At 63.1% G+C, this 137,416-nt stretch overlaps 2 protein-coding genes across 10 annotated transcripts; one reads left to right on the top strand and one right to left on the bottom strand.

The window, feature by feature from the left end:
* The first annotated feature begins 11,681 nt into the window (after positions 1–11,681).
* On the top strand, positions 11,682–35,405 carry LOC147359772 (maestro heat-like repeat family member 5). Its single transcript, XM_086335638.1, has 26 exons — positions 11,682–11,897; positions 13,609–13,757; positions 14,957–15,043; positions 15,498–15,614; positions 15,999–16,118; positions 16,617–16,763; positions 17,719–17,841; positions 17,930–18,006; positions 18,604–18,739; positions 24,366–24,461; positions 24,963–25,067; positions 25,776–25,911; positions 26,014–26,108; positions 27,259–27,408; positions 27,939–28,093; positions 29,060–29,204; positions 29,382–29,566; positions 29,909–30,046; positions 30,259–30,370; positions 30,619–30,762; positions 31,318–31,494; positions 32,684–32,839; positions 33,527–33,649; positions 34,594–34,696; positions 34,828–34,902; positions 35,132–35,405. The coding sequence occupies exons 1-26, from the start codon at positions 11,813–11,815 to the stop codon at positions 35,260–35,262; spliced, it is 3,267 nt and encodes a 1,088-aa protein (XP_086191764.1). The 5' UTR covers positions 11,682–11,812; the 3' UTR covers positions 35,263–35,405.
* Positions 35,406–47,037: 11,632 nt separating this feature from the next.
* On the bottom strand, positions 47,038–124,668 carry ADGRB1 (adhesion G protein-coupled receptor B1). 9 transcript variants are annotated; one of them, XM_086335637.1, is made up of 32 exons: positions 111,343–112,203; positions 101,791–101,952; positions 100,661–100,771; positions 100,144–100,308; positions 99,722–99,886; positions 99,227–99,391; positions 98,767–98,931; positions 98,473–98,574; positions 96,990–97,096; positions 96,592–96,786; positions 96,227–96,295; positions 95,506–95,614; positions 93,704–93,847; positions 93,140–93,215; positions 92,696–92,798; positions 91,857–91,900; positions 74,183–74,324; positions 68,331–68,434; positions 66,918–67,020; positions 66,183–66,333; positions 65,677–65,746; positions 64,026–64,092; positions 61,619–61,704; positions 60,955–60,978; positions 59,881–59,955; positions 56,788–56,959; positions 53,803–53,898; positions 52,252–52,306; positions 49,683–50,386; positions 48,684–48,719; positions 48,395–48,499; positions 47,038–47,830 (listed from the first exon to the last, which is right to left on the bottom strand). In XM_086335637.1, the coding sequence occupies exons 1-32, from the start codon at positions 112,109–112,111 to the stop codon at positions 47,633–47,635; spliced, it is 4,839 nt and encodes a 1,612-aa protein (XP_086191763.1). In that variant the 5' UTR covers positions 112,112–112,203; the 3' UTR covers positions 47,038–47,632. The 9 variants fall into 9 exon arrangements, with proteins under 9 accessions (XP_086191763.1, XP_086191760.1, XP_086191758.1 ...); XM_086335634.1 differs by lacking the exons at positions 59,881–59,955; positions 60,955–60,978 and adding an exon at positions 124,532–124,668 and having other exon boundaries at positions 47,038–47,833; positions 111,343–112,325; XM_086335632.1 differs by lacking the exons at positions 59,881–59,955; positions 60,955–60,978 and having other exon boundaries at positions 47,038–47,833; positions 65,695–65,746; positions 111,343–112,206.
* Between the last annotated feature and the right edge of the window lie 12,748 nt (positions 124,669–137,416).

The following is a 137,416-nucleotide window of genomic DNA, read 5'->3' as shown; positions in this document are numbered from 1 at the left end:
CCGTGCAGCCCGCACTGGAGGCTGACGTGCTGCCTCGCCCTCTGCCTGGCCACCCCTCTCACAGCTGCTCTCCGCAGACCCAATCCTCTCCTCCTCTGCAGGCTGCCTCCTGGGCAGCCTCCTCCCGATGCTCACTCCCATCCAGGGGTTCCGGAGCTTAAGTCACCCCAGACGAGCCACCCACACCTCAGCCCTGCTCCAGTCCTGGCCTTCCGCTGGACAGCAGAATCCCCCTCCCCCAGGACGCTCCTCCCACACACCGGGCCTGGCCACCCCCATGACAGACTCAGGGATGCTGCGTGGGCCTGTCCTCTGCTGGCAGAGCCATTCTTTGGCCAGCGCTGGCCAGTGTGTTTGTGTGAGGGACGGGCAGCGGTGCCTTCAGCCCAGGGCTGGGCTGCCCCTCAAGGTTATTTCTCCCTGAATGCTCATTTTTGTAAGTTGTTGTTCTTGATCAAGTGTTTCTCTGCATTGCCACTCTCTCCCCTCCCTCACCATCTATGTGTTGCTATGGGAACCAGGCTGTGGTACCCACAGCATCCTTGATGGATGGGTTTCAGGGGCACCTGTGTGTGTGTGAGATATGGTGGGTGAGGCTTGAGAGAGGCCCCTGGGGTTTCAAGATCAGGATGGGAGGTCCAGGGAGGGGGAGGGGTTATTAGAAACCAGCTTCTGACTTTTCCAGTGTCCCCACCAAGGGCACCCCGCTGTCGCTGCCACTCTCCCCTTCCCCGCGATCCCCTTCTGGATGTCACCGCCCTGGTCCCGGGTGACGTCAGCCTGGCCCTCACTGTCTGGGAAGGCCATGCAGCCCTCACCCTGCGCCCACGCCCTTGCAGAGGTCCCTCCCCGCACACCTCACCTGGGGCCTTGGGGTGGGTGGTGCTGGCTGATTCAGCCCTTTCCCTTTCCTGGCTTTGCATTGGTGCTGGCCCTGTGTTCCCTGCAGTACACAAGGTGACCGCAGCTGCAGGCCGTGGTCACGGTCAGGTTCAGTGCCCAGTGCTGGGACGCTGGCCTGGTTCCTCATGGACTCACTCAGGACCTGTCCCCTGGGGCCCCTTGGCTCCCCTCCTCCCTCCTGGTGGCCCATGGCAGCCCTCGGGGTAGGGGCGGGGTGGGGAACTTTGTCAAATTGCCGAAGCCCTCCAGGCTGACTTGGACACAGGCCACTGGATGCCGGGGTAGTGAGGGGGAGGGGTCCCAGCCAGGATGGCGAGGCGGGAGGCACCGGCTTGGCGGGGATGGGGGGGGCCTGCAGCGCTGACAGCAGCCCCCACCTGTCATGCAGCCTCCCACCCACCTGGGAGCTCTGTGCCTGGAATCCCGATGCTGCGTGGGTGAGAGAGGGGAGCCGGCAGTGGGGGGCGGCCTGCCTCCCTGCGCCCCGCACCCTGGGCCAGCAGGCAGGTGATGGGGAGGGGGTGCAGGCCTCAGGGCCCGCGGGGTTGGGAGGAAGATGCAGAGCCAGGCAGTGGCCAGGGTCTCGTCCCAGGGCCCCAGGGCAGGGCAGTGCCTCCCCATCCACCCTCAGCCATGTTCCGCCACAGCTCTGCACACTGACAAGGGGTGGTCCCGATCGCACCTGCCTGGAGGCTAGAATAAACCCCACACTGAGTATTTTGGATATATTGGGTTAAATAAAATGTAATTAAAATGAATCAATCTCTATTTTTTTGTGAGATTACTAGAAAGTTTTCAGTCCTATTTTCGGCCCTCTCTGTCTCTGTTGCTTGGTGCTGTCCGCCTTGCCCAGAGCCCGCGGGATGAGGGCCACCAGTGGGGCTGAGCTTCCCTCCAAGAGGGGGTGGGTGAGGGGCAGGCCGCTCGGGGAGGCCTCAGGGCCGTGGGGGTGCCTGGTGAGCTGGTCCCAATCACCCTGGGGGAAGGCCGAGTACCTGGGGCCCCTGGAGTTCCGGCTTCCCCACCTATCAACCTGGGGGCCCCACAGGGCTCGTGCTCTGGGCGAGGTCTGCCCAGCCTTCAAGGCGGCCGCAGTCTCAGCGGTGGTGCCCTTCCGGAGCCTGAGGCCCTGCCCTGAGGACACCCTGGGGCCTGCCTGCAGCCAGGCCATGCCTTCTCCTGGCTCCCAGCTCCTGAGGCCAGCTCCACGCTGCCCAACAGAGGCATCCCTCCCAGACCCTGATGGAGTGTGGGGCTGGAGGGGAGCCTGGTGCCCAGTGGGTGCCCTCCTGCCCTCTGGATTCTGACCGGCCTCCCTGGTGGCCCCTCCCCACTCAGGGCTCTACTCTCCCAGGGGTCAGTTTCCCCACCCTGGGGGACTCCCAGCCATGGGGAGGTGTTTCTGGCCCCAAACTTCCGGGGGCTCTCGTCATGAGATTTCAGCCCCAGAGCCTGGGTTCAAGATAGGTCCCGAGGCTCATGAGGCCGGCCCCACAGGACGCGTTTAGGCAGAAGGGCAGCATCTGGGAGGCGGTCTGCCCCTGCCCTTCACAGGGAGGAAACCCCACGACCCCATGCCTCTGGCCTGGGCCCTCTGATGGACAGTCCCGGTCGGCCTCTCTTCTGGGGCCCCTCTTGCCCCAGGCCTCCTCCCGGAGGGCCAGGAGGGGAGCCTGTAGCTTTGGCCTGGATGATGACTCCTTGATCCAACAGGAGGGATCCAACTGGAAGACCGGGTCCTGGCAGGGATCTCTGGGCCCAGCCCAAACAGGGGACCCTTGCTCATGGCCTCCTCCACCCCGGGCCTTGGACTCCAGGCCTGCTGTGGGGGCTCTGCCTCCTGTCCTGTGGGGTACTTCCTGGTCCAGACGTCTGCCTCCAAAATGCCAGCTGTTCAGAGAACCCGGCCTTGGCTACCGTGTCCCTGTGCCCACGGCCCAGCCCCGCCTTCCCTCTGCAGGGACTGGAGAGGGTGGCCCTCCGCCACGGGTGGTTCTGTCTTCCCTTGACCTGGAGCTGCTTACGATTCAGTGGCTGTAGGAGACCACCGTCATGCAGATGGCCCCTGTCCTCGGGAGGCACGGGACTCCTGCTGCGTCTCTGTGTCAGTTCATCTCAGATTGTCTTCCTCCCTGTTTCTGTGCATTCCCTGGATTTACCTCTGAACTGGTCGAAACTTTTTCCTGGGTCCCTCCTTGGCGAGGGAAATAATGACTCTGACGTGTGCATTTCACTGTTGGGCAGAGAACCGAGGCCGTGCGCCCTCCGCCCCACCCGGGCACCCTGTTTACCAGGGAGTGGCACCCAGCTAGTGAGCCACAGGGCCAGCCGTGGAGACCCCAGCAGCCAGCTTTAGACCGGAAACCTGATGGGGCTCTCTCCAGTGGGCGGGGGTCCAGGTGGACGCCCCACTTCTCCATCTGATTTCCTACGCCTTGCTTCTCCTCTCCTCAGCTTGGCCTGAATGCTGCCTTTTCCTACGAGGCTTCTGTCGGCCGGCCTGTGTGGGGACCCGCTGGGACCTACAGATGGAAGCGGGGAGACAAGAACAGGCTGGCCCTCTGGTCCGTCCTCAGGGTGGGCGCCCTCAGCTAGCAGCACGACCGCAGGTGAGCGGGCTCTGTGGGCCATAGCTGATTCGGCCTGTCCCAGGACTGGAAGGCTGGCTGTACCGGCAGGCGGTGGTGGGGCAGGGGGAGTGGGCTGTCCTGGGCTGTTTGACAGCTAGACCCGGAGCTTCTCAAGACAGAGTCCCTGCTTCATTGTGCTGGGCGGGGGCCGGGGGCAGGGGCACCCCACCACCTGGCCTGTGCTGGGCACTCATTTGACATATATCAACTGAAGGGAGGGAGGGAGACAGCAGCGGATGAGGGGAAAGCCTTTTTCAGAAGCAACCTCATTCTGGCCAGGTGGCTCCCCTGCACAGACCTCGCCTCATCCTCCCGGCCCGGGGCTGGGGCTTGGCGCGGTTCCTGTGAGGCCCCAGGCACCCATGCCCCAGGGCTCTGCCCAGGGCTCTGCCCCGAGCCCTGCAACCTGGGCTCGGCCTGCTTCTTCCTCGTCCCAAACGCCACCATCCGGGACCCTGTTCCCCATTTATCCAACCCAAGGACAGGGGCTGCGTCTTGCCCAGCCGCTCCCTCCCTCCTTCCCCGCTCCAAAACCTGGCGTGGAGTGGGGCTGCGCTCCTCTTCCGGCTTCCTGTTTCTATCCTATTTCTCTCTCTGGCATTTCGGGGCCCCGGCTGTACCAGGACTCAGTTAATCTTCATCACGCCCGTATGTGGCAGCTGCTGTTTTACAGGTGGGGAAACAGAGGCCCAGAATGGTTCAGTGACCTGCCCAAGGCAACACAGCTCACCGCGGGGCTCAGAGCAGGGGGTCCAGTGGCACTGGCCCCCATTAGGCTGGCCACAGGAGGAGCAGCCTGGGCCTGGGGCCACCAGCCGTGAGTGCCTTGCTGTCCCCGGTGCCCTGTCCCATGCCCCTTCCCGGCACACTCCGAGTGTCCCTGCCAGCCCAGCCTCTCCTCCCAGCCCCACTCCTGCCCTTGGGCGTCTGGAAGGAGAGTCAGGAAGAAAGGGGTGGGAAGGAGGGAGACAGCAGGAGGTGCGTGAGGTGGGGAGGCACTTCTTCTTGGGGGGCTCTGAGGAGACAGATGCAGGAGCAGCTGGGGTTGGTGCGGGCAGGAGTCAAGCGGGAGGAAGGCTGCTAGGAGCGCAGCCTGAGAGGTGGCAGGGTCCAGGAGCCTGGCGGGGCCCCTGGACACCTCATGTTCTCTGCTGGCCTTGGCCGCATGGATGCTCAGAGGGATCTCGGAGCAGAAGGACTTAAGGGGGCCTGGAAGCTCCTGTCTGGTCTGACCTCGGCCTCGCCTCCCATTGTCTGGCCTCCCCGGTCCAGCTGGCCCTTGGTTGGACCATGTGACCTTCCTCAAACCCAAGCCCCCTCCCAGACACCCCCTCCCACCTCCGGACTGGCCTTTGCCCCTCTCTCACTTGCTCTGAGACTTAGGGCTTCCCAGCTCCCCACCTCTGTGCGCCAGCCCCTCCGCTGAGACACCTCTTCTTTGCTCCATGTCTGGCAAACTCCTATCTATGCATCGAGCCCCAGCTCCTATGCCCCTTACTATGCAAGGCCTGACCTGAGTACCCCAGGCAGAAAGGGACTGTTGCCACTGAACACCTGTCTTTTTGAATGGCTGTCCGTTGGTGAGTCTGTCTCCCTACCAGGCTATGAGCCCCTAGGGGCACAGACTGCCTTGTTGTCGTTCAGTCACTCAGTCATGCCCGACTGTCTGCGACCCCATGGACTGCAGCACGCCAGGCTCCCCTGTCCTTCACCATCTCCCGAAGTCTGCTCATGTCCATTGAGTCAGCGATGCCATCCAGCTGTCTCGGTCACATCTTTCTCATCCTTTCTTAAGCCAATGAGGGACAGTACGTTCCGAGTGCTTGGTTATCATATGCTGAATAAATAAATGAGTCAGATGGAGACAGCCTGTCATGGGGAGGGGGGCGTGGGCTGCACAGGATTCAGAAGAGTCCGTGTCGTTCCATCCTGTCTTCCCACCAAGACAGGCTCCAGCTGAAACTCGAGTTCCGTGCAGCCTCCACCATCCTGCCTGGCCCCGGGCCCCTCCCCATGTGACCATGGGCAGCAGGGAGCCAGGGAATCACGTAGGGCTGCGTGAGCCTTGGGCAGAGCCGGCCCCTCGAGAGGGGCTCCTCATGGACCCCCAGGCGCCCGGCCCCTGTGCTCCACAGCAGTCGTCTCGAGGTCTACCTGCCTGACTCCGGGTCTTCCAGCTCTGGGACTGACAGGTGCACACCCAGGGGTCAGAGCCGGGTCCAGGGAGAGCGCACAGGGCGGGCGGAAGCCCCCTCTGCCGCGGCACCCTTCAGTCTGGCCTGCCGCCACCCAGGGAGGGGTGCCCCAGGGGGGAGCTGCTTCCCTGGGACAGTCGAGCCACCCCAGCTTCACTCTCACAGGGGTGCCAGTGCCTCCCGCCTGGGTCACTCGCGAGTGTTTGAACTCAGGCAGTCACAGTGGGGCCTGTCCCCTCCTCAGCCTACTTGTCCCACTGCCACCGTGTCCATCCCTGGATTCTGCCAGTACAGCCTGCATACTACCTACCCCCTCCGCCCCGAGCCCCTCCGCCCGAGCCCCGCCGCCCAGCAGGTCTCACTGCCCCCCATCTAGCCCCACCCTCTGCCTCTGCCCTCTGGCCACTCCCATAGCTCCTCTCACACCATTTCCCCAAGAGCACCCAGGGTCCTCCGTCCCTCTGCTGCCTGCCTCTGAAGCCCTCCCAGGCTGCGCCAGCCCCATGGCTTGCCCATACCTCAGGATCCTCCATCCCTGGTCCCCACATCAGAGCACACTGGCAATGCCACAGGTAGTGAGCTCTCCTTTCAGCCCTGGTCACCCTGTAACGTCTGACCCTGATGGTGATGGATCCAGCCCCCTCCACCCCAAGGTCCCTGAGCCTCCATTTCCCGCCCCTCAAGCCTCTGCATCCCAGACCCCTCCCTCCCCCCGGGACCCCTCTCTATAGGCTGGGTCGGGGGCATGGGGCAGAGCTGCCTGGGGGAGGGCAGGTGTGGCCTTCTTCCCGGCCTGGAGCAGGAGGGGGCCCTTCCGAAGGGATGGCTGGGCAGGGGTCACTTCCTAACTCTCCTCCAGGAAAGGTTGTGTTGCTTCTGTCCCAGTGACCCCTGTGCTCAGCATTAAGGCTGCCCCCCTTGATGGGGAACCCCGGCTCTGATCCGGCCCCTGGGGACCTCGCTTTGTCCTAGAAGGGGCTGTCCCCACCCCCACCTGCCATTGCTCCCAGAGCTTCGAAACAAGCTTCAGTGCCCACGTATCATCCAGGCCCTCGGCTCAGCCCCTCCCCCAGTGGCCTCGTCGCCATGGAAATGGCACCAGCCTCCAGGAGCCCCCAGGATGGAGGTGCTGATTCAGATCTGGGGTCTCTGAGGACCATGTGTCCTCCATGGTCAGTCCCCCCACTGTGGCCGGGGGCTCAGCGCTACCCCATGGGGCCTGAGGGCTATCAGGGTCCTTACAAGCCCCCCTGTGACACATCCCCAGGGCCCGTTCTGGTACTTCGTCCAGTAGCAAATGGTTCTGATGAAAGTCTGAAGGGTCTGCAGGGACAGCAAGACTCCTGTGTGTCCCTTCAGCCCTAGAGCCTGGGCTGGGCTCCGTCAGGGTCATCTGTCCCCCCGAATAAGCACAGAGGTCAGAGGCCTCGCAGGCCCTGGTTGGGAGCAGTGGGCACGAGTGGAGAGAGTGGACAGAGGACATAGCTCACCCCCCGCCCCGGCCTGCAGCCTTCCGCTCTCGGGGAGCCGCGTACTGGGGGCCGCTCCTATAGCCCAGCTCTCTGGGTTGGGAGACTGGCCCACAGATTGAGGTCTGGGGCCAGCTGCACACAACTCCCTCCTCTCCCTGCAAGCCCTGGGGCCCACCTCTCCAGGGTGCTGTTGGCTGGGGGGCACACGGTAGAAGCCCCCCAACTGACCACCCTGTGGGGTTACCCCCGAGTTCCTCGGGGCCCTTGGGGGCGCCTGCAGGACTCCAAGGGCCCGGGTCACTCTTCCCGCTGCTCTTATTCACACCCTGCCTTCCCCAGCCTCGAGCTACCTGCAGGCCCGCCCAGCCCAGCGCTCTGCCCGTGGGTGGGTGGGGTGCCTGGCTCTAAGCTTCCCTCAGCCCCAAGAATTGGAGCCACGCTGCAGGGCAGCAATTCCCTCCAAAGCCTCCCAGATGCCCCCTGGAAGCCTGAGACGCCCTCTCTGACTGGGCAGAGGACCCCCGGGGGAGCAAGCCCCTTAGACTGTCGCAGCAGACCCTGTTGCGGAGCTGCCCTGTCCTGGGGTGCGAGGCGGGGAGGGGGCTTCCTCCAGTCTTCCAACCTCTGAAGGGGCTGGAGACACCGGCAGGGGGAACAGGCTGCTCCCAGAGGCCCCGGCCATGCCCCGGAGGCGGCAGTTGGTGTGGCCACACCCCCAGCTGCCCTCCTGGTGTGACCGGTGGAGACGCCACTAGTCTTGCAAGGGGGGCTGAGCCAGGCCTGGACGGGTTCCTGCTCTCTTGGGGGCTGAGAACCAAGGCCGAGGGCTGGGGAAGCAAGGGAGGGATGCACGTTCTGGAAGGACCCAGCGAGCCCAAACCGACAGAACGGATGCAGTTGGGCAGCATCCAGTGCCGGCAACAGGGATGGGCCCCCAGTCCTGTCTGCGGCCGTGAGAGAGGGCGCAGGGCTCCAGGAAGAGGAACCCGGGGGTAGCAGGGCCTGTCCTGGGCCGCCACCGTCTCCAGGACCTGTCCATGTCTGGATCAGGTCCTTCTGGTCCCCAGAGAAGCAAACTCAGGGCCATAGAAGTCCCCTAACTGCCACGGACAGCGGTTGGAGGACGGAATTCTTAGGTGGGGTGGCTGTTGGGAAAGTAGGAACCGTGGCTTTGGGAGCCCTGGGACAGGACTGGACTCACAGAGGGATCTCTCAGGAGGTACCCACCCCCCACGCCAGCCCTACCCGCCCCCTTTGGGGCTCCCAGCATTGCTGGGTCCCCACCACCTGCTGTCCTTTGGGCTGTTTTGCTCAGAGAGTAACGCCCACCTGCCAGCAGGGGCGATGCCAGAGTGACCCCACATTGGCTGTCCTCGGTGGGCCCTCCAGACCTCTGGATAACCTGGAGGCCCTGTACGCACTGCTCCTGCCCGGGGCCGCTGGGTCCTGTGGTCATGTGGCCGGGCTCTGCCCCCATCCTGTGAATTCATAAAGTCCTCAAGCCCTTAAAGAACACATTCCCACTGCTCTGCCAGCCACCACCAGGCGCAAGTCTGGACCACGTGCACCCAGGCTGCCCTGCAGGGTCCTGAGCACCGTGGGCACCGCCTCTGTCCCTCAGACATCCACAGGGTGGGCAGCGAGTTTGTCCCCAGCCAGAACAGCTGATGTACTGCCCTCTCCAACCTCTCCGCCCACACCAGCCCCTTCCCAGCCATCTCCCATTGAGGCCTGAGACCTGAGTCCTCCATCGTGTTCTCAGGGTGCTCCGCGAGGTCAAGCCTCTGGACCCACAGAGCTGGCCAGAGCCCTCGTGCCAAGTCCCTCCTCCGGTGGTAGTGTCCACTGACTTGTCTTTTTCTTTTATTCTTAAACCTCATGTCACCTTCGATTTTAAATAAGCAATCTTTTTTTTTTTTTTCATAAGGGTAATCATTCTCATTGCAGACAAGTCGGAATTTGAAGAGTACAGGAAAAACACCCAAACCCCAGCACCCAGAGGTAATGGTTAATTTTAAATTAGAATCATACGGCTTTTTCATTGCACGTGGGACCCTGAGCAATTTCCCGCGTCATTAAATCATCTTCAGAAAGATGATTTTTAATCACTGCCTGTTCTTCCTGTGTTTTTGAACATGTGTGGCTATTTTAACTGTGAGAAGATTCCTTGAGTAGAGAATTTGCTATGCATTTCTCATTCATTCCATTGATTAAACTCCCAGAAATGGGATCCTCCGTGTGCTCCTGGGGGTCTTATCAGAGACTCCCCTCTTGGGGGCTGTCATCAACGTTTTAAGTGATCTCTCCATGTGACTATCAGCTTCTGGATGCGATTCCATTGGCTGCTGGGAGCTCATATCTGAGACCAGGGTGGAGTCCTCCCTGCACCTGACCCTGCGTGTCTGGGGAGGCTCTTCCCTTCTAGGAACCTAAAGCTTCAGAGAGGCAGGTTGGAGGCAGATCCTAATGGGGGAGAAAGGGAGGCCCAGGCTTGGAGATGGGAGGGCAGGGGGGTGAGGGAGTAGGGAACTCAGGGCAGTGGGCAGGAGTGCCCCAGGCAGCAGCGCCCTTGTGCAAAGGCGGGTGGCAGTGCAGTGGTGGGGCCAGGAACTAAAGGGGAGGCCTTGCGGCCCTCTGGGGGGAGGGCGCTGAGGGCCCGCAGTGGTCCAGGCGGCAAGAGGGGGGTGATCCTGCCCTCTGGCCAAATTATGCTCTCTGGGGCCGGTTACCCTGGGCCCTCCAGCTTTACCTCCTTGGGTGCACTGTCGCATTTGCTGACTTTGGTCTGGTCTTACCTCCCCAGGAGGCCTCCAGACTCTCTCCCGCTGTCACTTCCAACAGCCTGGTCCCAGGACCACCCCAGGTGTGGAAGGGACCACAGTGACCTTTCCATCCTCTGTGAAAGTGGTTTGGGGGACCAGCTTGCAGATGAGAGGTTCAACCATGAGGAGAAAACTGTCTCCTCTAAACAGAGCAATAGCCGCCCCCCCAACCCAGCCAAAGCCAGTGGCCGGTGTGCTGGTCAGGAGGGTCTTTGTGCAGCAAGCGTTTCTGCAGGGGGAGGGGGGCTGAGGGGGATCACTAAGGGTCGAAGGAGGGCAGTGGCTGCTGGGCCACCGGGGGAGCCCTGAGGCGCAGGGGGGCGGGGACAGGGCCTGGCTGGGGGCGGGGCCTGGGGAGTGACCCGTGAGGCGGGGAGCCCTGAGGCCAGGGGGGCGGGGACAGGGCCTGGCTGGGGGCGGGGCCCGGGGAGTGACCCGTGAGGGGATGCGGCCAGGAGGGTCGGGACTGGAAGGGCTGGTCAGGTGTGGTTCAGGGCGGGGGGCTGGGATGGAGGGTGGGCTGGAGCGGGGAGAGGTGGGAGGTGGAGGAGACCCTGAGGCTGGCAGGAGGAGGTCCTGAGCCGCAGGCCGGGTGCGGCAAACTGCAGGCCCTGAGAATCGGGATGGCCCGCGCCCATTCCGGGGGCTGGGTTGGGGGTTGTGGGGCTGGATGCCAAGCGTTCTGCTGCGAGTCCAGTTGCAGCACCCGCCTTTGTGATCAGGGAGGGGGCTGGGTTGTGGACTGTGGGAAAACACTGAGCCTCCCCCACACTCACCCCTGCTGCAGGGACCGAGCTGGTGGGAGGCTGGGGAGATGCAGTGACAGGAGAGGGGCCGGGGGGCCAGAGCTGGAGGTCAGGCCACGAATAGTGGAGGGGCATCAGGGCGTGCGTGAGGGCTGGGCGCCTGGGGACAGAGGAGCCAGGGACAGTTTCTAGGAGTACTTAGGAAAGAGGCTGGAGGCGAAGGGAGCAGTAGCCCCGTCGTGGTGCTGGTCACCGAGGTCCCGCCTCCCAGGGAGGGGCTGCACAGTCCGAGAAGGAACACCTGCCCACTCTGCAGCCGCTGCCTGGGTCCAGGCCAGTGGAGGCCCAGTGGGGCCTCCAGGAGGCCACGAGCCAAGGTGGCAGCCTGTGGTAAGAGATGGAGGCTCGTCAGAAACGCAGATTCTGCTGTCCCAGTGCCTACAGGCCCCTGCCACTCCGCATGCTGGACGCCACTGAAAGTACAGGCGGGGATGGAGTCCCCAGGGCACCCCATGGCTGCCCCAGGGTCGCCACTGCCTCCCAGAGCGTGTGGCCTGCCCACCTAGGCCCAGATAAGGGGGTCACAGTCTGGCAGTGACCGGGCTGGGCACATTGTACCCCAGGAAAGTCCCGCTGAGCTCCTGCAGCCTGTCCTCATGGCCCCGCACTCCTGGCTGCCCCTGTGGGGGCCACACCTGTGCTGTGCATGTAAGGATGGTGGGCAGGTGGTCCCTGCCATATGGACTCTGTATTTGAATCACAGAGCCCCTGGGGTGGGGAGCCTGGTGGGTAGGCTGGGGCCCAGGGGCCCTGGAAGACTGGTAGTGTCAGGGGACCTCAAATGTTGGCCCAAGTTAGGAACCAGCCCCTCCTCTTCCCCAGGTCCCGTGGAGGCCTCGGAGCTGCTGATGGGGCGTGGGGGGCCTGGCCTGGTCTGGAGTAGCTGACAGAGGAGGGGCTGGCCGCCCTGGCCCTGCTCCTGCAGGTGTGAGAGAGGCTGCCCTCTGTCCTCCCAGGACCCGTCCTCCCGGAGTGCCACGCGCCATGGTAGCCGCACCCAGCGACGGCTTCCACCGCCCCTCCTGGCGGTCCAACCGCCTCTCGCCTGAGGCGCAAGAGCTGGACGTAGGTGAGCAGGGCTGAGCGGGACCTCGGGAGGCCTGCTGAGCTGTCCCTCCTGGGCCTTGGTTCCCGTCACCACAGCCAAGTGTCAGCCCCACACACACCCTCCCTTCTGGGGTTCCCTCCTGACACTGTGTGGGTGAGCAGCAGACAGAAACTTCTGGAAGGGCTTCGGCAGTCTACCAGGGGCTGGAGCCGGCCTGCAGAGCCTCACCCAGCACCTTGCTGTCCCCGTCCCCTGAGGCTGCCTGGGCTCTGTGCTGCCCTTCCTGGGGTCCTGGGGTCTCGCACCTTCGAGGGAGGCAGAGGGTGGAGTCAGCCCTCGCCGTTGCCCGTCAGGGTCTGGGGACGCAGTGCTGGCCTGAGAACCAAATGAACACAGTCGTTTTGTGTTAGTTTGGGGTTCCGGTGCCTGGCGGACACAGATCCTCAGCAAGCGTTCAGTGAGCAAGTCAGCGAGTGAGCTGGTGGGCAGGCGGGCAGCTTCCCCTTGCTGGTCAGAGCCAGCAGTGCACCCCCTGCCCCACGACAGGCACACTCACTGAGACGGGCCCTGGCTGTGGGCCGCAGCAGGGGGCTTCTCAGAGCAGGCTGGGGAAGGTGGGGGCCTGCAGAAGGCAGGGGACGTGGGCACCGCGGGGCCCACGCTGCGCATGACCACCTGACCCGAGCACCCGACCTGTTTCATTCCCCACGAACACTGGCTTCGCAGCCTTCTGGTTTTTTCTGCTGGAAGAAGTATTGATTATCTGTGAAAGTGTGGGCCATTTGGAAACCAGTCCTCACCGCTATCACAAAGCCTTCTTCTGCTCATGAGAGAGGACTCCTGTCTCTGAGTGGTCTGACATGCTTTTTATTTGCACTTGAGAAGAGTTGCTTGATCACCTTTCTAAGAGGACAAATTGCCGCCTCCCCCACCCCTGCAGCACGAGGGCGTCTCTCTCCACACTCTGGTTGTCTTTGTCTCGAGAAAGACCCTCTTCCCCGGTTTCGGTCTGCAGTCCTTTCATCACTGGTGGGGGCGGGGGCTGCCTTGTGCTTCATTTATTGGCCAGCAGGCTTTCTTCCGGAAGCCCCGGCTCCATCCCCTTTTGTCTGTATTCCAAACAATGGTGCAAATCCTTACCGACTGACTGACAGGTGTATGGAGAGTAACCTTGGTTACAGAGGTCACGAGTGTGTGTTCTGGGTTTACTGGTGGGTTGTGATGCTGCCCGGGGCCTGAGTCCATGTTGCTGACTCTGAAAGCCCCCTCTCTGGCTTCTGCCTTTGAGCTGTGTGTAGAAAGCCTTCTCCCATCCCAGGATTCAGAGGCCCCAACCCCTGTTTCCGCTGTGTGTTGACGGTTGTAGTTTGGAGACGCAGCTATCGGGATGCACTGCCCTTTCCTCGGGCGGGTGCAAGGAGCAGGTGGTTGGCCCGTGTGGTTGGCGCTCGTCGCCCCCACGTCCCCTGTCGAGGGCTGCACTGTGGGCCCCTCTCCAGGCCCGGGCCCTGGTTCTTCCCCCGCCTCCAGGTGGAGTCAGCCCGGGGGAGGCGTCTGCCCTCGGTGGGGTCTTCAGAGCCTCCTGGCTGTGTTCCCGCATCTGGCCCGCGGGTGCCTTGTGCACCAGGCGGTTGCGCTGCGGTGACTGCGGGACCCAGACGGGGCAGGAGCCCTGAGGCCTGCACTCCTCGGCGTCCGCACCACTGCCTCGCTGCGTCTCTGTGCTCTGCAGACCACTCAGGCAGGGTGGTGGCGGAGAAGCCCCTGCGCCGCAGCCCACCCTGGGAGGAGGCCGTCGTCAGCAAGATCAGGACCATGTCAGTCTCGGAGAGGTGCCTCATGCTGGAGTCCATCCTCTGCTGCCTCCAGCAGCACAGCCAGGTGGGCGCTGAGCTCCACCCTCTGCCCGGGGTGGGGGGCTCCCTCTCCACCCTCTGCCCCAGGGTGGGGGGCTCCCTCTCCACCCTCTGCCCCAGGGTGGGGGGCTCCCTCTCCACCCTCTGCCCTGGGGCCTTCCTCTCTACCCTCTGCCTGGGGTGGGGGGCTCCCTCTCCACCTTCTGCCCTGGGGGGGCTCCTTCTCCACCCTCTGCCCTGGGGGGGGTGCTCCCTCTATACCCTCTGCCCCGGGAGGCTGCCCCTCCTGACTCTGCCCCGGGGCCTCAGAGCCCACTCCACTTGCTCCAGTCTTCATATCCCTGACACCCGGGGCATGTTCAGGGGAAGGTTCCCAGAGGCAGGAGGGAGTCGTGACGGGCACATGTGAGGGCAGGTGGGTGCCTGTCAGCTGGCCGAGCGCCTGGACCCCTCAGGGAACCAGATCCATTCACTGCTGCCCCTGGGTCCGTGGGGGCTCCCAAGGACTGGGCGGCGCTGATGCCCCTCTGCAGGACACAGGAGACGCCATGCTCAGGCCTCCCACAAGGGTCTCAGGCTGACCTGGGGTGCGGAGCCAGCTCTTCCCTGACGCCCCCCTGCTCCAGCCCTCTGTCCAGTGTGAAGGCCTGGAGGTCGGGTCACGGCAGGGCAAGTGTGCTTACATGGGGGCCGCGGGGGGCACCAGCACAGCTCAGCCTCGCCCCCTGGCTGGCGGCTGACCCACTCCCAGGAGCCTGGCTTGAGAGTGGGTAGAGCGTCCAGCCAGGGGAGCAGCCCTGTGCAGAGGCCCTGACACCTGGAGACAGCAGCACGGGCTGGGGACACTCTCTGGAGACAGCACGAGGCCAGCCCTGCTCACTCGCGGGCGATACTGCAAGGCCAGCCTAGCTCACCCGCCATGATAAGGGTTTAGCCTCTGTCCTATGGGTAGCAGGCCACCAGGGCCCACGCAAGGGTGGGTGTGCTTGGAATGAGTCCCTTGGAGGGTTCTTGGAGGGGTAGGAGCCCCCACCCCCTCCTTACCCTTTCTGGGATGGGTTGTGTGTTCTCTGCCCACGCACGGGGTCACTGCAGTCCCTGAAGACTCCCGGTGGACTTGGCCTCCAGCTCCCGGTGGCAGGCCTGCTGGGCCCGTCTGTCCTGTGCACTCTGGTCTCTGGGGGGCTGGGGGCTGGGGTGGCAAGCACTGTGCTCTGCCTGCAGCTTGTGCAGAAGGTGAAGGTGTCAGATGCCAGTATCCAGGAGGTCCTGGAGCCCTTGAACCTGGACTTCAGTTCTCCTCTGGAGAAGGTCGGTGCTACGGTCACCCCCAGGCCCGCCCCTCCCCAAAGGCCGACCCAGCCCAGAAAGTACTGGAAAGGCTCACACCTTGGCTGCTCCAGGACCCGACCCCAGGGCAGGAGAGGCGGCCAGGCCTCAGGGACGTGGACCTCGGGGCACTGGCACCCCTGTGCGTGCAGCCACTGCGCGGCCTGTCCGGGCCTGGGCCTGCCTTGCCTGCCCCTCGCAGGCCCTGCGCCCTTGCAGCGCGGTGATGCTGGTCCCTTCACGTCATGCTGCCCAGTGCCGCACGGGCTTCTAGAAGATTCTGAGTGCAGCCTCCACCCCACCTGAGGGGGAGTGGGGGGCGGAGGGGCCTGGATCTGCCAGGGGTCCCTGAGATGAGCGGGCCGGGAGGCTTAGCACGGAGCTGGGAGCGGGCGCCCGCCAGCCCCGCACAGAAGGTGCTCTCCCCCCGCCCTAGTCCTTCCTCTTCCACTTGTACGGCGTGATCCTCAGGGAGAGTGCTGACGCCAGCATGGTCAGGAAGCACGTGGTCCAGCTCCTCGAGCTGTCCCACCAGTCATCCAGCGACCGGGAGGTGGGTCGGAGGCCCCAGGCACCTCAGCCCCTCGGGTTCCCTCAGGCCCGTGGCCCGGGCCCCCCTCCCGCTCACCCGGCTGCTTTGTGACCAAGGTCCACGCCGCCCTCCCCATGGGGACTCTGTGACTCTAACAGCACCCCAGCCCTTTTGCAATAAACACAGGGGCCACCGATGCAGGCGCTGACTGTGAGAGTGGGGACTGCCCAGGGCATGTCCAGGCTCCATCCTGGCTGTCAGCCCCCGGGGTGCAGGTTATCTCGGGCAGCTGCAGCAGCCCTGCCAGCCACTCAGCAGGCACGGGCTGCATCCTTGGGAGGGGCGGGTGGTCTGCAGGGCGCTGCCCTCGGGGACGGGCTCCTGAAGGGGTCCTCTGGCCCCCAGGGCATCTCGCTGGCCATCGGCATAACGTCCAGCTCTCACCTGGAGCAGGTGTGGGGCAGGCTGGAGCACCTGGGCCGCACCAGGTTCCTGAGGTCTGCCCCCCTGCCCCTGGAAAGCCAGGTAGGAACAGTGGTGCGGGGATGGGGAGGGTGGGGGCCTGGAGCGTGTCCCTGGTCACTGGTGCTGTCTGAGCCTCAGTTTGCTCATGGAACCTGGGGAGGCAAGTGGTCCCACCCAGCCACCTCCCTGAAGTGCTGGAGCGGGGGATTCACGCCTTCCTGTCCTGGCTGGCCAGGCCCATGTGAGCCTTGCCCCGGGGGCCCCACACAGGGGTCTCCAGAGCCTGGGTCAGGCTAAAGGTCAGGGGCTGAGGGGCCTGCTCTGACCTCAGGCAGCGTGTACGGCCCTGGCCACGTCCTCACTAGGGTGCCAGGCCTGGGGGCCACGCTGAGTGGCTCCACTTTACCTGCCCACCCTGCACGGGCGCCTCTGCTCAGAGAAGACGGGCTGCTCTAAGGGGCCGGGGTCCTGGCAGGGCGGGTCGGGGGAGCAGAGGGCTTGGCGGGCCCTTCTCCCTGCCCGTGGCCCCGCTTCCGACCGTGCTTCCGGCCGCGGCAGCTGGAGCCAGACCTGCACTGGAGGTGGGTGAGCAGCACTGCCCTGCTGTGCTATGGGCAGATGGCCATGCACGCCGGGAAGCAGGTCCTGCCCTGGGTGGACAACATCGCCTCCAGGATGGTGTACTACTTCACCTGCAGCAGCCACGTGAGCCCTGCCGGGCTTTGGGCGGCGGGGGGTGTGAGCGTGTGTGCGCGTGCATGCATTGTGTGTGCGTGTGCATGAGAGCGAGCAAGCCAACCCTTCCAACGTCCAGTCCTCGTGTCCACTGCCTTGCCCATCGATGGTTGTACTAATGGCGCCTGGAAAGCAGTGCCTGGTGAGGAGTCGGTTCTGAAAACTGGGAGCAGGGGCTGAGCGTGAGGCGTGCTGGCGGGGGCTTCCGTCTCCAGGGCTTTGGGTCCTGTCCTCATCAGCAGCTGACCTCTGACCCCGGCCCACTCTGAACCCTGACCCTGGTTGCACACTGAGTGCTGACCTCGACCTCAGCACGACTTTTAGACCCTCACTTCTTTTTCTCAAAAATGTCACTGCGTGAGAGCAAGGATGGGTCAGTGCAGACTTCCCACGGAGGGCTCCAGGCCTTTTAAGCCAGGCGGTGTGTGCGTGAGTGTGTTCTGTGTGTGTTGTACGTGAGGTGTGCCTGTGGGCTGTGTGCTGTGCGTGCCACATGCACAGTTTGTGTTCATGTAGGTGCACTAGGGCTTGCTGTGTGTTATATGTTTTGCAAGCTGTCCACGTTGCATGTGTCGTGTATGCACGTGGGCACTTTCTGTACATGTGTGCGTTTTGTGCGCATGAGGCTGTGCTGTGTATATGTGTGGACGTGCGTGGAAGTGGATATGCTGTGTGTGTAGTGTGTGTGTTGTGTGTGTAGATGTGCTAAGAGCTACGTTGTGTATGCTACATGCATTGCTGTATGTGCCTCACACGTGTGGTGTGTGTGCTGAGGGTGTGTCCTCTGTACCGTGTCTGTGTAGCGGTGCTGCGTGTGCGCTGTGTGCACTGTTCGTTGTGGGGTACTGCCTGTACCCAGGCCAGGCAGGGTGAGTGACAGCTCGCCCTGGGCCCTGGCGGGGCTCTGGTCTGTCTGCCTGGGCAGGACAGCACCCTGAAGGCGAGCTTCCTCTCGGCCTCCATCATGCTGGTGAAGGCTCTCAGTCGGGAGAGCAGTGCCCGGAGCTACAAGTTCACGCAGATCCCGGAGCTGATCCAGTGTCTCCTGGTCAGTGACCCCGGGGGCCTGTGCAGCGGGGGAAGGCCGGGCAGGCAGGTGGGCGCCTCCCCCATGCTGGCTCCCTCCCGCCCCCCAGTGCATCCTGGAGAAGGAGCCCAACTTTCTGGCCAACCTCTTCCGGCAGAAGATCATATTGGTCATCATGGAGCTGAGGTAATGTCTCTCGGGTCCAGGAGCGAGCACAGCCAGGCCTCTGAGTTCAGGTGGGGGTCAGTGTGCAAGGAGACAAGAAAGATGTGAGTGAGGGCTAGAGTGGTGGGCCTGGCACCAGGGGCTGAGCGGAGCCCAGGAGCCACGGGGTCAGGGACAGGTTTCCCTTGCTTCTCATCAAGGTCAAGGTTGATAACGGTGGCACATACTGAGCCCTGACTCTGCTCAATGCTGAGCCCTGACCCTGGTCACACATGTTACATGTTTAGCCCTGACCTTATCATATACTGTGCCCTGACTTGGTCACACTGACCTCTGGTCACACTCTCAGTCCTGACGCTGGTCACACTCTGAACCCCACCCTTCTCACAAATTGACCCAGATCCTATTCACAGTGTTGATACTGACCCCAGAATCATCCCTCAGTTTTCTTACAATAAACATCACTGAGCTCAAGAGAAGTGAATGAATGAGTTGGGATGGCCCTTCCAGTCAGATTGAACTTCGTGTTCCCCTCGGCACCCCACCCCCACCCTCACCGAGCCAGAGTCCCTTCCCTCACTTTGGATGGTGTCAGCCTCTGCCGGCCATCTCTTCCAGCCACTTACGGCCCCGACTCAAACCCACGGTCAAGTCCAGAATCTTGCAGACCTGCCTGCAGAGCTTGTACAACCTCCCACCCGTGGAGATGCTGAAGACCAGCTTGCCGCCGCTGGAGCTGGCCCCGGACGTTGTGGTGACCGCCCCGCTCCTGGGGTGGTGGTTCCGGGTGCTGGGCCACATGGGCGAGAGCGGGGAACAGAGCAGAGAGCCCCAGGCTCACTTGCTTTTCAGCCCAGCTTCACGCAGACTTGCTTTGACCTTGGAAAAACCCTGGATCTTTGGGCTCAGCCCCCTCAAATGGGGCTTTGTTCTCCATGCCAATAGTGTTCCATGAGAATCAGAGGGTGCTGGGGTGAACGCACAGCCGGAGATGAGCGGCCAGGCGTCCCTCACCCCAGGCCCCGGGTCTGCTCGGCATGGTCTGCTCCCAAGGTCCCGCCCCTGCATGAAACACATGCTCATCACTCCACACACCTCACTCAGGCTCACCTGCATCCTTGGGCACACCTGTCACAAGCCCTGCCTGGAGCCGCTGCCAGCACGGGCACCTCCTTTTAAATTTCAAATTAGTGTCCTTGCTAGTTTTTTTCAAGGGGATTGTAGGTGCACAGAATCAGATGATCATAATCCTTGGTTGTGATAGACTCCTGATGTCAGTCCATGTTATTAGGTTTAGTTATTTACAGTAACAAAACATGTTACCCCAAACCAAAGCTAGTACCTTGACGATAACCTGTAAGTAACCCTATATTCCCGCATCTCATCTCCTGCCTCCTACAGCAACAGTTTTAAAAAGTTGAAGTCTAGTTGATTGACACTACTGTGTTAATTTCAGGTGTACAGCAAAGTGATAGTTTTATATGTGTGTGTGTGTGTGTGTACGTGTATATATACACATACATGTGTGTTCTATATTATATATACACATGTAGGTACACGTGTACATATATGCACATATACACACATGCATATAATATGTGCATGTTATATGTACACACACACACACATACACACAGATTATTTTCCATTGTAGGCTATTACAAGATATTGAATATAGTTCCCTGTTCAATAAGTAACTCTTTGTTGCTTATCTACTTTACATATAGTAGTTTGTGTCCGTTAATCCCATACTCCTAATTTGTCTCTCTCCCCTCCCTTCCCCATTTGGAAACCATAAGTTTGTTTCCTGTAGATTCCGTAGGGTTTGATGCATGGCTTCTGCGAATAAAGGCAGTTGTCTTCCTCTCCAATCTCGATGCCTTTTCTGCCTCATTCTCTACTTGCGGCACACCCTAGGACCTCGAGACGGTGCTGGCCAGCCGTGACGAGGGCAGACGCCCCGTCTTGCCCCTGATCTGAGGGGGACACTCCTGTGTTTACATTCAGGCATGCTGCTAGCTCCTTGTCAGGACGAAAGCTTCCCTTCCCTTCCGAGTTCACTGCGAGTGTTTATGAGGATGGAGGTTGGGCTTTGTCAGATGCTTTTGCTATATCTACTGTGATGATCGATTTTGATATATTTTCATTTTCACTTAGTTCAAATACTTCCTAATTTCAGTTTAGATTTTTTTAAAAATTTGGTCTATGACTTATTCAGAAGTATGTTAATTAGGTTCTAGTTTAATCTTTTTTTTTTTTTTCTCAAAGAAAACACTTTACAGAAGTGTGACTCCTTTAAAATGTATTGGCCCAGATCACAGGCTATGTCGGTGAACATGCAAGGTGCACGAATGGGCCGCGCATCCCGCCGTCCCTGGGGTCGCCCACAAACGCCAGCTAGGTGAAGGGAGGGGGTCGCGCTGCTTAAATCTCCTGTGCACTCACTGAATTTTGTCTTCTATCAGTGACTGAAAGGGGTGTGGACATCCCACTCCAGCTGTGGGCTGTCTCTGTCCTGCAGCCGCATCAAGTTTGCTTTGTTTATTTTGAAACTCAGTTCACTTTGAAGCTTCATTCCACACACACTTTGGATACGTGTCCTCCCGGGGCGCAGACGCCGGCGCCCTCACGGAACAGCCATCCTTACTGCAGGTCTTACTCTGCTCTGGAGTCGACCGTCTGATGTTAGTGTAGCCTGGATGTGTCAGTATCACGGGACTTGTTCCTGTTAACTTATTCATGTCGTAATTTAAGGTGTCTTTTTTTTTTTTCTATAGGAAGCATGCAGTTGGGTCTTGCTTTTCTATCCAATCTGGCAACCTTTGCCTTTAACAGGGGATGGTCATGTTAAACTAACTACACATCAAGATAGTTGGGTTTCTGTGACCATCTGACTGCTGGTTCCAATTTGTCCTGTATCTTTTGTTACTCTTTTTCTGTTAAGTTTCCATTTTATCTGTGTTTTTGGCTTATTTGGAACAGCTCTTTGTTATCTTACTAGTTATTTCAGGGCTTTCAGCAGACATCTTTAGTCTATTGCTGTGCACTTCAAGTGATGTTACTGCACTTCATATGTGGGGGCTCCCAACAATCCCTGTGCTCCAGTGTCATATGTTCGTTTCCACACATGTTACCAAAGCATTGATATTCTTTTTGCTTTAAACAGCCAGTTATCTTTTGGGCTTCCCTGTGTCTCAGAAGTTAAAGCGTCTGCCTGCAATGTGGGAGACCTGGGTTCGATCCCTGGGTCAGGAAGATCCCCTGCAGAAGGAAATGGCAGCCCACTCCAGTTATCTTTTAGCAAGATTTAAATAATGAGAAATGTGTCTCATATTTGCCAACACAGTTCCGTTTCGGGAGGCCTTTATTCCTTTTTGTAGATTCAGATATTACATTTCCATCCTGCATGAAAGTCCTTTCATCCAGAGACTGGCCTTTCAAAGATCTGACAGTTCCAGCACCTTGGCTGTCCTCTATCTGAAAAGGCCTTTATTTAGCTTTTGTTAATGAAGTGCGTTTTCACTGGGTATACAATTCTAAATGGACAGGTCCCTCTTTTTTGTTTTAGTGCTTCACACACTTGACCACTGTCTTATCACGTAGTTTTATCCCAAAAAATCTGCTGCCATCCTTAACTTTGTTCCTCCCATAACAGGTCTTTTTTCCTTTGACTGTTCAATTGCTTTTTATTTTTTTGGCACTTCCTCCTTAAGACCGCTTTTAAGCAATTCTGTATGGTAGAGCTTTTGTAATTTTCTTCCTGTTCCTTGTTTGGGAGTTTGTTGAACACCTGGAACTGTGGACTCACCCTTTTCTCCAAATATGGAGGAGTCCTGGCCGTTATCTCCTCACACGCTCTCTTCGTACGCCCCACCCCATGTCTCGGATGCGTCCCCGTGCACGCATGCGCGACGCTGGAAGTGGCCCTGCAGGCCACGATATCCTGCTTACTTTCTTCCCACCACTTTGGAACTAGAAATATATTTTTGTCTGGGTCCTATGTTTCAAATTTCACTAATCTTTTTTTCTTTGACATCTGAATTTCATCCCATGGTATGTTTTTTTATCTCATACATTTTGGCTTTCATCTTTAAAAGTTCTATTTGGATCATTTTTTCATATCTTCCTTGTCTTTATCTTACAAATTCAAACTTTCCTCTAGTTTATTAACATGTGGAATACAGTTATAACAACTGTTTCAATGAGTTTGTCTACTAACTCTATTATCTGTCATTCATGGGTGGATTTTGATTAATATTTCTCTTTCAATGTGGGTCATGTTTTCCTGCTTCATTGCATACCTGGTAATTCTTAAACAGAGGCGAACCATCATAAATGAGGTTTGTTAATGTGCTGTAAATTTTTGTATTCCTATAATTATTGGGGGGCTTTGTTATGGTACACAGTTAAATTAATTGTAACTCTAAACTCTAAACCTTTTCAGATCTTTAAAAAAAAAAATCTTTGCTGGTAGGCTAGAGCAGCACTGATTCTGGAGCTCCATCTGCCTCAAACACACCTCTGGACTCTGCCCTCTCCCCATGAATTAAGACATTCTCTACCCAGGCCAGTGTGTGCAGGCCCAGGCCCAGCACTTAGCTCTGGGGGCCTTCTCTCCCATCCTGGGGGGGGGTCCCACCTTCACCTGCTGGACTCGAGGGGACCCTCTGTTCTCTGTGCACCTCTCCCCTCCCTGGTTCTCTGTTTTGTGGATGCCAGCAGCCTTGACCTGCAGTGACATACCTCCATTGGGAGGGGGAGCAGAGGGCAGATGGACCCGCCAGTGCTGGGCCCTCGGGCCCCAGGGTATGAGGGGAGAGGTGCTCATCACCTCTTTGATGCCCGTCTTCCTCTATGGCACTTAATAGCAACTCAGTCTCAAACTTGTTTAGGTGTTTATTTTTCTTCTTCAGTCAGTTCAGTTCAGCTGCTCAGTCATGTCTGACTCTTTGCAACCCCATGGATTGCAGCACGCCAGGCTTCCCTGTCCATCACCAACTCCTGGAGCTTGCTCAAACTCATGTCCATTAAGTTGGTGAGGCCATCCAACCATCTCATCCTCTGTCGTCCCCTTCTCCTCCCGCCTTCAGTCTTTCCTGGCATCAGGGTCTTTTCAAATGAGTCAGTTCTTCGCATCAGGTGGCCCAAATGTTGGAGTTTCAGCTTCAACATCAGTCTTTCTAATGAATATTCAGGACTGATTTCCTTTAGGATGGACTGGCTGGATTTCCTTGCTGTCCAAGGGACTCTCAAGAGTCTTGTCCAACACCACAGTTCAAATGTATCAGTTCTTCGGTGCTCAGCTTTCTTTATAGTCCAATTCTCACATCCATACATGACTACTGGAAAAACCATAGCTTTGACTAGACAGACCTTTGGCGGCAAAGAATTGTCTCTGCGTTTTAATAAGCTGTCTAGGTTGGCCATAGCTTTTCTTCCGAGGAGTAGGCGTCTTTTAATTTCATGGCTGCAGTTACCATCTGCAGTGATTTTGGAGGCACCCCCCCAAATTTTTCTCCTTAGAGTTTTACAAAATGCTCTTGCTTCTCTCCGACTGGCCAGGGAGAGGCTCGTGATCAGGAACCAGGCCTGCTTTCTCCTGCTGCCTCCTGCAAGTGGTGTGATACATGCTCAGCACGCACCCACTGAAGAAGACAATGGATGCATGGCTACTGAGCTGTCATTGCGAGGGTGCCACTTGTACTTCTGGTTACTATTTGCATTACAGCATAGACTGTCTCCTTTGAACCTGGAAAATCTTTGGTCCCAGGCGGCAGATTGCAGCATTACTATGCAGAGGAACAGCCACGGTTCCCTCATTTCAACCAGGCTTTATTGAGTGCTTGCCACAGTCATTCCCACCACTTGGCGTGTTCACGTGGCATGGACCACAGTGACACAATCACTTACTCATTCAACAGTCACCCAGTAGCTCCTAATGCCGAGTGCCGGCAGGTGTGCGGTCGCCACCGCACGAGTACTGGGGCAGGTCTGCGTATGGCTTTGGGTCTGAGTTCAAATATCTGGGAACATGCACCAAAAAATGTTCCCAGGGAGAAGCAAGAAAGGGAGAGGAGAGAGGGCAGGACTCGCCCCGGGACACGGGTTTGAGCAAACGGAGGACACAGGCCGTAGAGACTGGATCCGGGAGGTGGGAGGGCCACAGGGAGCTGTCCAAGGAGCCAGAGTGGGGCGCTGCCTGCCTCCCGGAAGCACCCGTGGCTCGTGGAGCCCTGTTTCCTCCTGGGGTCTTGGAGGCAGATTTAATACCGCCACAGGCTATAACACGAAGAGTTGGCATCTGTAGGGGCACCCTGTCTGTGCTCACCCCCGAGGTGCCTGGTGGAGGCCAGGCTGACCAGCTACTCTCTGGCCACCAGGCGCTGTACCAGAAGTCCATGCAAGCGCTTGATCTGCTCCTCCAGGCCTTCATCTCTGAGAACGAGAGCATGGATGAGATCTGCTTCCTCCTGCAGGTGAGGGCTCCCAGTGCCCACCCCACCCCGGGGCCCACCCAGGGAACATCCCGCAGGTGGAAGGCCAGGAGGGCAGGTCAGCCAGTGTGCCCCACACATGTATCCAAGTGCTGGGGGTGTTCGCCTCTTCTCTCAGAACAGTGCAGACCCTGCAAGGAGCAGGGAGGCCCAGTGCCCTTACCTCCAGGAGCTCCAGGGCAGGGAGGATCAGCCCCTGTGGGCTCTCCTGCAGCCTGGAGAGGCCGTCCCTCAAACACCATCCTCCCTCTGCTCCCCCTGCACAGCCCGGGGCCTAGGGGGACACCACTCGCCCCCAGAGCCTTGGGAGCACCGAGGGGCAGTCATGTGGCTTCACCCTAGGGTGCCGGGCTACTAGACAGGTAGGAAAGGGTAATATGCCTCATAGGCTGTGAGCCATCCCAGCCACGCCCCACGTGGGTGGGAGCTGGGCAGGAGGGTGGGCCCGCAGGCTGAGGTCCCTGGCTCTGGCCTCCACCCCAGCACACGGAGCCCTGGCTGAAGTCGAGCAAAAGCTACGAGCGGAAGCGGGTGGTACAGTCCATCTTCCTGCTTCTCAAGTATGTGGCAGACTACGTGAAGCTCAGCGTGAGTGCCCCGCCGGGCTCCCACACCACCTCCTGTCGACTCCCGCAGTCCCTGTCCACTGAGCACAGGGATGCTTGGCGGGCGCTGGGGCCCAGACACCCTCCCACCAGGAGCCCAGTCCTGGGGTGGAGGTCGTGGTTCAAATAGAACAGGGACGACCTGGATTGAAAGGCTCCCCCTGAGCAAGACTGGCAGGAAAGAGGGGGAAGCCGGGGGCTACCTGGAGCCCTCAGGCAAGGCCCGACGGAGAGGGCAGTGTTTGAGGACCGGGCAGCCGATACAAGGACCAGCTGGAGGAGCACTTAGCTGAGAGCTCTCAGCTCCAGGACCAGTAGGGCAGGGGGAGCCAAGACACAAAGACCTGGAGGGAAAGGGACGGGCCCTGGTGTAGTCACTCCACCCTCAGCCAAGGCCCCAAGCTGCTGAAATACAACAGTAAACAGAAAAATATCCCAAAGCAGCCAGAAGGAAAGAGTGCACACACAGAGGCGTGCACACACACACACAGGGAAGGAAGGACAGGAAGTCCACTAACTTCCGGTCAGAAGCAACGAGGAAACAGGGGTCCTGAAGGTGAACAAGAGCCCCTCTGCAGACGTGGCACCAGCACCCAACCCGCAAGACGCTGAGCACAGGAACCGGCTGAGAGCTGCAGGGCTGGGAGGGACGGTGGAGGCTGGGCGGCTGCTCACTGCACACCTCCCCCAGGAGGAGGCCATGCCCTCGGGGCTGGGCCGCCAGGTGGGCCTGCTGCTGCTGCTGTGGCGGGACAGGGACCAGCTCACCCAGAGCCACTCCCACCAGTGCGTCTACCTCTTCCTGCAGCTTCTGATCCAGCAGAAGGGTGAGCCATGGGGCCAGGGGAGGCCTCCCTGGTGGTATGGGGGGAGGGTGTCGTCTCCCAGGCTGCAGGAGGCAGGCCTCCTGACCCAGTGTCCCACCGCAGGGAGCACGGCAGAGTTCATGCATCTGAATAAAATGAAGAACTTTGAAACAAAGGCTCACAAAGATTCAGAGCTGAAGTTCTACAGTTTGGTGAAGGTGAGGGCTGGGAAGGCTGGAGGGTGCTGGCAGCTGGCCCGGGGCTCCTGCAGAGCCCTGGACTGCCCAAGAGCACAGGGTCAGCCTGCCCATTTCACAGATGGGGCCAGGGGAGGGCTCTGCAATCTGGGCAGGGGTCAGGTTAGCAAGCACCCAGTCCCCAGAGCTCTTACCAGGGAAGTACCCCGTCTTTCTTCCCCTTAGAACTCCGCCCCTGCCCCGCTCACCCAACTGTGACGGGGCCCCTTAGGAGACGCAGAGTCTGTGGTCTCACAGACATTTACAGAACCTCCCTTCCCAGCATCCTCTCCTTCTGGCCCCCCGGGGCCCCCCACTAGGGTGACAGCTGGCCTTAGCACCCCCATCCCTGATTAGGGCAAGCGGGATGGCTGGTCTCCCTTCTCTCGCCCCCTCTGCCCCCCGATCCCCATCCAGATCACGTCCTCGGGCTCAGCTCTCCCTTTGAGTTGGACTGAGATTCTAGGGCTTGGGTTTGAGTCCAAGCTGTGCGCCACTGGTTGAATGCTCTGGTGGGTCGTCGAACTTTTTGTGCCCGTTGTCCCACCTTCTGAGGGAGCCTCACCGAGCCCGGAATCCAGCCGCTCTCAGCACAGGCTGGGACGGGAGCATGGATGTCCCTGAGGACCCTCCCCAGAGGCTCACAACCGAGAAGCCCATCCCTCTAGTGGGTTCCCCAGAGGTGGGGCCGGGGCAGAGTCCCAGTGCCCTTGACCGAGGAGTGGGGCGGGCTGAGCAGGGCGTGGTCTCAGCCCGGCCCTGGGGGAGGCACCAGAGTCGGCCCCCACCTCTATCCCAGGCTAGGGGTCGAGCACGGCTGCTCCCTCTCTGACTCTGCAGAGCAGTTTCCCAGAGAAGGAGCAGCTGTGAGCCTGCAGCGGCCACATTTCTGGCTACTGAGCGGCGGTCCACGGCCTGTGGAGGCCAGCCGGGCCGGCATCGACAGCCTGCTGGGGGTAGGGGTTCAAGTGGGGCCCTCCTGGGGTCTCTGCAGTCTGTGCAGCTGGTGCTCACTCTGTCCCTGGGTAAGAGCACAGCCCAGCTTCGTCTCCGAGCACACACGGGGATGGCCGGGACGGCGGCTGACCGGGGGAGGACCCCTCGGCCCTTCAGCCCGGCCCCTCTGCTGCAGACCTTGGACGAGCACCTCACGGTGGCGCAGCACACGCAGCTCGTGCTCACGCTCCTGCAAGGGCTGTGCAGCCACGACTCCCTCAACAGCCACCTGGCCTCCGAGCTGCTCCTGACCATCATGGAGGACCGCAGCATCAAGCCAGAGCAGGTGGGCCACCAGGCGGGGGCCGTGCGCACGCCAGGCCTCTTCACCGAGGCCCCCTGGGCCCTGGAAGCAGGAAGTCCTGAGGCTGCTCTTGGCCATCAGCTCTGGTCAGCACGGCTGAGCTTCAGCCAGGCCCAGGGGTTCCCACCTGGCTGGACTCCTCAAGGTCCCAGGCCCCTGCCACAGGCAATCAGACAGGCACCCTGTCTCTGTCACAGTCTTGTCCAGCAAGAAAGAAAGGGGCCCCACCCCTGCCAAGATTTTAACTGCCCTGGTCTGACTCGGCCAACCTAGTCCACAGCCCACTCGGAAAGTCACCTTCCGCAGCGAAGGCCAGGCCCCCTGGCCCCTTGAGCCGATGTCCATTTTCACACGAGCCTGCAGCAATGGCGGGCTCAGCCCAGCTGGGGGCATCCCCCTTGGGGCCTGTACACGTCCAGACACCCCACTGGCTGCAGGCGGGGATGCCCTCCTGGAGGAGACCAGGCATGGGGGCTGCTCCGAGGCTCTCATGGCCCACCCTCCCTGCACAGGTGGCCGAGATCCTGCAGGAGCTGTTTCAGAAGCTGCCCTACATCGTCTTCACGAGCATCCTGCAGACCACGATGAAGGCTGTGACGGTGCTGGGCACGCAGCACACGCAGCAGACCGTCGAAGTGATGCTGTCCCTGTGCCCTCCCTCAGAGAGGTAGGTCACTTGCTCCCACAGCCCAAAGGTGAACATCCGTCCATCTCCGTGGTCCACCCTCCAGTCCAAAGACACTTCCCGAACTGACTCGGTTCCTGGGAAGGCAGAACTGCCCACGCACTTCAGCCTGACCTCACCCACTGCCTAGATTCCAGAGCCAGGGCGGCCAGGGGTCTCTGAAGATGCGCCATGCTGAGGGGCTAAGGCAGAGTGTCCCAAGAGGGGCCCCATGGCATGGATGCATCCCTTCAGGCTCAGAGAGCTCCCAGGAACCAACCTGCAGAGGGCGGGGAGGTCAGCTGGGGAACGTGACAGCACTAACGAGCCCCCAGCAGCTCCTGCTGCTGCCCAGCCCGGAGCACACCATGTCCCAGCCGCCCCCTGGGCTAATGTGGGGTTTCCAGGAGCCATACCGTGAGGGCCATAGCATCATGTTAGAAACACAGCCTCCGGCCAGCCCCAGGGTAGCCGAGTCAGCAGTGGGATTCTAACCTGATTTGAGTGGTGTGTGAACTCTGAGATCCAGGGTGCTGGAGGTCACAGTGCCTCCTGAAGTATCTCGGGGAGCAGCAGCCTGCTGTGGGGTCAGCTGTGCCCCCGACATGCACCCCAGGGCTCACCTGTCCCCCAGGCTGCTGAGGGGTGCACCCTGCTGGGTATGAGCCCCACTTTACAAGTGAGGGGACAGGCAAGAGAAAGACAAGGTTTGCTCACATCCCGGACAATGGGATACGAGGCGGGGTTGAGTGTGAATACTGGGGAGAGCCAGCCCAGACAGAACTTCAAGCAGGGCCCCCCTCACCATGGGTCACCGGAAGATAGCCGCTGGACCCCCCCAGTCTAGGGGCTTCCCTGATCCTGCAGAGCCTGGCTACCTCCACTGCCCTGCTGCCCTGGGGTCGTGTCCTAGTGGCCCCTCACCCAGAGTGGCCAGCCAGCTGGCGGGACTGATCCCTGCCTCCCCAGGCAGGTCATGCCCCTGTGGAAGGCCCTGGCCACCAACAGCCGGCTGGCCCGCAAGGTCATCACGCTGCTCTACATGAAGCTGAAGCTGCGGCCCCCCCGAGAGCTCATCAAGGTCCCGGTGCAGGCCGAGCTTGTTTCCCTGCTGGTGAGCCCTTCCCCTGCACCCCAACCCCTGCAATGGAGTCTGACATTCAGGGGCCTTGGGGAGGCCAGGGTGGTCTGGCAGAGGGTTTCCCCGGATGCTGAGTCCCAGGGTGGGGCCAGCTCGAGGCTGGCACCAGACCCTCCTCAGGGACCAAGGGCAGTGCCTGTCCTGCTGCAGGCCCTGGGCACCATTTATGAACTCCTCTACATACATGAGTACAAGGCCACGGTGCGCTGGGCCTTCGCAGGGATCCTTCTGGGCCTTCTCACCCAGCTCCACTACCTGTTTGAGCTGGATGTGGTGGAGGGCATGTCCGACTACCAGGAGGAGGCCTTAGAGGCCAAGGCCCTCAGCCCCTGCAGGTGAGATGCAAGACTCAGCCTCTGGGTCCAGCCCTCTCTCAGGACCCCAACCCACACCTTCTTTCTGGCTCCTTCCACTCACCCCTAGAAGCCCTGGTGGGCAAAAGGACCGGGGCTAAGGGCTGGGCACCCACCCAAAAAGGATAAGCTCTGGTCCCACCTGGGGGTCCAGGGTGGGGAGCAGGGGACTGAGCAGCAGACCGCGACCAGAAGGGCGATTCCTGCAGGAGGGGCGTGTGGAAGGAGGCCGCTCACCCCACCCAATTGGGAGAGCACAGGTTATGCTGGAGAAGTGGGCCCTTGCCCTCTTTCACCCCATCTCAAGACCCTTCTTGCCCCCAGGACATGCCTGGAGGCCCTAAAGGGTCTCTTCTGGACCACCAATTACTGGGAAGTGTTCGCCCACCTCAAGCTGCTAAGGGGCTGGGAGCTCTTTGAGCACCTGGAAACCTATACCGAAGGGGTGACCCTCCTGGCCAGGTAAGCTCCAAGCCTGGGAGGGGCCTGCCCCAGACCGCACCCCCTGATGGACCCCCACCCCCACCCCCCGAAACGCCTTATTGGGACCCTGCACTCCAGACTGAGTCACCTGGGCCATCTCCCTGAGTAAGGAAGGTCTGTTGGGGTAGAGGGGTCCCCTTGGCCAAGGAGGGAGACTTCATGTCCCCTTGTCTGCCTCCTCCATCTCACAGGGCCATGGCCCACTATGACTGTGAGGTCAAAGCGGTCTTGGGGCAGGCGGTCATTTTCCTGAAGAGCCCTGAAGAACGGGACAACATCGTAGCCATCCTCATCATCACAGAGGTCAGCCCCTTCTGGCCACGCCTCACCTCGGCCCCTCACCAGTGCCCTCTGGCCCTCAGGACAGAGGATGGACTTCCATCCCTACCCCTGAAACACAGGCCCCATAGCTTCCGCCTCCCACGTCAGGTCTACTTGCTGCCTGGAAGCGCCACCGTGCCTCTAGCCCCGCTGCCTCATGCCAGGCTACGGGCCCATCTCCCCTGGCAGCTGTAAGTAACTGGAGACCTGACTGTGCCGCCCCCGCCTAGTTTCTCAGTGGCCAGGAGCTCACCCAGTACATGTCTCGGAGAACCATAGACAGCTTCCTGAACCTGGGCCTCAACAACCCCAACCCGCTGGTGAGGGCCATGAGCCTAAAGGGCCTCAGCAGCAGCCTCATGCAACCTCAGAAGGTGAGGAGGGAGCAGGGAGGAGGCTTCAGGGAGGAGGGGGGAGCGGTGGAAAAGAGCCTCCGCAGCAGGTCACCTCGGAAGGGGTGGATGAGGAAGGCACGGCAGGCCGGGGCTGGGCGGGGCATACGGGGAGGGCTGGGGACACCCTGCTGCACTGCGCAGCGCCGCGGGTCCTAGACTTTCTGGACCGCAAGGGGCTCAGCGACTTTGAGGTCCAAGACCCCGGCCTCCTTTCCAGGTAGACATCCCTAACCAGAGGCACTCCTGCCAGGTCGTCCATCCATACTCCACCCAGACACCGAGAGCTCACACCTGCCTCTATGGGGACGCCCTTCCCTCTCCTGCCCTGTGGGCCTCCAGGCACACGTCCTCCTCCAAGACCCCGGCTGGGGCCTGGGGCCGGGTCTCCACTGGGCGCGAAGGGGGTCCAGGAGTGCGGAGGAGAGGTGGCCTCAGCGGGGGACTTGGCCTGGGGAGGTGGCGCCGGTGGAGAGGCGGAGAAGGGCATCGCGTAGGCCGCAGAGCGGGCCAGCGGGTGGCCGCGTCTCTCGGCAGGTGGTCCTGCTCCGGAACCAGTTGACCGGGCTGCTGGACAGCTTCCTGAAACCCCAGCCCCAGGACCTGCTGGGCCTGATGGAGATCCTGGGTGACGTCCTGCACCACCTGGGTGCCCAGGGAATCGGCGCCGTCAGCATCAAGATGGCTCAGCACCTGCTGCCGCTGTTTGAAGCCGTGAGGAACCCCGTGCCCAAGCCTGCCAATCAGAACAGCCAGAGCCGCCACACCCCACGCCCACCCCACCCCTGCCAATCAGAGCAGCCACAGCAGTGAACACCCTCCAATCAGAGCAGCCAGGGCGGCTAACTCCTGCCAATCAGAGCAGCTAGAGAGGTTAACCCCCTCCAATAAGAGCAGCCGAAGCTGCTGCTCCTGGCGTCATGGATAACGTCCACAGGTGGAGCCCAGCAGGAACCTGGCCCAGGGCTGGACGGTTCTGTGAGGCCTTGAGGCCTCCGCATTCCTCACCCAGAAGTGGCGGTGGGCTGGGAGCAGAGGGCAGGGCCCGCCTAGGTTCACACGTAGAGAATGAGTGGGGGCAGGGTAAATGGTTTCAGGGGTTCTGAATAAAGGAGGGGCTTAAGAGTGGTGAGGTTTGAACTGAGGCAGGGCCGCTGGGCCACCAGAAGGACCTCAGGGATTGCGGGCACAGTCCTCAGGGACTGTGTGTGTGGGGGGGGAGGGGGGGTGGGTAGGCAGACTGTGCCACCCTTCACGCTGTGTCTAGGAGATCTCTGGGGCTGCTGTCCCAAGGTGGTCTGATGAAGCTGGAGGAACTGGGGCGCAGAGTAGGATAGTGGGGTTCAGCACTCAGTGTGACCCAAGAGCAAAGGCGCTGTTGTCAGCCCCTTGCCATAAAAGGGGAAACTGAGTCATGCACGGAAGAAGCCTTGCTGAGGGTCACAGAGCTAGCGGGTGACAGAGCCGGCTCCGGGGTCTGTGCTCTAACCCCCGTCCCAGTCTCCCTGGGAGTTGGAGGTGTGGTTGCTGGCAGCCCGAGGCCCCCAGAGAAATAGCACAGGAGAAACACCGGCGTAAGAGGCCAACCCAGCAGAAGGTGGCAGCTATGGGAGGGGGCAGCAGGAGCGGGCAGCCAGGAGAGAGGGCAGCCAGCCGTTGTGACCTGTGCTGGGGCAGCCTGGGCAGCAGGGCCGGGGGGTGGAGGGAGGGGTTCGGCTCACCCTGTGCTGAAGAGAGCGGGCGTATGGCACCCACTGGCCACTGCCATCACTGGGCTGGAACGGAAGGTGAGAGGTGGGTGGCAGCAGGCAGGGCGAGTGGCCTGGTGGGGCTGGGGCCGCAGTGGGGCCTCGGGCGCCAGCAGATTGCCTGGCTGAAGGGAAGACCTGCCCGTCTCTGGCAGGAGCAGGAGGGCGTGCGTGGCGGAGCCATCTTCCTATACGGAGATGTCATCTACAGCGGTGGCAAGAAGTTCCGGCAGGCGCTCAAGAGCCATGCCTTCCAGGCCCTGGTGCCCCTGCTCTTCCACCTGGCCGACACCTGCCCTGAGGTGGTCACGGTGAGTGGTCTGGCGTGCCTGTCTTCGTCAGCTTGGGTGGCGGTTGTAAGCCACCACCGGCGTTGTCACTGAGATCCAGAGCCTGGAAGGCCAGCGCCCTTAGGCTGCTCTTCATGGTGTGTGGATGGCCATCCTCTCCCTGTGGCCTCACGTGCTGGTCCCTCCTGGGTGCCTGTGTCCTGATCGCCCCTCCTTATCAGGACACCAGTCACACTGGATCAAGGCGGCTCTCAGACCTCGCCTTAACTCAGTCACCTCCCTAAGGACCTTTTCTCCAAATACATTCATACCCTAAAGTCCTGGGGTTTAGGACTTCAACACATGGATCTTGGTGACACAATTCTGCCCATCACGGGGACACAAGGACTCTCTAAAGGAGTCGCGAGACCAGGGTCCACTGCTGGTGGGGGCGGGTGAGCAAACGGCCAACACGCTTTCCTTGGATGCCTAGCCCTTGAACTGGGAGACGCACTCAGGGTTGGGAAGGAGGCCTGGGTGGCCAAGGCACCGCTGGAACCCTCCCGTGAATGACAGCAGGACACCCGCGGGTCTTGGGGAGTGAAGACTGCCGCGGGGCCCCACTTCCTGCCATGGTGCAGCTCCCCTGAGGTACAGCTGGGAGGCGGTGCCTGCTGGGCCCGGGAGGGCGCAGTGCGGAGGTGGTGACCTGTCTCTGGGCACCCACAGAAGACAAAGTTAACCTTCCTGCGCTGCGCCATCCTGCTGAAGTGGGAATTCCGGAAGGAGCTGTTCAGCAAGTTGGCCTGGGGTCATGGCCCAGGCGCTGAGAATGACATCTTTATCTACATGGTGAGATGCTGGCCCCCCCAGGGCAGTGGCAAGGAGGCAAGGGAGGTGGAGACAGGCTGGGTGCAGACAGGGTCCCCTGAGGGGTTCCCAGAGTGGGCGGGGCAGATGCCAGCACTCCCTCAGGTGCCCTCACCTCGGTCCTGTGGATGTTTATTAAATGCCGGCTCCATGTTGGGTTGGAGGCTTCAGCCTCTGGGAGGACGCTGTTGCCTCTCTGCCGTGGCACTCAGGGCCTCCAGGGTGGGCCACGCAGGAGACCACACCCCTGCCACGGGTCTGGACCAGGTGGCCCTGCGGGCAGCAGCCCCACACTGCTGTGGAGGGGCCCCGGGGGACATGGCGGCCCCTGACGTCCCAGTGTGGACGTCGGGCAGGCCCTGTAGGTCCCAGCACCAGCAGTGGGCCAGACCCCCACCCCGTGCGGAGGAGATGTGTGCGGAGGTGGACATGGATGGGCTGGGGAGAGCAAGAGACACCGCGGCTCCACAGCTCTGTATTCCGGGCCTGAGGCGATCCCTGCCCCGGCCGTGGCAGCTGCAGGCTCCAGGCGTAGACAGGCCCCTGCTCCCTGGCACGGAGGAACAGCAGGACACCAGATCCCCGCACATGCCCCTCTGAACAGAGGAGACCCGCAGACCGCCCGCATCCTGTGGGCTCATCCTGTGGAGCCCAGAGTGCTCCCAGAAGGGGCAGAGGCCACTTCTGGGAGACATCTGGACCGTAGAAGGGAGGGGCTACTGGGAAGCAAGGTCGCATTGGAGATGGGCCTGAGAAGGGCGGTCCGGCAGAGCCTAGCCCTGCCAGGGGTCCAGATTGCCTGCCCTGGACCAGCCCTGGACCCAGCCTGGGGTCACGGCCCTCCCTGTTCCAGGCTTGGAAGGCAGGGCCAGGGAGCGCGAGGGCCACCGCCCATCGCCCACCCATCTCCTTCCCCACCACCCCAGGTAGAGAGCAACTTTAGCAGCTACCACCAGTTTCTGATGCAGGCGCTGGCGTACCTGGACAGCCCCAACAGGCGCCTGAAGCTCACGGCCATGAAGTTCATCGGTAGGTGTGGCCATCACCCGATCCACGTGAAGCTACACTCCCGGGCCCTGAGGTCCATTTGATCTGCCAGCTGGGCACCTGCCCCTGTCCTTGCCTGCCTCCCTCAGTGGCCCTCACCTTCCCCCCTGCAGGGGGCATCCTGCAGGACTACTTCACCGATCTCTGCTTCTACCTGAAGAAGGGCGACGTGAAGACCCTCAAGAAGTGTAAGCACAGGGCCACCCTGAGCCACATGGGAACTCCCCTGATGCTGGAACGGCCTCAGCCCCTCCCCAGGGTGGGCCGTCATTTTCCCCTTGAGAACTGATTTCAGGACAGGCCATGACCTACCTCACACACACAGCCCACGTGGGCCCTGGGGACAGGCCGTGACCCCCCCATACCGCTCTGATGGAGCCCCCGGAAGGGCAGTGTCTTCAAAGACCGGATTCCCAGGGCAGGTCCTGTCCCCTCCCTCTGCGCCTGCCCTCCGCACCACGGCCGGCTGCGCCGTGGCTGGAGGACCCTTGGGTCTCTGCTGCAGACTTCGAGATGCTCAAGGAGGACCCGGACTCCATGAGCCGTAAATTCTACAAGCAGTTCTCCGAAGACGTCACTGAACTGTCCCAGTATGTGATGATCTTCTGAGTCAGTCTGGGGCTGCCAATGTTTGCAAGTTGGTTTTGTTGTGTTGTGTTTTTTTGGTTCTGTATTAAATATGAGGTGTTTCTTCTGGCCTCCCTGGGCTCTTCCTACCCTGAGCCCTCCTGATGCCCCCTCCTCAGCCAGAGCCCGGCAGCCTCCCCTCCAGACCCAAATGCTGACTGGCCCTGGATGTGAAGGGCCGGCAACACAGGGTCCTCAGCATCTCGGCTGGGCGTCTCCTTTGGCTGCGTGAGCCAGGCACTCCCCCGAGGGCACTGGGCCTGGAGCCTCGGGGGTCACCTTGGCACCCCCTCCTCACCCCTCCCCGGCCTTTCCAGATCCCATGATGCTGCCTCCCAACTGCTAGAATCTTCCACGTGCCTCACTCTGGTCCAGGCCCTGAGCTCCCCCCTTCCTGTGCCGACCCCCTACTAAATGAACATCCCACCCCTGCCCATCCTGCCCTCAGGAACCTGTTTAACTCTGAAGTGTGACCCTGGGACCCTTGGCAATTTGTTTCCCACCTTCCACCGCCTTTTGGCCGAGGCCTTCCCCCTGCCTCTGCAGAGTCTAGGGGCCCTGCCCAGCCTTGTACAGGGTGGCCATCCTTCCCAGTCCAGATTTTACCCCTTCCCCTTCGAGGTCTTCCCTCCTGCCAGGGCCCAGGTGGGGGCCTCTGGCTGAGCCCAGCGAGGACCCTGAGCGTCAGCAGCTGGGGGGAGGTGGTGTGGAGCCGCAGGAGCCAAGGGCAGAGCGTGTCTACAGAGCGAAGGGGTGGGCAGTGCGAAGCGCTCCCAAGGCTGGGGGTAAGGAAGGCAGAAGGACGCAGGTCTTCCCAAGGTCACTTCAGGGTCGGCAGGTGGGACAGAAGATAAAGGGAGAGAGTCCAGCCTCCATGGTGCGCAGACTAGATGCTCTGAAGACACCTCCCACCAAAATACAACCGGATCTTGGATAAGTTACAATAACTGTACTTTTTAATACATGGCTGCCTCTCAGAATCAGTGGTGTGAACAAGTGGAGAGCAGTCTGACCCTTGGATGACTAGAATACACATATCTGACAACCCAGCAATTCCACTCCCGCATTTACAAAACAAAGAGATCCTTGTACAAGTCCAAAAGTGCAGAGCGGGGCTTGTGATGGGGGGACATTTGAGACGTGGACAGACAGACCACATCCATCTCCCTTGGATGTGACAATAAGTTTTTAGATAGAACACAAAAGTACAATCCATGGAGGAAAAAATGATGCTAATTTTTTTTAATTAAAATATTTTTTTAATTAAAAAACCCTGCTTTACAAAAGATACTGTTGAAAGATCGAAGAGACCAGTCAGAGACTGGAAGAAAATACTGGCAAAACACGTATCTGATAAAGGATGTCTAAAACATAAGGAGGAACTGAAACTCAGCAGTGAGAAAATCAACACTTCTGTGTCCCTCTCGTGTGATGGTTGTGAGGGTCTCAGTCCAGACCTCACCCCAGTCTCACTTGGCTGTGAGAGTCATATGTTGTTGAAACTCATCAAATGCTTAAAATGGGTGATGCTTATTATATATACATTATATCTCAATAAAGTTGGATAAAAATATAAAATTCAAGAACGCACATCACAGTTTCTACGCACAGAGAATGTTGTTATGTATAGCTTCATATAATCTGTGATACACATTCAGCAGTATTTTTTATTAAAAGAAACCATGTCAAGAAAAAAAAAAAAAAAAAGAGAAATAGCAGATCAGATGCACACATAGCAACCCAGATGGATCTTTGAGGAAAAAAAAGCATAGTGGAAAAAAAGTGAAAAACAAAATTGAGATATATAGCAATATAAATAAATTTAAAATATGTACCTTTTATTACTGTGGTTATAGAAGATGTTCACATTACAGGAAGCTTGCGAAGGGTATAAGGAACCTCTATACTATCTCGGCAACTCTCCTATAAGCTTATTTCAGAATAAAAAGGTTTTAGAAAACACTTTCTTTTTTTTCTCCCTAAGAGCACTTACAAACAAAAAAGGCACATTAACTAAATTAGAGTAGTTGCTTATAGGTTGGTGGGAGGATTATGGAGGTAAAGAAGAATAAATAAACACGTTAATAAGCCAGAGTGGGACTTGCGTGGGCAGTGGTGATAACGTGCCAGACCTTAATCCTCTGTGGAAAGAAGAGTTTACCATCAGCAGATTGAGGGGCTTAGGAAAACACTCCAGGAGGAAGGAATGAAACCTAAAATACCCTGGTGCGATAGGGTGATTTATAATAAGAAACACACACGTGGTCTTCTTCCCTCTTCTGGCACAGAGTGCCCCAAACCCCTGCAAGGTCATAAGTGATGAGGTTGAAAGAGTCTTTCTGCATGTCAGAGGTAGTTTCTGGACCCACCAGAGGAGAGGGCTGGCTGCCAGGAGAGTCAACCTTGGGACCAGAGGGAACTGTGAACCTACCCCCGGCTCTCGGGAGGGGAGAGGGGCTGGAGGTGGCATCTACGGCCAGAGGCCAGGGCTTTAATCAATCCTGTCTCTGTTATGAAGCCTCCATACAGCCCAAAGGCAGGGATTTGGAGAACACGCGATGATGGAGAAGAGAGACGGCGGGAGCTCTAGCCCTTTCCCCACGCTTTCCCTGTGCGTTCTCCATCGGGCTATTCCCGAACCTTGTCCTGTTACCATAACCAGTGATGCAGCGAGTACAATGCTGCTCTGAGCTCTGCGAGCAGCTCTGGCATATCCACCGAACCCAGGTGGGGGGCCTGGGAGCCCTGAGTCGCAGCTGTTGCTGAGAGGCACACCTGGACTTGAGGCTGGTGTCTGAAGCATGTGTGAAGGGAGTAGCCATGTGGGCTGAGGCCTTAACCTGTGGCACCTGATGCTGCCGCAGAGCGAGGGTCAGAGCTGAGCTGAACTGGAGGACAGCCAGCTGATGCGTAGAGCACGGCCTGTTGGTGGTGTGGGAGAGACCCCTCATGCACACCCATGAATCGGAATTGGTGCGGAATCCAGTTAAGTGGTGAGCCAAGAGACTGTTATACACATAAGTAAATATAACCAAATGCTGTCTGTTTTAAAAAAAATAATGCCATGCCTGCGTGCTTAGTCGTGTCTGACCCTTTGGACTGTAGCCCGCCAGGCTCCTCTGTCCATGGGGCTTTCCAGGCAAGAATACTGAAGCTGGCTGCCATTTCCTTCTCCAGGGGATCTCCCTGACCCAGGGATCAAACCCACATCTCCTGTGTCTCCTGCGTTGCAGGCGGATTCTTTACCCGCTGGGCCATCAGGGAAGCCACAAAAAGATAATAATATCTAATTAAAGGCAGTAGAAAAATACAGAATGAAAATAATAGAAAATATTACCATGTAAGCCCCAAGAAAGTAAGTGTTCCAAGGTCCTTGTGTTGTATGAAAGGGGGGTTAATAAATTGATAAATTTTGGTCCTTAAGTCAAATAACTGGTTATATTTCAACATCTGAAAGGTAAGCTGAAAGGAAATAGAATCTGTATAGTTTACCAACAAATAAAAGATAAAAGTGGACTAAAAATAAATGTGTTAAATGTAACCACTCCAAAAATCAAGAAAGAGTGTGGTTTTTTTTTTTTTTTTAAGTAGAGTGAAAACAGGACAAATATAGAACACTAAAGAAGATGGGGAAACAAGTCGAAAGATGTTGGTAATTATAAAAAATATGATTAAAACACAAAGCCCAGAGTCTGTTCTTTATAACCAAAAGACAAAAGAAAAGAAAGAAGTCACAGTTCAAACAACTGGGCACTACAAATGGGACCCAACTAGACTCCTCAGAAATCAAAAAGGTGAGAACAAGATGAGCAATTCACTTCTAATACATTTGAAAACGTAGTTGGAATAGGTGGATTTCTAAAAATATACAGCATGCTAAAAGTGACTAAGGAAGAACTAGAAAGCCTGACTAGTTCTATAATTTAATGCTGATGAGCAGGACTAGTTAAGGGGAGATGGGGAAGAGTCGCGTGAGCCAGGGAGGCAGATTCCTGGAGACGGAGGTGGAGAGGGAGTCAGGGTGGCTGTGGGTCCTGGCTGGAGGAGGAGCGAGGAAGCGAGGTCGCCCTCCTGCCTAAGACCCCTGTCAGGGCCAGGCCGGGGTCCAGGCGAGATGGACCTCCCTTTGTGCCCCGGGCCAGTGCTGTGTTGAGGGCACAGCAGCTGCAGCTGAGACCAGTCAGACCACTGACTCATTCCTGCAACTCCGGGCAAGTTGCCCAGACTCCCTGCAGGCCAGTCTCCTCTTCTGCAAAGGGGGATGTTAGTAACAGCACCAGATGCCTGCCGTCCACCCTCTGTCCCGACAGGGAGTCTTGTGAAGGCTCAGGTCCTCACTGAGGGCCACTTCAGCGAGCCCTGCACCCACTGCGACAGTCCCTGCAGGCCTCGGGCGCACGGCGGGGGCAGTGTCGATGGGCCACAGAGAACACTGGAGCAATGTGCCCGGACTGAGCCCACCTCAGCCTCGACAGTCTGGAGTGGCCCCTGCCCTGGGCGTGGGCTTCCAGTCTGCAGCCTGGCCCCCGCCTCGGCCTGTTCTGCCCACTCCGCTTACTGTGCTGTCCCTCTCCCCAGCGCACACCTGGAGGCAGGTAGAGGTGGCCTGTGCAGCCTCCCTGTGTGCTCTGGGGGGCCTGCTCCCCCAGGTTCTCTCAGTATCCCAGCTGTTGGGAGAGCAGGCCTGCTCTGAGGGGGACCAGACCCCCAGGCCAAAGCCTGATGACTCTGGGGACACTCAGGACCGGGGAGGGGCAAGGACGGGGAACTCCAGCCAGACTGGGGCCAGAAGAGTCTCTCTCTCTTCCCAAGGGGTGATACCCCATCAGCAGCCTCTGAGCCTGTGTTCAGAAGGCCCACCTGGGTGCCCAGCTACCCACCCCGCCCACCTGCAGGCTCAGCCTGTCCCCTCCCCGGGAGGATCACGTCCCTCTTCTGGTTGCCTGCGCTGCTCTCAGGGTCCCACCCTCTCCTTCTAAGAATCAGCACCCAGCCCCACCCCGTCCCTCCCCTTCCCTGCCCTGCACCCCTGCCCACCCTCCTCCAGCCCGGAGCTGGCCTTTAGCAGGGACCGGGGTGGAGTCTGTCAATCCCTTCCTCACTAGGGGCTGGGGGCTTCTGAGCCTGGAAAGGATCTCAGGGGGTCTGGAAGGACACAGGAGCGAGGCAGGGCACGGGGCCGCAGACACAGAGAGCTAGTGAGTGGACAGGCCCCTGAGGCCAGGGGCAGCCCACCTGTCCTGGCACCTCGACCTCCAGGCCGCCCCCACCTACCATCTGCCCTCCAAGGAACTCCGAGCGACAGAGAGGGAGGGAGCCCATGGGGGCGCCGCCTTCTGCCTCTTTCCAACTCCCCTTCCGGGGTGGGGGTCCATATGGTGTTCCCAGGGAGCCATCTGAGCCCAGCAACACCTCCTCCGCCTTCCTAGGCCGACTACCACCCCCCACCCACCCCACCCCCTTGCCCAGCGCTGGCTCTCCCCATCCTGTCAGGGTGCCCACTGGCTGGGAGGCCAGGCTTGGGCTTGGGGTGCCGGACGTGGGGAGGAAGAGGCCCTGCCCTCCCGTCCCCCGGGCCTGGGGAGGGGCCTGGACTGGACGGTGCTGACGCTTGAGCGCGGGTTTCCAGACAGAGGAGTCTCAGGCTCCGTATTTCCAAACTCTGGGGCCAGCGCACTTCCATCAGGCAGCCGCGCCCAGCCTGGCAGGCTCCGGGCGTCTAGCCTGAGTGGACTGCCAGGTCCCCAGCCTGCACCCGGCCCCAGGCCCGACCACCCTCTGGGGCGGCTCTGGGGCAGCCCTGGGGCTGGCAGTCCTGGGGGCGAGGCTAGGGAGCCGCGCAGCTGGGCGCTGACGTGAGCAGAGCCGGCGGGCGCAGCTTCCGCCTCTGCCAAGGCCTTATTTGGAGATGCTTCCGCTCCAAGTAGGGCCGTGACTGGCACACTCAGAGCTATTCAGAGGCGCCCCTCCTCGCCTGGCTATTTTTAGGGCCTGAGAAAATAAGTCGGGGAGCCCACTGCTCCCCGGGCCTGGAGAAGTGCCGAGCCAGAACGCTGGCCCCGGAAGGGGGTCTCGGCTGAGCCGCAGGGGAGACCGAGGACTCCGCAGGAGGCCCCTCGGGGAGGGGCCTGCCCGAGGTCGAGGCCGCCTGCTCCGGCAGACCCACGGCCGGGAGCAGGGGCCACCGTCGGCTCGCCCTGCCTGGGGAGTCTTACTGCCTTGGGCCCCTCTGCAGGCCTCTCTGAGCAGATCCGGGCAGGGGCATGGATGCTGCAGTGGGCAGGGGGGCAGCAGTGGGGCGACATGCCAGAGGAGGTCCCACTGGGGCCAGAATCAGCCCACCATCTCCCCGGGGGCTGCAGGGAGGGGACTGTGGAATCCCACTGGCAGGGGCTCCGAGACCTCCCGGGCTACAGGCAGCCGGTGGCAGAAGCGGCACATGGGCGGGGCCTTGTGCCATCCCCCAGCTCCCCTCAACCAGCACTGTACTCTGAGTTTCCGGGCGGCTCCAGGCAGAGCCTTGGTCCCCTCCCCAGGGCCTAGGGGTGGGGTTTTCTCAGAACAGGCCTTCAGTCAAGATACCTGCTGGGGCCTGGGGAGTTCAGCTGGAGGCCCAGTCCCCCAGATTTTACCTCTGTCAGAAAGCGTGGATGGCCTGGTCACCTCCCAGGGAGGCAGGACAGCTGAGACAGGGGTGGGTGGCACTTTCTGGGCTTCTTAAGTGGCACCCCGGCTGCCCTGTCACCTCAGGGATCCACGAGGAGAAGGTTCAGGGAGGCGGCGGTTCTCCGGGCCCTCCCTTCCCCAACACAGGCCCTGGTTTCAAGAGGTCACCGTGAGCAGGTGGAGCAGGACTGGGAAGGACACTGTAAGCCAGTGGAAGGTTCTGGAACCAGCCCTGGAGTAGGAAGCACACAGGATTTGCGTGGGAAGCCTGAGGGTGGAGGGGTCGATCCTTCGTCTTGAATGAGACACAGAGGGGACAGTGGAGGCTAGGGGTGCTCCCCTGGTGGTTATGAGCAGCCCAGACAGTGATGGGGGAGAAGAGAACTGAGCGGGTCAGCCGCTGGGGGCAGGAAGCGTTCGCACTGCAGCATGAGGTTAGATCGCAGGGAGGACTTCCTGACAGCAAGTGTGTCTGTGCTGGACGGGGGCCAGGAAGCGCGGAGGGGGAGAGGCAGGTGGGAAGACTTAGCCAGAAAAAGCCTCTACCTGCCTGGAGGCGGGCCCACCCCAGGGAAGGGAGGGGGCCTTGTTGGATGTCCCTCTGTGCCTGCACTGTTGGGGCTGGTGACAGGAAAGGGAGTGAGCAGACGGAAGCCAGGTGAGGAGGAGCCGCCTCCCGTCTCAGGAGTGTGGGTGCTGGTGAAATGTCGGCTCCTGACGGCTCCACCCCCAGGTGACTCAGAGGCTCTAGTCACTGTCCTTATGCACCCCTCCTTCCACCTGTCAACCCATTCGCCCTCCAGATGCTCCCAGTCTGTGGGCGTGGGGGACAAGGTGACCCGGTGAGATTCTGCTTTTCAATCTCAGAAGCCCCACCATCAGCAACATAGATCATGGTGACTGCCATCTTAGGCATCACCAGCACCAAAATCACTCCCACCACCATCACTACCTCCATCTCCATCTCCAACTCCACCACCATCACCATCTGCACCCTCCCCACCGTCACTACCCCCATCTCCAACTCCACCACCATCATCACTACCTCCATCTCCAATTTCATCACCACCACCATCACTACCTCCATCTCCATCTCCAGCTCCACCACCATCACCATCTGCATCCTTCCCACCATCACTACCTCCATCTCCAATTTCATCACCACTACCGTCACTACCCCCATCTCCAACTCCACCACCACCATAACTACCTCCATCTCCATCTCCAACTTCACCACCATCACCATCATTACCTCCATCAATACTCCACCATCACAGTCATGACGTCCATATCCAGCTCCACCATCACCACCATCACTACCTCCATCTCCAACTCCACCACAACCATCACTACCTCCATCTCCAGCTCCATCCACAAAACTGTCACCACCACCCTGGGCTGCACACGTTCCTGCCCATCATAGTAACCACCACCATGCCCAGCCCCACCCCTCTCCCTTGGGCACGGTGGTGCTGCTGAAGGCAGGCGACGGGCAGCAGAGCAGATGTTCTCAGCTTCACGAGTGACAGATTACATGGCTGCCCTTGGGTAACCCACTCATAGGGGCAAAGATTCAGGAATTAGAGCCCGGAGAGTGGGGCTTAGATGCCCCCTCACGCTCACCACCCAGAGGGACTGGCGAGATCTCTTTGCCCCTGAGTCTCGGCGTTCTCCTGTGTAGATGTCCCCATCGGGGGCACAGCATTCTGAACAGCTGGAGGAATACAGGGGCAAGCTGAAGGCTGTGCTGGTCCCTGCCCCAGCTCCGAGTACCTCACGCCCTCGGACCTGAAATGCTGCCCAGCACGGGGCTCACCCCAAGGTGATGGATGGCAGACTCAGGCAGGGCCCTTGGGTTTTGGTGAGTCTTGTGGAACCCTTCCTGGGGGGCTTCTTGCAGTGAAAGCCAGGGAGCAGAGAGCAATTTCTGTGCCTGGTCACCATTCCAGGCGTCAAGAGCACTGAAGAGCTGTGAGCATGGGGCCCAGGCAGGATAATGTGTGGCCTCTCTTGGAAGACATGGCCTTCTTAGAAAGAAGGGCCAGGATTGAGGGGAAACTGGGGGAGTCTGGTCACAGGTTGATCCCGATTCTGGTTGCTCTGATCCCTGGCCCTGGTCACATGCTGACACTGACTTTCATTACACGTTGAGCCCTGACCTTGCTCGTATACTGAGCCCTGAGCCTGACCTCACACTCAGTCTTGACCCTGGTTGCACACCAAGCCCTGACACCAGTGGCTCACGCCGTCTGAGTCATTCCTCCTGTGTGCTTGGAGTGGGTGGCTTGGGCTCTATTCTGTCTTCAGTGCTTTTCCTTCAGTTTTTCCTTGGTGTATGGTTCTGGGCACAAACAGGACAGGGAAGATCAGGGAGCTGGCCGGAACTTGTGCTGGTCACTCCACGATGATGTTGGTGAGCCCTCTGCAGAACCCCAGACTTGCACACCCTGGCCCCATGCTCCGTGCCTCCTTCCCCGGGGGTGTTGCTGGGGCCCAGGACTTCCTCCACCTGGACACCCTGCTCCTAGGGTGTCTTGGGTGTCCGGCTTCCTTCCATAACAGCTGAAGATGAGGGAGGCAGCACGGGCTGCTGGGAGCCGGCATATTGCATATTGAGTGCAGCACTTTCCACAGCATCATCTTTCAGGATCTGGAATAGCTCAACTGGAATTCTATCACTGCCAGGAGCCAGCGTGAGGAGCTCCACCCATGACAAAGGTCATGAGGAAGGAGGCTCGGCATACGCAAAGCGGGATCGAGCCTCAGGAGTCCCCCTGGAAATTCTCGAGCATCTACCCCCAAAACCAGAGTCTGCCTACTTTCTGCTTTGTGCTTTCACCTACACCTCTGACTTTACAGGGGGCTGTCCCCCACTACCTCTCTCTGAAAAAAGAGTTAGCTTACAGCTCCAGTTAATAATTCCTGGGTGTGACAGTGTTTCAACCTACAAACTCCTTTGGAAATCCTCTAGCCTGCCTGAATAGGTTTTTCCGGCCACATGTGATTGCTCAGAGCCTCCCAACTGTGAGAGGCAGGAGGTGTTCTAAACTGTCTAAATACAGATTCCTTTGAGCAGTTAAAAGATTGATTAGAAATTGTACTGGTGAAGGGTTTTTCACTTATTGAGCCAATGTGTGCTGCTAAGTCTCCATACCCCTTACCTACTGGTGTCCTTGGCAGTGTATTGATTGATATAATGGGTGTATAGAAATGTAAGTAGTAGCCTCAATGTTTGTAACCTTGGACCCTTGAGTTAATTCTTTTCTTGATTGAGCCCACCTCACCTTTGCCCTATAGGAATGCAGCTTTGTCCAGTGCTTTTTTGGAGGCTGGTGCCTGACTTTGGAATAATCACCTTTAGAGAAAGATAAGTTTCTTAAAATGTTAACAGGCCTCCTGGCCAGAAGATGATGTAATTCACCTGAACTTTTGCATAGGATAAGTTTGAAAGCCTGGCTTCGATTAGGACCAGGAACTGCTGTCCTTGCATGACTCCACCTCTTCCCCCATTATCCTCTATGCACAACTTAAGGTATAAAAACTACTTTGGAAAATAAAGTGCGGGCCTTGTTCACCGAAACTTGGTCTCCCCATGTCGCTCTCTCTGTCAAATTCTGGCTGAGTCTCCATCTGGAGCGCGGAACCCGCCATGCTTGCTAATTTTGCCTGGGCTTCTAAGATCCGACCGGGGAGGCCTCAGTGTCTCCTCTCCTTCGGGAGAACGGAAGGATGCCTGTGGCCTACGTAAGTGGTGCAAACTTGTTGTCTTGAAGTTTTATTGGTCTCCCTCGTAAACCAAGCTACTCAGCCTCTTTGCTCCACTGAATTTTCCTACTGAGCTATCCTCATCCTATTACTCTTTATATCTTTGATAAAATATTTAAATAAATAGGTCGCCGACGCTGTCCCCGCTTCGAATACCCTGGATCAGCCGGGGCTGGTCCCCGGCAACGGGCCATGGTCCTCATCTGAATCCCCCTGGCCAGATGGGCTTGGAATTTGGGACTCTGGATTTGATCCAGTACGGTGCACATGTGAGGTTCCACCGAACACCCCAGGAGGAACATGCTAACGTGCATGTGTGCATTTAGAGGTTCAAATGAGCTATAACGAGCTTCATTTTGGGTCACATCTTGCTGGCCAATCTCACCCCACATTTTGGCTTTCTGGAGTGTTCAGAATTGGACTCGGGCTGTGTGCCCTGGGGAAGCAGTGGTTCCCAAGTGCCTGCTGTGCGAGGCTGGAGGGCTTGGCGCCTCTTGGCTGCCGCATGCCTCCCTCCCTCCCTGTTGTCCTCTCACACTGCGTCACAGTGGTCACTCAGCCCCTCCCAGGCAGGCAAGGTCCCCAGTCTCTCTCCACCCGTGGTCACTGTAGTCACTCACAGTGGGCAGCCCTCACCAAGCTCCTCCCCTTCCCCCTGCTGTTAAGACTATGGGGGAGGGGGTGGGGTCACAGGTGACCCATGCCCGGTGAGATGCCTACAAGCTGGGGAGAGGACGGGCAAGACTGCTACGGGAACCCTGCGCCAGGCAGCACCCACGGCTTTTTAGCTGGTTCTGACATTGCTTTCCTCTTGGATGACATCATTAGTGGCCCATAATCTCAGGGTGCTGGGGCCCCCAAATGCACGTCTCCTCTGTGGGCAGGCCTCTGCCTGCTGCCTCTCAGGGCCCAGGAGGTCTGCCTGGCTGGTAGAGGCCCTGAGGCTCGCCGGGGTGGGGCGCACAGCCCAGGGTGAGTGGATTGGCCACTCCCCCAACAGCAGCCCCGCAGGTTTCCTGCCAGCTCCCTGCGGAGGTTCAGGCTGCCCCCTGCTGGAAGCACAGGAGAAAGGCAGGACCCGCAGCGTCCCCTCGCTTAGCCAGCCTTTCAGAGCTCAGGCTGAGAAGCAGGTGGGTGCGAGCCCCCAGGCCTAGCCAGCCCTCCCCGCCCAGGTGAAGGGCCACCGAGGTCGGCGAAGACCACTGCCAGCCCACCAAGGTCCCGGTGTGTGTGCTGCACGGAGAAGAGAGACAGGCAGAGAGAACTTGGGTTTTTAATTCTTTTTATTGAAGAAAAGAAAAGGAGAGAAAAAATAGATTCCCCACCCCTGTTTCTTCCCGGAGTGGGCTTCTGCTCCTGGCCCTGGGTGGCGTAGGGGAGAGGGCTGTGCTCTCCACCTGGGTCTGGGGAGGGGCACCCAGGCCCTGGAAGGGGTTGGGGGGGAGCTGGCTGCTTCCGAGGGGTGGGGGTGTCTAAAAAACGGTGCCAGGCCGGCCGGGCCAAGCAGGCTGGTCCTCTGCTGCAGCAGCTCAGGCGGGCATCCCTGGGGACGCTGGCCACGCCCGGCCTGGCCGTTGTTCTCGGCTGTCTGCCCGCCCGCCAGGGCTGGGCCCGAGTAGGGCAGAGTCTGAGGCACCTTCGGCCTCCGGAGCCCTGTGCCCACAGGGGCCGCTGTCTCCTGTCCCGTCTGGCTCTGGTCCCAGCACTGCGGGCCTCTGCCTGGCCGCCGTCCGAGCGCCCTGAGGCTGGGGCGCGGGCCTTGCCCGCTGCCCACGAGCGTGTCTGTGCCCGTCCTGCGGCAGGAGCGGGCAGAGCAGCGTCCCTCGTCCGTGGCCCGGTGCGTGGCCGCCGCCCGCCCGCTCAGACCTCGGTCTGGAGGTCGATGATGTCCTGGCCCACCAGCGGGATGGTGGCGCCCGACTTCTCCCACTCCACACTCCGCAGCTCCAGTGGGGACGGTGGGAGCGGCTCCAGCTCCTTCTTCACCCAGGCGGGCGGCCCGTGCGCTTTCCGGAGGCTCTCCCAGGGCCGCTTGTTGGGCGTCTGCTGCTTTTCTGGCTGCTGGCCGGTGGGCAGTGGACAGGTGAGGGCCCAGTCGGGGAGACGCAGAGCAGACGGGGCGTGGAGAAAAGGAGGCAGGCCGTGAGGAAGGGGCCGTGCAGGAAGGTGCGGGAGGCAGGGAGACCCAAGCACAGGGTGGGGAGCCTGGGAGCAGAGCCTTTCCCGACGACGCACAAAGGCGGCGACCCCCGCCACTGAGTAAAGGGTGTGGGAGTGGCTTGCCGGGAAGGACACAGCACCCCTTGCTTGGCTGCTGCCTGGCACTGGGGGGCAGCCTTGCTCAGGCTCCCCCAGGACAGGGTCAGCCCAGCATGCTGTCTACCCTTCCAGCCGGCCCCCAGAAAAGACCCGTCCACCCGCCCTGTCCCTCCAGGGTATAGCAAGAGCTGGGCCACACCAATCCTGAGGAAAGGTTAAATGAATGAATGAATGAAATAGGACCAGAGGAAGGAGATAAGGGCTTACCTAAGGGCTCATAGCCCCGTCCATGCCCGGCCCACGCCCCTGCCCCACTCTCGGCTCAGCCCCTCAAAGCCCCGCCCCAGCCCTCGCCCTCCAGACCTTGCTGTCTGGGCCCAGCACATCCTTGTCCTTCTCTGCGTGCTGTAACTTCCGGTTCAGGTCCTGGAACATGTCCTGGTGCCGCTTCCGTGTGTGCATGATTTTCTGCAGGGCGGGGGGAGGCAGCGAGCCCTGAGCCAGGAAAGGGACTGCCCTGCCCCCACCTGGGCAGGCTCCTGGGGACTGGGCTCCCGATGTGGGGAAGGGGGGGCCGTCCCTCTCCCCAGCCCCTCCCCACCTGCTGTAAGGCCTGGGCCGGGTGATTGGGACAGGGTACACCAGGACCCACCTCAAAGTCCAGTTCCGCATACCGTGATTTCCGCCGCTGTGGGAAGAAGGGGTTGGTGTACACTGTGGCAAGCACACCCTCAGATCCCCTAGACACGAGCTCCTGCCAGAGGCTGAGGGAGGCCAGGGACACGCTGCCCCAGCCCACCCGTTCCCGGCCGAGCCCCGGCGGACACACCTCCAACTGCACTGAAGCTATGGCTTTCAGTATCCCGGGCCCTTAGAGGCTACTCTGCCTGGAGACACCTGGCAACCAGGGCTGGGCAAGGGTGTCCAGTTCAGGCAGCCCAGGGCACGCTCCCAGGGACTAGGAGACTGCGACACAGGGTCGTAGCACTTCTGGCCGGCCACACAACTGGAACCCTGGGGCTGAATCACCCAAGGCACATGCCACGAGGTGGGAGCCCGGACTGCAGAGGGTGGGGCTCCCCGAAGGTGCTGGGCCTGGCTGGCTACCCCCTCAACCCTGAGCCCTTATCCTACAGCCTGAGCAGGGCTTGGGGGTCAACTCCAGGTCCCAGGCTGGCCTAAGGCGGGGGTGTGCTGCTCAATCACGGAAGGGGCTGGATTCTGTGCAGGCTGAGGACTCCTGAGCCCTATGCAATCAGTGAGACCACAATCGAGGGCGACCACCTGACTAGTCGCGTCTTTGGCACAGACAGGACCATGTGGGCCCGGCAGGTCCCGGGAGCAGGGCTGGAGGGAGGCAGATGCTGCCCCTCTCCCAGGCAGGACCCTGACACACGCCAGGCGGGCAAGGGGGAGGCAAGCTCGCCCCAGCCCAGGCCTCGGGTTCCCATCCTGCCAATGGGGCTCATTCTACAGAGGAGACGCTGGCCTCCTGGCTTTCCAGGCTTGGGCTCCCTGAGGCTGGCTGCCACCCCACCTGGACGCCCCGCACCCCCAGCTAGGCCCTCGCCTAAACCCACAGGGCCAACACACCCATGCCTTGCCTGCTAGGTTCCCCTTGTCCTGGGAGCAGCTCCCTGGACCCCCTTACCTCCAGGGAGCTCACGGACAGCGTGGAGACATTCTCTGTCTTTGTCCCGGGCCCCGTGCTGGGCCCCTGGTGGGCAGCAGGCTCCCCGGGCTCCCCCAGGCTGGGGGGTGCCGGCTCCATGGGGGGTGGTGGGGGCAGGGGCTGCTGGGGCGGTGGGGGTGGCGGGGGCGGAGGCGGCGGGGGCTGGGTGGGGGGCGGCTCGGGGGGCCCGCTGCCGGGGGGCTGGCGGGAGGGCGGGCTGCGGGCTGGGAGCCCCGCGTCAGGCGCCATGCTGAGGTGGATGAGGCGGGTCTGGGGCATCTGGTCAATGTGGATGCTGTACTTGGGCTCCTCCGGGGGCTTGGGCCGCAGCGTGGCCGTGGCCGTGGGCAGGATAACGTAGCTTGTGTCCAGGGCTTTCTCCTGGGCCCGGCTCAGCTCCGAGTCCAGCTTCTTGAAGATGTCCCCGTCGCCAACGAACGACGACTTGGGCGCCCTGTCTTTCTTGAGGGTCAGGGAGTGGTTGGGGAAGTCGGGCAGGGGCCCGCCGGGGCAGCGGGGCGAGCCGTGCAGGTGCAGCTTGGATACATTGGCCGGCAGGCTGTTGAAGTTGGAGGGCGCCTTGGCATGGGCCAGCTTCAGCTTCTCCTCCTCCGGCTGCGATGGCCGTTTGAGCGTGCCTGTGATGGTGGCCGTGCGGCAAGCTGCAATGTCCTTGTTCAGCACTGTGGGGACAGACAAGGGGGTCAGGGTGGCTGAGGGGGGTGGCGCCGGGCCCCCTGGGTCTCAGCTGCTGACTGATCTGGGCACCCGCCAGCCTTGTGTTTGGTGCTGTGGCAGCCTGTGCTACCATGTGCCTTCAGTGGAGGCTGGCACGCAGGGGTGCCTCCCTGTAGAGCACAGACGACCGCCACCCACAGCAGCTGGCAGGCGCACGGGGGTAGCCCGTGTTGCCTGGTGGCGTGGCACACAGCCCCCCTGCAGGTAGGACCGCACACCGGCCTCTCTGCTGTGCAGCTGCAGGACCAGGCTGCCTTGACCTCCACCCGATCTGGGCCGCAGCGTCCCCAGCGCCTGCCTCGTCCCTGCCGGTCAGCTCGGCCTCTACCAGCCCACAGAAAATGCAAAGTGACAGGCAGCGCTGCCCACAGCCCTCTGAGTCCCAGTCCTCGGGAAACCTGCTCTGGAGGGAGCGCCCTCCCCTCCACGCCTGACACCGGCACCGGCGGTGGACAGGCGCCCATGTCACACCCTGGCTCGTCAGCTGCTCCTGCTTCCTCCTCCTCTAAGCTGCACAGACCAGTGGGCACTGGCCCACCTTGGTCCTCCTTCTCGTCCTCCCCAACAGCCAGGGTCCCAGGCCCCTTCTGTTCTCCACCCCGACCGCCAACACTAACACCCAGTCTGCAGTCCTGCTCTGCCCTGGTCCTCGCGGCCCAACCAACCTACCAATTTCCCTGCCAAACCTGCTCCCTGCCACTCGTCTCAGGTTCAGGGTCGGGAAAGGTCCCCTCGCTGCCTCTCCCATGCGTGTCCCTCCCCTCCAGCTGTCCACCTGGAGCCTGGGTCTAGCCCCGTGGGCCTCCCCTGAGCAGATTCCCTGCAGGCCTCCTGGGCACTCGCTGGGGCCCCCATCTGCCCTGTGCTGGCCTGGGCGGGCCCCTGTGCCCTGGCCCCTGACTCCTCTCAAGGAGACAGGCCAGGCTGAGCCAGGTTACCAAAGACAAACAAATTGGACGCTCACAGAGGCCAGCTCCACACAGGACCGGGCCCAAGACCCCAAATGCTCTCAACTCTGGGGGTCACCTCTCAGGGAGGTTGGCACATGAGGCGAAAATGGAGCAGGAATCAAGCCAGAGATCACCTCCTCCAGGAAGCCTTCCTGGTGTTCTTCTGGCAACACCTGACGCTGCCCACCCAGGGCTGGCCCCGCCCTTCCCCACGGCCACCTCTAGAAAAGATGCTCCCAGATGTCTGACGGGTCAGAGGGGACAGAACCAGCTGGTCCTGCGAGGCCCTGACACCTGGCTCACAATACGACAACACCTGGACAGCTTCCTTTCACTGGGCAAGCGATTCTGGTTTTGCACTTGCTTCCTGGAAACCCGCCTAAGGCTCACTGCTCCCAGTGACGTGCCCCCAGCCTGGAAGCGCGGCCAGCCCCGCCTCCGCGGATGGACCAACAGTGAGGGAATGACGGCAACACAGAAGGCAGGCCTGCGAGGGGGCAGGAGGGTGGGCCGCTCCGGGCCTCACAGAGCCGGCTCGGCCACACTCCCCACAGGGGGGCAGAGGGCTGAGGATGGGGGCACGCGGGGGTGAAGAACGGGCCAGGCTGGGGTCGGGGAGCCCCAGAAGGTGCTCTCCAGTGCTGAGTGCTCCCCAAGCATGGACGCCCCTCCCCTGCTGGGCCTGAGCCTCAGGACGGCTCTCTGAGCCCGCCGCTTCTGCCCCCGGGACCCTGCGGGCAGCCTCGGGGCAGTGGCCGGGGGATGGAGGTGGTTGGTAGGTGTGAGATGAGGACAGCGGACAGACGCATGGAGAAAAGAAGAAACAGTGGGCCCAGGCCAGGGCCACCTGTCGCTCTCACCTGTCAGGCGCTCACCTGATCTACAGGCCAGATCCACGTCCTTCTCAAAGTCGGTCTATGAGACAGAGATGGGCAGCGTGAGGGCCTGAGGGAGGGCGAGGCAGGGCGGGGCAGGGCTGCCTGCAGGCTGGGGAGGAGGGCCGCCCTGGAGCTGCAGCCACACCTCAGAGTGGCGTGTGTGATGCCGTGCGTGTGCACGCGTGTGCAAGCTCCAGAGGGCCCAGGGTGTCCACAGGTCCAGGGTGCCCGTGGGTGATGCGCTGACGCACAGCGAGCCTATGCGCCCCTGCGGGCCCACGCGTGCGCAGCCGTGTGCCCGCGCCTGTGTGTGCACGCACCCGCACACGTGAGCACGCTCCCTTTCTGGGCGTCTGTGATTAGGAACAGCTCGCTCACACCCTTGGCCTCTGGTCTGTCCAGAGAGATGGAACACACGGAGGGTCCCATACCAGAACCCCTGCTGCCCACCCACTCGTGTGTCAGGAAGGGGCCTGCCCCCCATCACCCCTATGGCCCCCACCACAGCCCTCAGGACGAGGAAGTGGAGGCCAGCCGGCCCGGGATAGGCACAGTGGGGTCAGGACGCAGGCGTTCATGCCGGGGCGGGACTCGCCGCCCCTGCAGCGGCAGTCGTCCTACACGCCACCCCCCGAGGCTAGGAGGTGGGAGAGGCGGAGGAGGGTGGTCCCTGCCCCGCCTCCAGGGAGCACCCCGGCTGGGGAACCCGGCTCTGGCCACCCAGGCAGGGCAGTGGCCTTCTCCCAGGCCTTGGGGCCCTGGGGGATGGCAGGGCCCTTAGTTAAGACTGGAAGTTCCTTCCTGGCAAATGTGGAGACCAAGTTGTGAGAAAGATTACAGGGTCTTTGCCCAGAGGTCAGAGGCCAGGAGAAGTGTCAGGGGATCCGGGACCTGGCTTCCGCCCACCTCGGACCCCTGCCTCACCCTTGAGAACGCCTCCCTGAGCCCATCCGCTAGCTTCTGCCAAGGCCCTGCCTGTGAGGTGGCCGGCACCCCGAAGACTGAACGAGCACTTCCCACATGCTGGGGGCACCCAGTGGGCAGTAGGCACCAAATGATAACATGGAGAATTCACCCAGGATGTTACCAGGGTCTGAACAGGCGGCTTGGTGGGGCTCAGGGAAGGCTCCCTGGAAGAGGTGGCACCTGCAAAGTGGGCAGCAGGAGTAGGCAGGGGTGTGCAATGCCCGAAACTGGACGGTGTGTGGAACACAAGAGCACCAAGGAGTCAGGCCCTTGGGGATGCGTGAGCACAAGCTCACGGCGGGGAGGGCTGCGGGGGGCGCGGAAGGTGTGCGCATGGCCTGACATCCAGAGGGCGGCGTGCGGACAAAGGGCACGGCTGGCACCAGAGGATGAGCCCGGGGCGGACGCCGGCCCCGCCCAGCTCCCTCATCCCTTGACCCTATCCATGCCCCCAGACTGTGGGTTTCACCTCGGCGAGACCCCAGCCTCAAACTGGGCTCAGAGGTCCTCCTAAAGGGGCTGCTGGGGCCGAGCAGGGGCTGCCTGTGTCCCGGCCCCGAGCCCTACCATGAGCTGGGCGTGGCCGTTCTGGAAGGAGCCCCCTGAGTCCCCGTTGCCCTCCTCCTGGCGGTCCACCACGCGGCACTTCACAGCGTCCTGGACCTGCGGATGGAGAGCAGAGGCAGTCAACGGCCAGCTACGCCCCCAGCTCCGGGAAGGCAGGTTTGAGTCCAGCAGGCAGGATCTCGGTGAGGGGCGGGCCTATCGTGGGTTGCACGGGTCCACGTGCCATGGCGGGGGTGGGTGGGGGGCGCTCACAGGGGCACCTGCTCGTCTGTGGGCCAGAGCGTGGCACGGCACGCGGGGCAGCTTCAATAGCAGCTGCCCAGGGCCCGGCCTCTGCTCTGACCTCTGAGATCTCCTCTATGCCCGTCTTGGGGTGAAAACTCAAAAACCACGGAGCTCTGGGCCCCTGAGAAAACGCTGCAAGGCTCCTGTTAGGAATCTGTGGGTAAGAGCCCACACCGCCAGCCTGAGTCGGCTGGTGTCCAGATGTGTCCTGAGTCACTGTGGCCAGCACATCCCTGAATGTCTGGGGCCAGCTGGGGTCAGGCCCTTGCTCCCTTATCACCAAGAACAGAGCACTCCGTGAAAGGGGTGAGCCATCACGGCCTTGGGCTCTTCAGAGGGGAGAGAGAGGGCGGCTGCGAGTGAGGGGCCGGGAGCAGGAAGCAGCAGCAGAGGAGGAGGAGGAGGAGGAGACTGAGTTAGCCATGGATGCTGCTGGTCTGTGTGAGTGGGAGCCACGGCCGCCACCTCCGCCTGCTGCAGACAGCACCAGGCGCGGGGACAGCAGTGAGCACAGCACCTGTCCTCAGGGTGCTGACACTTCAGAGGCCACAAGGCGGGGCCCAGGGAATAAAGGAAGGTGCAGGAAGCTAAAGCATGGAGAGTGGGCTGGGCTATGTACGGAAGGCTGCCTGGAGGCGGTGTCCTGAGTCACGGTGGGGAGAGCTGGGAGGAGGGCTTCCAGACACTGACCCAGCACACACCCAAGAATATGTGCCCAGTGACCCCGGCCACTGAGCCTGTGCTACTGTGAGGACTGGGAGAACCCAATGCACACGGCCACCCGGCTGGTCAGGTCTTGCTGGCCCCAGGGCTGTAGACACGCGGAGCACACTCCCAATCTCATGCTCACTGACCGGCCAACAAACGTCTGCTCGGCCCTGCAGCATGCCCAGCAGGGCAGGCCTGGCCCAGGAGACAGTGGACTCGAGGGTACGGAGGACACGCTGTCCCCTGGCACGGACGGCCGCGAGCTCCCCATGTCTCATTTCCTCGTGCTGCGACCGACTCCGTGGGTGCCGGCGGAGACCCTGCTTGTGCCCCTGTTGGGATGTCCTGTGCCCATGGGGCCGGCGTCTGAGTGCCCCTCCTGGCCCATCCTCTCCAGCATAAGCTGAGCGGGCGCAGGGGGCCAGGCCCCTCCCACGGGACCCTGGAGCTCACCGAGGGCAGGGGAGGCCGGTCCATGGGTCCTCCGGCCCAGCCCTGCAGGCGCACATGGGGGCTTCCGAGCCCATCGTCTAGTGTCCCAAGGGGCAGCCTGGAGCTCCCGACAGCCCGGAGCTTGTGCCAGCCCACGCAAGCCCACCCTTGGTGTGGCCTGCCCTCCACGGGACGTCCGTCACCTGAATCCACCTCTGACTTCTGCCCTCACCCCTTGGGACACAGCCTCTGCTCCTCCATCTTCCCAGTGCTTCCGTCTCTACTCAACATCTTTGCTGCCCACAGGCTCTCTTCCTGACCCAGGATGCCACTCTGTCGTTGCTGCCCATCTTGTTTCACAGATGGCGAGGCGGCTGAGGGCCAGAAACCCGGGCCACCGCAGCCTCAGTCCATCCAAGGTGAGTGGGCACGAGCTACTCTGGGGGCTGTCCCAAGGCTCCTTAATGCACGTGTGCAGGGGAACAGGCCCAAGCAGGTGCTGGGCTGAGGGAGCGAGGTTCTCTCTGCAGGGCATCAGTGTGGGTCCGTAAAGTCACCTCCGCCTGGGCCATCTCTGGCTCCAGCACGGGCGACCCCCGCCTGTCTCAGGGGAGGCTCTCCCTGGGCCCTCAGGACTAGAGAGCGGACACGCAGGACCGACTGGACGTCTGCAGGTGGCGGGGGCACCACTCCCTTGGCAGAAACGTCAGGGCTCCGCCCTGCTGTCTTTCCTGCAACAGGAGCCCCTGGGGAGGGGCGTCCCCGTCTCCCCCAGGTGTGAGCAGGGCAAGGGGTGGGCTCGGCTGTCCCCGCCAGGGCGGCCCTATCTTCAGCTGTGCAGAGCCCCAGGCCAGGGCCCTGGCGTCCACGCCCAGAGGAGAAGCTCTAGGCAGGGAGGCTGGGTGGGCCACTCCGGCTCAGCAGACAGAAGACAGATCGCCCCTCAGGGTCTCAGGACTCCCCTGCACCGAGGGACGCTCCGGCCTGGCCTCCTGGGCTGCCCAGCACGCTCACTGCCCTCCACGAGACCCTGGGGTGGGCTCTAGTCTAGCAACGTCTGATGCTGGCATGTCACACTCCCGCCCCCCAGGATAGGGCATATCCCCTCCGTCGTTGCTACCAGCCAAGAGACGGTCGGGCAAGGGTTCGGTAAAAAACCTTCTCCTATACCTTCCGAAGAAGCCCAGAAAATGCCACAGTGGGAGTCCCAGCTGCCCCGGGAGCCATTCCCGCCTCTGGGCCCCCACCAGCCAGAGTACAAGCCCCATCTCGGCTGGAGCCAGCACAGGGCACCGGAGCGGCTTCTACAAGAAGCTGTTGTGTTGACTGAGCCCCGGCTGCATGCTGGGCCCAAGTCCAGTCTCTCAGAAGAGTCAGGGCCCAGGAAGCTGCCCCTCCCCCACTTCCTGCCTCCTTCCAGAACCTTCCGGCCCCAGGGAGGTGGCTTCCCAGTGTCCAGTGCCAGGCTGATCGCTCATCCTCAGCCTGGAGGGCAGTGCGGGCCCCTGGCCCCGCTGCGAGGCCCAGGGAGGGAGGGCACCCCCCTGCCCGCCGGCCCACCTCTCTCCGTAGGATGCAGTGCACCATCACGATGACGAAGCCCTCCAGCGAGTCGAAGACAGCAAAGAGGATCTGGAAGAGGGCGGACCTGCGGTCGGTGACGGCGAGCACAGCGGACATCCAGGTCAGCGCCAGCAGCGGCAGCACCACGCAGGAGCTCCACAGCGAGGCCCTGCGGACGCGGTGGGTGTCAGGGCTGCCCTGGAACCTGATGCCCGCCGGGCTTGCCCCGGGGACAGGCCGGGTCACCTCCCTTCCTGGGCTCAGGCTTACCTCCCTTCCCGGGCCAGTCCCCGCCGTGCCCTCTCCCCCCACCGGAGAAACCCGCCCCCACCCAGCCCGGCTGCCTCCTCTCCTGGGGAGCCGACTTTGCCAGCAACACCCTCAGCTGGGGGCTCGCGGGGCAGCTGGGGACATGGGACAGGGGTCCCAAGCGGCTGGGTGGCAGTGAGGGCTGGGGGGACGGGTCTCTGGAAGATGCAGGTGCTTGACCATCCCGGAGGCCCCAGGAGGGAGACACGCACGCTGCAGGGAGGGGTGAGCTGGGGGAGAAGGGGTCTCCTCCCTGGGCCCCCGGCCCCAGCCAGAGGCCCAGGGCCAGGACTGCAGGAGGGCCGCAGGGGAGGGCGTCTGGCCAGGCCTCTGAGCACTGAACAGAGAGACAGGGTTGGGGTCAGTGGGGTCAGGGGTGGGGGGACCAGAGGACCCCTCAGGGAGAAGGAAGGAGCAGACCTACAAGGAAAGAAGACAGACGACAGACAGACAGGGCCATATGGGGAAGGCACAGAACAGACAGACAGGAACAGAAACGACAGGCGCGTCCCCCTCTTGGCGGGCCCTGCTCTGCCCTCCCCAGGGGAGCAGCTACCCTACTCTGAAGCCTTTGCCCCTTCCTCCAGGAAGTCCTCCAGGAGCACCTCTGAGGCAGGCATCACCCTCTGCACCCCCATACCCTCTGCACCCCCATGGGCTACACGGGAGGCCACTCTGGACTGTCTCCTCGTCCCCACAGTGGGGACACTGTGAGTCAGCAGGCTGTGTGGGGACAGAAAGTGCGCCGGCAGGTCCTGGGTGCAGTGTGAGGATGCCTGCAGGTCCTGGGTGCAGTGTGAGGACGCCGGCAGGTCCTGGGTGCAGGGTGAGGACGCCTGCCTGACGCCCGTCTCGCCACTACTGCCACTCTCGGGGCCGCCGGGCCCAAGGACCGCAGCCAGGGTGGGCTCTGCCCCTGGGCCGGTGACTGCCCGCAGGGGGCTCCGGCGGGACTCTCCCCCCAGGAGCAGGTGGGGCAGGGCTGCGGGTGGCCACGGGGGGAGCTGGTGGGAGAAAGGCTGGGGTCCCCTTAGGTCCCCGAGCCCCAAGCTGGCGGGGCCTCCAGACAGCTCGGTGAGATCCCACCAAGGCTGCACCACCCCTGCAACGGACCACCCTTGAGGGGCCCAGCCCCATGGGACAACTGCCCTCATCCACCCGGACAGGGCACGCCGGCCACACCTGCCTCCCCGGGCCTCCACGTCCCCCCTCTGCCCTGCCCGGCCGTCTCAAGGGCCCGGGTCCCCACCTCAGGGCCAGCCCCGTGTCTCCTCCCAGGGGATCCCCTAAGGCCACCCTAGGGACGGCCCCCCACCCTGGGGCACATTCCCTGGACACGGCGGGCCTCCAGAGCTAGACTTGGCCTCTCTTGTCGTCTCACAGGCCCCCCAGACCACTGGCGCTGAGAACAAGGGGGCCAGGCGGAAGCCTCCGGGCCGGGCACCTGCACCGCAGGCTGTGTAACCCTCTGCGCCTGCCTGCCGTGCCCACATCTGGCCCGGCGCCTCAGAGCCCATGATGCGGCCCCGTCCCGGCCTGGGCCTGTCTAACCCCAGGGTGGGCAGGGCCCCGCCGTCTGCCTCCTCTCTTCCACGGCAGGCCCTCTCAAGCTGGACCCCAGGCCCAGCCACCCCTTCATGATCCGAGCAAGAGGGCCCGGGCCTCCCCCATCGAAACGCCTCATCCTGCTTTGAGTCACCGTCTCCCGGGCCCGAGGCCTGGCGCTGACAGCCAGGTGCTGCAGCCGGCTGGCAGATGGCCGGGGCCTGGGGACCCGTAAATTACTCAGATGCCTGCAGTCCATCCTCTGCAGCTTCTGAAGCGTTTCTGCCTCGCAGCCGGCGGAGGGTGGGAGGGGTGTGTGGGGGGTGGGCGTGCAGGTCCAGGTGTGACCGCTGGGCAGGAGGAGGGGCAGGTGCATAGCCGCCCCTGTGGGAAAGTAAGATGCCCCTGGGGAAGGGGTCTGGGCGTGAACGGGGCTGGGCAGGCCCACTGCCACTGACCTCCCGTGCGACCTGCCCAGTACGTCCCCCAGGGCTCCGAGGACAGCCTCTCAGCACAGCCCGAGTCACAGCTGAAGCTGTCTTCCGCCCCACGGGCCTGCCTGCCTGCAGAACAACGGAGGGGCTCAGCTGAGCCCCAGGTGTCCGGGCTGTGGACCCCAGCACGGAGGAGCAGCCCATCCCCCTCCAGAGGATGCTGCGTCTCCACCCCGAGTGTCCAGAGGCCAGGCGGGCTCTCCCCCAGGAGGGTCCCGGGGACCTCTGTCTCTGGGGACCAGATGACCAGACACTCCTGGGTCATCTAAGCCCCCAGGCTGCACTGCCCCTGCCCTGCTTGTGGCCCCTGGAGGCGGCTGGGGTCAGCGAACAGGCCAGCTGCCCCAACACACCCAGTTTCCACAGGTGTGGCGGCCTCTCACACACTGCAACTCCCGACCAACAAACAACTCCTCCCACACTCCGCCACACTCACGCGGAGCACGGTGACCCCAGCATGACCACACCCTGACGACGGCCACCAGCAGACCGTGTTCTCACAGCCAGAGGCCCAGCCCGGCTCCCTGCCCTCGGGCCTGGCTGGTTCCCCGAGGCCCTGGAGGACGGGAAGGGAGAAGACGGGCCGGGCAGGGACCGCGGGACCGCAGCATGAGGAGACTGGGGGGGCTGCCGAGGCCCAGAGGGGACAGCAGAGACGACACGAAGGACAGAGAAAGCGTAACGCGAACGAGACGTGACCGCGGGGCGCAGAGCCCGCGCGCGGGCGAGCGGTGGCACTGACATGGCGTGACTCGCGGCTTCAGAGGCGGCGTCAGCCTCAGAGAGGGCTGCACACTTGGCACATTTTGGGGGGCACCTGAGGTGGGGCCCGGGGCAGCTGACTGCGAGTGAAATTAACAGACTGAAACGAGAGCAAAACTGTTCTCACGGAAACAGGCAAGGGGAGCAGGAGGGGTGAAGCCCCAAAACTAATCAGAGGGCGTCCAGCCCAAGCCTCCCCAGGTTGGGGGACGGGGTCCGGGGGGGCGAGGCTCCAGGGCATGGGTGAGGATGGGGACCAGAGGTCCCTGGGTCTCTTTCCACCCGGGGTCCTGGACCTGCTAGGTGGCAGGGAGAGCCGAGTGTGGGCTTTGAGGCTGGGTGCGGCTGACCGCAAGGCAGGGCCGGCCCGGGCCCATGTACACCCACATTCAGCACAGCGTGACGCGAGCTGCCCACATTCACACCAAGCAGCGGGGCACCTGGACGAGGCCACGGTCCCTGCCCTCAGGTCCCGCACATCCGGCAGGACCAGGCACTGCCCCAGCCAGAGACAGAGGGATTCGCTCGATGGTCCCGGGGGGCACCTATGAGCTACCTGGGCAGCGGCCCCCCGGCTGGCACTGAGCAGGCGGGGTGCTGGAGTCAGGCCCACAGGTGAGTCCAGCTGGGCTTTTGAGCCCTGGCACCACTGCACCCGGGGGAGGCCCAACTGACTCCAGCCCTGCTCCACCTGCCCCCTGCCCCTGCGCCACCCCCCAACCTCAGGCTCGGTCTGCGCTGCTGTGAGATGGGAGCAGGACTGCAGACCCTGCCTCACGGAGTCACCGCAGGAGACAAAGAGGACAGCGCCACGGGCGGACGGGCCCAGCCTCGCCGCCGCCCTGGCCCCCAGCCTCGCCGCCGTCCTGGCCCGTGCTACACCGTTCCCAGAGCAAGCGTGGCTGACGCTTCGAAGCCCCCACTTCGCAGACTCAGAGCAGAGGCCCAGGCCGCGCAGGGCCCAGGCCCACAGCCAGGCCGGCTGGCTCCCAGCCCCCGCGGGCTCCCAGGGTCACACGCCTCCCCCAGAGCAGGTTTCTAACCGGGACAGAGCCCGCCAGGGGCCCATGGGGAAGGGCTCCTGAACCTCTGTTCACGGGGAATGCAAGAGCAGGATGAGGCGAGGGAGAGAGACAGAGAGACGCAGACCAGGCAGGACTGACACAGAGTGGGGTGGGGAGGGGCGTGGACCCCCGCACAGACACTGGCCAGGGCAGAGGCGAGGCGAGGAGGGCTCGGCGCTCGGGCGGGACAGGCCCCGTCCGTGACCCCAGGGGGCTCCCGGCCCCTACAGCTGGAGGAGCATCGCCCCAGCCCCACGTGCCTCTGCCCAGGTTGGGCACTGCAGCCCCTGGGCACCGCCTGCCCAAGCACCGCGGGCCTGTCCCGGCGCCACCCTCTTGGGGCTGGCTCCCCAGGCAGGAGGAGCATCCCACCTGGCCCCGCACCCTCCCCATGCTGAAGGCACTGCAAGGATGGGGCGCTGTGCCAGTTCAGGGCCAGCCGACCACAGAGGGGCAGGGAGAGGCTAGGCGCGCCGCCCTCCACCCTGTGGGCCTGGGGTCTTGGGAAGCAGTCAGTCTCATGGCCTCTGAGAACTCGTGAAGCCCCTGCTCTGTCAGGGGCTCCGTGCCTCCATCTCCCGACCCACTTGGTGGGGGCAGGGGCTCCGGGTCATCCCGCCTCAAGGGGGGCGCGGCGCGGCTGCCCAGTCCTACCCTGCCCGCTCCTTCAGCTTCTTGTCCGTGATGCCGTCCTTGGACACGAGCTTGTTGAACACCAGGATCCCGATGACCATGTTCACCTGCAGGACGGGGGGACGTGGGTGTGGGGGGGTGCCCCAGGGGCACTGGGGCCGGCCTCCCAGCCCCGGGCAGCACGGGACGTCGCACGGCCCCCCGCGGGTGAGGAGAGGAGCTCTGGGGAGGATGCAAAGCCCCCCAGGGACGGGGGAGCTACCAGCTCCACCCAAACTCTGGTCCCTTTGCCCTGTCGTCCTCTCCTGGAGCCCCAGTCCCTAGCGGGGGTTCTCCACCCCACATGGTCCTGCCAGACCCCCAAATCTCCCATGTGATGGGTCCCCAGGCCCATTGCCACCCCTCCTTGGATCAACAGCAGTTTGTGAAGCCAGGAGTCCATCTGGGATGGAGTCTAGAGGTCAGGCTGGGGTAGGAGCAAATCAGCCCCTGCCCGGAGCGGTCAAGCACGCAAGTAGGCTGGCTGTAACGCCCCGCGGGGCATCTGTCCTGCGCAGACCACAGAAGGGCCCGCAGGTGACCACCAGTCCAGCTGCTGCCATGCCCAGGCTCACCCTGCGCCCCCATCCTTAGTGTCCTGGCAACTCATGTGCGTCCCACGAACGAGCTCGCCCAGCTCGAGCCCGACCTGACGCCGTCTCGGGACAGCCCATCCTGGCTCCGCCTGGGGCCACACTGCTCTCCACACGGGGCAGTCCTTCAGAGACCTTAATTCAGGACCGCCGCCCCACAGGTCTTCTCTGAACCTGCTACCACTGGGCACCTGCCCCGCGAAGTGCTTCTGGGAGCCGAGGCGAGTCTCGTTCTACTGCTCACACTGCCGTCTGCGACAGAGACAGGCTGTCCCCAGCGTCCCCACCGGCCACCAGGCCCTGGTCTCCCCTCTCCCCGGAATGCCCTCCCCTCAGGCTTCCACTCTGCAGAGGCTGCTTGACCCCTAGCCAGGTTTCTGCATCTCAGAGACCCTGGGATTCCAGAGGTCCCTGGACCCGTGACCCTCGGCCCAGAGGTCTGGGAAGGCCGACTCCCTGGGCCCCCTCAGCTCCAAGCGCTCATGGCCGCACACACAGCGGCAGGCCTGTCCCTGCCTCCTGTCCTCTGGCTGACAGCGGCTTTCCTGGGTGACCTCGTTTTCTGCCATGGCTGGGGCGGGGCGGGCAGGACACCAGCGGCCACCACCCTGCCTGCAGCGGCTCTGTGTCCTCCTTTACCTGCGTGTGCCCGTGTTACATGTGGAAAAGACCCTCAGGCTGGGAAAGACTGAAGGCAGGAGGAAAAGGGGACGACCGAAAATGAAATGGTTGGGTGGCATCACCAATCAACGGACATGTGTTTGAGCACACTCCGGGAGATGGTGAAGGACAGGGAAGCCTGGCGTGCTGCAGTCCATACAGGATCACAAAGAGTCGGACACGTGTGAGCAACCGAACAACCAGCCCATGTTACAGGAGGGGCCCCAGGCAGCAGTGCACAGCGGGTCAGGACCAGGACCATGCCTGCCCTCCTTGCACAGTGGGAAGGGATGTGGGGGACTCCTGCCTTTGACAACCCCCCTCCCCGGGCCCTTAGGAGGCCCAGCCCACTGACTAGTAGCACTGAAATGCAGAGCATGGGGCCTCCCTCCCTACCAGTCTTCCAGACTAAAGGAGCAGGCGGGCTGGGGCTGGGGGCAGGGGCCTGGGGGCCGCCCACGGATCCTGCCTACCAACTCCGTCTGCCCTCTGGCTCCCCCATCTCCCATCCCTTGCAGGCTCAGCCTCCCCTGGGTGCCTTGGGCCTCACTTTCCTCTCCAAGTCCAGTCTGCGCCCCCAGCCTGGCTCAGGTCTGACAATGAGGCAGTGAGGCCCAGCACGGCGAGCAGGACCCTGCAGAGCGATGCCCTTTCCTGGGGGCAGGTGGGAGAGGAGGGCGAGATGGGCTCAGATCTCCAGTCTCTCCCTGCTCACCGGTGACCCAGGGATGGTAACCCTGTGTGCGCGGGGCACTGCCATCCTCACCAAATGGGAGAGGAACCGCAGAAAGGAAGTGCCGGGAGGAGTGGGGGCAAGGGAAGGGGCTTCCTTCCTCCAGTGAATGACCAGTCGAAGAAAAAAACCCCGGTGGGTGGCATCTCTGCTGGCCTGGCCATCTGTCTGCCCACCATCCCCTCACGGTCACACACCCGCACAGGCCTCCCGACAGGTACACGGCCGCTACACAGCCACCAGGCAAGCTGCACCCAGAGACACAGGAGGCCGCTGGCCCAGCCTCTGTGCCCCAGCTGCTCTGTGGGCCCCGCCGGCCCCTGGTGACGGGGGCGACCCCGATAGGGAAGCAGACGCAACTGGAGGCCCGGCCCGAGGGGAGGCGAGGGGCGGGGGTCCCTACCAGCACAACGGCCGCGGCCGGTCCCACGAAGGCGTACAGCAGTCCCCCCTCCAGGGAGAGCCAGCAGCTGGGGGAGGGAGGCAGGCTGGTTAGTGGCCAGACACGACCCCACCCAGGCACAGGCTGGACCCCACCAGCTTCCCGGCGGGCAGGTGCAAAGCCCAGAAGGGCAGGAGCAAGCGGGGACACTGCGCAGGATTAATTCTTTGGCTTCGCAACTCGAGGGAGCCCCCAGGCGGCGGACAAGTGAAGTTCATGGGTGGAATCGGTCCAGAGCACAGGGTTCCGGGAGCCCTGACGGTCCCCCTCCCCCGACTCTCCCCCAGGCCTGGGCTCCCCACCTCGCCCCGCAGACCCTCCCCGACCTCATGTGCCGACCCTTTCTCTTGGCATCATGCTACAATGTTAGGCTGGGTCCCTGGCCTGGAGTTCTTCCTGCCCGCTCAACCCAAGCAGGCCCGAAGCCTCAGCATCAGGCCTCCTGCTCACGGGAGGACCTGAGCCCTCTTCGCCACCACACTTATCTCCCTAAGTCTCCTGGACACCAGCTGGGGGGCCCCCAGGAGCCCTGAGCCCAGGGAGGGCTGCTCTTCTTCCCCCACGTTCTGTTTCATCTGCCCTGAGCTTCCATGCTATCTGCCAAACACACTCGTCTTCACCCTTCAGAACCCCACTGCGACATCCCACTTCCGCCTGATCTGGCCCCAAGCCGGGTAGACTGGTGTTCCTTCTTCTCAGCTGTGGGGTCAGTGTCCATGTTTCCTTCCCGGTACTCACAGCCCCCACCCCCGCCAGGGTCCCCAGTCAAGTGCAGGGGATGCCTGCCCCAGGGCCTGGTCACGTCCCGGCCCCCTGGGCTCCCCAGGGAGCCAGGCCTGTGCAGCCCCTCCTTCTGCCCGTCGCTGCCCTCTTCCTCCCCACATCCACAGCCACGGCCCCCCAGGCCTCAGTTCTTCGCCCCACACCCTAGGAAGCCACACGGCATCCTGGTTTGGCATTTAAGGCCCCTGGACCTGGGCTGGCTGAGCCTTCAAGGCCTCAGTGACTTCATCCATGAGGCAGCCCCGCCACGTTCCACCCCGCGCCTCCCCGCCCCCGCAACTAGGGGACATGCGCTGTGCTGAGTCGCTCAGTCGTGTCCGACTCGCTGCAAACCATGGACTGTAGTCCACCAGGCTCCCCTGTCCATGAGCTTCTCCAAGAATACTGGAATGGGTTGCCATGCCCTTCTCCAGGAGATCTTCCCAACCCAGGGATCGAACCCAGGTTTCCTGCATTGCAGGCAGATTCTTTACCGTCTGAGCCACCAGGGAAGCTGCAGGGGTCATATAGACTCCTGAAGACCTGGGCCCTTTGTCATGCAGACGGGAACGGAAGCTCTGGGGGGCTAAGCAGCTGAGGACACGGGGGCTCCTACCACCTGGGGCCTGTTTCTCTTGAGCCTGCTGCCCACCATGAGGAGGAGCCGGCAGACAGGGGCCAGAGGGCTACCCCTGGGCCTGGCCTCCAGCTCCCAGGGCCCCCGCTCGCGCCACGCCTTGGCATTCTCAGCTCTGAGACAGGTGCCCAGCCAGCCCTCACCTTCCAGGGTGGTGGGAGGGTCTGGGGGAGCCGCGCGGCCTCCACCACGTCCCACCCCGCCCCAACTCACTAGTTCATGGTGCTGTACCCTCTGGCCTTGGTAAATCCCACGGAAATAGCCACGACCAGCGCAGGGAGCCCTACAAGAGCAGAAAGAGAAGGTGTCGGGCGGACCCCCACCGTCTAAGGCCCAACTCTGCAGGTGGGCGAGGGGAGGGGATTGGGGCGCCTCTGAAGCCCCTGAACAGAAGGTGACAGTGAGCACGTGAGAGAGGGGACACGAGGTGGACCAGGACGAGAACCCACAGAAATGGGCGAGGGCTGCCAGGCCAGCAAGTAAAGCCGGATGCCCAGCCACCTCTGGACTTCAGATAAGGAAGGAAACATTTCCCATCGTAAGTTTATCCCGGACATTGCCTGGGATATACTCATACCACCAGGTTATTTCTCACCTGGCACTCAGACAGAGCCAGGTGACCCCCTGGAGGCGGAGGCTGGAGGGGCCACTGGAGGCGGAGGGTGAGGGGGGACGAGGAGGGGGCCGAGTGGGGCACCCCGCTGCCCTGCAGTGCTCACCCCAGCCCAGGCACAGGAAGCGCTTGCGGACGAGGCGGTTCCGCAGGCGGCCAGTCACGGCCATGTAGGACTGCCAGGCCTCGGTCAACACCCAGCAGAAGGAGGACAGGAAGAAGAAGTGCAGGAAGGCGGCGACCAGCGTGCACACGGCCTGCGAGGGCAGGCGGCGGGCAGGCGCTGGCTCACCGGCCCCGTGCCCACGCCGCGACCCGGTCGAGTCCCCAGGCAGGACGCCACCCAGGGTCCACCTGCCCCACCGCTGGAGACAGGCTGTGCGCACTGAGGCCCTGGGGCGTGCTTGCCCGACCCAACTCCCAAGCTGCCAGGGACAGACACCCCTCTCCCTGGCTTCCCCGCCCACTTGCAGACACCTCGGAGGCCGCGGGAGCCCACCCAAGAGCCCTGGCCCGAGCCCACCCGCTCATCAGCTGGCGACTCTGAGACCACATCACAAGGCACAGACAGGCTTGGGGGGCCTGGGCCCGACGCTGGGCCAGCGTGCTGGAGCTTGAGTCAGTCATTGCAGAGCACTAGTCCCCCTGGAGACTCTAGACACCCAGTCCCCACGCCTGGCCAGGTGACAGCCCCTCCAGGCTGAGCCGTGGGGCTGCCGCAGCCAGAACAGTGAGGGGTCTGCAGGGGTCTGCCCCCGCCTCAAGCGCCCCAGGGCCTGGGGCCCTGCTGCGGAGCCTCCCCATCACCGACGCGACCCGGGGCACAGAGGAGGCCGCTCACCTTGTTGCGGGTCTGGGTCTGCCCGATGAGGATGAGCGCGTTGGAGGAGATGATGGACAGGCAGAAGTTGATGAGGATGACGGAGCGCTCCGAGCGGATGTACCTGTGGGTGAGGGCGGGTGGCGTGCTCCATGCCCAACAGGGCCTCAGCTCCTCAGGAGCTGGGCGCTGCGGCCACTAAGGCCGGGCCGCCTCCTTCCTGCGGGGCCCTGGCCTCCACCGCACCCGCACTGCTCCTCGCATCACCGACTCGGCAGGGGCCACGGGGTCCTGACCACCCCACACGCGGAAGGAGGTGCTTTGCAAACCACAGCGGCCGCAGGGGAGGGTCTGGGCTGGGGGGCCAAGCAGGCCCACGGTGGGTCAGGGCAGACGTCCGAGGAGGGGCTGCTGGGTCACTGGTGCCTCTGCCCTTGGGCAGGAGGGGGCGGGGGCGGGGCAGGAAGGCACGCCCCCCCCCCCACTCCACCCCATGGCTGCATCGACCCCTCCTCGTGGGCCTCAGCTGCGGTCATGCTGCCCTTGGAGCCCACACACTGGGGATCGGGCTGGACCCAGTGGGTGGGGCAACCTTGGGTTGACCCTTGGTGACCCACAGTCCCAACCCCTGCCCCTCAGGGCCCACTGGAAAGGGAGTCTGCACACACACGCCCCCAGCCCAGGGCTGCTGATGGCTGGACGGGGTCGCCCCCACACTGCCCCACCCCTGGGGACCCAGGGACTAACACCGGTCAGACAGCACCCGGGTGCAGGGGTCCGTGGTGGGGAGGCTTTGCAGCCTGGGGCAGAGGGCCGGCAGAGGCTCCCACTGGACACATGCACCCAGGCTCAGGGAGTGGCCTGGCACATCCAGGTGACGACAGACCACAGACACGGAAGTCGGGGTCTTGGGGCCCAGCAGTCATGGGACAGGGTGCTCAGCTGGGCGGGTCCCACTCAGAGGGTGGGAGGGAGCAAGGAGCCTCTGTGAGAGGCCTGTGGGCACTTGGCTGGGCAGGAGCAGGAAGGCCCGGCGCTCTGGGCTGCCCCTGCGCCCCCCCGCTGCCCACCAGCATCCAGGGGACTGCAGTCAGGAGGGCTGGGGGTGATGACAGAGGTGATGGATGGTCCCAACTGGGAAGGTGAGAGGGAAGGACGGCTCTGGGCTCCCAGCCCACGGCCGCCCCGATGGGAGAAGGGGTAAGGCAGCCCCAGCCACCCCTTCCTGGGGACCGCCCCTGCACGGAGCGCAGTCATCCTTCCTGGGGACAGTCCGCACCGCTCCACCCCTACCTGCAGGGGGTGCCACCTCCCCGATGGGAGGACGAGTAAGGCAACTGCAGTTACCCCGTCCACACCTCCCGGGGAACCCCCCGTAGTCACCCCTCCCGGGGATCCCCAAGTCACCCCTCCCGGGGACCCCCCCGCGGTCACCTCCACACGGAGACGTAGATGATGATCAGCATGAGCAGGGTCAGGGACGACACGCCGCAGCCCACGATGAGCGTCACCGACGGCGTGGCCACCTTCTCCATGCTCTGTGGGTCCCGGGGGGGACAGAGAACAGAGTGAGGGGCGGGCAGGCCTGCGGGGGACGCCGGGGGAGCCTGCCCCCCGCACCTCCAGGAGCCCCGCGTCCAGCAGCCCTCAGCCGCCCTCCCGCAGTGCCCCAGGCAGTCCCTGGGGCGGGGTCTCGTCTCCGGCGGGTCTTTGTGTCCCCCACTGGTATAATCGTGTGGCAAGCCAGCCACAGCGCCCGCCCCATTTCAGGAAGGGTCCCCCCGCATCACAGGTGAGTTCACCAAGGCAGCTGTCCCTGACCCTGTGGCTCTGCAGCACCAGCCAAGGGCAGGGACCCGGCTCTGGGGGGCAGCCGTGGCCTCTCAATACCCGCCACAGACCCCAGCCCTCCACCCTGGCCCACCCCGGGGCTCTGCAAACAGCAGCTGCCCTCAGAGGCCCACACCACCTCCATGTGAGACCGCCCCCACGCTGGGCACCCCGAGTTCGCCCCCAGACTCCAAGCCTGGCCCCGCTGCTCCGTCCGCCCAGACGCGCCTCAGGGCCCTCTGGTCTCGGCTCGTCCCCTCCCAGGGGGCCCAGGGCAGCCCTGAGCTCCGGCCGGGCCATTCCCATGCTTCCGTGTGTAGCCCGTGTGAGCGTGACCCCAAAGCGGGAGGCCCACGGATGCTTGCTGAGGAAAGATCTTGGTTCCTCTACATCCGGAACCCAGAGACAAACTGGGGGCCCTGCAGCCCCTCCCACCCGACTCCCCTCAGAGGAAGGAGGGGTGAGTCCTGGAGCTGGGGGGAGGGGCCAGGGGGAGGGGCCAGAGGACAAGGGGAGTCTGGTGGCCCCTCCCGCAGAGCTGACCCCTCTGTGGCCCGGCCCAAGTCTAACCTGGGTGGCACGTTGCTGACCCTGCACATGCAGAGCGAGCCTCCAGGTCGCCTCCTGAAGACACAGCAGCCCTTCGTGCCCCAAGATGGGACTGTTCACCCTCCTCGGGAGTCCATGGTCTGGGGGCTGCTGCACAGGCACCCCAGGGCCCACCCACTGGGCGCAGCTGCTCCTACCCGCTCCATCCGCGGCCGGACAGCCCTTCCCCCCACCAGGGCTGCTGTCCACGCCCCGAGCCACTGCTGGGGGTGCCTGTCTGTCCCCCGAGCCTGCTGTCCTCACATCCGGGAGCCCCCCTCCGCCAGGCCCAGCACGGACAGGCGGTCAATGTGACTGGCTGCATGAACGGAGCCCGGGCAGGCAGGCTCCTGGAAAATTGAGAAAGTCGTTCAAGGTCAGCCAGGCCATCCGCTGTCCCCGGGGGCTGGCCCGGGTGAGGCTCTGGAACCAGCTCCTGCGTTTCCACACAGGGAGCTGGAGGGCCCTGGGGAAGGGGCACTTTGGGCTCCAGCCAGTGCCCCTGAACTCGCTGGGCAACCTTGGGGCCCTGGTCAGCCACACAAGTCACGGGTGGCCGAACAAGTGGCTCAGGTCCACTCCTAGGCCGCTCTGGCCCCAACCTCCGTGGCCATCTGCCTCCATCTGCCCCCGTCAGGCCTGGCAGCCACACGTCCGCCGGCTGCCCACCTGCCCGCCCGTGCCCTTCTCCTCCTCTCTGCCTGGCTCACCCGTCGCTTCTGACAGCCCTAACCCTGCAGGTTCTCAACAGTGTGGAGAAGGGACAGGTGACAGAGCGGTGGACAGGGGTGTCAGGGATCTCAAGGTCTTGCTGGGAGGGCTGGACCGGAGACCTCAAACGTGAGAGATGGGCCTCAGTCCACACAGAGAGCAGGCAGACGCAGGCCAGCCTCCTGCCAGAGACGGACTCCCTAGCCAAGCTGCATGCCACCCCAGGGCCTTTGCACAGGCTGGTCCTACCCCAGTGCTCTTTCCCTGCCCTCCACATGGTCAGCTCTTCTCTCAGCTTAGCTGTCATCTCCCCAGTGGCTCAGATAGCAAAGAATCTGCCCGCAGTGCAGGAGACCTGGGTTTCATCCCTGGGTTGGGAAGATCCCCTGGAGAAGGGAATGGCAGCCCACTCCAGCAATCTTGTCTGGAGAATCCCATGGACAGAAGAGCCTGGTGGGCTACAGTCCATGGGGGTGCAAAGAGTAGGACACGACCGAGCGACTAACACTTCCCGCGCTCCTCACAGTGAGGACTGGACAATTACTCTGAACTGGTGCCTCATCTGTCCGCCCATCCTCTTGCCTTGAGCCTCTGCAGGGCCCCGGCCCCTCCCACCCCACACCCAGGCTTTTACTCCTTTGTGGTTCACACGGTTACTGTCAGTTTCTGCCACGCGTCTTCTCCCAAACCATCACACACCTTACGTGCCCTGAACTTCTGTCCTAAGGCCCTGTCCTTAACCTAGCTCCACTCCAGCACCGCACGTGGCTCACAGCCCTCACACAGACGAGCCCTGACTCCAGCACTGACTGATTCCTGCTCCTGGTCACATGCTGAGCCATGATCCTGGCCGCACAGCTCCGGGCGCATCCCAGAAGCGACGCCACCAGCCACTGTGCCCTGCAGACCGTTTAGCACATGCCAGGCTGTGTGGACCCCGCCAGTACCTCGCCAGGTTCGGTCCCCACCCAGCCTCGTCCCCTCAGATGTGACTCAGAGCAGTTACTCAACCTTCCCATGGTCACAGCCTGGCACAGGCCACGGAGCCAGGACTTGACACTCCAGCTGCAGGTAGGGCTGGGGTTGGGGGGATGCCAGGGTCTTGTCTCCCTTTGCTTCCTTCCCCCCAGGATCTAAGCCCTCCCTGGCTCCCGGGGTGTGACTACAGCACCCCTTCTCTTCCGTCCTCTGTGTGGCCCTTGCTCTGGACTCCAGCCCCAAGACCGCTCTGCACCCTAGGAGCACAGCCTCCGCAGGCTCAGACGGACTCCACACACAGCGCACAACCTCCACTCCGTGGGTGCCGGCAGGCAGCACCCACCCCCACGGCCCAGCTCCCCGCTGCCACCACCCCCTGCCGGCTGGGTCGTTCTGCCACGCTGGTGGGACCCCTGTAGGACCCCAACCCTCTCACCTCCTTTCTCACCGCCCAGCTCCACTGACCTCAGCGTGACACTCCTTGCTAGAGCCCCTGCCCCCGTCGGGCAGGCCCTCCAGACCCAGCCCCCTCCCCTGCCTCCTGCTCATCTCTGCCTTTCTCAGCCTCTCAGGGGCCACCGTCACTCCCCCCAACCCTGGAGCCGCTGTGAACTCCCGTTCACCCCTCAGGGCTCTGCTCCGTGCCTCCTCTCTTGCCCGTGTCCCGAGCCACCCACCCCCGGGAAGGAAGGAGGCTGGTACAGAGCCTCCAGAGAGGCCCTCTCTCCACCTGAGCTGTCTCTCCAGTAGACATCGTGCCCCCTGAGGGCCCAGCCCCGGGCACACAGAGGGGTGGGCTGCCCGAAACAGCCTCCCTCTCGCTCTCAGCCCTTCCCCATCAGCACCTCTGGGGCTGCCCTCACTGGGGCCGGAGCCGGCTGGGAAAAGACAGGAGAGTGGCGAAGGTTCTGATGGCAGCTGAGCACGAGGTGGGACGCCCCTCTGAGCCACGCCCAGGCCTTCAGGGCTGCAGCACATGCCCCAGCCCACTACTCTGCCATCTGACAGAGGAGGACCATGAGGCTCACGGAGGCCCGGCAGCCTGCCCTTGGTCCATGGCCGAAGGGTGGCTCTGTGGCTGCTCAGAGCTCCCATACTCCCGGATTCGGCTGCCTCTTCTGGGACGTGGGGACAGGGTGTCCCCACGGGTGTCCCCGCCTATATGCAGACCAGGCCGCTGCAAGCCCCTCTGACTGTGGCTGCTTCCCGCCCCCCCCGCCCGCCCCCGGACCCAGGCACAGCCTAGACCCCTTCACAGACCACAGCTATGTGCTCGCCTGTGCACACTGGTGCAGGGCCCTGTCCATTCACCCTCGGGAGAGCCAGTGCCAGGCCAGATCTTCCTAGAAAGGCCCCTTGGGCCTCATGCTCATCCCCAAGCTCCACCAGCGTCAGCCACCCACCTGCCCCTCACCTAACACTCTCTCTGCTGGGCGGCCCCGGGCTCGGCAGGAGACCACCCTTTCAGGATGCGGGGGCCTGCCTGCTGCAGGCCTGGCCCAGGAAGGTCCCTGTCAACCGGCACAGCCCTCACAGTCACCCTGAGCAGCAGAGGCCACTTCCGTTTTCCAGGGGAGGAAACCAAGGCTCAGAGGGACCAAGGGCCAGTCTGTGGTCGCCAAATGTGAGGGACAGCCCCGTGTTTCAAGACTAGAGTAGCACTGACCTCCTGCGGGCCTCACCTCAGACTTGGAGAGGGCATCTGGGCACCGCACCCTGCTCCAGAGCCCCCCAGCACCTCCCGCCCCGCAAAGAAGAGCAGCTCCCAAGGCAGCCCTGCTCCACCTGCTCAAGCTGCAAGGGGACCCAGGGAACCCCAGCACAGTGGGCTGCTTCCCTGTGCAGAAAGTCACCTCTTCCAGGAAGCCCCCAGCAAGGCCCTGGCTGCTGTCCTCAGGGCCAAGCCCCCAGAAACAGCAACACCTACAGTTACGTCACGGGGACAGCCTGAGGGGGATGGCACTCCGGGATCTGGGCCAAGAGCACAGATCCGGGTCCAGCAGCGTAGCCCCAAGATCCTGAGCAGACCTGCCCCCGCCGTGACCTCCCTGCCGGTAGATGGAGGAGTTAGAGGCAATGATCTCCAAGGTCCCACCCAGCTCCTACCCTCTAGGGGGTCCTGGCTGACATTGCCCGCCCTCCCCACGTCCCCGAGGACAAAGGAGGGGGCAGACTGCTCTCAGAGAGGCCTGGAGCCATCCTCCACATGGAAACTAGGGTTCTGTGACGGGGGAGCAGTGCCACCCCCATCTGATGAGGGCCAGCTACCCCGAACACCCCCAAATCCGTGTCCCCCTCCCTGTCTGTCCTCCACATCTGCTGCCTTGGGCACCCTCCCACGCCAGGCCTGGGGGCTCAACAAGCAAAGACCCTACCCCCTATGCAGGGGCTTAGTGGGCCCTACCCCCTATCTGGGTACCCGCTTTCCTGGGTCCAGAGACTGAAACTCGGCCCTGGGCAAGAGCGCCCCCCAGCCCCGGTTGGCTGGGCCCAGCACCCAGGGCCCCAGCCAGCGAGCTGGCCCCAGATGCCGTCGCCATAGAAACTGGCAGCCCCCACAAGGATCATGGGAACAAAAAGGAGGCCCCTGAGACGATGGGGCCTTCCGAGGGAGGGCTGCGGGCCTGGGCCAAGCCCAGCACCCTCTCCAGCCAGGACCCCTACCTGGGGACGAAGGCGCCTCCGAAGACCAGGGTCCATTTGGGGTGGGTGGGGAACCCCCCCAAGGAGGGTGGCAGCTCCTCCCCCTCCCTCTACAGGGCAGGCCAAGACCCTGCCATCCGCTGGGGCACGGACCCTCACCAAGTGACAGCATCGACCCGGCTGGCTCTGCCAGGCCATGCCTTCCTGCAACCCCAGCGCCTGGCGGGGGCTGCCCATCTCCTCTGAGCACCGGCTCCCTCCAGGGTCCTAGGCCCCCAAGGAGAGTGCGGAAGACTCACCCGTCAGTCCCTCCCAGGGGCCCCAGCCTGACTCAGGGCCAGTCCCCAACTCCACACCGCCACCCACTCGGCTCCCACCCGCCCTCTCCAGAGGCCCAAGCCTCTTCGGCCGGGCCACGGGGGGCATCGGTGTGCAGCCGCCCCTCCCCGCGCCGGCCCTGGCGGCGACCGTCCTCCCCGGAAGCCCCCTCCCCGCGCGCCCCCGCCCGCCCGCCAAGCGCCCGGCCGGGGTCTCACCGCGTCGGCGCTGAGCTGGGCTAAGATGGCGAAGGTGGAGAGCCGGTCACAGAGGCAGCGTGTCCGGAGGGCGTCGAGGGGCACCGTGCGGCAGCCGCGCCACGACCAGGGCCCGAGCTGCGGGGGGGCGGGGGAGGAGGGTCTGGGGGCGGGACACACGGGGGGAGGGGAGACAGGGGCGGTGTGAGCGGCGGCCGGCCGCGCCCCGGCCCCGCGTCCCCGGCCCGCGCCCGCACCTACGCCCGCCGCCGCGCGCGCCCCGCCGGCCCCCGGAGCCCCGCGCCCCATGGCCGCCGCCGCCGCCGCCGCCGAGCCACGGGAGAGCGACTCGCGGGAGCGCGGGCCGGCGGGGCCGGCGGGGCGCCGAGCCCTGGCCCTGCGCCCAGAGAGCGCCCCGCCCCAGCGCCGGGCAGGGAGGGGCGCGTGGGCGCACGTGGAGCGGGGCGCCAGCCGGGGGCCGCGGCGGCCTGCGGTGCGCGCGCGGGCCGGGCGGGGTGAGGGGCGCCCTGCGCTGCCCGCCCCCGGGCCTCGTGTCGCGCTGGTGACCTTGGGGCCGCCCTGCCCCCACAGCCACCTCCCGGGGCCGGGCCGCGTCGGCCAGAACGTGCCCCCTGGCGTCTGACCCAAGGCCCTCCTGCTGTCTGCCGCTCGGGGTGGCGCGGGTTCCCTTGAAACGAGCACTTGCTAGGGCCTCAGTGCGCCGGACTGAGCTACTCTGCAAACCAGTCGCTGTTGATCCAAGTTCCCCATCCCCAGGCCGGCCCACTTGTCCGGCAGCATCCAGCCAGGCACGCAGGCAGAAGGTGCCCATCAAGTGTCCGTCCCAGGGCCCTGGACCTGCAGGCTAGGGGGCTCCAGGCTGCCTGAAGAGCCGAGACTGAAACGGTGGTTCAGGAGCCACAGCTGGGAGGGGACTCCTGCCCCTAGGGCCGAAAAAGCCCCTCTCCTCCTGCTCACAACTCAGACCCGGAGTCTTCCCCGGGGGAAAATTCCAGGTCTCTGTGGCCAGGGTCTACCCACGGCCAGCCCTAGATCCCTCGGCCCCAGCCCAAGCAGTTGGGAATTGCAAGGAGCCTTCAAAGGCCTCAGTCTGCCTCTCCCATCCCAGCCCTTCTGTATGGGGTGAGTGACTCCACCCTGCACTCCTCCAGGGGAGCCACGACCCACCCCTCACCCCGACACCGAGAGGGCCTCTGCTCGACACCTGGATACAAGCCACCACCCTGGGCTACCTCCTGGCTGCGTCACCTGGGAAATCAGGTACCAGCCCGAGCTTCGGTTTGTGGGGAGGGGGCAGTCCAGAGGATGACGCGGGGCACCCAGCCAGCTGCCCTTCTCCCCAACACCCACATGGACGCTCAGGAAAGCAGAGGGGCTCGGCCACAGGCATCCCGGAACCCAGAGCAGCTTGTGCTGATTTTTTGAGATGTTACACAATCTCTTTTCTGAGCGTCAGGCCCCAGGGGAGGAGGGACACGCTCTGGACCTGCTGGAGGCCCTGGAATCTGCTGTTCTCTCTTCACTTCCCCCACGGGTAGGGACCTGCCCCCATTTTACAGAGGAGGAGAACTGAGGCAGCCCAAGATGACAGCTAGGCAGAGGCCAGGCCTTAGCTCCGAGGGGTGCATCAGGGCTCTGTGGCCCCAGAAGATGCCTCCCACCCACACTGTCTGTTCATCTCTGAAATGCAGGGAGGGGAAGGGACATCTCTGTCTTGGGCACTGGGGCCCGAGCCCTGGGGGCCAGAGTTTGGGGGATCCAAAGCTCTTCCATCTTAGGGGCCCTCCATAAGGAAAGCCACGGGAGGGTCCTGGGGGCTTCTGCCTCTTCGGCTCCCGACCACGCCTCTGCCTGAGCCCACCTGCCTCGGCCCACCTGAACCCCACTAGTGTCTGCTGAGCCGAGTGGAAGTCAAAACCTATTAGGCCTCACTAGAGATCCTTCTCCCCTTCCTTCTCTGGAAAAGAAGATCTCGATAGCCACAGGGCCAGAAGGAAGACCTGGGTGATGGAGGATGGGGAAAGGGAGCATGGGGTCCTGGAGAGTGGGCCTCCTGGGAGGTCCAGCCTGGTCCTCCCACCCCCTCGGTGAGGGGCATCGAGGCCTCACTCAGCTGCCCCGGGCCCATCACACCCCGTCTCCCTCATCCCCCAGCATCACACAGGACAAAGGTACAGAGTACTGAGCCCCAGCTGCCCCCGGTCCCTCTCACCCATGGGGCACCCTGTCCTCACACTTGGGGTGGCGCATGCAAGCCCCGGACCAGACGCCAAAGGGCCAAGACAGTGGAGGCCAGAAGTCCTGAGACCCCGGGGGCTCGGGAGAGGTGGCCTCCCGGGGCCGTTTCAGCCGGGAGACAGCACCTCCATCTCTCACACTTGTCCACAACGTCAGCCACGTGCCTGCTCCTAAGAGCTGGAGTCTGTGGCCAGCCGGGCCATTCCGGGTTCAAATCTCAGCTCTAATCTCCACCGCCCAGGCATGGACGCTGTCTCGGCCCTTCTCTGAGTGGAGGCGGGGACCCTGACCCCAGCTTTTCTGCCCGCTGAAGGCTGTTGGGAGGGTCAGGAGAGGACAGCACCCCAGGCCTGGGGCGAGGGGAGCTGGGCCGGCGGGGGCCAGCAGCCTGGCAGGTTCCCAGGCAGCGCTGGCGGGTCTGCTGGGCGCCAGGCTGACAGCTGCCGGCCACCTCCTGGGAGAAGGCCAGCCCCGGTTGGTGGCTGGCCCCACAGGGTTCCTGCCATGGGCACTAATTAGCTTATCAGCCTCCCAGAGGAGGGGAAGGCGAGGGGCACTGCCCGCTGCCGATGGGCTCAGCCTCAGACCATGGAGGACACGAGGAGGCATCCACCCTGGTCCAGAGAGCTGGCCACTGGGGTGGGCAGCCCCGGAGGCGGGCAGCTGCTCAGCTTGCCCAGACCCCGCAGGACTGCGGGCAGGCTCCCTGGTGCCTCCCCACAGCGGGGCCCCCCGGGCTCCAGCGGGCCGGGGGGAACGTGCCTGGGCTCCTGACACACGACACAGGGATGGGGACCCGCTCCTTGCCCCTGCCCCACCTCAACATCCATAGCTTTGTGTGCATTTTGTCATGTAATCTGCAGTGATCCCCAGCTCAGCTGTGTAGATACAGAGATCGCAGCTCAGAGAAGTGGGGTGATTGCCTGAAGCCACGCAACATGACGACAGAAGGGCCCAGATTACAGTTTTCTCTGTCTGATCAGCCCATGCCCCCGACAAGGCCTACAGCATCTGAACCGCTGGGCTCTGAGAGGTCAGTCTGAAAGGGGCCCTCAAGGATGGTGTACGGCCCCTCCCCAGGCCCTTAGCTGAGCTCTCTGGTCTGGGCCAGGCACAGCGGAGGACCCGCTGGAGCAGGATGGGTGGGCAGAGGTCCCTGATGGGAGGATCCTCGCCAGCATCCCAGGCACACCCACCCTGACATGGGAAAGTGCAGGCACACTCAGCCCTCCTCCTTCAAAAAACCTCTCAGACATCCTCAGACACCGACGACCTCTGACAGAAATCCCTCCTGTTGCTGTGACACCATTACCATCTCTACAACACAGGCGGCTCATTCCCTGCACGCCCTCTCCCCGACCACTCCACGCGCCGGAGACCACTGGCCGCCTCTTCACTGAGCTTCAGAAACGGGAATATCTGGGTCACAGAGCCAGGCCCCCCTTCCTGGGCCCAGGCCTGGGGAATCTGGGTCGAGGACACCTGCTCCACCCCAGCCCCCAGGTCCAGAGCCAGAGAAGGAGCTGGAGCCGCGGCCCCTCCCTGCCTGAGTGGAGGCGAGGGTGCAGGGGGCGCTGGGCCCTCAGAGCAGAGCTCCCAGAGAGAGGCTGTCTCTGCCCCGTGAGACCAGGGCCTCCAGGACACGACCACGCCTGCCCCATTGGACCGCAGCCCCTAGGCCAGAGCTGTGCCCCCGCATGTGCTCTCGGAAAGGTCCAGAGCTGCCCACCCCCTGTAGGCCACCAGTTCCTCACTGCGGGCTCCTCCCACCCTGCTCCTGCCAGACCCCGTGTCACCAAACCCAAAGGACAAGCCCATTTACTTCAGACAGAGCCAGCAACCTCTAAACACAGCCTCCGCCGTGCGTCCTGACCCTGCGCTGAGACCTGAGTTTCCCCTAGCTACCCCAGCCCCCGGCGCCTTGGGGTCAGTCCTGAATATACCCTGCCTCTTCCCCCCACCCCCGTGCCAGCCTCACCCGCCAATCTCGCTCCCTGGGCAGCTGGCCTCCCGTTCCCGCCTCCCCACCCACTCCCACCCACCCCAAGTGGTCCTTGAGAATGTGTCCCCCAGTGGCTATCTGCGGCCTGCATGCCCGTCAGCTGGGCCTGGCCTGGCCAGCTCATCCCCCACACCCATAGCCACGGGCTGTGCCCCGGCTCTCACAGCAAGGCCATCCTGACCCGCGACCTCTGCCTGCAGCTGGAGGGTCCTCCTGCCCTGTGATGGCCTGATGCTCACGCTTGCGTCCTGCTCTGAGAGGGCGAGAGGGGGGCCCGGCTGGTGCTCCCCACTGCCCACACCCTGCTGGGAACGGAGCACCCGGCCTGGACTTGCTGTGGGTGGGCAAGCGAGGCCCTGCTGCCTGGCGGTGACCCCCAGGCCCCCGCCCCTGAGGCTTACACCTGCAGACCTGGGGGTGTCTGGCCTGCCTTGCAGATGCGAGAGTCACTGCTGCTCCCCACCCTGCGGCCACCGCCTGGCGGGACCCCCCTCACCACCAGCTTCCACCCTGCCCTCCACCGCCTGTCTCCCGCCATCATTTGAAATGTGCCAGGACACGCTGTCCTCTGCTCAAGACCTCCCGCAGCTCCCTCCTCACTCAGGGGCCCACAGCCCCGGGGACTGCCCCCCTCCCCAGCACTCCCCTCCAGCCACACTCAGACGGTGAACCGCAGCGCCCTGCAACCCCGCCTGGCACAGCCACCTCACTCAGCACCCGGGCAGGAGCCGCACCTTATCCTGGTGCCCAGGTCGGGTGGCTCAGAGAAGGCAGCCTGGGGAGTTGGCTGGGCCCCACCAGCTCAGGAAGCCCGCCAGGGACCTCCCCCGGGGCCCAGGGTAGATGAGAGGAGGCTCAGCCTGTGGGAACTCCCAGCCGGCTCCCTGCGGGGAGGGGGGGAGCACCGGGGGCCAAGGTCTGCTCCCCTCCTGGGCAAATTCCCTCCAGGCCACTCAGAGCTGCGGCCCCCTCTGTGAAGTGGCACCAGCCCCCCGGTGATGTCCAGGGACCACAGGCACACCGTGCCCAGCCCGGGGCCCCGCATGCTTATGGCACATCAGGGACGGCCATGGAAAGCCTGGCCTGCCCACGGAGCCAGGGCCTTCACTGTGCTCAGGATGCCTCCCACCGGCCCGCAGAGCAGGCGCTATTATGGGACTGTGCCTCGGGGTCCCCTGGGGTTTGATGGGCTAATTCACACTGGAGTGTGAGTGACTCATAGGTGTCCTCCCACACAGCAGAAAGAAGCCAGAGTGGGCACAGATCACCCCGGTGAGGGAACAGGGAGTGGGCACGGTGTCTCTGCAGGCAGGGGCTCCCTCAGCCTGGCCTTTGTGCTCCCCAGACCACCCATTCCAGGCGCAACCCCCGCGGGATTGTGTATGGGACACATCCAGAGTGCCTACCTCCCACCTCCCGCTATTGACTGTTGACCCCTATTGACCACTGATCCACAGATCAAGGCTTCTGCTGAGCCGCCTCGTCCAGGGAGCCTGCTGGGATACGCAGTGAGTTCCTAAGCGTTGCACCTGGCTCCTGCACCAGGTGCTACCCTGCTGCTGCCCTGTTACTGCTTTTCTGGGTCCTACCTCAGCCAGCGGCTGGAGCTCATAGTGACCGCCAGGCCCTCCCCACCCCCAGCCTGGCAGCCCCGCTTGCAAGTGCCAGCCCAGAGGAGCCACCGGCGACTCAACATAGGCGCCCCTCCTGCCCCCAGGTCTGGTCCTGGCCAGTCCCTCTGACCACACACTCGTCTGTCCCCTGGCTGACTCAGCCTCATCTTTCGGGGCTCCCCCGAGGCACTGCCGTCTCCAGGAGGCCTCCTCAAGCTCAAGTTCCGTGCCCAGCCCCCGTCTCCCCGTTTGGCTGCTGAGAACCCACAGGGCAGTTCCATCCCCTCTTGGTTCAGGGTCTGGGGACCCCGGGGGATGGATCCGTGTCAGGGCAGAGCGTACCCGTCCAGCCTGCACCCCTGCTCACGGGCTGCTCTCGCAGCGCTGACAGCGTCTCGGGCTCACTCAGCATTCATCAGGCAGCGACCGGGGCCTCCAGGGCATCTTACATTCCCCACAAAGCTGCGATGACCGTCTCCTGGCTCTCAGCTGGCGCCGCTCCCTCTGAGTCGGGGCCCCAGGCCGCAGGCCTGCCCTAGGCTGGGAAACTGGCCGTTATCAGGACCTGGTGGTTCTTCACTGACTGACCCACCCTCCTGGGCAAGGCCACCAGGGCCCCAGGTGAGTCTGGGGCCCGGAACTCCCCAGCCCTGCCAGGAAGTCCTCTGGCCTGGGAAGGCTGGGGTCCTGCCAGCCTCAGCCCACCTGCTGACCCTTGCCAGCTCAGAGTCCATGAAGCCTACCTGAGCCTCTGCCGCCCACTCAGACCTCTGCCTGCTGCACCGCAGGCCTAGCTCTGTCCAGCCTGTCAGCTCCCCTCGCCAGCCAAGGGGCCGTGCCTTCACGCCTCACTCTCACGCTCCAGGCTGGCTGGTCACTCACTTTCAGGACGCGAGTCCCTCGCCGGCCTGCTCAGGCCCTGTGCTGGGCATGGGCACCTCCACGGCCACTTCCTCAGCTCCAGGAGATACCAGAGCTCACAGCCTCAGCCAGCTCAGCTCCTCCAGGACACCCTCTCCTCGGCCCGTGCACCCAGGCCTTTCATCTCCCCGGGCTGGTGTCTGACCCTGTGTGCTGCAGTCGGCCTCGAAAACTGTGCCATGGGCAAGTCCTAGTTCCTGGGAGGGGCTTCACATCTCCCAAAGAGCTGAGACCACCACCACCACCATAACCGTCACCACGACCTCCACCCCCACGGCTCCCACTGAAGCCGCCACCACCAGCAGTAACGTCACCACCATCATCATCGGCAACAGTCGTTACCTCCGCCACTGTCACCACCACCACCACCATCAACACCAGCGTGCCATTGTTAACAGCGCCACCAGCACCAGGAATGGCACGAGCATATCACCGTACCACATCACTGGAGCATCTTCACCACGACATCATCGCCATCTGTTGTTCAGTCGCTCAGTCGTGTCCGACTCTTTGAGACCCCATGGACTGCAGCACTCCAGGCTTCTCTGACCTTCACTACGTCCTGGAGCTTGCTCAAACTCATGTCCATTGAGTCAGTGGTGCCATCCAACCACCTCATCCTCTGCCGTTCCCTTCTCCTCCCGCCTTCGATCTTTCTCAGCATCAGGGTCTTTTCCAGTGAGTCAGCTCTTCAAATTAATGTTCAGGACTGATTTCCTTTAGGAATGACTGGTTTGATCTCCTTGCAGTCCAAGGGACTCTCAAGAGTCTTCTCCAGCACCACAGTTTGAAAGCGTCAGTTCCTTGGCACTCAGCCTTTTTCATGGTCCAACTCTCACACCCATACGTGACTACTGGGAAACCATGGCTTTGGCTGTGGACGTTTGTCGGCAAAATGATGTCTCTGCTTTTTGTGCTGTCTAGGTTTGTCATAGCTTTCCTTCCAAGGAACAAGTGTCTTTTAATTTCGTGGCTGCAATCACCGTCCGCACTGATTTTGGAGCCCAAGAAAATGAAATCTGACACTGTTTCCCCATCTGTGTGTCATGAAGTGACAGGACCAGATGCCATGATCTTAGTTTTTTGAATGTTGAGTTTAAAACCACCTTTTTCACTGTCCTCTTTCATCTTCATCAAGAGACTCTTGAGTTCCTCTTCACTTGCTACCATTAGAGTGGTATCATTTGCATATCTGAGGTTGTTGCTATACCTCCCAGCAGTCTTGATTCCAGCTTGTGATTCATCCAGCCTGGCATTTCTCATGATGTTTCCTGCATGTAAGTTAAATAATCAGAGTGACAGTATACAGTCTTGACATACTCCTTTCCCAATTTTGAACCAGCCCATGTTGCATGTCCAGTTCTAACTGTTGCTTCTTGACCTGCATACAGGTTTCTCAGGAGGCAGGTAAGGTGGTCTGTATTCCCATCTCTTTAAGAACTTTCCATAGTTTGTTGTGATCTACCCAGTCAAAGGCTTTAGTGTAGTTAACGAAGCAGAAGTAGATTTTTTTTTTTTTGAATTCCCTTGCTTTTTCTATGATTCAGTGTATGTTGGCAATTTGATCTCTGGTTCCTCTGCCTTTTTTAAATTCGGCTTATATATCTGGAAGTTCTCGGTCCATGTACTATTGACACCTAACTTGAAGGATTTTGAGCATGATCTTGCTGACATGTGAAATGAGTGCAGTTGTATAGGGTAGTTTGAGCATTCTTTGGCATTGCCTTTATTAGGGATTGGAATGAAAACTGACCTTTTCCAGTCGTGTGGCCACTGCTGAGTTTTCCAAATTTGCTGGCATATTGGGTGCAGCACTTTCACAGCATCATCTTTTAAGATTTGAAATAGCTCGGCAGGAATTCCATCACCTCCACTAGCTTTGTTTGTACGATGCTTCCTACGGCCCACTTGACTTTGCACTCCAGATGTCTGGCTCTAGGTGAGTGACTACACCGTCGCGGTTATCTGGGTCATTACAAGCATCACCGTTGCCACCACCAATACCGTCCTCAACACACCTGCCATTTCCACTGCATCAGCACAGCAGCAGCGCCGTCAGCACCAACACCACCGTGCGGCCAGCAGCGTCCTCGTGACCACCACCTTCACCGTCACCCCCACTGCCGACAGCGTCACCCTTACCACCACTAGCAGCGGCCCTCGCTGCCGCGTGGTCATCACCACTGCCCATCACGCCATCAGCAGCAACAGCGCCGTCGAACCGACATCACCACCACCGCCACCACCACCGACGACACATCGTTGCCAAAGCTGTCACTCTTACCACAGCCACCTGATCACCGAGCTCACCGGCGTCACCTCCGCTGTCAGCAGTGCCCCCGTGACTGCCATCGCTGCTGAGCCAGCACTGTGTCTGTGGACTGACACTAGCTGGGAACCCCCATCACCAACACTCAACCTGCCACGTCCAGGGCCCTGTGTAGGCAGAAACCGTCTTGCAGGAGGCCTCACCACCCACCATGCCCGTCAATCACGATGGGCTGAACCCAGGCAACCTCACCATCAGCATCATCTGATCCTCCACACCACTGACCACACCCCACCCTCCAAGGTGAACCTCAAGGTCATTCCATCAGGGTCATTTCCAGGCCAGGAAAGGATAATGGTTACCGTGGTCACTCCACCCCTCCTGCTAACGTGGAAGCTTTCCTGTCTCCTGCACCTCTTGCCATCTGCATCCTGAGTTGGTTCTCTGCAGAGAAGAGGACCTCAGACCCTCTCAATACCACCAGCAAGCCACCAGGCAGCCTGGAGAGCTGGGGTTTTGATTAAGACTTTTCTGCCTCAGAAAACTAGCAACTGCACACCCCAAGCATGGAGAAGCAAGTGGCGCAAGGGAGGAGGGTCACCTCACACCCTCCAGGCCCATCCCAGTACACGGACCCCCAGTCCCCCAGCCCCTAGTAGCTGTCTCTGTTGCTCCAGGCAGCCCCTCTTGGAGCCCCCAGATCTCAGTGGAGGAGGGAGGTGAGCGCCCTCCCCACTTGCGGGCACTGCCCCATGTGCTCAGGGCCCAGCACTGACCTCCCTAATGGCCCCTCCTCCACAAGGGCAGGGAGGGACAGGCTCTTCCTTGTTCCCTCATCCCCAGATCAGTGCGGGTGCAAGAGCCAGGGTGGGAGGAAGATTCAAGTGGCCCCTCCCAGCTCCCCTGACCACAGGCCACTCGACCAGGGACAGAACATGTGGTTGGTCCACTTGCCCCTCCCCACCTCTGGCAGCTTTGTGAGCACCTTGACATCCTCCCAAACCAAGACATCCAGCGCTGCCCCCACCCGCATCCAGCAGGTCCCGGGAGCTCAGGACAGCCACACTGTGCCTCCCCTGACGTGCCAGCCCCGACCCCTCCTCCATGACCACCACCGACTCGGGCACCCAGACTCACGGAGCCACAGAAGTGGGAAGGTGCAGGAAGGGAACAGCTGGACTTGACACAGTAGACCCACAGGCCCTGACTCCACCCAGTAAAGTGCCCACCGGCCTTGAGCACTCGAACGCATGTCCCCGTGTCTGTGATGCCCCCTCTCCTGGCAGGGCCCCACCCCTGCCCCAGTGTTCCTTCCAGTGGGAAGTGGAAGCAAGCAGGTGGGGGACACTGGATGGGGAGACCCAGGCCCTGTATGGGGAGAGGGCTCACACTCTGCTGGGGGGCTCACACTCTGCTGGGGGTTTCACACTCTGCAGGGGTTTCACACTGCTGGGGGCTCACACTCTGCTAGGGGAGCTCACATCCTGCTGGGGGGCTCACACTCTGATGGAGGTTCACACTCTGATGGAGGGTTCACACTCTGCTCGGGGTTCACACTCTGCTAGGGGAGCTCATACTTTGCTGGGGGCTCACACTCTGCTAAGGGAAGTCACATCCTGCTGGGGGCTCACATTCTGATGGGGGTTCACACTCTGATGGAGGGTTCACACTCTGCTGGGGGCTCACACTCTGATGGGGGTTCACACTCTGCTGGGGGGCTCACACTCTGCTGGGGGTTTCACACTGCTGGGGGCTCACACTCTGCTAGGGGAGCTCACACTCTGCTGGGGGCTCACACTCTGCTAGGGGAGCTCACATCCTGCTGGGGGGCTCACACTCTGATGGAGGTTCACACTCTGATGGAGGGTTCACACTCTGCTGGGGGTTCACACTCTGCTAGGGGAGCTCATACTTTGCTGGGGGCTCACACTCTGCTAGGGGAGCTCATACTTTGCTGGGGGCTCACACTCTGCTAGGGGAGCTCACATCCTGCTGGGGGGCTCATACTCTGCTGGGGGCTCACACTCTGCTGGAGGGGCTCACACTCTGCTGGGGGCTCACACTGTGATGGGTGGACTCACACTCTGATGGCGGGGCTCACACTCTGCTGAGCGGCTCACACTCTGCTAAGGGAACTCACATCCTGCTGGGGGGCTCACACCCTGCTGGGGGGCTTACACTCTGCTGGGGGCTCACACTCTGCTGGAGGGGCTCACACTCTGCTGAGGGGCTTACACTCTGATGGGGGCTCACACTCTGCTGGGGCATTGCACACTCTGCTGGGGGGTTGCACACTCTGCTGGGGGGTCGCACACTCTGCTGGGGGGTTGCACACTCTGCTGGGGGCTCACACTCTGATGGGGGGCTCACACTCTGCTAGGGGCTCACTCTGATTGGGGGACTCACACTCTGCTAGGGGCTCACTCTGGTTGGGGGGCTCATACTCTGCTGGGGGCTTACACTCTGATTCGGGGGCTCACACTCTTCTGAAGGACTCACAATCTGCTGGACGGGCTCACACTCTGATTGGAGGCTCACACTCTGATGGGGGGCTCACACTCTGATGGGGGGTTCACACTCTGCTGGGGGGGCTCACGTTCTGATTGGGGGGCTCACACTCTGATCAGGAGGCTCACACTCTCATAGGGGGGCACATGCATATACACAGAATTTTGGCAAATGAGAGTCAGAGCTGAGAAGCAGGGGACCTGGGGGGCATGTAGGAAAACAGGAAGAGAGGCCTCCAGAAGCAGGTGGCTTTGAGGCCGGAGAAGAGGCACAAGGACCAGGGACAAAGGCGCCAGGCGTTCTAGCTGGCGCCAAGGAGGGGAGTGGTGAGGGGCCCGTGGGGCAGAGGACTGTGGCTTGGGAGCCGGGCTGCCTGCCAGGGTGGGGGACTCACTGCCCCAGGTTCTGAGCACAGCTGCTGTCCCTGGGCCGTGACCTCATGCTGTCTGTCCCCTCCAGGTCCCAAACCCAGCTGAGACGGGCAGGCCTGGACTCAGATGCCCCTCGAGGAGGGCAGGCTCAGAGCGGGCCTCTGCCAGGCTTCCCACTCCGCAAGCACACAGTCCGGGGGAGGCTCAGAGAATGGAGGGGCGCTGGGGAAGAGGCTGGGGCTGAGTCCAGAGTAGGGGCTGGGGGTGGGTGGTCTCGCCGCTGAGAGCAGCCCTGCACCCCTCCCCCGGCCCTAGCTCCCCACCCAGGTGGGGGTGCAGAGCACGACCCCACCTCCCACCCACGCTCATGAAGGGCCACCAAAAGGCCTCTGTGTCCAGCTGTCTCCCCCTCCCCCGCCTGCCCCCCTCTCCCGCCTTCTCTGCCCCCATCAGGAACCAGACGGCGTGGGAGAAATCGGGCTGGGAACCGGCCGCTGACAGCGACCTGGGGACCCTGCCAAGTCTCCCTTCCGCTTGCCCCCCTCGGCCTGCCCCCTCACCGCCCTCTCCAAGGAAACCAAGGACTTCGGCGGGGGAGGGGCAAGGCTCTTAAAGGGACCAGGACACGCACTTGGGCAAGGACCCCAAGGAGAAGCCCGGGCCTGGGTCATGAGCGTCCCCCAGGATAGCTGCACCTGCAGGGGGTGGGGAGAGAGCCCAGACTGGCACACCTACAGGGCACCCGAGGCTTGTCGAACAGAACTCTGGGCCCAGTCCTCAGCCCGACTGAGAAAGCTGTGTGAGTGAATGCTGGAAGGTGCCTGGCGGGCGGTCAGGCTTTGGAGAAGACCCTACAGACTGGGGGAGCGCCCCGCCCTCCACCAGCCTGTCCCAGCGTCTGCTCTCCCAGCTCAAGTTCCAGAGTGCAGGGGTGCCAAGCGCCCACTAGTTAGGGAACCCCCAACCTGACTCAATAGCAGCCCGCTGCAGGACTTCTCAGAGCCTTTACAGCCGACTCGAGTGTGGACCCGGGAGCACAAGATGTGGTGGGCATGAAACCCTGGAGCCCACGTGGGCCTGGTATCGGGCACAGCACCTTCCAAAATGGGGGCGCGGCACCCAGACCTGTCCTGTCCTGACGTCCCCACGCTGGGGCTCAGCCAGAGCAGGTGACTTCCGAGGGCCTGCCGGCTCTGACTTCTCTGCTCTGTGTAACTCTCAGTTGTTCATTTCTAAAAAGGAAACCGCAAAACATTTGCAGCTTCTGAGAAAGAAACAGGGAGCTGTCCTTTCAGAACCACAGACGTGAACTCTGGGCGGTGCTTTTGGCCTTTGTCAACCCCGCCACCACCAGCCCATCCTTCCGGACTCCCCTCCCCGGCCACCTAAACATCTGAGAATTCTGAAAAGACTCCCTTTCCCTCCCTAGCAGCCCTGCCCCCTAGGCCCTCACTGCCACTGGCCAGGCTGGCATAAGGGTGTGGGGGCGTAGGGGGGCGGCCGAGAGCCTCGCTGTGAGCAGTCGCCCCAAGTGTAGACGCTGAGCCTGTGTGTGCAAGAGTGCGTGTGTGACTGGGGGCGAGGCAGGTGGAGGGTCTGCACTGTGGGTGGGAAGCCTGACTCAGACTTTCCGAGAAGAGTGTGTCACATGCTTGATGGGTGCGTGTGTCTGCAAGAGGAGGCGGCCCTCCACACACATGACACGTGCACAGTTGCACGTTACATGTGAGCACGCGCAAGTGACGCCAGGTGAGACGCTGCTCAGTGTGTGCCCGGGGCCAGGAGTCAGAGTGTGCCAGGGCCGGGCTCAGTGTGTGCCCAGGGCCAGGAGTCAGAGCGTGCCAGGGCCGGGCTCAGTCTGGCTTGGGGTCTAGGCTCCTGCAGTGACCAGGGCCAAGACTCAGTCATGGGTCAGAAGCTCACTGCTTCTCAGCTGAAGGTCGCTAGCTGCTCTCAATTCCCACCGACCCCTCCCCCCCACCCACATACACACAATTCTGCAGACATGAGACCCTTTCTCATCCAAACACAGGCCCATGCCAGCAGAGACCTGATCCCTGGGCACACCGGTGGAAGCAGCCTGGGGCCCTGGCCCTGGTCCCTGCTTCGGGTCACCTGGGAAACCATCGGCTCTTCTGAGCCCTTTTACGTGAGAGATGGCCTCACTTGGCCACGGAGGGAGGTGCTTCCAGCACAGACCATGGGCGGGGAGAGCCAGCTGCCTCCTTCCTGTCCCGTGCCCCCACCCCGTGACTTCTGGGCCCCAGGCTGTCCAGTTCTGGGGCAGAAGCTTCGGTCCCTACCCTTAGCTGAAGCACCAACCTTCCAGAGCCTTGGCTTCTCCAGAAGTAACAGGCAGGGCTCCCAGGGCCACCCCGGGACTGAGCAGGGAGCTGGTGGGCGCATGCGTTCTGGGGCACCTCTAACGCGGCCCAGCTGTTGGCACCTTCCCCCTGTCCACAGGGCCCTGGGCCCAGGCACAGAGGCCTTAACAGTTCCACCTGTCCAGGGGGTACCAGGAGAGGGCAAAGGAAGCCTGGGGTGCGGGCAGGCCCCCGGTTAGTGGAGGCCACGGCCAGACGTGAGTGTCCCATGGGCCTGGCCACTGTCCGCCCCCTACCCCCGCTTTGCTCCCACACGCAAGCAGGCAGACTCCAGCCACGGGGACACTCCCAGGGGGCGGGATCTGCCCCGACCGTGCCCCGGGGACAGTGAACCCGACACTCATTGGGCTGGCCAGGCCTCTCACAACCTGCTGCCCCTGGAAGGCAAAGGGGAAGGATGGGTCCACCTTTCTGGAAAGCAATTTACTACCAAGGCCTTGAAGTTGTCCAGGGATTTGATGCCAACAAAACAATCATAAATGTGAGCAGAGCTATCCAAGGGCAGGGCTACTGGGTGAACCAGCCACCTCAGGGGCTCCGGGCCACCTTTGAACAGCCCAGTGGGAGGGTTTCTGGACTGTGGGGAGGGGCTTGTGCTGACGTCAGGGGCCAGACGGAGTGGACGGCAGCCACATGATGGCCACAGGGGCCAGCCTGGGAGGACGCGAGCCCTCATTCTTGCCTTTTATTTTTTCACCCTTTTCTGTCAATCCATTTTGTGCAAAGTTTATGCTACTCGCGAAACTCAGAGAAAAACAGTCTCCAGCACAAAGCCAGAGGGCTGGTTTCCTGGGGTCACGGGGTCCACCCCGGTGCTTCCCTGACCCTGTCTTCAAACCCCAGAGCAGGCAAGGGCAGTGAAGTCCACGCACGGGCCTGCACTCTCTCACCATGGGGCCTTTGCACTGTCTGTTCCTTCTGCCAAAATGCTTGTCCCCAATCACCCACGTGCGGTGCTGAGCAGGCGTCTCTCAAACACCACCCCAGAGAGGCTTCTGTGAACCTGCTCTCGGGCTCCTCACCCCACCTGCCACCAGATCCACTGCTTCACTTCTTGGCACGTGGCGTGACTGGACAGTTTCACAGGGATCTGGATGTTCCTACTTTCCTGTCCTTCCTCACAGGGGACAGGAGGAGGCTGAGCACCAGCACCTCGTAGAGCACGCTCTGTCAGTGGTCAGGAATCATCAAGGAGGGACGGGTGGGAGGGTGGGAGGATGGATGGATGGAGTGGATGGAAGAGTGGATGGGAGGATGGGAGGACGGGTAGGTGGGAGGATGGATGGATGGGAGGATGGATGGACAGATCAGTGGGTGGACAGATGGATGGATGGATGGAAGGATGGATTGACAAATGGGTGGGTGGAGGATGGATGGATGGGAGGATGGATGGACAAATGGGTGGATGGACAGATGGATGGATGGATGGATGGGAGGATGGATGGACAGATGGGTGGGTTGAGGATGGATGGATGGGGTGGATGGAAGATTGGACGGGAGGATGGGAGGACAGGAGGATGGGTGGGTGGGAGGACGGATGGACAGATGGATGGATGGATGAGGTGGATGGAAGAGTGGATGGGAGGATGGGAGGACAGGTGGGTGGAGGATGGATGGATGGGTGGGTAGATAGACAGATGGGTGGATGGATGGATGAGAGGATGGATGGACAGATGGATGGATGGACAGATGGATGGATGGGAGGATGGATGGAGAGATGGGTGGGTGGAGGATGGATGGATGGGAGGATGGAAGGACAGATGGATGGATGGATAGGATGGGAGGACGGGTGGGTGGAGGATGGATGGATGGGTGGGTAGATAGACAGATGGGTGGATGGATGGATGAGAGGATGGATGGACAGATGGATGGATGGACAGATGGATGGATGGGAGGATGGATGGAGAGATGGGTGGGTGGAGGATGGATGGATGGGAGGATGGAAGGACAGATGGATGGATGGATAGGATGGGAGGACGGGTGGGTGGAGGATGGATGGATGGGTGGGTGGGTGGACAGATGGATGGATGGACGGATGGATGGATGGGACGATGGATGGACAGATGGGTGGGTGGAGGATGGATGGACAGGAGGATGGAAGGACAGATGGATGGATGGATAGGATGGGAGGATGGGTGGGTGGAGGATGGATGGGTGGGTGGGTGGAGGATGGATGGGTGGGTGGGCGGGTGGACAGATGGGTGGGTGGAGGATGGATGGATGGGAGGATGGATGGACAGATGGATGGATGGATAGGACGGGTGGGTGGAGAATTTTGATGGACGCATGGTAATCACATCCCTCCCCAACAACTTCCACAGGTCCACAGCCCCTACAAACTGCCTCTTGCAGCCTCCCTCCCACCCCACACCCCTGCCCCTGTGGCTGCCCACTCTTACTGGCCATGCCTCACATTCTTCCTGTACCTTCCAACCTCCACACTTTTGCTCAAACTGCTTCTGCCCGAGACCCCCCTCCATCCTCTGCCAGGAGAACGTGTCCTCCTCACGTGTCAGCCACTCTGGGAGCCTCCCCTGACCTCACAGGACACACCTCCATCATCATGCCCACGGCATGAGGGACGTACCCCATGGCCCTGGGGCCGGCCTGGGGACTGGCAGTGCCAGGGCTGAGGGAGGCAGGTGGTGACAATGACATGCCGCTCTCTGACCACCCCCTCCCCAGTGGATACCAAACGCCTTGGGGGAAGGCCGAGTCCCCACCAGGCCCACCTGGTCCATCAGGTTCCAGCCGCCAAGCTCTCTCCTGCCCAGTTTCCCCAAACTCTGACCCTTCTTGCCTCTGAGGGCTGCCCCCACTCTGGGGCCTTTGCACAGACTCTTTCCTGTGACTACACGAGCCCCCACCTACCTCTCCCCTTGTCTCCCTGTGTCTGGGAGGAACCCTGCTCTGGGCGCCCATGCAGGTGCTGTGACCCTGAATCACAGCCTGGCCAGTCCAGCCCAGTGCCCCGCCCCGACTCATAACAGCAGGGCGGCAGGGCCTGACACAGGCGGGTGCCGCGTGCCGGGCAGGGAGCTGGGCCCGAGACCCCAGGAGTCCCCGCCTCTGCGTCCCATCGGTCACCCTGGGTCTCACCCAGCTGCCCTGCTCTGTGGCCACGCCCCTTCCCCTCACCTGGCCTGGGGACCCCCGCAGGCCTCTGGACCCGCAACCATGGAGCTCCCTAGGAGGGGTGGGAAACTGGCTGGGTGGCCCCCTGCACTGTCAGTGCTGGACCAGGCAGAGAGACACTGTGCCCGACGGGCGTGCGGGGTCGGTCAGCAGGCGGCCCCGAAGCTGGAGCCCAGGACCCTCCCTCCTGGCCGCCGAGCCCGCCCCGGAGGCCACACGGCTGAGACACTTACGGGTCTGTCTCGTCCCACAGGATGCAGGTCTGGTTGGTGGTGCCCTGGGAGAGACGGGGGAGTCAGGCCACCTACCCGCCCTCGAGCTCCACCTGAGGCGGTGTCCACGCAGGGTCCCGGTGCCCCGCCTGGTGCCCCGCCTCCGCTGCTCCCCAGAGACGGCGTTTGCAGAGGAGAAACTGAGGCCCAGAGCAGGGAAGGGGCTGGTTCAGCCCCCAGCCCACTGCCCGGCCTCGGGGACCCCTGTCCTCTCTCTGGGAGGGGCTGGGCAGCAGCGGCCGATTCCGCTTAATACGAAATGGCCACTGGGAGGGTCAGGGGCACAGACAGGGCTCGGCAAGCATTCCCGCCCCACAGGCTGCGGGGTGATTACAGGGGGGCTCCTGCCTGATGAGGGAGGGGCCAGGCACAGAGAGGCTGGGCATGGCCCAGCGCCGGATGACGCTGCCCGTCCTGGCTGGAGAGCGGGGCGGGTGTGGGCAGGCTCTCGGTGGTCAAGGGTGTCTCAGGCCTGACGGAGAGCCCGGGGAGGAGAGCATGGTGGGCCTGCGGGGGGCACATGGCAGAGGATGGCTCCATCCTCTCCAAGGAGCAGCTGGCCTGGCAGGGCCCGGGAGCAGCAGCCTCGGACCCGGGTTAGGGTTAGGTTGCATTCGGCTCCTTCAGTCCCTGCCTGTGACCCTGGGCAAGTCCCTGAAGCTCTGCCAGCCACTGTCCCCGCCCACCGCTCGGGGGTAAAGGAGCTCTCTCTCAAGGCCAGCCAGAGGCCGCGACGTGTGTGCACACGGGGACAGGTGGAAGGGTCCATGCACGCGGACGTGCACACGGAGGGTACTCACGTTGTACATGTGGGCGAACTCGATCTCCAAGGGTGTGAGCAGGGAGCGAGGCGGGGGCTTCACCGTCACCGAGATGACCTTGGAGTTCAGGACAGTCGTGTTCCTGGGGGACAGCCGGCAGGCCATGCTGGGGTCAGGAGCCCCTCGCCCCACCTTCCCTAGGCCTGGCCTCCCAGGCCCCCACCCACCAGGCCCAGCCTCCCCAGGCCACCACCCCTAGACCCAGCCTCCCCAGGCCCCCCACCCCCCAGACCCGGCCTCCTGAGGCCCTGCACCTCTAGACCTGGCCTCCCCAGGCCCCCACCCCCCAGACCCGGCCTCCCAAGGCCCCCCACCCCCTAGACCCAGCCTCCCCAGGCTCCCACCCCCGAGGCCCGGCCTCCCCAGCCCCCACCTCCGCCAGACCCAGCCTCCCCAGTTCCCACCTGTGCCCGTGATGCCCACCTCTGCAGGGCCAAGAAGCTGCCCAGGTTTCGGTAAAGCACAGTGCCCACCACGAACACAGACGAGTCATCAGCCTCTGGAAGAGAGCACAGTGGTCGCCCTCCTCCCACCACCCCCAGGCCAAGGCCCTGCTGGGCAAGAGGAGTGTGTCCCGCCCTGCCACCCCCACCATGGACACACTGCCGTGGAGCTGAGGTACCTCCTCGGTCTCCCTGAGTGGCCCCTGAAAGCCAGGGGCAGGCAGGGCACAGTTTCTCTTCCTGGGAACTGGAATCGCCTGCTGTGTGACACCAGGCAAGACCCTCTCCCTCCCTGTGATGAGGGGGTCCATTCAGCCAAGATTGCCTGGGGTCTCCCAACATAGGGAGGGCAAAGAGGGCTTCCTGGAAGAGGGGGCAATCTCAGGAACACTGAGATTGTGTAGAAGAAACGGACACCACCCTGGCCCTTGATGCAGCACGTCAGAACTTCTGGAGTGCTTCTGGAGTGGGGCTGGGAAGTTCTTTGGGGGGACTGAGAAGTTCTAGACTCTGGGGAGCTCCTCCAGCCCCCTGAGGCCCTCACCTGCCAGCCCCGTGGAGAAGACACTCTTGGACACAGTGACCCTGTCCTCCGGCACCTTGGCCCAGTCGCCTGTGGCCCGCCAGCCCTTCATGGGGAAGCTGATGTCGGTGGCTCCGCTGGCTGGGAGCTTGTGGATGCTGAGGACTGCGGCGGGGTAGGGGGTGGGGGGAGGTGAGAGACAACAGCGACAGACAAAGGGAGACGGAGACAGAGCGGTTTCAGGGTACGGAGCCTTCGCCCTGGGACGGGAAGTTGGGTGGGACCGTCACGGGGCTGCTCCTGGCTCAGAACAGGCGCAGTGTTCGTGGGGCCACCCAGCCACACCACGCGAGGGGTGTGCAGGGGGTACACGGGGTGCACAGGGCGTAGGGCATTGGGTGCAGAGGATACAGGGCTATGAGTATATGAGTGGGGTGAATCGGGGTGTGGGTGTACAGTGGGTGCACAGACTGTATATGTGTAGGGTGCACAGGTGCGAGTGTATGAGTGGGGTGTAGGGGAGAATGGGGGTGTGTGGATACATGGCGGGGGAGGGCTAATGAGGGGTGATGGGAGGAGTCCAGGGCCTCCTTTGGTGACAAAGGCTGGGCCCTGAATGTCCACTGGCTCCAGACAGGCTCCCTGGAGGTGGAAGGTCAGGGGACTCGGCCCGGGCCTAGCCCACCTCCAGGGGCTGTGGGTGGTGCTGGGTGGCCAGGGGTCCAGCCTCTACAGCGAGGTCCAGGGCTGGGGGGCCGAGAGCTGAGGTGGCCTCCGGGTCACGCCTGTCACATGTGGCCACAGAAGAGCCCGCTTTCCGGCCACTCCCATCTCACCCAGAACAAGGGCCCTGTCAGCCCAGTGAGAAAGAGACCCAGCAGCCTGGAGCCACTGCTGACCCTGCCTCCAGGGGACCTCCAGGCTGGGGTCTCCCCACCTACAGGAGGATGCTGCTCCCACTCCCTTGGCCTCAGGGGTCTCCCCAGCTCTGGGGTCCTGAGCTCAAAGGCGTAAGGCAGGACCAGGGCTCTAGGACCTTCTAGCTTAGCAGGCATTCATCGCTGCGTGGGCAGGTCCCTGGGTGCGAGCAAGCACAGTGGGCCCAGAGGACATGTCCCCAGAGGCCCAGGAGCCTCTACAGAGGCAGTGACCATCGCCCTCCTCGGCGCTGTGTGGACCACCGCCGGGCCTGGGCCGCACCCCAGCTCCCCACTATGAGAAGATTATCTGAGGAGGTGCCCTGGACAAATGTGGCCAGGAGAGCTGTTTAAGAGGACATGGTGGTGATCATTGAATGCAGCTGCTGCAGGTCCTTGTGCCGACAGCCATCGTGAGCCTCCCAAGTCCAGGCCCACCTTTGGCTCTCTCCAGCCCCTCGAGGCCTGCACCGCCGCCTCCCCATTTGAGATTCTGTCAGTGCTACTGAGCTGGGTGTCGCCAGGCCCCTCTGACAAGCGCTTCTGGGAGCAGAGTGCAACCTTGCCTTCAAATCTCCGAGGTCCCAGCACAGCAGGTACTGGGGACAAGGCACTGTGGGCCCCCAGCCCCAGGGAGATAGAAGCTGTGGCTGGGGCTTCCTGCTGCACCCCAAGACTCTAAGTGTCCAGGGCCTGGTCTGGGTCCAAAAGCCCCCATGCCGACCCCCTCCCAGGATCACATCCGACCATCGTCAGGAGACTCAGGTCTGTGCACTGAGGATCATCCCAGAACCCGGCCCGGGGGTCCTGAAGTTCCGGCACACACAGCCGGAATCTGAGGCTGGAGGGCCCCGTCCAGGCGTGCCAGGTGAGGCCTGAGGGTCAGAGAGCGAGGCCCGGGCTTACCCAGGTTGTCTGTCACCTGGTACGCGTCCCGCAAGTCTTTCATGCGGAAGCCGATGACATCCACGAAGTCCTCCACTAGCCGGAAGAGCTCCTTGGCGTTGGGGCCCATCTGGGGACGGGATGGGGGCAGGGTCAGGGAGCCTCAAGGCGGTGGGGGGCAGCCCAGCCAAGAAGGCGCCAGATCTGAGTGTCACCCGAGTCCCCTGCCCCCGCAGCGGGGACTCAGCCGCCTCCTTCCCTCATCTGTTCCCTCCTCGACGGGGTCCTGCCGGTCACTCCCTACCCCGCAGGGCTCTGGACCTGAGTGTCCACCGCCTATTTGTGGATGAGAACACTGAGCCCAGAGGGGCTGAGGCGCTCCGGCCTATGGCCAGGTGTCCAGATGGGAGGAGAGCAGGGGTCTCTGGGCACCACAGCCCCTGAGTACAGGGAGTGGCAGGTTCCCGGTCAGTGCTGGGGGGAGGCGGACCGTTCTCTCCAGATGAGAAGGGACTGCCACGTCCCGGCCTGCACCCTACGGCCAACACGCTTTCTCAGACCCCTCCCTGAGCCCCGTGCGGTGGGCCCGTCATCTGACGGACGGGAACGCCGAGGCTCAGAAGGCTGAGTGACTTCCTGGGAAAGGCCCATCTGGGATTTGAACCCAAGAGCCCGCCCTGAGCCGGCCTGGGGAGTGGGGAGGGGCGGAGACACCCGCAGCACCCCAGGTGGGCAGGCGTACCAGCTGCGCCTCCTCCCACTTGTCCCGATTCTCCTCGGCCAGCAAGTTGCTGATGATCTGCACAAAGTTCTGGAAGGAGAAGGAAGAAGGGCCAGTGAAAAGGCATGTGTGCGCAGCCTCTGCGACCCCAGGGCCTGCAGCCCGCCAGGCTCTCTGTCCACGGGATTTCCCAGGCAAAGAATACTGGAGTGAGCTGCCGTTTCCTTCTCCAGAACAGAGAATCAGGCACCAGAGTCATGGCTCAGTGTGGCCGGGGTCAGAGTGTGGCCAGGGTCGGGGCTCAGCGTGGGGCCCGGCTCAGGGTTCAGTCTGAGGTCGGGACTCGGTCTAAGGTTGGGGTGGGGAATGCCCTCCTGGGTGCCCACCTGCACGTCCCCAGGGGTCGGGCTGTAGTACGCCCGGCGGAAGATCTCTGTCATGTTCCTTAGGACGTCGATGGTGGACAGCAGGTCCCCGCTGTAGCTGGTCCCGTCCTGGGAGATCTCCACCAGGGTCTGGATGACCTCGGAGACGCCCTCCCCGGGCAGCCCACGCTGCGCCTTCGCTAGGTGCTCCCGGGTCTAGGGGGACGGACGGTGCAGGCGCTGGACTGCAGGCGCCAAGGACCGCCATGCCCAGAGGGCGCTCTGCAGCCCCAGCCACGCTGACCCGCGTCCACAGAGCATGCCACTGGGGACGCAGGGTTATGTCTGGGAATGGGGGTAGAGATGAGCCCTGGAGTGATGGGAGGGGTGGGGTGGGAGACCTCGGGGCCCAGCCTCACCATCATTTGGATGTTCCGGTAGTCAATCGACACACAGCGGATATAGGTGGGGGGCTCCCAGTAGGCGATGCCTTCTTCATCCAGCTCACAGCGTCGCAGGATGAGGCCTGTGGAGATGGGGGGTCGGCTCCATCGCCCACTTCTCAGGAGGATGCCCACGTCTGCCGCAAGAGTCCCACCCACCCAGCCACAGCTCCCAGGTGCCTCCAGCTCTCTGGATGGCCCCCAGCCCTGGAAGCGGACACTCGCCTGTGGCCGTGTTCCAGGAGCAGGGCTGGCACGGGGGCCAGCGACTTTCTTTCACTCAAAACATTTCTGAGCAGATGCTGCCAGCCAAGCACTGGAGCCTGGTAGGAGCCAAACCTACAGGCATCCTACCTGTGTGGAGGCTGAACCCTGGGCCGAGTGACGGGCTTCAGAGTTCAGCCCAGGGCTTCTCCCGGAGCCCCTTCCTACCCAGAGCCCTGGGGAGAACCAACAGCCCACCGCTGCCTGGCTCCACCTCTGGGGTCAGGGGGCCCCTCATGACCCTGGTGTGCTGAGGACGCTGGGCAGCCTTGGGGCTGACTGGGGTCAGGTTGGACGGCCTTGAACATGGGCACAGCCTATGACCCAGACCTTACTCCCAGGGAGCCAGGCACAGCTGTGATGACCCTAGGGAACTGCCAGGACACTGTCCCCCAACAGGAGCCACGGGGCAGGACGGGACACCTGGTCTACAGCACGGTGCAGAATGAAAATGAGGGATCACACAAGCAAAGGCTAGAGAGGTGACACCCATCCTGCGACTCGTGTTTCCACTTTACTTCCCTGGGTTTGCAAGTCGCTCCCCAGAATCTGTACTATTCAGTAAACAGAACAGGGCACGGGGGCTGAAGCCACGGCTGGGAATACACAGCCTCCACCATGGTCACCAGCCTTATTGGGGGGTGGGGGGTGGGGAGCCCACAGCAAGTTCGTTTTACAGAAAGAAATGGAAGTTCAGAGAGGGTAAGTACTTCCTGAATGTCACACAGCACACGCTCCTCAGACAAGAGGGGAAAGGAACCCAAACTGTCTCTGCAGAGGCCCTTCTGGGAGCCCACCCTGCTTTCCCCCCACCTCATATCACTCCATAGGGTTGCGTGGGGATCAAGACCACGGTGTCCAAAGCTGACTTCCCAGTTACTGGCCACGCAAGCCCAGGGCAAGGGTGTGGGCTCTGTGCCTCTGGTTTCCCACATGTAAAGCAGTGACATCGTGGAACATCACACTAAAGGGCTTCATGCTGGCACCGGCTCTGCTGACTTAGGACACGGCAGCCCTGTGTCCCTGCCCGCACCCCTCCAGCCTTGGTGTGCACGGGGCTGCCCGGGCGGAGTCTGGGCCACGTGCCCTGTGCTGACAGCTCTCAGGCAGGCCTCCAGGGGCATCTCGGTGCCTCCAGCACATCCCACAAGGAAGGGACAGGTGCCCTGCCAGCCCCTGCCCCCTCGGCCCTCACCTGTGGCGTTGCGGGGACACCGGACTGCAGCCACCTCTCCGGCTGGGGTCTCCTTCCAGACCACAGCTCCGAAGTTGTCCTCATCACAGATCTCGTGGGGCTCTGCCAAGGGCCAGAGACATGAGTCGGGGCAGGGGAGAGGGAATGCAGGGAGGGGCAGAGAGCTGGCAGCAGGGTCAGGAGGGTCCAGACGCCACGGGACATCCACCCTCACAAAGCGGTCGTCCCCCAGCTGCGCCCCGAGCGCCTCCCCCGCCTCAGGGTCCAGCTGTGGGGTGGGGTAGAGACACTCACCGGGACACCGCTGGGCGCCACACTGCCGGTATTCATCCTGGGGGCCCTGGCAGGCCACTCCCCCAAAGAAGGGCCCCAAGCAGGCACGCTCCCGCCGCTGCGTGCCACCCCCGCATGTGACGCTGCAGCTGCCCCAGGACGCCCAGGCCTGCCACTTCCCATCCACTGCAGGACACGGCCGCGCATGGAAGCACGAGAATGGGGACGAGGGGTGGGCAGGAGCCATGGGGACGCAGGGGCAGGGAGCCGGGAGCGGAAGGAAGTTGACACCAGGGAGGAGAAGGCAGAGCTCAGCTTGATACACGATAAGACAAGTACCCCATGTGCATCGGCCCCCGGGACCCCCACCACCACCCCCATATCCCTGGGGCCTCGTTCCAGGGCCCCCCAGCATCCCCCAGCCCACCAAGTGACTCAGGACCGCAGGTCCCCACCCGCAGGCCCCGGGGCATGGCCTGACCTGGACACTGCTGCAGGAAGCAGTCTCGCGTCTCTACCCAGTGGCCCTGGCACTCAGCACCCCCATACGAAGGCCCGTTGCACTCGCGTGTGCGCTGCTGCCGGCCCTGGGAGCAGCTGGCGGAGCATGTGCTCCAGCTGGACCACTCGTTCCAGTTTCCATCCACTGCCCGGCCCAGGGGAAGAAGGGAACAGGAAGCCAGCGTGAACAGCCAGGGCCCACACCCCATCTGGGGTACAGGTGTGAGCACCCCACAAAGTCTGAGGCATGGGTGTGACACCCAAGGAGGTCCCAGCACCCCAACACCCCTGGCGCACCAGTAACAACATTGTAGGTTCTCTGGCCTACAGCCTGATCACAGCCTGGGGTTCCAATCTCACCTCTGAGGCCCCAGCAGGTGGGTCTGAGTGGGCAAAGTTGGGCTCCGCGGGCTGACCGGTGGCCCACGGGGTCCTTTCCTGTCTCACCCCACCTAGCGCCCTCCCTCTCACCTACCAGGGCACAAAGCGATGTTGCAGAACTTGGTTTGCTTTTCCGGGCCCTCACAGGGGTTGCCTCCAAACTGGGGCGGCCTGCAGGTGCGCGTGCGGTCCCGGAAGCCGCGACCGCAGGTGCTGGAGCACAGGCTCCAAGGCGACCACTCGTCCCAGGCGCCATGCACTATGGAGGGAACGTAGCGCTCTGCGACCCCTGTCCGGCCCAGCCGGCAGCCGAGCCACCTGCCCCGGACTCCCCGACCCCGGGCCGGCGCCCCGCCCCTACCTGGACGCCCCGCCCCCACCCCTGACGTCCCGCCCCGACACCACGCCCCTAGCGGACGCCCCGCCCCAGGCCGGCGACCCGCCCCTACCCGGACGTCCCGCCCCGACACCACGCCCCTACCCGGGCGCCCCGCCCCCTGCCGGCGCCCCGCCCACCTGGACACACGGCCGAATTGTTGCAGAGCCGCTGCTCCCGCAGGGGCCCGCTGCACTGCGTGCTGTAGGAGGTCGACACGCAGAAGCGCGTGCGGGTCTGCCAGCCCTCGCCGCAGGTGCTGGAGCACACGCTCCACGGGGACCACTCCTCGGCCGCGGGGTCACCTGTGGGCCCAGACCTACAGCATCACAGGCCTGCTGCTGCCCCTGTACCTGCGCTGCGGTCAGACCCCCCAGGTGGCCGCAGCAAGGCCCGTGAGCTCCCCCCTCCTTTTTTTTTCTCGACTGGCCCCTTCGCCTCACACCATTTCTTCTAAATCCAGTGTGCCTGGAGACCAGCGCCTGGCACCTGAGAGGTTAGTCTAATTATGGGAAATTATTACAGTCATTAATTGGAATCAGCAGCAATTAATGACGTACAGTATTTGGCCAAAGACCTAATACCCTGGAACCAACTTTCCCCACTTGCCAGTTTTAGTGCGTTTGCTGTCAGCCCCACCCAGACGCTGCCACTTACCTGTCTGCGGGGCCGGGAACCCAAACTGCTGCAGGTCGTCCCCCAGCTCCTCACGCCGCCGGGCATCCGTGGACCGCAGGGACTGGCTCCTGGAGTTGGTGCGCCCGGCGGCTGCAGGGCGGGTCCAGGTAAGCGCCCAGGCCCTGGCCTGAGGCTCCCGCCCTGCAGCTCTAGAGGGGCGCTCTTGGCCCTTTGTCCCTCAGTCCTCAGTCACAGTAGGGCCCAGGCTTGCCAGCACCAGGGCCACTTGGTCCCACTGGGCAGCTGAGAAACCTGGGACCAGGGCACCCTGGTCTGGGGCCAAGCCCTGTCCGGTCCAGACTCCCCTGCCCTGCGCCCCTCCCTCTCTCCCTGCGGGGCCCGCAGCGTCACCCGCAGGGCGCCAGGTGTGGATGGCTGCTGCTGTCCCCTCCTTAGCATCCCGCCTGCGGTCCTGCATCCTGCCTGCGGTCCTGCGCCCCGCGGCCCAGCCCAGACACCACAGGGCTCTCCCCAGGCTTCTGAGATGAGCTCCTCTCCCCAGGAAAATTCATCGGGGAAGAAACAACCCGAAGAATGACAGTCTCATTATAACTTGATTTAACTTTATGGAAGCAGCTAAAATATGCATGAGGTCATTAGAGAGCCTTATTAGAGAAATACATCCTGGAGGCAAGATGCAGCTGGGACAGGCAGCTCTGGTCAGGGCTGGGGATCGGGGTGGAGGGAGAAGCCCACTGACGGCCTTCCCCGTGCACCCCAGAATTCCCAGTCCGCAGGTGCTAGGACAGCCACATCCAGTCTAACACCCGGTCCCGCCCCTCCTCCTAGGCCGTTTCTTCTGATGCCACTCGGCCAGGACGAGGAGTTGGCCCCGCCCTTGGCTAGGCCCCACCCCTGGTCCCGCCCCTCACAGCCCGAGCCCGGCCTAGCCTGGCCCCGCCCTTGGGTAGGCTCCACCCCTCTGACCCCGCCCCACCCCAGGTCCCGCCTCTCACAGCCTGAGTCCGGCCTAACCTGGCCCCAGCACCTTCCCTGGTCCGGCCAGACCCAGCCCCCCGCCCTTTTCCCCACCTGGCCCGGCCCGGGCCCCTTCTTCTCCCCACCCCACCACCCGCGACTCCTCCCGTCCCACCCTTCCGCGCACTCACGGCCGCAGGCCTTGCGGTTGCACAGGCGGCCCTCCTCCAGCACCCCTTCGCAGCCGCCGCCCTGGATACCCGGCGCGGGCAGGCAGGTGCGCGTCCGCGTCTGCAGGCCTCCCCCGCAGTCCCGCGTGCACTCGCCCCATAGGGACCACAACTTCCAGCCGCCTGGTGGGAACCAGAGGACAGAGTCAGGGCCGGGGTCAAAGGGCTGCAATGTCTTTCAGGCAGTGTCTCAGGGATCTTGCAGAGGTCTGGGGGTAGAGCGGCCCCTGCGAAGAAGCCTCAGCGTCGGAACCAGCGCAGCGCCCTGGAGGGTCAGCCAGAAGGCGAGAATGGGCCTGGATGAGGTTAGCGATGGGGTGCGAAGCATAGGCGGCCGGCAGGGCAGGGAGGGTCAGAGGTGCAACCCCAGTTCCCTCTGGGGTCTGAGTGCTTTCTGGCTGTTTACAGGCTCCCAGGCCAGGGTCTCCACTGACTCTGAATTTAGGTCCCCAGTGTAGGGGCTGGACCCAGAGCTGGAGCCCTAGGCAGGTCTGAAGAATGAATGAATGAAAGGCACCCCGCCCACCCCAACAGCTGTCTTATTCCAAGGGCCCAGTGAAGGGGTGGGGGCAGAGGGGGCTCTTCTACTTGGCACAGAGCCTCAGCCCCTGCGGACCCCCTCCCCATGGTCCTCAGTCTAGTTTCCTCTAGACTTGTTCACCCTCCCCCCATGATCTGTGTGTTCATTACCCCATCACTCAGGGACACCAGAGGCCCCACACCTGGTGGCCTAGTGAGGTCTCACACCTTGGGCCCCGCCAGGCCTCCCCTCCCCTAGACACAGCAGAGACTGGCCTCCAGGCCCCTCTGGCCAGCCTCCTTCAGCCCTCTCACAGATCTTCATCCCGGTCCTGTCCCCTCAAGCATCATGACCTCATGTCCCTGAAGGTCTGGGCCCCTTGGCGGTCCCAGTGCCACCGAGGATACTAAGAGCCTCCAAGTACTGGGGAGAAACCGAGCGGTGCGGAGCAGGAGGCCAACATCTGGGCGAGAGCTGGGCTGCACTGATGGGTTCAGGGAGCGGCTGCTTCATCCAGGCATTCAGTCCAAAAGTCAGATAGCTCCCGGCCTGAGGGGCTCTGGTGCTGCCACCCCATTTGTCCCCAGGAACTTCAGGGCCCCTTGCTCCCAGAACAGCAGGGTCAGGGCAGACCCAGCAAGGGCATGCACAGGTCACCAAGCACCTACCGTGGGCTGGGTGCCCTGCACGCAGCCCCTGACACAGCCCCCAGGAATGGGGCAAGGAGATGGCACTGCCAAGGCCCGGCACTGGGAGTCACCCTGGAGCTGGGCCACTGCCCCACCTGGGGCGGGAGCAGGGGAGCCAGGCTGGCCAAGGGCAAGTCACACCTGGCCTGGCAGGAGGGCCCCTGTGGCCTCTCAGAGCCTGGCTTCTCTGGGGAGACGTGGGGTGAGAGGGCAGACTGTGCAGATCCCTAAGGTGGGTGCTGGAGCTGAAAGACGGGGTTCACGTGGGGGCCCCACCACCCACTGCCCTGGGATGGACAGGTCCACCCCACCCTGCCCTCATGCCCTCCACCTGAGGATGAGGGCGCTCCTTCCCAAGTCTGCCGCCTGTGACGGCAAGCAGCAAGAAACGATGGGGAGACCACAGGCGTGGGGTTTCAGTCGATGCTAGAAAATCCCACTTTGTGTGTGTGTGTTTTGGCACACTGCCCAGCATGTGGGCTCTTAGTTCCCAGACCAGGGATCTGAACCGAGCCAAGGCAGTGAAAGCGTCAAGTCCTAACCACCGGCCCTCCAGGGAATTCCTCCAGAGAGCCTGCTTTGATGCGCAGCAAGTTGGGCGTCCAGGTGCTGGGTTCTGTGGAGGGCCACGCGAAAGGTGTCAGCTGTGCTGTGCCTGTGCAGGAAACTGACCAGCAGGGGGCGCTGGAAGCAAATGAATGGCAGGCAGGGGAGTGGGCCCAAGTGCCCCAGTTCAGAAGGCAAGGCTCATTCACCCTCCAAGCCCCCAGGCCATCAAGGATCCTTCTCTGCCCTCACAGAGCCCCCCTTCCCAAGCATCCCACCTCCCCTGGAGCCCAGAGAGGCAGAGCCTCAAGGGCACACAGAAGTCAGGCCTGTTCTCAGACCTGCCCTGCAGTTGGGACACGCAGGTGGGTGGGGCAGGTGGGCAGGCCAACGCACCCCGACAGGGGCCCAGCAGGAGGGGCCAGCTCTGACCTTAATTGCGTGGTCTGTGGCTGGGCATGGGCCCTGCTTTCCCCCTCCCGCACATGCAGTGCAGAGAGGCCCGGGGAGGACCTTGCCAGGGCTGCAGAGTAGAGGCCCGGCTGAGCTTTGCAGGGACTCTGGTTCCAGGGGGTCAAGGGCCCTGATTCCGAGCCCCTCCTGAGCCTGGGCTTGATGCCCTGTGCTCCCACCAGGGCCTCTCTGTCCCCATTGTCCACGTGAGAAGTCTGAGCCTGCCCTAGTGACAGAATGCTTGGGCTCCCCTAGTCAGGAGGGGCTGAGTAGGTCATTGGACCTGGGCTCCCACCCTTCAAGGCCCGGTGCTCCCCCAAGGCTGGCCCTCAGGTAGCATCTTGGGCAGCAGAGTCCTGTCTTCCCCACTTCCTGTCCCCCCTCCCTGCTCGGCACTGGATGCCTCAGGAACCTTGAGTCCCAGTCCAGGAACCAGGTGTGGACCCACTTACAGCAGAGGAAACCGAGGCTCAGAGAGGGGTGGTCCAGACAGTCGGGAGCTGGTGAGGCTCCCCCCACCCCACCCCACAGGACGATCTGCCCTGGAGTTGAGGAGGCAAGCAGGCCTGAGCCTCACCAGGCAGGGGGCTCCAGGGTCCCCAGGGCTGGGTAGGAGCCAGAAGCATGGAGGCTACTACGCAGATATGACTTGGTTTTGAACTGCAACTGCCTGTGTCCCAGGGGTTCGGGGTGTGTGGCCAGCAGACCAGGGCACAGGGGAGTGGGTGGGGGGCCCCAGGACAGCTCCCCGTGCATACTGCCCGTGAGTGGCTCTGAGGGTGTGACGGGCTGAAGCTGCCCAGATGCGGGGCCTCACTGCCACCACTTCAGGTGCCTTCCCTCCGGGCGGTGGTCGGCAGGAGCCCCACAGCCACGCCCATTTGATAGCAACGGGAGCCGGGACCAGGCCCCCGATCAGATTCCAAGCACTGCCCCTGTGGCCGTGTGGCCGTCAGACAAGGCAGGCTGCCAGCAGCACTCTAGGCCGCTGGCCTGGGGCTCCGTCTCACCGGCTGAGCCCCTGTCCTTCACACTGACACGGAGGAACGGGGAGGCTGGAGTCGGGGGCGGCCTGGCCGCAGGGACACGGCGGGCCCGTCCTGCCTGTTGCCCCTTGCTGCCCCAGCCCAGCCCCCGTGTGGAAGCCTGAGTGACGTGGAAGCTGGCAGTGGGTGGGAGAGAGAGGGTGTCCAAGCCAGGCTAATCGGAGGATGCCACTTGGTTCCCATGGCAACCGCTGCAGAGCTCAGTCTTTCAGGATAGACTCAGGTTAGGCCTCAGCTGCCAAAACACCCACTACTTCAGGGCTGGTTACCTTGGTGACCCAGGTGGTGGGGACGTGGTGGGGGGAGGGGAAGGAGAGGAAGGGTCATATCAGGAGAGGCCAGGCAGGGGTCCACTGGCTCAGAGGACAGACTGCCCCCCGGGCCCGGCCCTGACTCTGCTCACATGCTGATTCCCGATCCTGATCACACACGGCCTTGATCCTCATCACAGACTGACTTCTGATCCTCGACACAGGATCGCTGTCGCATACCGAGCCCTGACCGCTGGTGCACGCTCGGTTAATGGCAGCTGCTATCTTTGTTACCGTTTTTACCGTGTGTCATCACACGAGGCTGACACCTGATACACGTTCACCAGGCAAGCACACCCACGACCAGGGAGTCCCCCAGGCAGGTCTCCCGGGCCCGCAGAGCTGGGCACAGAGGAGCTCGGCCCACCCTTTGCTGGGTGACCATGGGGCTCTTGGGCTGGGTGGGCTTTGAGGGGGCAGCAGAAGAGTGGGCAAGGCTGGGGGGTGGGCTGCCCCTCCAGGCCCGGAAAGAAGCCGCCATTCTTCCCAGGCTCAATGCCCCCTCTGTCTGGAAGCCTCATTTCCATCTCATTAAGGGATGAATAGAGCCAATTAATGGCCGCCAGGCAGCCTTGGCCACCCATGAGAGCGGACACACGGCGAGGGGGCTCCGGGCCTCCTTCCCACCCCAGCACCCCCGTCTGGAGGCTGTGGTCGCCCCGGTACCGGGGTCCCTGTGCCCCAGTGGGCTGGGGCGGGGGCGCTCAGGGAAGCCCTCTTCCCCCTGGGCCTCCCCGCCTCCTGGGTCCCCTTTGGAGGAGGCAGTCTGCACTTCCTGTCTCGTCCAGCAGAGGTCTCCCCAGTCCAGCAGGTCAGGCTGCACCTCCTGTTCCCGCCCTGCCCCTGACGGTCAGGCCGGGGTCCCTACGCAACCACAGCTCAGTCCAGCCCCCTGTGAGGACGGCAGCCCCCAGAGTCAAGGCCTGTCCTGCGGCATGCAGGTTCTTCCTCTGAACCCCTTGCATGGATGTGCAAATGAAGGCCACAGGGGATGGGCAGCTCCGCCCCCACCCAAACCACAGCGCCGCTCTGGCTCTGTAAGTCCAGACTTGGTGCATCCTTCACCAAGGCCTGCAGCTGCCACATCAGGGCCCGAGCGACCAGCACGCCGTCCAGCTGCAGGAGGCACTGTGGGATCTCAGGATGGGGCTGAGAACCACGGCCACTGCCCACAGGCCACTTGCCAGAGGAGGCGGACAAGGAGAGTTCCTCCATGCACGATAGAGGTGCCGGACCCTACAGGCAGGTACTGTCCCATTCCCATTTCACAGAAGGAAACTGAGGCTCGGCAAGTCAGTGATAGGACCCCATCTGCAGGGTTAGTCCGGCAGGCGCCCCCTGTCCTAAGAAGGGTGCCAAGGCCTGGGTCCTGCTAGTTTTGCACTTCAATGCTGGATGACCTGGGCAGGTCTCTTCCCCTCCCGGAGCTTTGGCTATACAACTCACAGCCCTTCCCCGCTTTGGGGGGAAGCGAGACCCCAGCACAGCCACAGCTCCCAGCCTCCCAGCTGCAGGGTTGTGTGGGAGCCCCACTCTGGGCGGCCCCCCGTGTGCTCTTATGGGCTCCACGGGGTCACGTCTTCCTCTGTCCGCCTACGATACCTGGAGGTTGTCTGCCTGGAGCTGGAAACCTTGTTTTCCAGGTTTTCTAAGTTGGCCTTTGCGCAAAAGAACAGCTCCCCGGGCTGGGATGAAAACTGTCCTGGCAGGGAGGCCCTGACCCTTCCTGCTCCTGTCCCCCCCATCCCCCTAACACATTCTTGGTCACCCCTAAACTCCAGAGACACACCCTTTCCCCTCGAGTACCTCCTCCTATCAGAGCCCTGCCTCTCTCCACACACTGCAGCCCCTAGAGAGGGTAGCTGTGCGGCACTGAGGGTGGGAATTACTCCAAAGCCCATGGGGTGTCAGGGCAGGGGCACCCCGGCTGAGAGCGGATGGGCCTGGAGGCACCGGGGCACTCAGCCTGGGGCAGGTCACGGCCCTAGGCTCAGCATCCCTGCCTTACACGCGCTGAGGATGTCACACACTCAGGCTCCAGCCCAGCTCCACCCCACCCAGGCAGGCACTTGGGGGAGGCACACATGTGCACACGCAGGGTCATGAACACACAGGGACACACACATGCCCAGGGACACGCATGCACACACACAAGAACACACGCACACACAGGACACACACACAGGGACCCACACATATACACAGGGACACACACACACACACACACACTGGCCCCCAGCCCCCAGGATGCTGCTTTTTCATTATCTTACATGTCGCTTCTGCAATAAAATTCTTTAATTAAAACATGAATATTTAAAGCAACCCTTGAGAGAAATGGCCCCATCTCACCAGAGGCAGAAAAACGCAGAGAGACTCTGGAGGGGGTGGGAGCGGGCGGGCTGTGCAGAGGGGCAGCCGGTTGGGGGCAGGGAGCGGTGCTCTGGCCCGAGGAAGGCTTGCCAGTCGGACGCATGGCATGGCCATGTGGCGATTGGACAGGCCAGGCAGGGGCATGGCTGAAAGTGGGCCACGGGCTGGCCTGGGCCGCCTGCTCGCTCTGGGCATCGCACGGCCCCCTCGAGCAGGGACGGAGGACACGCCTGGCTCAGCCTCCCCTGCTCGGGGTGGGGGGCGTGGCTCCGGGGCACAGGCTCCGCAGCATGATATGGGGTCTGGCTCAGCTGTGTGTCTTCTGAATGACTGCTAGACCTCTCTGGCCCGTGGGCCACCTCGCCCCTACACACACACACACACACACACACACACACACACACAGAGACCCTCTCACCTGAGCTCTTGCAGGAGAAGCCCCGGGTGGCCAAGAGCTGCTCTGCTCCGGGTCTCCCCTTTCAAGCTGTGTGAGCCTGCCCGCAGCCTGGACGCCTCTGTGCCTCCCCCCACTCAACACGTGTTTATCAAGGGCCTGCTGCCACCAGGGGCTGGGCCACAGCAGGGCGTCCCCAGTGAGCAGGGCCAACTCCCCTGCCCCACGATGGGGACATCCTGGCAGGGACAGAGTCAGGACACAGGAAATTCTCAGGTGTTCACGGGCGATTCCGTGTGGGAAGAGAGGGAGAGAGAGGGAGGGCACAGTGGGCCTGGGGCTGCCGCCACGTGCCATCTGGGCAGCCCCTGAGCGAGGGGGCATGTGGGGAGAGTGCTCCAGGCCAGGGAGCACCCCGGGCAGAGGCCCTGGGCCGGGAGGCAGGTCCTCGCTGGGAGCCACCTGCAAGGCTGGGAAGAGTGAACTGGTTAAGATGCTGTGGTGTAACCTACTGACGCCACGTGTACCCCCAAGGCCTCAGAAGCATCAGGGCCTTCGGAGTCCAGGCACGGGCATGGAGTCTGCGCCGCCCCTGGGTGGGGGTGACCACCTCCTGTTCCTGCTGCCCCGCCCTCAGAGTCGAGCGCCTCACTTCCTGGTGGCAGCCGCAGCCCGCATGCCCTCCAAACTGTCTTCCACGAGGCAGTTGGCCTTGCCACGGAGCCTTGACTTGAGCTTTGTCAAGACTTGCGCAGAGCCAGCCTAAACACACACACACGCACGCGCGTGCGTACACAGTGAATTCAAGTACATACCAGTGTACACGTGTACACGCTCACACACACACATGCACAAACACAGTGCACAAAGATACCTGATGCGCTGTACACCAGCATGCACACGTGTACACGCCAGCCACACAAACATGCAAATACTCACACGTGTATGTGTGAGTGTGTGCACACACATACTGGCAGCGCCTGTGTGAACGCACACATACATGCTCCCCCCACACACACTTGTACACATGGATGCATGAACACACACATGTTCACATAACACACTGAACACACACGCTTACGTAACACTGTGCACATATGCTCACGTAACACACTACACACATGTGCACGTAGATGTGCGAGTGCAAGCATGTGCACACGTGTGTGCACACACACACACCAGCCCACCTCCCTCCAGCACCACATGCAAACATTCCCCTTCTCAGAATCTCTGCTCAAGTCCAGAGTCCCCACATAGCCCTCCTCCTCCTCTAATCTGTCTCTGCCTGCCAAGCCCTCCAGATCCCCTACCTAATAATAAACATAGATATTGACATTTCATCACTGATGTTGCTTTTGCTTAGAAACACTTTCACCCCAGTTCTCATTCTTCATGACAACCAAGGAAAGAAGATGTTTTACTCTCTCCATTTTAAAGACAAGGAGCCTGAGGGGATTGGCCCAGGGACACAGAAAGTGCAGGGCAGGCTGGGATTAACTTGAACCTGACCCCGTGGTCCCTCTCAAATGACATTCCCGCTGGATGGCCTATGGGCCTCTCATAATCGGGTCCCACTCTGACCTCCGGATCTTCCTCCCCACCACTTCCCCACCTCAGCTGAGGTCCTCACGCCCAGACAGAAACCTGGGCATGGTCCAGCGATCAATCTCCTTCCTCCACGCCCACATCCTTGGCATCAGCAAGTCCATCAGCTGCTCACCCCATCCCCCAGGCGCTCCCCCTTCCTCCCGGCCAGGCCAGCATCAGCTCCCTCCTGGATTTCTGCTCTGAGCCAGACACTGCATCGACAGCCCCAGCCCTGTGCCCCCTCTGCTTAAAGCCCCCACGGCCCTTCAGCTCTCAAGAGGAGGCAAACCCCGTCCGGGAGGCCTGGCCACATTTGCACCCAACCACACACCTGGGCCTGCTCCCTCCAGCACCAACGTCAAGCCCTGCGAGCTCACAGCTCATCACAACGGCCCCGCCTCCTTGACCTTGTCCCGCAAGCTCTGTGCAGCTCCAGCTAGACCAGGTTATCTCCCTAGCACGGTCACTGCCCTGGGATGCTGCAGAGGCCAGCTCTTGTGCTGTGGCCTCCACTGTGGGCCAAGCTCCAGGGCCATTAGGCCTGAGGCGACTGGACAGTCCCTCAAAGCAGGCAACACCTTGCCGGTGAGGACACTGAGGTTCAGGTGGCAGGTGACCACTGGGGAGTGGCCAAGCGACGTGTGCGGCCAGGTCACCACCCTGCCTGGCCCTCCTGCACCCACTGGCCTCCCAAAGCTGCTGCCCCCTCTCTGCTCTGTCCTCCTCCTCCACCCGGAGGACCACCCCCACCACCATGCTGCGGGGCTGCCCATGCCAAGGTCACAGCGCCCTCCATCTGGTCCAGCCCAAAGACCAGCCCTTGCACCCCATCGCTGGGGACCCTGACCCAACTGATGGAAGGCGGGGGTTTCCCAACGGCTTCCTGGACGCTGCGCCCCCACCCTTGGGGGCTCTGCCCGCCCACTCCCTCTTCTCCTCTCCAGCTACACTCACCGCTTCACGGAGGTTTCTAATCTGGGCTCCACGGCCCAGGGGCCATGAATAGAACCATGTTCCAGGAGAGCTGGTTCCCCTTGAAACCCCCCACGGAGCTGCTCTCATGCCTTGAAAGACGTTTTTCTGAAGAGTCCATCAGTCTCACTGGCTTGGGAGAGGCCAAGAGCCCTGAGCATGTCACCCAGCCCCACGGGGACCCACCCGCATGGATGCCCAGCCCAGCCTGGCACACTGTCTGGTCTCCACCTGCACAGATGGTGAAGAGCTGTCTCCTGTCACCCTCACCCTGGGGTCCCAAGGGGGGCTCCCCTCCATGTGCATTCGGGGTCTCCCTCCTGCCCCGCCCCCGTGGAGCTCCGCTCCCCATCCCACCCCCCTGATGGTACCAGCTCTGCCCCGTGCTGGTGCCTGTCTCACCAAGGACCCCAAGCTTGCTAAGAAGGTGGGACTGGCAGAGCACACGCTCACCCTCACCTCTGCACTGCCCTGCCTCTGACCCCCAAAGGGCTCACCTGCACCTCTCCCAGAATTCCAAATAGTGTACCCTGGGACCAAGTGACCCCTGACCTCCAGGTGACCAGCAGCGCCCCCCCGGCCCCGCCCCCTGCGCTGTGTCATGGACGCCTTGCGGCTCACTCACCTGGAGTGCCGTCCCCGCCCCGGTCCTGGGTCAGGCTGGTGAGGCAGTTCTCGGGGCCCCCAGCCACGCCGTCCCTCAGGCAGACGTCCCCACGGGGGGCCAGGGAGCCAGAGGCAGAGTCGCTGGTGTCCCCGCCCAGGCAGGCGCAGGGGGTCTGCATGATGCCGCAGGGGTGCGAGCTGCGGCTGCCAGCCAGACAGGCGTCCAGCCAGCGGCACAGCATCTGGCAGGCGGCCCGGCTGGGGTTGCGGTTGCCGACCACTAGGTACTCCACGGAGAAGTCGTCGCTGGGCCCGGGGGGCCCGTCCCGGGTCCTCAGGGTGTTGTCTTGGGGCGGCCGCAGGCGCTGCATCTGCAGAAACTGCTTGCTGGCCTGCAGGAAGGCCAGGGGCGCCGAGGGGTCGCAGAGCCTCAGCACCTCATCGAAGCTCTCCACGCCCAGGTAGGTGCGCGTGGACTCCAGGAAGGAGTCAAACTGGTAGGTGCGGACGCGGGCGGGGCCGCTGCAGGCGGGCGCCTTGGCCACCTTCATGTAGAGCGTGTAGCGGCGCGGGTCCGGGTTGCGCAGGGTCCAGGAGCAGCGCGAGGCGTTGGCCGGGAACACCGCGGCTGCCGAGAAGTAGCCGAAGAACTTGCCCTGCACCAGCGTGGCGCAGGGCTCAGCCCCGGGCCCTGCGGCCGTGCCCGCGGCTGTGCCCACCTGGCGCCCCAGCAGCAGCAGCAGCCCAAGGATCCAGAGGGCACCCGGGCCGGCGGCCTGGCCCCTCATCCTAGCTCGCGGGGCCGCCGGGGTTCCGCGGGCTGGGCAGGCAGGCGCGGGCCAGGCCTGGACATGCCAGGGTCCGGCGGCGAGCGGGGTTGGGCCGGGCTGGGGGTGCCGGGGCTCTGGACCGGGGGGCAGAGGTGGCTTCCGGGCACTGGGGGGGCAGTGGTGGCTCCTATGGTCCAGCAGCCTGGCACCTGCCCATGGCCTCAAGCAGCAGCTGGAAGAGAAAGAGCAGAGTGCAGGGTTGAGCCCCTGGGAGGGCACACTGAGGGCAGTGCCCACCCTGGGCTCCGAGCCTCCAACGCGGGCCTGGCCCGCATTCAGTCACCTGTTCTGCCCGCCTGCCAGTGTGTCCACCTGCAGGGGCAGAGAGCCAGGGGCGGGTCACTTCCTCCCCAAGCAAGCCTGGGCGGGAAGTGGTGGGCAGCCCTGGCCAGGGCCGCTGGCCCAGGGGCCTTGGCTGTGCCCGTTCAGCTGGGAAGCCTGGTGAGGCTCCGGGGGCTCCGGGCCTGCCCACTGGCCCCATCACAGCCATGGGAGCCATCCTGTCGCTGGGCCTCTGGGCCTCTCAGACCACACCCCTCCCCCACATCTTTCAGGAAGGATCTGAAAACCCAGCCAGAGGAGAAGCAGGGTGGAGGGCAGAGGACAGAGGTCACCCCCGGCCTCCTGCAGCCCCGCCTCTCTGAGCCTTGCCCTGGCGGGTGCGGAGTCTTCACGTCTGCATAAGTGACTGGCTCTATGGGGGACGAGGGTGGGGTCAGACCCCGGTCTGGCTTTGCTGACATCCATCCGCCCTGTGCCTGGCACATACCGCTCAGCCTCCTGCCTGCATTCCTGCCAGGGAGCCACCCTCTCCCCTTCCCTGGAGTCACCTGCAGCCCCCGGGACCAGGCCTCGGCCCACGCTGACCCCTGCCTGTCCCCCCAGCCAGGCGGGCGCTGTCCCCCTCCATGTCACATGAGGAAACCGAGGCTCAGATGGGGTCACAGTGAGGGGGCAGGGCCACACTTGAAGCCCCAGGCTGCCCCAAACTCCTGGCCCTGGGGTCCCCTGACCTGCGGAGGAGTGGGCCTGGCCGTGTACCACCCACTCACTGCGGGGGGTGGGGACAGGACGTCGCAGGTCAGCGGGGACGAAGCAGAGCCTGGGCTCAGAGGCTAGCACTGCCCCTCCTGACCCGCCTGCATGTGGACCTGGAGAGCTCCTTTAGCCTGCAAACCTCACCTCCCCGAAGCCCCTGCTGGGGGTTATCCCCCATGGCAGCTGGGCGGGTGGGTGCAGGAAGAGCTGCAGCGGCCTCCTGGCCTGGGGCGGCCCCTCCGCTCTGCTGACCGCGCACACGCCAGCCGCTTCATGCTGCCAGGCCCAGCTGGCCAGTGGCACAAGGTCGGCCACCGCTCTGCAGTCCCCTCCTGCTGTCCTTCCCCACAGGCTGTGGAGGCAGGGCAGGGAGCGGGGCATGGGCGGCCTCGGGCTCTGCGCCAGCTAAGCCAGGGTGGCTGGGTGTGGGTGGCCCCCCTCATGGCTGTGTGAATGCGGCCACACCCTTACCCCCAGCCTCAGTTTCCCCATCTGTACAGGGGGGTGCAGCCTCACTCTCCCAGCATAAGGGAAGCACTGGACCCGTGGATTTACCCGGAGATGGGGCAGGAGGGGACCCCAGTGGGGAGAGGAGCCGGGAGGGGGCTCCAGAGCACCAGTGATGGCCCCTGGGGGCCCTTTAGTGGCAAACGCTGGGGAGGGAACTTGCAAACTCTTTGTGCTGGCCCTCTGGGGACAACTGGGCAGACTGCCCTTGGCCCCTGCCTCCAGGAAGCCCCTGATCCTGCCACACCTCCAGGCCATCCTGGGCCAGCCTTGGGCCTAGCACAGCAGAGCCCCATAGCCCATGTTCGGGGACTGAGGCTGGGGCCAGGGTACTACGGCCAATCCCAGAGCTGGGAGGCTGCCTGCAGGGTGGCCGTGGGATTCGAGACCTCACATGAGCCCCTGCCCCAGCGGCAGCACCCCCTCCCCTGGCCCTAGGCTGGGAACCAATGTGGCTGCCAGCCCCCCAGCTCTGATGCCCAGGAGAGTCCCTGGTGGATGTCAGCAGAGCCCAGTGGAGACCCTCATCATAGTCTGGTGCCTCCTCCAACAGCCCCCCGACCCCACCACTCAACAGCCAACTCAGCCTGTCCCATCCCCCTGGACCCAGGGTCAAGGCCACCCCAAAACCGCACACCTGCCCCTAGAGGGTCCTGCTTGGGCCCTGCCCACCCTCCCCCCACCCCATCCCTGCTTCTGGGAGCCCACTCCTAGCCCTCCCATCTGGAAAGTGGATACAGCCTGGAGCAGACACTCTGCCTGCATGCTGGGGATGAGGGGCTGGCGAGGCACGGCCGCCTCCCCAACTTGTGGCCTTATAGGCCTGGATGGGGCATCGGCCTGGCCCCGCGTGGCGGGACGCATGGGAAGACCTCTGCCAGACACAACTCTCCGCAACCTGGAGGATCTCTGTGCAGAGGGGCCTGTGGCCACAGAAGAGCCACCTGGGTGGGAGTCTGTGGGTGCTGGATGCCTGAGCCAGGGTCTGGCCCCGGGTCTGCAGGACAAAGCCCCTGCCCCCCGAGAGGCAGGGCACGGCCCTGGGTCAGGCAGACTGCCCTAGCCCTGCCCATGCAGGGGCTCGTGCGAGCCGGCCTGCCCTCATCCAGACCGGCTCACTTGGATCCGGTCAGCCTGTGCGGGGAGCGAGGCCACCCCTGTGCCCTGCACAGCAGGCAAGAGGAGCAGTGAGGGTCACAATCAGGGCAGGGCCCTGTTCAGAACTGCCCCCCATAAGTGTGGCGACATGAGAAGCTGGCCCGAGGGCAGGAAGGAAGCGGGGCAGGTGCTGGGGCCACAGGAGGGAGTGGTCCCGGGCCCAGCGGGCAGGGGAGGAGGGCACCTTCTAGCCTGCACCGTGGGGACGTGGGAGGTGCCAATGGGTGCAGGTAAGGGGAGGTCAGGGTACCCTTAAGACTGAGGCTCCGGTGTGAGCCTTCAAGAGGCTCCTGGGGCTAGAAGATGGCCTGGCAGAGCCCCCCGTGGGGTTTTCACACAGGGTCCCACAGCGGGGGGTCGCTGGGGCCACCAGAGGGCCAGGAGTTCTCCAGAACTTGAGGGCTCCATGCCCTGGGCCTTGGGGACAGCTCTGCTGGCCAGAAGGCAGTCCCAGCTCTGAGCCCGAGCCCCTGAGTGGCCTGGTCCAGCCTCTTTTGGCTGGACTCGGGGCAGAGCTGGGCAGGAGGCCCAGGCCGCCAGCACGGATGGCCCCTGAGCCTGCCAGCGGCCACTCACCTGCACCTGCCCAGTCCCCGCCCTCTGCCCCGCCCCCGACAGGCCCACAGGTGCTTTCCAACAGCGGGGCCCCTCTAGCCCTATTCCCTGCCTGCCTGAGAGCTCCAACAAGGCCTTGGATAAACGGCTCAGAGGCCGCTCGGGCCGGGGCACACCAGTGTCAGGCCCCAGGTGACACAGCGGGGTGGAGACCAACCAGTCAAACCCATCCCAGGCTGGGAGATCACAGCTGAGAGGGGGTGGGGCCCACGAGGGAGCCCCTGACCCCGCCTGGCACCCTGGGGTAGTGTCCCCTAGGGGCGATGCTGGCAGGGTCCTGAGATCAACGGGGGTGGCCCCTGATCTTCACTGAGGGGTTCCTCTGACAGGGTTGGGGGCACAGGCCCGGAGAGATGGGAGGAGATGGGCAGGGGGCAGTCAGAGGACAAACAGGGCCTCAGAGATGACCAGACCCCCACCTTAAGCAAGTGGGTGATGGGTGGTGAGGACCCTCGCTGAGCTGGGGGAACAGACGCGTACGAGTATCTGTGTGTGCATGTGTGTGTTCTGTGTGCACACACGTGTGTGCGAGGCGTCTGCACACGTGGGCACCTATAGCATGCTCGCACGAGGCTGACGGCAGGAGGAGGGCTCAGTGTGTGCTATGGGATGTGTGGGTCAGTGACCCGGGAGGGGCCAGCCTGGAGGGGGAGCCCCAGGGAGCCCAGGGCAGGGCCTCAGAGGAGGGCCGGGCCAGGGAGGGCGGCTCCACACCCCTCCCTTCAGGTAACCGCAGTGGCTCATCTGAGCCGTGCTCCCACCCTCAGCCACACCCAGAGCCTGGGCCTGCCCTCGGGTCAGACTCCACAAGCCCACCGACCAAAGGTGAGGGAGGTAGGGGCGCCTGGCCTCAGTGCTGGGCTCCGGCATGGTCGCCGGCCCCTCCTCTCGGAAGTCCTCACGGGTGGCTGTCTCTCGGAGGCTGGAGGCCTCTGTCTGGTCCGTGGGTTCACATATCCCGACTGGGGTCACTGCGGCGTCGAGCGCCCTTTGCCCGTCCTGGGTTCCAGTGATCAATGGGCACCCGAGCCCCTTCAGGGTCCCCGCCTCCCCAACCTGCCTGTGGCCAGGAAGCCTGCCGAGTGCCCGGCCCCAGCACTTTGGCCAGCCTCTGCCCCGAGCCTTCCGCATGGCCTCTAGGAGCCTGCAGGGCAGCCTCTGGGTGAGGGATGGGGGATCCCAGAGAGCCAGGTGAGGGAGGAGGAGCTGGAGTCATGGTGATGAGAGAGGGCTGACTGCACACCGGGCCGGGTCTCGGGTCTCAGGGGACCCCTGCGAGGCAGGAACAGTGTCAGCCCCACATCACAGCTGGAGGGGTCACCAATCTGCTGAGGGGTGCCCCACCCACCTCCCACCATGTCTCAGATGCATCCGTGCCCAGGTGGACTGTCCAGCCCCTGCCTGCCATCAGAAACCAGGGTGCCCCAGGTTCCCTGCCCACAGGGGCGTGGGCTCGATGCTGGCCCACCAGGCTTGATGCTGGCCCACCAGGCTCCGGGATTTTCCAGCCGCACCTCCATCCTTGGGCCCCTCGCTCCCCTCCTGGCCCTGCCGTCCCCTCCCCACCCACCCCAGGCCACCAATGGCATCCCCAGACACCAGCCACAAAGGCGCTCTGTTGTCCCGGCCGGCCCCCTGAACAGTGCCCGCCTGTGTCCTGGAGAAGGCTGCCCTGGGGGAGGGGCGGGTGGGCAGCCGCGGCACGGACGGCGGCCCGCAGGCTGGTGGGTGGGCAGGGCTGCGAGAGGCCACCTAAGGGCGCCTGAGCACCCCGCCCTCCCCCCGTGGGATGCCCAGGGCCCCCACAGGTCCCTCCTGGGCCATGGCAGGTCAGGCAGCTAGTTTCCCAGAGGCACAGGCAGCCCCACTGGGCAACCCCGGTCACAGACCCCAGACAGCCTGCCCAAGCGGTCTCAGTGGTGCGGGGCCATAGGGAGGGGCTGGGAGCCGGGGCAGGCCTCCGTTTACGAGCAGAACCGGGGGTGGTCTGCTAGGAGACCCTGGCCCCCAGCCCCATGACCACCACCTGCCCCCACTCCTAGCCCATGTGTGGCCAGCCAGCGTCCTGAGCACCCCAGCCGACTTGTGGGGCATCCCAGGCCTGCCCCGAGGGGGCCTGGCCGCGTCGTCCTCCCAGCAGAGAGGGGAAGCAGACCAGGAAGGGTCCCCAGGTCCAGGGGCGCGGGTGCCGGGCGGGGCTGGGCTGCCAGTGGGGAGGCTCCCTCCCCTGCCCGCCAGCCTGGGCACCGGGGCACCAGGGGAACCTGGCCGGGAGCCAGGCAGAGCCGCCCCGGAGGAAAGAGAAAGGCGGCCCGGCCGGAAGGTCCAGTGCTGGGGCGGAGAGAGGAGCCTTGTCCTGGGCTGGCTCTGCTCCAGGCTGCCCCGTCCAGACCTGCACTCTCATCACGCCTCTCCTTCCCAAGAGCCTGTCACCCCAGGCCACTCGCAGGCCTTGAAGACACCCCACGCTCCGCGCTCTGGGCCTGTGCTCACACCCGCCCGCTCTGAGCAGCTCTGCCCCACCCCCACCCCCCGCCGGGCAGACACGTGTGGTCCTTCGGGTCATGAGCCTTTGGGTCACAGGCAGGGTGGCTGCCCTGGAAAGCGATACCTGAGCCTGCGGGGCCTCCCAAGAACAGACGCACCCTTGCGAGCTCCCACCACGTCCTGCGACCAGGGCACACGCACACGCACACACAGTGCTCTTGTGTTGCACAGACACACTCTGCGGAGTCCCGGGCGGGGACAGTGAGAGCATCAGCCCCTTCAGCTGGGCGTCCCTCGGGGGCAGGGAGCTCTCCCAAGGAGGGGAGGCTCCCGAGATTCTGGCTGCGACCTATGTCCCTGCCTCTCCTCTCTGCGTCCCCCTGCTTGGTACCGAGAGGAAGCCCGTGCTCCCCGAGGGAGACACGGTGTCCTCGCCCGCTCAGCTGCTAGCCACGGGTGACGCTCCACCCACGCCCCACGCCAGGGTCTGTTCCCGGAATTCTCAGCAAGAGGGGCTCATCCAAGGTCAGCGGTCCAAGGTCACACGAGGACGGGGTGGGGATGGTGGCAAGATGGGAAGAGGCGGTCAGGAAGGGCCCTTGTGGCTGGGCCGATGACGCGGAGGTCCCGGGGGTGTCCCAGGGGTGTCAGGGTGTCCCTGACAGCATGGGGTGGTGGGAGGGGCGAGAACAGAGGAAGGGGTGCTTAACCTGGACACGCTTCAGGGAGCCTAGGTCTCGGGGCTCTCGACAGCCCCGCCCCGCCCCATGGCACCAGCGGCTGCATCAGGACATGCTGTCTGAGAGGAGCCTGAGCACTTGGTGCTTAAAGGTACCAAGGTTCCCGGCACCCACAGACACCTTCTTCCCCATCTCCAGGAGGGCTGAGGGGAGGAATGATGGCAGAGTGTGGGCCGCGCCCAGCGCCACCACCAGCTGCACCCTGAGAGCTGGGGCTGGGTGGGCAGCGAGGGGGGCAAGCTGACCTGTGGCCCAGGGCGAGCTCTGGGGAGGAGGCTGACCCCGAAACCAGGGCTGGGCCAAGCCAGAGGGACATGTGCCCTTGCGGGTTGCACAGGGACTGGTGGGACCCGGAGGGTCAGGGCTTGGGCTGGGGGCAGGGACAGCGCTCTCTACGTTCTGACCTCACTTGCATCCGCCTGGACAAGCGGGCTGGCAGCCCCGACTGCCCAGGGCGGCGCCTACACTGCCTGTCCAAACTCCATAGGCCAGGCGGCAGGGAGGCTCCGCCAGCCCTGGCCACCGGCTCCAGGGGGCGGGCCCCCCACCATCACCCCCTGACCCCAGTGACTTGGCCAGGCCACCTGGGCCACGCATGGAGCTCCGAGGCCCCTGCCTGCCAGCTCCTCAGGTCCTCTGCCTCTCCTCTCACCTTGGGGACCCCTCAGCCGAGTCTCAGCTGAAAGTCAGCACCCCAAAACCAGCCACCCCGTGAGGGACGGGGGCAACCTGGCCCTCATCTCGCCATCCATCACAGCCTCTGAGGCCCTGGAAACCTCCTGCCCTGGAGGCCTCTCTGCTCCCGCAGTCACCCGGTCACTCAGCAGGGACCCCCACCCCCAAGTGAACCCCGGAGGATGCACACAGACCCCACGGGCAGGGACCTGCTGGAGAGTCAAAGGCGAGGGTGGGGGTGCTGCGGGGGATGGGAGGTGAGGGGAGGAGGCGTGGGGGCAACAGTGGGAGTGAGGTTTGGGGATGAGACAGCCAAGGGGTGAGCCAGGGCCTCCTGCCGCACGCAGGCGGATTCCATTGTCTAAAGCACTTTATGCTTGTAAAGGCACAGAACATTCTGGAAGGATAACAGGGACACCTTAACAGGAGGACCTGGGGTCTAGGGCGAGGAGACTCCCTCTGCACTCTAGCCCTTTAGGGCTGCTCCCATTGCTTGTCACCTTCCAGGTGCATGCGTCAGGAAGGTCTAACTCTCTGCAACCCCATGGATGGTAGCCCTCCAGGTTCCTCTGTCCAAGGGATGCTCCAGGTAAGAATATTGGGAGTGGGTTGCCATGCCCTCTTCCAGGGGATCTCCCCGACCCAGAGATCGAACTCACATCTCTTATGTCTCTTGCACTGGCAGGCAGGTTCTTTACTATTAGCGTCCCCTGGGAAGCCCAAGTAGAAATGAATTAATAAGAAAAAGCGGAGGGAATGGTGGCTGCAGGCAGGAAGGAGCCCCGATTCCCGCCACCCTGTGAGCCAGGGGGACACTGGGTACAGGGAAGGCTCCGGATGCTCCAGTAGAAAGGAATCCGAACCCAGGGATCCGAACTCCTCTGTGGCAGCGGCCACGGCCAAGGGTCCCGGGTCTCCTGCCGCGTCTCGCCCTGCAGAGGAGGCCTCGTGCCTCTGTACTCTGCCGCTGAGGCCCAGGCTGGGAATCAGGGGGAAGCTCTTCCCCTCTTGGGCCTTGCTTTCCCAACAACGTAGAGTGGGAAGAGGGGTTCCCCCAGCACCCTCTGCTCGGTATCCTCAGAGCAATGCCACAGCCCCAGACATGAATGTCCACCATGGGGCCCAGCTTCCAGGGCAGTGCACACTCGTATTTGTGTTGTGGGTCTGTTTGTGGTACACACTGAAGGGGGTCTTGGGTGGTATCTGGATGACAAGAGGAGCCTGGAGTCCACTGTGCTTGTGGGCAGACGCTGCCCCCCAGGATCACCTACCATCTCCTTGGCCATTGGGGCAGGTCACGACCTCAGTCTAGGACCACTCCCCTCCCCTGCCATAGTCCCCACTATTCCCAAGACACAGCCCAAGGCCTGCAGGGCTCTGGGTTCTGGCTCCCTTCCCTCTGGAGCCCCAGTCCTGCTGTTCATCTCTCCAGCTCCTGCACATGAGCTGCCTACGCCTCACACCTGCCACAGGGCCTTTGCATGGCTGCTCTGGTGTGAGACCATCCTCACCACTTCCACCCCTCTTCTCCTGGTTTAGCTGCCATTCCCCATAGAGGGCTCTCGGAGACCCCTACCTCTGGCCTCCTGCAGGCTGCTGTCTTCCATGCCAGAGCCCATTCACTGAACTGAGCAGGGTCTCTTCCCTGCCTTATTCCCACTAGCCTTCACATGGCAGGGCACGCCCTCTGCCTTGCCCAAGCTGCACTCCCAGTGCACACGTGTCCACGTGGGCACCTGTACTTTCACTACATGTGTGCAGGCTATACACAAGGGTATCCAGGCCATATGTCTACCTAGAAATCGCTGCTCTGACCGGTAGCACGGCCGCAGCCACGCGGGCTGGAGGCCAGAGAGTTCCAGAGGACAGTGGGCAAGAGTGGGTCAGTCGGGATGCACGAAGCTAACCAACCCTCCGGGTTTAGGTTTGAGGGGGCCACGGCTTGCACGCCGCCACAGGACCTGCCGCAGGTAAAACGTGGTTAGATTCAATCCTGCCATCCCGGGCGCGCATTGACACAGATCTGCTCCGCGCACGCACACACGTGTGGCAGTCTGCGTGCCTGCCCACACAAGCCGCCAGCTTGCCGGCCGGACACGCACGTGCACGCGTGGCACACAGGTACCCAAACGCGCTCCTCACTCCCGTGCACCGGGCACGCGGGCACGGCGAGTGCGGGGAGGCGGCTGAATGCACTCGGGCCCTGACAAGGGAGCCTAGGGCCCGCCGAGAGGCGGGGGCGGCCGGGCTGCGGGGATGGGGCGGGCGCCCCGGCCGCGGACGAGACGGAAGGGGCGGGCAGGCGGCCGGTGGCGCGGGCGCCCTCTCTCGGCCGCTCGGGGCAGCGCGCCGCCCTCCGCCGCCGCCGCCACCGCAGCCCGGCGCCCGCCGCCCCGGCCGGAGCTGGAGGCGTCCCCAGGGGGCGGACTCGCCCTCAGGACCCGCTCCGGAGGCGGGCCCGGGCCAGGCGGGCCGGCCAGGGGGCGAGGATGCCGAGGGAGGTTGCCCGCACCCCGCCGCTCGTCCGGCCCCGCCGACGCCGCCTCCTGCCCGGCCCCGAGACCGCGCGTCCGCAGGCGCCCAGCTGCCTCCGGACACGGCCGGCGGGGACGCTGCGGGCCCGGGACGCTGCGGGCCCAGCCCGCTGCGGGCCCAGCGCATCGAATGTCCGGGAGAGCGCCGAGGGCCTGGGCCGGAAGGGCCCCCAGAGCCTCCCCCTCGCCCCCATTTCACGGACGCGGCCACCGAGGCCGGAGAGGGGCCGAAGCCTGCGGGCGAGGCAGGGCCCCCCAACTTGGCTGCGTCCCCTGCCGACCCTGGGTCCCGAGCAGAGTGGCGTGATGCCGAGGGCGGCGAATCCCCTTTTCTGCCCCCGCGCGGGAGCGCGGCGGGGACAAGCTCCATTCCCCGGGATCGGAGGCGGCAAACTCCGCGCTCGAGCCTCCGCGCCGCGCCCGCCGGCGGAGCCGCGCGCCGCCCTGGCGCATTCCCGCCGGCCTCGCTCTCGGCCTCCCTCCGCTCGGGTTCCGGGACTCCCAGGCCGGCCCCCCGCCCCCCAGATCCAGGCGCAACAAGTCTGAAAGCAGCGCCGAGCAAGAGCGAGCTAGCGAGCCGAGAGGAAGGGCGCGCGGGGCTGGGCGCTCCGGGATCCCGGAACGCGCAACGTTCGCCTCCGGGGACGCGGCGCGGGCGGCGGGCGGTCCGGACTGATCGGCGGGCGGCCCCCACCCCCTGAGTGGCCCTGACACTGCGCGGGCGGGGGCGCGCCCGGGAGCCCCCACCCCCTCCTCGTCTGCTTGACCTTGCTGGGGTCCTCAAAGCCGGACCCGGCCGCACCCGGGCGTCCGGACGCAGAGTTTCGCGGCCACCTGCGGGGGCGAGGGAGGCTCTCTCCCTCGACCTCCCTCCCTGCCTCGGCGGCGGCGAGGGTCGCCGAGGAATAGAAGGCTGCAGACTCTAGGAGACGCTATGGCCGCCTCCTCAGACCCCCAATACACGGTATTCCACCTCCGGATATGAAAAGAGACCCCGGCCTCCCGTTCGCCCCCATCCCGCCCGCACGGCCGCTGCTCGGAGGGGGCGTGTGTTTGTGTCTGTGAGGGAAGGCGCTGGGGGTCCCCTTAGGTCCCGAGGGTGGGTTGGGAGCGCAGATTTCCCAGCCCCCTTCCCAACACGTTTGCCAATTGGCTGCTTGGGGAGGGGGGTGCGCGCCCCCTGCCCACCCACACACCTGCACACATTTCAACTCCTCGGGAGTAGCTGCTAAGGAATTCTCGGCCCTGACCCGGGGGAATGAAAGGGCCGTGACGGGAGCGCGCGGAGGGAAAGGGCGCTGAAGCAGGGGTGGGTTAGGACTTGTCTGTGTCCATCCTGGCTCCCTGCACGCCAAGAAACTTGGAAGCCGAAAATAAAAGTGGGGAGGGTAAGGTGCCCAGCGGGCCGGGGCCAGGGTGCTGGAACGGGCGCTCCCTCTGAGCTGCCTGGGAAGTGACCCAGCGGGAGCCGCCGCACCCGGCAGCGGTCCACGGGCTCGGAGCCGCATCCTCTGACAAGCCTTCCCGGCCACCAAGCTTCGCGGCGATTTTCAGCTCCGCCGTGCCCTCCCGAAGCAGGCCCGAGGCGCGCTGTGCCCTGCCCAGGGGGCCGCGGGGACTGGCGGGAGAGGGCGGCCGGCCGGGCCCAGAGCCCCAACCTGCCCGGGAGGGGGCGGGGGCCAGGCTAGTTCCTCGAGGCAGCTGCGCGGCGGCCGACGAGGACCGACGGCCTCGGCCCGCTGGGAATGGGGACCGAGGAGTGCCCGGCGCCCGCCCTCGCCGCTTCGCGCGGAGAGGGCGCAGGGCCGACCCAAAGTTCGGATCCGCTTATCCGCGCGGCCTGTCCGAGCGAGTGGAAAAGATCAGAATGGAACGAGTCAGGGCGTTCGTGTGTGTGTGTGTGTGTGTGTGTGTGTGTGTGTGTGTGTGTGTAGGGGGCCGGACGGTGCTAGGGTAGCCCTCTGACCATCTGGGTGCAAGAGCACCTCCAGGGAGTGTCCGCCGCCGGTGCCGCGTCTACCGGAGGCTGCGAGGGAGAGCCTGTGCGTGCGGGGAGGACATCTCGGGCCCCTACAGGGGTTTAGGGGCTCTGGGTGTGATGAGGGGAAGGGGGACACACCGGGGTGTCTCTCCTGAACCTACCTGGGTCAGTGTGTGGCTGCGGGGCACCTCTGGGGCTCCAGAGACCCCTGCCAGCGCCCGTGTGGGTCGGGGACACAAGGGGAACGCCTTCCCCAGCCGGCCCTGGCTCTGTGCATGTGACGGGGAGGGCTGTCTTCCTCAGCCTGGCCTGCCACCCCGGCCAGGCTGCGGGTGTGTGGACTCGGGGGAGCCGAGCAGCGCCGAGGAACCTCTCCCACGTCCAGGTCGCCCCCTCCTCAACCCGCCCGGTGCGGGCGCGCGGAGACCTGCCAGATTCCGTCGCCGCCGCCGGAGGAGGCAGGGGGCGGGGGCGGGGGGGGGGGGCGTCCGAGCTCGGAGCGCCAACCTCGGAGCTACGAAGCCCCAAACGGCGAAGTTAGGAAGTCCGGGCGTCCGCCCCTCCCCCGACCCCCCTCCCACCCTCGCTGCGCCCCCTCTCGCCGCGTCCCCAGTCCCCAGCCCCCCGCCAGAGCCTTCCTTACCTTCCCCGGCAGCAGCGGCCCCGCTGGCGAAGACTTGATCGGGCGAGTTGCAAATCCCCAGGAGCGCCCCGCGTCGCCGGCGGCCGAGCCGGGCGCCCGACCGGAGCGGGGGCTCCTCCTGCCGCCGCCACCCCCGGCCCGCTCCAGGCCTAGCCGGGACGCCCCCGGGAGCACACTCGCCGGCGCGCGCAGGCCCCCTCCCCTCCCCCCGCCTGCGGGCGCCCCCCGGACGCCCGGGAGGTCCGGATGCCCGGGCTGCGGGCGATGCGGGGCGCGCGGGCCCGGGCCCGGCCAGAACGCGGCGCGGCCGCCTGTGCTCCCGGCTCGCCGGCTCCACGCTCGTTCCGCCGGGGCCGCCGCCAACGCCGCGCCCGCCGCTCCCTCTCCGGCCGCCGCCGCCGCCGCTCGGCTCCTCTCTCCTGGCCCGCTCCTCTCGCCTTTTTTCCCCTTCCTGAGGGGGGGGCGAGCCGAGCCGAGCCGGGGGCGGGGCGGCGCGGGGAAGGGAAGGAGGAGGCCGAGGACGGCGAGAAGGAGGAGGAGAGAGGCGGGCTCCTTCCCCCACCGGGCTGCCGGCGCTCCCCAATCTCTCGCTCTGAAACTGGATCCCGAATCGGGAGCCAGAGACTGCATTACGGATTACATCAGGCTTTCTAGAGCTTCCAGATCACACATGAGAGGGGAGCGCGAGCGGGGGGCGGGGTGTGGGGGAGGGGAGAGGTGGTGGGGCGGTGGGGGGGGGTACGGATGAACGCACACACGCGCGCACCGGGGGAAGCCCGGCGCCCGCCCCATGCAGCAGCAACACCAGGAGTTGGGTCTCAGCTCTCTGCCTCTCCCGGGAGCCGAGGAGTGGCTGCCGCGGGCCGACTGGGCGAGTGGACTGACGGGTGGGTGGATGGACAGGCAGGGCAGATGGATGGAGGGAAGGAAGTTGTACGGGGTTGTGCCCCGACGGGGCGCAGAGGTGCCAGAGAGGACGGGCTGGGTGGAAGGGCGGATGAGGTAAGTGGGCTTCGGTCGAGGAGGTGCGGGAGGGGATGCGTGGAAGGACAGATGCCTAGAGAGATGGGCGATGTGATGGATGGAAGGATGGAGGGTGGGTGGATGGATGGAGGAACCAGGTGGAAGAAGACGGGCAGGAGAGGTGGCGGCATAACTGGGCGAATGGCACCTGAGTGGAGGGCGGAAGAGATGGCTGGGCCATGCAGTTGCAAGGAAGGTGCGTGGATAGGTGCAGGAGGGGAGATGGGATGAGGGAAGCGCAGGACAGAAGCCAAAGAACAGACCCAGGCCCGCGTCCCTGAGGCTCAGAGGTTGGCGGACACCGGGAGGCCCAGCTTGAACGGCTCAGGTTGGGTTTGTCCAGTCTTTCCTCAGGGGGCTCTGTTCTGAGAGGCACTGAGGGAGGGGCCCGAGAGAAGAGCCCGGAGGGTTAGAAGCACCACTCCCTGAGGGGCGTCCTCAGTCGTTTTGCCCACATTCATGTCCTCCACGCACCCTCCTTTGACTCGGTGACAGTGGGAGCATCCCAGTCCCATACACAGGTTTTGTTTGTCCATAAACTGGGGGAGATGCCCCTTTAGCTGCTTCATCTCTCATCTTAAAGTGACCATAGTCCCCCTTCTTCTGAGGCCTTTGGCCAGATACCCATAGGGGGCCTCCCTAAAATGAAACACAGCATCTCGGAGAAAGGACCTCAGGGAGATTACTTCAGGGTCCTTCTCTACTAGGACATTTATGCCTCCCAGCCCCTCGCGTCTTTTTCATAACTTGTGGTCCACTCTGAATGCAAAATCCTCGTTGAGTCTTCCTGAATATGCAATAGTATACACATTTCTCGTCTTAGCCAGCCACCAATGCCTTTGCGGCCCAAGCCCAACATCTGGTCCAACTGTCGGCTTTTTTTAGCTTCTTCCCAGAAGGCTCCATCAGGGTGTCATCACTGTCACCATCAACCATTAATTCACAGTCGCTGTCACCATACTCAGCCTGAACATTAGCATGTAGCCCCTCACAGTTCTCCCCATGGCCATCACTGTAACCCCCAAGCAGGACCTCTACAGCGCCATCACCAGCCACGGCACGTGGCTCACCTCATCAGGGGCAGCTCCGTGCAGACCAGTCCCTCTGGGAAGGGCAGCCTGTGGACTGAGGCTCTATCGGGGGCATCCTGAAGGGCTGGTCAGAAGAGCTAGAGAGACACGGTCCCCAAGGCAATCAGAGGGCAGAGGAGGCCCCTTTCCCAGTCCACCCCCAGGGCAGCTGTATCCCTCCCCCTTCATCCCCGGGGAGAGGACCTTCTCCCCAGAGTCTTTGAACTGAGGGAGGAGGCAGAGGCGGTGCCCCTGGGGGGCTGCCGCTCCCACCCTTCCCGGCCCAGACCCTCAGGGCCTCAGCCTTTGCTTCGCTCTCCTTTCTGCACTAGCAGCCTGTGGCCACCAGGGGGCCTTTGCTATTAGGCCATGGACCGCGCCAAGGGTGCCTGCAGCTCTGAGTCAGGATTTCAGCTGCCGCTTTGCCACAGCCCTCCTTGCACCCATGGAGGAGGGTAGCAGCCATCCCACGCTCCTCTGCTCTGGGACCCCCGACGGGGGTTCCCAGGGCAAGGTTGGGGTCCCCTCCACTCAGGCCATCTGGTGCGAAGCGGTGTCCCCTGAGACAGGACTTCTCAGTGGGGTCCTGCCTACCCCTCCTCGCCTCCCTCCACTCTTTGTCCTTTCTAGAAAAGGGTCTCCTCTCCCCAGTTCCTGATCCAGACCCCAGACAGTTCCCCTCCTGAAGGCAGAGAAGCCGTCTGCCCCCTGCTCCTCAAGGAGGGAGCAGAGTCAACAGGGCCCTGGGATTGCTGCACAGGGAATTCTACCCACTCCCCAGGCCCGTACCCAGCTGAAGTCCTGAAACAGAGTTGCACTGGCCCCACTGGGGCTTCAGCAGCCATGAGGACCGTGACAGAAGGGGGTGAAGGTTTCTTGCAGCCCAAATATCCCAGGATTCTACACTTCTGAGCCAAGGGCCACTGTTCCTGAAATTTGCTCCCAGTTTACCTCCAGCATTCTCCACCAAAGCTTGTACAATCCCGATGGCTCACACTGACACGGAGGGTGGGGCTACAGCTTGTAGTAGTCCAAGGTGGCCTCAGCACAGGAGGTTGAAACTGATGGACCCATGCCAGGCCAACCCTATCCAGCCGGGCACCAAGTCTGGAACCTCTTCACTCAGCCCCAGAGGGAGCATGATATTAAACTTCATGGCCATAAACCAATCCCTGACTACAGCCATCGACTCACTGACCACTGACCCTATTCACACAATGAGCCCTGTAACTGGTCCACTCTGAGCCCTGACCCTGATCCCACTCTGAGCCCTGACCCTGGTCCCACTCTGAGCCCTGACCCTGGTCACACAATGAGTCCTGCCCCTAGTCCCACTCTGAGCCCTGACCCTGGTCACACCCTGAGCCCTGACCCTGGTCACACAGTGAGCCCTGGTCCCTCTCTAAGTCCTGACCCTGGTCCCACTCTGAGCCCTGACCCTGGTCCCTCTCTGAGCCCTGACCCTGATCCCACTCTGAGCCCTGACCCTGGTCACACCCTGAGCCCTGACCCTGGTCACACCCTGACCCTGGTCCCTCTCTGAGCCCTGACCCTGATCCCACTCTGAGCCCTGACCCTGGTCCCTCTCTGAGCCCTGACCCTGGTCACACACTGAGTCCTGCCCCTGGTCACATGTTGAAGCCCTAGACTGGTCCCACTGAGCCTTGTCCTCCTGGTGCTTTTACCCACTCAGCTCTTTATTCCCAAGCCTGAGTGTGCACGCGAAGGCATCCCTGAGGACTGAGAAACAGAAACTGTGTGTGGGGGGGGGGGCTAGGAGGACCCCCAGTGGAGCAGCAGGAAGCCCACTTCGGGGTCCTATCTGTTTCCAGCCATTCTCACACAGGACCAGCCCCTCTCTGGGGAAGACGTGAGGGTTTACCTGCAGTCAGGGGGAGAGCTGGGATGGTCTAGAGCCGAGCCCCCCAAGTCCTGGTCTCCCCACCCGGCCTCCTGGCACCAAGGCTGAGTGAGGGCCTGCAGCACCTGGCACCCCTTCTCCAGCCTTCAGAGGCCGCCTGGGGGCTGGCTGGAGGGCACAGAGCAGGGGTCCCAGCCTGGGGACATTGTGGCCCTCTACAGCCACTTGGTGGACTTTGTAAGCCAGAGGGTGGAGGTGGAGGGTGCTGAGCAGAGTGAGTAATCGGCTGATTCACATGCATGTAATTAGTTGTGGATGCAACATGCCAGCGTCAGCCTCCCAGCCAGGACACGCAGGGTCCGCACTGCCGCTCAGCAGAACAAGGCCCCGCCCTGTGGCCGCTCTGCCTTCCCGCTCCCCTGCTGCCCACCCGCTCAGCCCTGGACTCTCCAGGCTACGCGCCTGTGAGGAGACAGAAAGAGAAGGGATGCCCAGAGAGGAAGGAAGCAAGCCCAGGGCTCCCAGCTCCTCTGGCTAGCCACAGGCTCCATGGGCCCCTCCTCCAGGAAGCCCCCTACCTCTGGTGATCTCCCCCTTGGCAGGCATGGCCCCTGAAACACCCCAGACATCTCAGCCCACCTGCAAGCAGACAGGCCAAGGCCCTCCCTGGGCCCAGTGACAGTGACCAACCCTCCTGCACCCCCGGCCAGCCCAGAGCTGGGTGACTGGGCGGCGGGGCCAGCATAGGTGGGCCCGGGCAGGTGGGCAGTCAGCTTCCATTCCGAGACATCCACAGTCCTCCGCGAACCATCGTCCTGCCCCAGCCTCAGCCAGGTCTGCACACACAGCAGCGACCCAGCTGGGGTCTGTGTCCTGGAGACCAAGTTCAGGGCCAGAATCAGCGCGAGTAGCCAGAGTCCAGCAGTGAGAGGGCCCCAGGGACTGACCTCCACACCCACCCTGCTCAGGCTGCTCATTCCTGGGCCAGGGGTCCTGGGGTGGGGGCGGGGGCAAAGGGCAGAGAAGGCTGGTCTCCAGATGGCTCTACAGAGCTGGGTGGTGGCCATGTTCTGTGCGGGGCTGACCAGCACATCCACCACTGGCCACTGGCTACTGAGTGTCAGGAATGTGGCTCGTGTGCTCGAGGAACTGAAGTTTTAATTTTACTTACTTTTCACTAGTTTCACCTAAATAACCACTTGTGGCTGGGGACTGCCCTACTGCATGGTGGCCTGTCTTCCCCGGCCTCCAGGAGTCCTGAGGCTCCCCCTGGGGAGGGCTCTGGGCCGGAGGCGGCCTGGGATTTGTCATTAACTGGACTCCAATGAGCACGCGACCTGTGGCTCCAGGCTTCACAGCAGAGCTGGCGAGCCGCCTGGCATCTCGCCTTCCCCACGTCAGCCTCCAGGTGAGAGTGGGGAGTCCTCAGGGCAGGTCGGCACAGTGGCTGCAGCCAGACCAGGGTCTGGTTTGTATCCTGACGGCCCCGGCCTCTAGCTGTGTGACCTCAAGCAACTGCTTCCTCTGTGCCCGCTTCATCTGTGTGCCGGGGACAATAACGGCACCCACTGTGTGGTCTTTGTCAGGATTGAGTGAGTAAATCAAGGCGGGCCTGGCACAGATGGCCAGTTCCGATGGAGGTGTGGGCTCCACGTCAGAGCCCCAGTTTTCCTGCTCTCTGGTGCCAAACCTCCTGGCCTGGGCCCAGCTCCTGCCCCCTCCCACCTGCTTCTCCGCACTGACTCAGCGCAGCCGCAGGGTGGGACCCCTGCCTCCAGGCCCTCGGGGTCAGCGGGCGTGACGGCGGCAGATGGCGGTCGGCTGCCCACGGCTTCGCCCCCTCTGGCCCCAGGGCCTTCAGCTCCTGCCGCCTGCCTCAGCGCCACGGAACCAATGTCCTGTGGACCACTGCGCACGCCCTCAGGGTGCCCCTGCCCCGTGGGCCCCCGGCCACCACCTACGCCGGGGCTGAGTGATGGGCCCGGGGCTGGCAGGGCAGGAGGTGGGGGGAAAGCTGCCTGCGACTCCAGCAGTTGTAACACTTGCCCTTTGGAAGTTCCTCCCGCACCTGACCTTAAGCCCTCTTGCTGCAGCCTCGACCCCGGCCCTCCATCTGATCCCAGCTCCCCACCTCTGCCTAACGCCAGGCGTGCCTGATGAGGAAATCTCAGATGGAGGGGTCCACTTGGCAGTTGGGGTGGGGGACACCAGGCTGAAAAGCTGGAGGCCCCCTGGCAGGGCACTTTCAGCCAGGCAAGGCGCTTTCTTCCCTTGCTGGTGTCAAAGCCCAGGTGGTGCTGGGGTGTGGGTATCTAGGAGGGGCCCACGCCTCCCGAGCAGGGAGCAGACAGGCAGGGGCAGAGTGGGGGAGCAGCCAGCCCCACTTTGGACTCTGCTGAGCCCAGCTCGGGGCCGGGACAGCCCTTCTGCAGGGAAGGCGAGGAGAGGTGAAGGCCCCGGCTGAGCCCATCAGGCAGGACCCAGGCAGACTTCTGGGGGGAATGGGTCTTCTGTCTGGGGGACTCGGGACCAAGTGCTTGAAGAGTTTCTTCCACCCAGCCCTCAGGCCTCAGTCCTCAGTCTGCGTGGCCAGCTGCCTCCCGCAGGCCCAAGGGGCCCACCTCCCGGGCCCTGGATGCCTGGTTTCCTGGCCATGGTGCTGAGTCCTCGGCCTTCTCCCAGGGAGCCCAGGACACTGAGCTTATGTAACCGGAGTGCCCTGCCTGGCACCCCTCGCCTGCCCTGCCCTCCCAGGGGAGGAGGAGGCCGGGGTAGTTTCGGGCTATTTTCAACCACTCGTTCTCACAACTCTCGGGTGAGAACCGGGCGCGATTGGCGGGTTTTCCTAACACCCCTGTGGGCGGCAGGGCCAAGGAAATGCAGGTCAGGGAGAGGCGAGGAGGCTGCAGCCCATAACAGGCGTTGTTGCTGCTGCTGCAAGGGTCCCGGGCTGGGGCCAACTGGGGAGCCCATAGGGTCTCTGAGACCCGGCAAGTGGGCAGCCGGTGGCCATGCTCCCCACATGTCCGCAGCAGCCATGCTGCCAAGACCACTCCACTCTGTGTCTCCTTCTGCAACCTCCAGGGGCTACAGGGCACGGTGCCTCTTGGAAATGGGAAATCTCGTGGCTCAGAGAGAGGGTGTGACTGGCCTGAGCTCACACAGCCAGGATTGACACCAAAGTCTTTCCTCTGACCAGGTGGGACCTAGAGTCATGGACTTCTTCTTCAAAAAGAGGGAGGGTCTTCAAGATTGACAGTGCAGACCGCGAAGGCAGGGTCCTTACATGTAGCTCCTGGCTCGAACCCTGGACACTTCCAAAGCGCCATTTCCAGTCCTCACCATCCTGACTGAGCCCCGACCCTCCCTGGTCAACCCTGAGGATGACCATCCACTGCGGCCACTTGATGGGTTTTCTTGGACCCCTCTTACAGGCTGGCACCTGTGTGCCCCAGCCCTGCACTTCTGGTTCCCAGAGAGGCTGGCCAGCAGCGCCCGGCTTCCACCAGGCCCTCCCCCGGGCTGAGTGAGCCCTTGGGAGGGCGGACACGGCGCTGCTCTGGGGGCTTTCAGTGGACAGAGATTAAGCGTTGAATAAACAGTGCAGTGAAAATCAATACAGGCAATAGCAGAGATCGCAGAGCTGATGGAGCCAAGGCTCAAGGTGGCCTGGCCGGCTCTACACACTCGCCCACCACACGTGGTGCCCAGCAGGCTCCTAGCGGCATGGGTGATGACTCAGCCCCCTTGCCCCTCTGGGTCACAGGCCGAGTTCTCCCCCACGACCCAGCACCCTGCCCAGGTCCCCGAGACAGGCATATTCCCCAGCTCTCACCGCCTCTGAGGGCCAAGGAGGCCCTGGTGTCCACAGAGAACCTAGACACCACTTAGGTCTCCACATGGGTCCTCCCTGCAGCCCCCGAAGTCCCATCACCATGGCTTCACCAGGAGGCCTCACGAGCTCCGGCTGCCACTGGGCAGGAGGACTGGTCTGGGCACCGCAGGACACTCCAGCCTGGGTGCTGCACAGCACGACAGACAGGTGTGTGGAGGAAGACAGACGCACAGTTCCACACCGTGGTCTCTCAGGGAGTGGCCTCTGACCCCCGGTCCATCAGGTGACTCCCTGGGACTGTGAGACGGGACTGTGGGTGTGGGCTCTTGTTGGTCTCGCTGTCGGAGCCCAAGCGCTGGCGGTGGAGAGAGAGTCCAGGGCCCCTGTGGAAAGTGCTGGGAGGGCAGAGGGAAGAGTGAGAAGGGGGTCGGGGAGTGGGACGGATGCCACACCTGAGATGAAAGAGGGAGGCTGGCACCTCCGGGAGACACGTGGACACCATGTGGAGCAGAGACGTGGCGAGCACACTGACCTGCTGTGTTCTCTGTCACAGGCAGAGGTTTCTAAGCCTCTCCTTCCGCCCAGCCCTGTTCCCCCTGGATCCCCGCAGCCCTGTCCTCCCCCCGCCAGTCCTGAACCAGACCAGGGCAGGGCAGCCCAACCAGGGCCAGGTGCGGCTCTCCCAGAGGCTCCCTGGGGATTCGCGTGTTCACTTGCATGTTGTTTGCATTCCAGTCAAAGGTGGCATCCCTCTTCCAGCTCCTGGAGGTGGTTCCTGGAACTGCAGCACTCCCAAGACCCGGCAAGTATGTGGTTGCTGGGAGGGGGGCCAAGAGAGGGAAATGGTCTTTATATACTGAGAAGAAAGAATAACAGTTGCTCAGCACTTCAAAATTTACATAACACCTTCAGATAGTTCAATTTATTTCACTCTCAAAGCAACATGGAAAAACAGACAGGTCAGGGAGCATAATCCTACTCTTAAAGGTGGGGAAACTGAGGCTCAGAGATGGCAAGCCAGCTGTGCGAGGTCACGCGACACGCAAAGACCGCGGCAGGACCTCAGGCCTGCGCCTCCTCCAGCTCTTCCCAACTGCCTGCCCTGACTGGCAGGGCCCTCTACCCAGAGGCTAATACAAGAGGGGAGTGGTGGTGATGGTGCTGGTGGTGATGATGATAGAGATGGTGGAGATGGTGCTGGTGGTGGAGACGGTGGAGATGGTGCTGGTGGTGGAGATGGTGCTGGTGGTGGAGATGGTGCTGGTGGTGGAGATGGTGCTGGTGGTGGGGATGGTGCTGGTGGTGGAGACGGTGGAGATGGTGCTGGTGGTGGGGATGGTGCTGGTGGTGGAGACGGTGGAGATGGTGCTGGTGGTGGGGATGGTGCTGGTGATGGAGACGGTGGAGATGGTGCTGGTGGTGGAGACGGTGGAGATGGTGCTGGTGGTGGAGATGGTGCTGGTGATGGAGATGGTGCTGGTGGTGGGGATGGTGCTGGTGGTGGAGATGGTGGAGATGGTGCTGGTGGTGGAGATGGTGCTGGTGGTGGGGATGGTGCTGGTGGTGGAGACGGTGGAGATGGTGCTGGTGGTGGAGATGGTGCTGGTGGTGGGGATGGTGGAGATGGTGCTGGTGGTGGAGACGGTGGAGATGGTGCTGGTGGTGGAGACGGTGGAGATGGTGCTGGTGGTGGAGATGGTGCTGGTGGTGGAGACGGTGGAGATGGTGCTGGTGGTGGAGATGGTGCTGGTGGTGGAGACGGTGGAGATGGTGGTGGTGATGGAGACGGTGGAGATGGTGCTGGTGGTGGAGACGGTGGAGATGGTGCTGGTGATGGAGATGGTGGAGATGGTGCTGGTGGTAGAGACGGTGCTGGTGGTGGAGATGGTGCTGGTGATGGAGATGGTGGAGATGGTGCTGGTGGTGGAGATGGTGGAGATAGTGCTGGTGGTGGAGATGGTGCTGGTGGTGGAGACGGTGGAGATGGTGCTGGTGGTGGAGACGGTGGCGATGGTGCTGGTGGTGGAGACGGTGGAGATGGTGCTGGTGGTGGAGATGGTGGAGATGGTGCTGGTGGTGGAGATGGTGCTGGTGGTGGAGACGGTGGAGATGGTGATGGTGGTGGAGATGGTGGAGATGGTGATGGTGGTGGAGATGGTGGAGATGGTGCTGGTGGTGGAGATGGTGGTGGTGGGGGAAATGGTGGTGCTGGGGGAGATGGTGGGAGGGGAGATGGTGGTGGGTGGGGAGTTGGTTGCGCAGGGGGAGATGGTGGTGGGTGGGGAGTTGGTTGCACTGGGGGAGATGGTGGTGGATGGGGAGATGGTGGCGCTGGGGGAGATGGTTGCGCTGGGGGAGATGGTGCTGTGGGAGATGGTGGTGCTGGGGGAGATGGTGGTAGTGGGGGAGGTGGTGGTGGTGGGGGAGGTAGTGGTGCTGATAACGGTGGTGGTCGTGGTCGAGATGGCGGTGGTGATGGCTCTGCTAGTGGTGGTGATGGTGGTGGTGGTGGTGATGGTGTGGTAAGGACAGTGGTGATTCTGATGGTGTAGAGAATGGGTCTGCCTGGTGTGGATGTCTTCAATGCACCCCGGCTCGCACAGGGCACTGCCCCTCCTGACGGGTGTCACCAGCTGGGCTCATACTTTCCCAGGGAGGGAGCTGAGGCTGCAAAGGAGCCTTTGAGAATCAACCAACTTGAGTGTCCCTGGGAGCTGGTGGGCTCAGTGCTTCAGGGAGAGAGAAAGGGGGAACCACGGCCCCTGGGCAGATTGGGGAGGCTCCCTGAACGCTAAAGAGGGGCTCAGATGTAGAATGGCGGCCTTGGGAACCAGCCAGCCAAGTCATGTGCAGGGGGTCCAAGAGGGGCCCCACTCTGTGGTGGCCACCCTTGATGGTCAAGGCGCCGCAAGGGTCTCCTGCACCCCTGCTCCCTCTGGGGGACACTGTGCCCACGCGAGCCTCCAGGACTGCTGAGTTGTCAGCATTCCACATCATGCTGCAGAGGTAATGGACGCCGTTTCTCTTTTAAAACATATATATCTTAAGTAACGTCATGTAAGTATGCTGACAAGTATGGGGGCAACACGGACTGGGGACCCCAGCCCAGGACCCAGCTTCAGCAGAGCTCAGTGTTTTTCCTGAGATCTTTCTGGCTTTAGGGGGAGAAAGCCTCACCAACGTGGGCGAGTTCTCTGTGGCTCTCCCAGCACGCCCTCTTCTGCCCGTGTTGGACTCGATCACGCCTCTGCGTCTTCCCTTACGTCTCCAGGCTGCATACACTGATCCAAACCATGCCCGTCATGTGCGTGGTGACACGGGTGGGTGGTCCCAGGCTAAACTCCTTTCAGCTATCAGCTCGACTCTGTCTGCAGGGTTAACGCAAGTGATGGTTCCTCGTCCTCCCCGCTGTGAGGTGCTCCACCCTGGACCAGGCCTCGGGCTTTTCACCTGTCCTCTGTCCCGACCACATTCCCAGAGCTTCTCTTTGTCCAGATGTGGCTGCGTGGACGGGCTTCCAGCAGTGCCCGGCCACTTTCTCTGCATCAAGCTGTGAGGCCTGTCCTGCTGGTGACCCCTGGGGGTCATGGGGTGGGCTTTCTCCAGGGCGTGTATCCAGGAAGACAAGGTCTGCGTCAAAGGGCACATGAAGCTTGACCTGTCCAGCCCTGGAAGCTTGACCTGTCCAGCACCCAAGGGGCGCTGGCTGTCACCTCTCCTGTCCTTGGCGCAGGTCCTGCCTAGGGGCACAGATGGGCATCTCCTGTGGTTTACATTCATCTTTCCCGGTCCTTCAGGTGACCCTGTTGACCTAGGAAGCTGAGTGGAAAGGGAGAAGGGAAAGGTCAGCTGGAGCGGGTCAGTGGAGTAGACCTGGAGAGACTCAGACCTGCTGCCTGCCGGCCCCTGAGAGCGGCAGGAAGGCAGGGGGCCGGGCCCGGGTCTGGGTGTAACCTGGATTCGGCTCCTGCTCTGAGCACCGGTGGGAGCGGCAGCTCTGGGGCCTGAGAGAGACCCGGGGCGGGGGCTTGTCTCACGCCCACTGCCTCAGCCCTGAGCTCGCAGCCTTCCTGGTTCAGACCCCGTCTTCCAACACGGCTCATTCCTGAATCCCTGGGGCCCTCCTTCCTTGTCAGCCAGGCTCTCTGTGGACGAATGACCCAGTGAATGATTGAGTGAATGAACAAACCAACTAGCCAGGAAGACTTCACTTAGGAGCCAAGATGCCCACTGACTTAAGGACATTAAATCACCTTCAGGCCAACAGCTTAGAGGCAGCGTGTGCCAACAGGCCTTTGGGAGAATAGGGGTCCGGGTGCCCCTGGATGAGCCCTCCAGCCCTGTCAGAGCCGGGCCTGGCCACGGGGTGCAGGGCTGGGGCTCTGGCTTCTTGTCTTCCCGGGCACCCTTGCTGCAGGCAGGCCAGGTGCCAGGCCAGGTGCCACCCCTCCCCTGTCAAGCTTGACGCGTGGAGCTTGGTGGGTGGGGAGAGGAGAGCGGCAGACGAGGCCGGGGCAGGGATGGGGGTCTCCAGGGGGGGTGGCCATGACCTCCGCGTGGTCTGAGAGCAGCCACCCCGGGTGAGGTCCACCTGCTGACCTAGCCCAGTGAAAGGGAGAAGCAGCCGGAGACACCCACAGGGGGAAGGGGCAGACGCTTCCAGCCAGGGCGCCTCTCCCCACCAGTCAACAGGCCCTCCCCGTGCGCCTGGCCAGGCCCCGGGAGGAGGCAGGGGAGTGACTCTGGACGCCCCAGGCTGGCTTTCTGGGGCCGTGCTCACAGCCAGGAGCTGCCTTGGGATTCCTCGTGGTGTCCTGTGGCCTCCCCGGGAAGGGCCACCTCTGGGCCAGCACGCTGCCGACCTGTCTTGGGCCTGCCTCCCGGGCACACGGCCCCAAGCCCTCTCTCCATGCAGCCCCCTGGTGGGGTGGGCAGGGGGGCCGGTGTGCCTGGTGGGCTGGAGTGTGACTCAGCCGGAGATGCATACCAGCGAGTGGCGGAACGTTGCCGCCAGATTAAATGAGGCGCCTCAGAATTAAAAATACATATTTATTTTAACCGGTCGGGGTGTTTGGAGGGAGATGAAAGGGAGGGGA

Source organism: Bos grunniens, chromosome 14 (genome assembly GCF_055505025.1).
Source record: "Bos grunniens cultivar Pamir isolate PY7600 chromosome 14, Bosgru_T2T1.0, whole genome shotgun sequence".
NCBI classification, from domain to species: Eukaryota; Metazoa; Chordata; class Mammalia; order Artiodactyla; family Bovidae; genus Bos; species Bos grunniens.
Note: the sequence above shows the minus strand (reverse complement) of the source record. Positions and strands in the feature narration are given on the sequence as shown.

Coding starts and splice junctions, on each gene's coding strand:
- LOC147359772 (XM_086335638.1), top strand. CDS start 11,813: ATGGTAGCCGCACCCAGCGACGGCTTCCACCGCCCCTCCTGGCGGTCC. Junction 27,409..27,938: donor GCAGCATCAAGCCAGAGCAG/GTGGGCCACCAG, acceptor CTCCCTGCACAG/GTGGCCGAGATCCTGCAGGA. Junction 34,903..35,131: donor CGTGAAGACCCTCAAGAAGT/GTAAGCACAGGG, acceptor CCGGATTCCCAG/GGCAGGTCCTGTCCCCTCCC.
- ADGRB1 (XM_086335637.1), bottom strand. CDS start 112,111: ATGAGGGGCCAGGCCGCCGGCCCGGGTGCCCTCTGGATCCTTGGGCTG. Junction 101,953..111,342: donor GGGCGGGGACGGCACTCCAG/GTGAGTGAGCCG, acceptor GGTTCCCACCAG/GCGGCTGGAAGTTGTGGTCC. Junction 95,615..96,226: donor AGTGGGAGGAGGCGCAGCTG/GTACGCCTGCCC, acceptor TCCCGTCCCCAG/ATGGGCCCCAACGCCAAGGA.